The following is a 144,179-nucleotide window of genomic DNA, read 5'->3' as shown; positions in this document are numbered from 1 at the left end:
TCACGAAATCATTAACCAGCGGGATTTAAATTTTTTTTTTACGTTGAATTAATGGAAAAATTTGCTTCGCTGAAATAGCTAAATAGCTGGCATTTTTTTTAATTATTTTCCGGCACTTCAACTATTATTTGCTAATTTTTGTTGTAGTCTCTGGGGCACGTACAAGCTAAACAAATGTTGCACAAGCAGTCAACAACTGTTATTAATAGTGCTGTGTTTCTTATTTTATTTTCTGCCATTACTTTAGCATTTTCAATTCTCAACCTCCTTTGCTGCTTTCGCTTATTTCTCGCTTAGCACTTTTCGTCTTGTGATTTTAATTAAGTTTTTATTGTAGTGTTGACTTATTGAGTTTTGTTTGTTGGCGTAACTAAGTAAAAGTGCATCTATGTAATGTGAAAGTATAATTGGTGCACGAATTCTTTGTGGGATGTTGGGCCGGGCTGCTCCTCCAATTTGCTGAGGTACGACTTTGTGGTATGCGTCTTGATGCTGGGCCACAAACGGAGGAGCCTACAGTTTTATGGTGACTCTGAACGCCAGGTTTATTTTTATGAGGGTCTTTTTCACGGCAGACACAAACTCGCAGGTTTGTCATCGCCTGCCGAGGGGCGACTGCTATTAGAAACAACTTTTTCTATCAGTCAACTACGGCGGCCACCAAGCCGGAGTATCTTAATTTTAAGCCGCAAAAAAGAGAGATCTGAGATCTGCAGCTTGGTGCCGTTTTCGAGCAGCAGCTGATTTTTATAGCAAGCTTTTTCAAGGCAAAAAATGTACTCGAAACTTTGTAATTTCCCACCAGAGTGTGACAGCTAAAACATTTTACCTATCACGGCTTGATACATATCCATGGTGAGCAATAAACTCCTAACCTATAGCGTAGTAGTCACGCACAAACTCACTCTGCGCTGCGGCATAGACATCAACTACATTTTAATAAATATTCCAGAACTACCAAACTACAGAGTTGTCCCATGACTGCGCAAGTATTTTTTCCTCATATTCGTATCCACTTATTTAACTTCTGTTTGCGCTCTTTGTTATTTGCATGGCAACAATTTTTCTTTATTTTCGAGCAATTCTTTTCGCGTTTGCGTGCACAAGCAAAGCAACAACAGACGAGTGAATGGGCAAATAGTGGCGCACAAGAAATTGAGACTCCTTGCACAAGGAAATCGCATAAGTATTGCTGTCAAGCCACTAAGGCAATGGCGGCGGAAATAGCAACAAAAAACGCTGCAATCACATAGCAGCACTGCCAAGTTGTGATATGCGAGATTTCATAAAAATTCTGAGTCTAGCAATACAGCATCTGCACGCACGCACGCACGCATGCATGTGTATGTGTGTAGTAACTCGAAACAGCTGTTCCTGCAACAGCCAATATACACTGTGCTATAACTGCTATTGTTTTGCGTTTATTCTGAAGTTATATGTTGTTGGCACTTATGCGCTCGTGTGCATTGATTTTGTTTTTGATGACTTTCTGCCGCTTGCGCACCCCACTCGCTGTTGCTCCACCAGTTGTCTATGTATTAAGCTGCTGTACATGTGTCTTCCAGCCATAGATCCTCCTTCCTGCGAGGTCTGTGTTTGTTTGTTTATGCGCTTGTGGAATTTTTAATGCAATTTTTTTTAAATTATTTTTCTTTTTTAGTGTTGTCATGCCACGATAAATCAGTTAAGCTGGCGTCAGCGTGTCACCAGTTAACTCCAGTTTTTTTGTGTTCGTACTTACACTCGTACACTGATAAACATGTGCACGCACACACATAAATATTGTATGAGTGTAGATATGAACACAGTGAAGGGGCGTGCAGTTTGTGTTCAGCGTCAATCCGTTGGTTGCAGTGCGTTTATGAAGACAAATGTCACTCATCCACCACCGCACGCGCGCAGCTATACATAAATTTTGATTGGGGTTTTTCAAAACAGCTCTGATTGACTGTTTTTGTTAATTTTTTGTTTCTCCCTTCTCAATCAAGTGCAGTTTTTTTTTAATTCCAAGAATTATTTTTCAAAATATTTATGTTACTTTCCAGCTCACGTTATATCTCTATTATTGGGAATTTCACAAAAATGCCAGAAATTGTTAAAGATCCAGGAGAATTAGCTCCTTTATATTTTCAGCACTTCCAGTTCAGCACATCACTTTGTGGTCAATTAAGCTTGTTAGGCATCTCACTCGTGTTTCAGCATGACGTTAAGGGACGCATAAAAAAGATAATAGACATTTCTGCAAATGCCTGTTAATAGATAACTATTAAGTGGCATTATCTGCTTCAGTGCCTATGCTGAATTGTGAGTGACATGTGAATACATTTATACGTGCACGTGTCGCGTAAGAGACACAACATGTTGCCTTATATTACATATTACTGTGTTGTCATTTTTAGTAATTTTCACATACATAAACACACGCTATCTGCCGACTTTTGCTTGACCAGCCGAGAGTCGTACCGTTACATATATGTTGAATACGTGACCTTCACATTCGTTACTGCACACTACAAAGCATACTTGAAGTCTATTAGTATCACCACATAGATACATTTACGCAAACGCATATGAAGATGTCAATTTTTGTTTATGAGTAACTTCTGAGGGCTAAAATTCTGCAGGCCGTTTCCTTTTTACAACACATCGTCCATTTTTTTGTACAGTAGCACATGTATGTATATTACTTACGTATGTGTGCACATAAAAAAATGAAATAAAACAATAACACAAATCGTATACTCAATGTAACAGACAGTCGTTAACGATGTGTAAAGTGTGTCTCCCATCATCTATGCCCCAGAAAAGTTGTATGTCATTTCAGCAGTAACTACAAGCGAAAACCATTTTTGTGCTCGTAAAAGTCTTGCTGCCGAAATTACAGAGCAGTTTTAGCCACTTAGGCACAAACACTTGCAACAACAGCAATAACATTGTCAAAAGGTTATTTTGTCGGCCGACTGGTTGTACTACACGTGTGTGCCCTTTGGCTATTAGTATGTTTTGAAGTGGCAACTACTCCAACCAACCTCGCTCACACTCTAACACGCACTCAGTCCAGCATATGCACTCTTGTCCATCACGCATTTATCTTAATTTGTGACAAAAGCAAACAACTGACGTGCTTATAAATTGAGTTGTTGAGCTGTGTGCACATGTACGAGTATACACACACGAGTATACAAATATGTATATCGCATGAATCGCACACTTAGATATCAGATGTGTTAGCACTTTTCTCTCCTCACTGCACTGCCACCTGCAAAATTTTGCTGTTATGCTCTTCTGCTGTTGAAGAATTCCTAACGGCACTTTTACTTTCGCAAGCATGTGTTTATTTTTGTAAAATCTCTTGTTGTTGTTGTCAATGTTGTTAGGCGCTCTCTATTGTATGGTAATGGCATCACTTGTGACGGCGCCTTAACCATAGGATGTATGCATTGTATATCTACGTGTGTGCATAGTAGCTCACTTGTCTGCAGAAGGTGTCGTCCACTGCTGCATTTCTCCAGTTTGGCGAAGTTCGTTTGGCTGGCAAATGTTTGTTTGTTAAGCCATTTTTGCAGTTCACAGTGTCCATTGCATAATGAGGCGCACTTTAGGAATGCCGTTGTTCATCTTCTCACTCTCTTTACTGAGGAGCAGCATATGTTCTTGTATGTAAGTTCTGCGCTGATATATGCACATATGAGTACTTGCTTATGCTCACCCACGACTCTGCAAGTCATACGGCCTTTTATGCTGATTATCTTTATTATTGTATGATTATTCACTCACTGTCACTTACTCGTAACAGTACTTGGTTATGTTGCTTGTTGCTGATTTATCTCCTCTTTGCCATACTTGTTCTTAGTTGATATACTCTTTATTACTTCTTGTTTTCACATTCACATCCCTCAGGGCTTCTTGCTGCACTGTATTATAATGCGATAATGACAATATGACATCAGGTGTAGTTGTTGTGGTTGCTTCAATACCTATTATCTTTGTCGCCTTGTCTTTCATTTTTGAGCTTCTGTCATTCTGCCGAAACGTGCTTATCAACTGCTTACTTTTAAGGTCTCACATTGCTTTTGCTTTTATGAAAATGTCCAATGACTATATATTTGGAGCGACAATTATAAAAAAAAAATTAATCAATCAATGGAGAACTCCGTATTGTAGTTGGCATTAAATGAAACTAGAGCTCGGTCTTTTTATTTTAGGTTTCAAAAGTTCAATAAACAAAAATTTTCTTTTATTCAGATACGTATAAAAAAATTTGTTACATTTAATGGTTCAAATAATATATAATAGTGAATTAAAATATATTATAAGTAGACCCAAACTTGTACTTATATATAAAAATAATACCTTCTTTTCGAAGTTAGTTTTATTAATCATTTCCAAGGTGACATAATTCTTATAACTAAGTTAACAAATATGAGCTTGAAAACTAATAGTAAGACTCAAAATGTAAATTCTTGTTGTTGTTATGTAACAAAGAGAAAACGATTGTGAGTAATGCTATAACTAAATAGTCACCAACGTAAACGCAGTCCCCTGTCAGCTGTTACGATCAAACTAATGAGAGCCCCATGTAAATGAGAAAGTACTTCCCTTCCGTATCGTAGTATCGTAGGTTTTATCGCAGGATTTTTTAAAATTTCCTTAGAGAGCAAACGTGAAGAAGAGATGTGAGAATGTAAGTGGAGAGGTATGGAGAGAATAAATAAGGAAGGTAAGTGTTGTTGGTAGTGGGAGCTTGGGTATGTAGATATACTTTTAAGTAACTCAGAATATAAGAAGTTGAGTTTAAAGAATGTTGCAAGAAAAAGCGAAAGCAGAAAGATAAGTTACTTCCACCCAAACTAGCCGTAGCTGTTACTAAGTGAAAATTTCTGAGGATACATAGGATGGCTATCTAAGGTTAGGAATTTGAATTAACAACTTTTTGGAGTTTAATTACTAAAATAACCTCTGTAATAAGTCATAAAATTTATTTATGGTTGGTTTTTACCAAATGGGTTGCTTTTTGCTCTAACAAATTTTGGATGCATGAAAATCTATTATCAAATATTTGTCGATTGACCGTCAAAAATATGCGATTTCACTATGTACATACATAAAAAACACATTATTTGAAGACACAAATGTCAGAAGACATTGCATAAATTATTTCGAGTATTAGTTGCCATTTGAAACGGCGTCAACAAGAAGTGGGTTAGCATGAGGGTTAAATTTCTGAGCATTGAAGCCTGTAAGAGCTGTTGAATTGTGTCTGTTGACTGTCACTTCAGCAGCAAGAACTTGTATTTGATGACAATGGCTCTAGAGGGGATTTGGGATCTCATCTCTGATATAGTCGGTTCTTAAAAGCCAGAGTGAATCTTGCTGACAGTAACCTTCACTGAATGGTTAACTAAACAGACTGGCCGTTTGCCTTCGTGTTGGTTCGATGCTTGGCTTGCAAGTATTTGTATAAAATTTGTCCAAACATCATCTAAATTTTTAACGAGGATTTCTAAGATTTTCTAGGTATGCAGTTTTATACCTCATTCAATTCCACTCAAACAAAGTGCAAGTTTTAAGTGACTAAAATGTACCACTGAGTTTTTACAGTGGTGTTACGCCTTTTCTTCCTATAAGCGCGAACGTTCTTATATGGGAGAAACAGTCTAGTCATCGTCAACATCAAAAAAAAGTTGAAAGTTTTGATGAAATTTTGAAAAATTTTGCACACAGATTGAAATTTTGCGTTACATATTTTTTGTTGCAGTATAAGTTATATTTTGATTAGCGAGTGGTGGTGCTTATAATTTGGAACAGGCTGTATATGAGTAGTAATTATAGTTACAAATTAATAGTAGTCAGGGCGAGTATAACGACCCCATATTTTGTATCTCTGCCTCCTGAAGACGAACTCTATTCAAAAATTTAAAATTATTCTTTAGCTGCCCTCCCCAAAATATCGCACCGCATTTCATTCTTCTCAAAACATCAATTTCTTTGGTTAATATTCGTCACAATACACTCTTCCCGCGCAGATAGCTTGCGCTCAGACAGTCGGCATCGTGCATCATTTATATCCAGTTGACACTGAATTTAATTTCCCCAAGCATTTGACATAAAATTTGAATTGTTAATTTGCGCGCGTGTGAATGCCTGTTGTATACACTCGCATATACTCCTACAAGCACACTTCCAAACACGTATGCAGTATATCACGGTGCGTTTACGCTGATTGTACGAACAAATATCAGGTAGGTGAACGAATGCCAGCTTCTGAGTGAAATTTGGTGAAAGCGACAAGCGAAATATTTTCGGTTTTTTTCTTGTTTCTGCACGGCTGTTTGCTTGCTGTGTCTGTTGGTTCTTCTTGTTGTGCACGCACAATTTGTTAACAAATGCGTTTGACGGTTCACCTTCCGTTTTCCGTTTGCCGTTGCCGTCAATAGAATGTTAGGTAATAGATGGCATACGCTTATTCATCGCTCTACGCATCGTTACTTTTTCAGCGTTACTTTTGCTTTGTTCTCCCCATTTGACCTTCTCTGCCCACTTCTTCTTGCTGCGCCTCGCTTCTCAATCGCTTGTGTTGTTCTCGTATGGAATTCGCTAAATTGGCAACTTGTAGCTGACAGGTATATTTGATGCTGATTTGAAGGCAAATGTGAGCCATTTCCACAATTGTGCTATGCTGATTTTAGTTGTTGCTCCTGTTGTTGTTCTTCCGAATTGAGTGAAGGAAACCCATCAAAACTAATCGAGCCTTGCTGTCACCGGCAAAGGTTATAAATGTATTTTACATACAGTTACGTGTGCATACAAAAGGTCTTAATCTTGCGCTGTCACAGTGTGGGTAGTAGCTGTCAATGTGAGGTTATTCATGAATTTATATAAATGCGTATGGGTGTGTGCAATTGTTGGTATGGGGGCATTCAAAGGTTAATGTCATACAGTTGTTGATATAGTAGCTGTACGTGGCTGTGGTTTTCAGGCCTATGCCAAGATGCTTTGAATATTTGCGGTTTGTTGATTAATTGCATGTGATTAAGCTTGCTTTTGATTGATCTCTGAATTATTTTCGAGTTTACCTAAGAATACACGGGCTTCTCAACCAAATGAAATACAATATATTGACAAATAGTTTTGTAAGTAAATAACGGAAATGAAATATTAATTCTTGGGCTATTTTTCGCATCATCTATGCTAATATCCCCCTGGAGTCACACGAAAGGTCTTAATGATACGAACTGTCGCTTTAAAAGTACTGCTTCATTGAATTTTCTAACTACTTTTTTGGTAGCAACAAAAAAAAAAAGCAATCAAAAATCAACACAATTTTTAAGTCACTTCAAACGTGCGCTTTGTTGTACCGAAATTGAATGAACTATAAAACTGCATACCTGATTTTTTTCTCAAAAATATGTTTAAAAATATGAAATCTTTATAAAAATTTAATTTTTTTTTTAATTAGCACAGAGTTGGAAACTTTTATTCATATGGCGTTTGTGGCAGAATGAACTTTATTTTCTTAAAAAATTATTCAATCAATCAAAGAGTATCAGTCAAATGTTTTCAAAACTTGCCAAAAAGTTGCAGTGCTTTAGTTATGAGCAGTGAATGCACTGCTTATTTTTTTACGCCCTCAACTGAGTTCCCAAATTTCGTAACTCACTCACGCTTACATGTGTGTGTTTCTGCCTCCGCAGACTTACTTTTAAAAGTTAATTATGCCTGAGGGAAAAATTCGTATTTAATGAAGTTTTTACACCCAAAAGTTTTAAGATTTTCTGACTTTCGCTGCCGTTTGCCTGAAAAGTAGCGCCGGCTGCCCTTAAGTGCTTTCTATGTTCTTCCTATATTTCTGCAAGAGCAATGCGTCACCGGGATACCTTGGACAAAAACGAATGTGCTAGAGATGTTGGTCCCAGATTGTTCCGGGATCCAGTGGATTTTTAAGTACCGAAAATGGTGAGATCAACTTTTGTAAATACAGGAATAATTTTTGAAGTTTTTTCAAGCTTAAGTGTAGAAAAGGTATGACATAAAGAGGTCTCACTAGCTCAAATTGCCCAATTTTCGAAGAAAAAAAAAACAAGATGAGTATACAAAACCAGCGATTCAATAATATATGCAACACCTACTTGCAAAGTGTTGCTTTCGTTAGCAGATTATGTGCAAGAAGCTTAGGACTTTTGTCAGAAGAGACAAATTCTTGTCTTAGGCATTCTAAGCACTTGTCTGAGCCATCCTATCCTCTGAGATTTCCAAAATCTTATCACAGTTTCATTTTTTGCTAATAGTTCCAATTCATGATTAATCTAATTCGATAGGTACCGTCTGGCAGTCTTACAGATTCATATATTTTTTGAAATATTTTTCCTTCAAATTCTATTAGCTGATTAATGTCAGTTGTTTTTAGCGTCCATAGTTCGCAACCGTAGTTAAGCGCGGGGCGTATCAAGGTTTTGCATATCCTTAAGTTTTGGTTGCGACATAATAATTTGGACTTAAGCGACTTGAAATTTGAAAAGTAAGACTTATTTGCTACTTGAACTCTATCATTCATTGTCAATGATGTATCCATCCTTAATGGCTGATATTTTGATACCCAGATAAGCAAATTCTTGTACACTCTCGAATGCATAGTTTCCGATTAGCAGGACATCATGCCTTAAACCGCAGCTGCATTGGACCATAAACTTAGTTTTTTCGCTGTTAATTCTTAGCCAAGAATTTCGTACTATTTTTCTAGTTTTATAAACGCACTTTTTAATTCACTTTTGCCTTTCGCCATTCTATGTAAATATATCATCTGCATATGTACTGTACAAAGCTGGAACGGCTTTGGCTACATAGTTTCATTTGGATTTTTTTCGGTTATTGTTGCGTGTAGCATTAGGTTGAATATCAACGTTGATAAAGTGACTTCGTGGTTAACTTCCGATATGACTCTGAGCACTCTTCTTGCACAATGACTTTCGCCGTGGTATTTTTTAGCGTAAGAAACCCAATTAGCTTTAGCTAGACGCCTATTGACTGCAGTAAAAATTTAGTTTGCCTTGTAAATATGCTGTGGAATGCTTGTTGAAAGTCCACGAGTGAACAGTAGGCGTCAATATCCTGTTCGTATAGCTTCTCGAAAGTTTTGGTCGCTATGAAACCCCTTGATCTACTCTAGACTAGTTGGGTCTGAAACCTGCTGGGTAATCATCCAGACTCTATTGAGAATATTCGCGTATTTTTTCATAAAGAATGGGATGAACACTTACACTAATTGCAAAATTTGTGGTGCACTTACAATTTAAAGTTGTACAAATTCAATAGAAAGCTGTGCTATTTTAAATTTTAGCAGTCTGAGAAATTTAAAATTAAATGATTGCACCAGACATGCGACTCATAAAATACTTATTATTTATATATTTATTAGTAGCATAACTATAAATCGCAATATTTCAAGTAAAAGGCAGTGTTTGGTCTACCCATAAACTTTGCGCTGCTGGTTTTATGGAGAAAACAGAAATTTTATTTTTGCAGACTTTTCTTTATGTTTTTATTTTTTTGTAAATTGTATCTGTATCCTATTTAACTTCAATAATCTCTTTAAAAATTACATTGCATTTTAAATTGTTTGAAAATTATTATTTCTTATTAAAATTTGTATTAAAAATTAATATTATTCGCAACCTATTCAATTTTGATTTTCCAAAAAATGTATTTAGTATCATAAAAAGCTATGCTGGTATGATTCTACATATTATTAAAAAAATATTAGGCTTATTAAATTCTTTCTGAATTCTGAATTTAAGAAATTAAATATATAAAAAATATTTCGAAATCCCGGAACCAGCTACCGCACCTAGTATTTTAATATCACTTATGCGCACATTTTTTTCTTGCTTTTCAATTTTCTCCACCAACTGCCTCAGTCGTCACAATACCATTCTGTCAGCAAAGAAAAATCGTTTCCATTTCAATAAGCCCTGCAGCCGAAGTCTTTTGTAAGTGAATACCCAAGAAAAGAAAAATTTGAAATGAGGTATCGATCTACCCAGCTGGCAGCCTTACGTCAGAAGTTCTTGCTGAGTGAGAGCGAAGGCAAACACATACTCGTATAGTTACTCCTAGTTACATAGCTACATTCTTCCTACTAAATATTTGTCTCTTTATTATGTTGGGAAATTTCTTAAAATTTTTTTCAATGCTCTGCAAACTGGCTCATTTACTTTTGCTTCTGTGCAAATATCTACTATTACTGTTATACTTTTTGACTCTTGCGAAATAAGAATTTAAATTACAAAATATATGTAAGTAAATATAAAATATTCTCGTCAATATTCACTTTTACCTAGATTGTTCAACCAGTAATTTAGAAAATACTTTTTATTTATTTAATTTGTGTTTTTTGTTTTTTTTTTTTTTTAATTTAAGCAATTACCGGTTGCGCTTGACATTAAATTCGTCGCCCTTTGCTTACTACATATTTGTACGAGTGCACGGGTATTATGCTCGAGCTGCTCAAACCAACTCAATGGTAAGTAAAATTGATGTAGACTTCCTTAATTTTACAATGGGAATTGCAAATGGTAGCGCTTATCTGACATTGGCAGCGTTCCCTTACAATTTAATTTTTTTCGCCAATTTCTCAATTATTTTTAATCACTTCAACTTTACTTTATTATGTGCTGAATGATCGGGGTAGTGCTTTTGAACATCACTTACATTCACTCACTCACCCACTTTAGCGCTTCCGCAAGTAAGTGCCATCATTTGAGTACAAAATCGGTTGAGAAGAGCACTTACTCTTCACTCTTCACTGTTCGCTGTAAGAACAAAAGTGCATAAGCAGCTGCCAGTCTTCATTGCCAAATACAGTTCTATTCAATCGTATGTGTGTGGGTATGCATATTAACGCTGCCGACTCTGACACCGATATCATCTATCTTGACTGCAGACAAACAGAGAGGGAGAGCGAGAGCGCGAGTAAGTGGAGGTGTTATTGAAATGATGGGTGTTGCTCAGTGTTGGCTGTCGTAGTGTTGTAATTGCAATCATCACAAGTGTCGCCGACAAGTTCAATTAAAATACAAACATTACAATATCGTTTTTTCCGCTAAAAAATCTTCTGGAGTTTAGCACGTTTACTTCAAACTTTTTTTTCAATTTGCATTTTTATTGCCATCAGGCAGCAGCAGCAGCAGCTATTAAATGCGCCAGAAAATATAGATAAAATCAATGACGCGCAGGGTGGAAGAACCATGGCGAAGCGATAGCTGAGTGCTTGGTTTAGCTGGCAAGGCTTAGCAGATTTTTCAGCGCACACTACCAACTACTCGAATGTACTTAACTGCAGCCGTTGAAGGAGAAGTACTGAAGTGATTTGGGGAAAAAAATGAACTGCAAGTAACGTCAAAATGGCAAACGCCAAGCGCCGACGATCGAACATTTAAAAGCTGAAGTTGGCAGTTGCTGTTCTACGTTTTTGGCCACGCACACTGCTGCAGGACAATTGCTAGCTATTACGCCACGGCAGATATCAAGCCATTGTATAATGAATTCGGCGCTGCGGGTGATGCCAGCAGCTCAATGCAATGAGTACGGGAATGTTCGTTTTTGTGTTTTTTTAAATTCCCATTAAACACAGCTTCACTCTTTGCTGCTACCACTGTAGTCGCTTCGAGCTCACTAACACACCTGTAGTTACCCTCTATAATAACACTCAAAGGGCGAATTCATTTGGTAGTCAAACTGCGAATTACCAAAAATGAATAAAATTAAGGAATAAATGAGGTAACGATTAAATTAGTGCATCTACGTAATGATAATGGAGGAGATTGTGTTGTTGTATTATTGTAGCTATCGAGAGTAGTAGCAGCAAAAGACAGATGGAAGCTTAAAGTTCTAAGAATGATTATTGGAACAATGGAGAATATGCGTCAATACGGAAGTTGAAAAGCGTAAATTTATAATATAACATATTTTGAGTGTCCAGCCAGTAATACAGTAGGCACGCCGCAGAAGCCATTGAAGACTTAAGCAATAAAAACAGAAAGTCTCCCTGATGGGAAGAGATTGAAGCATTTATGCAGGGAAAAACTGAACTGGTGAAAATTATCAAGTTCAGGACAAGCACGATTTCGCCAATTATGAGCCTTCTCACCATTCCTGTGTGAGTAAAGATGTCTGTACTCAGAGCTTAACAATGTCAGAGCCGGATGCTGATTACGGCGCTATAGTCGTGGTATCATATACGTACACTTATACATACACACTAATTGCGTAATAATGATTTTCACGCCGAATACGTGACTCAAGGAAATGTAGGGGCATAGGGGGAAAGTGATGTTAGATCAAATTAGTGCCAAAGGAGCTTTGTTGGCGGAAAACGTATTGAGCTAAGGTGTTACGTAATTGCTATGTGTTTCATATGATTGTAACTACAAGTCATCAGTTTGTTGGAATGATGTAATTAATTGGTTGAGGAAATCGATTGAAAATAAGGAAAGAGGCATGTAAAAGTAAGGAGAAATCGTCTGCCTGGTAAATTAAGTAGGTGCTATAAGTTTCAGAGAAAAATTTATTTATGTAATTTCGCAGAGTTAAAGAAATATTAAATGAATTGGAAAGTTATGAGCATTTTCTGCAAAATTTCTTCAGTGAGACACATCTCAGGATGTATACATTGCATCGTGCCATACTATTTACTTTTATATTTCTTTGACAATTTTGTGTTTATTGAATTGAAGTTGTGTGTTACTTATATATAAGATCCTCTACCTCCTAGTTGGAGCATAAGGCGTCATCAATTTCTCTTCGCCATCAAACACGGTTTTGTGGATGGGTTCTAAGTTCTTTCCAAGTCTTATTCAAAAACCTCATTTCCGCCTTCGTTGAACGGCGCCAAGTGGTTCGTTGTGTGCTTACATTTCCTCCTGTCTCTTAGTAGCGTTCCATCGCAGCGCCTGTTTGGCGATGTTCGCGTTGTTCTTCCTCTGCGTGTGGCCGTTTCATTGCCATTTCTTTCTGCGGATTTCAGTCACCACATCGGTTTGATTAGCCTTCCTCACTAAATCGGTATTAGAAGTAGTTCGAGATGATGGCCAAGATATATGTGCTGTGTTTAAATTTTGTGCACATAAAAAATAAACATTTTTCCCCTAAAATTTCAAACATTTTTTATAGAAATTTCGAGTATGCAAAATTATAGTCCATTGAATTTTAGTTCAATAAAGTGTAAGTTTCAAGAGGCACAAAAATTGCGTTGACTTTTGCTATTTTGTTTTTGTTTTTTTTGCTGGCGGTCCTATGCATTTTCTTCATGCAATGAATACTGATAGTTTTTGTATATGAAAGAAAATGCCCAACACCGTCAGAAAAAAAACAAATAATTGTCAAAATTCAATTTAATTTTTTAGTCACTTTAAGCTTGCTTGTTGTTATGCTAAAATTCAATAAACTATAAAACTGCGTGCTCATAACTTTTCTACAATTGTGACTAAATCTTTTTAAATCTGCACAAATGTGTTTGAATGTTTTTAGAGAAAACAAAAACTATTATAAAATAAAAATAATTATTTGAAAAACCAAAAATTATTTTGTGGCACAATCCTATTCCGTTTTTATTGAGGAATTTGTACTTATCTAATTGTACTTATCTTCCGATAGGTGATCCATTTTGCGCCACCTTATATCAACTGTTATATTTTCTACAAGTATTCCTTAGAAAATTTTAAATACCGATTAAATCTATTTATTATATATGGCCAATTGTAATAATTTTTCAGTTCAGTTCGCAAACAACTAGACAATCATTCGCCAGAATTGACTGAATTATGAGCAATCAACACCACACACCACAGGCCACAATCAGGCAAACGTTGGCGCACAAAAAAATCATCAGCCGCAATAAAAAAAGAGAACAAAAACGAATTCGCATATCCTAAAAGCAACCGCACAAAAAATACCCACAACTAATGAATAGTGCCACAGCGCACAAACTGGCAACCTAGCCGGCGAGATGCCGTGGCGGATGCGCAACCTAACATATTTAGAAAAACAAAATAGACAGATTTCACTGTCGCTGACAAGCGGCAACTTTTTATGGTCGCGTTTTTAGCAAATTGCTGTGGCGCTGTGAGTGTTTTGGTGCAACATTTTGGCCAACACGCGTGCTCATGTGAAGGCATGTACTTTTAAATGCACGCTCGTAGGCTTCTTTGTCTGTTTGTGAGTGCCTGCACAGGCACAGGCCACACATTGAAATAACTATTGGATAAAAAAGCACACTTATACATATTTATTTATGTGAGCCACTAAATATGCATGTGGCATGTATTCACGTAGTTGTGTAAAATCCTACATTCTCACTGTGTATTTCGAATGCAGCTCTAGGCTTAGGCTCCTGTAAACACTTTCTCCACTTTCCGCCACAGCCGAGTTCAATAACTTTTTGCTGTGGCATTTTGAAATTTTATCTTTTCACGCAAAAATGGACTGCCAAATGTCATCACGCAGTCTATTCGCGAAAATTCGATGCAGTGCTGGTGCAGTGTGCCGTCGAGAGGGAAAGCTTAAAATGAAAAGCCTTTAATGAGGGAGGGGATGAACGGAGACACTTTTTAGCCAGCATAAACAACAGGGATTCTGAGTGTGAAATTGCAGTCCCGTGGTGTCTATCGCACTGTGGTTACTTTGTAATCACATTCTTGAGGGTATTTGTTGTAATTAATATATAGTGCACCTAGATTACTTTTTATAGTCGCAATTACTTGTAATTATATTTGTAGCAATATTTGTAATTATGAACAATCAACAGCCATTTGTTACTAGGAATGCAGTTACTTTTAATAGCTCTAGTACTTGTAATTGTTGGTTACTTTTTCGATTAAACGTATGAGATAAAGTTCGCATTACTAACTACTCGTAAAGTCTTCCCATTAGTAGACTACAGTCCATAAATTTCAACTGGAGCAATAACATCAATTTCAGGTTTGGTTAAGTGATTCCATGAGTATGATAATACATTTATGGGACCACATCGAGACGCAGGCCACAAAGAGGTGGACGAGCTTTGCCAATCACCCAAAAAGGGTGTAAGCGTCAATTATATATTTATATGTAATGATCATGATTACTTTGATTATATTTCCATTATTATTAATTTGCGAAAACTTTCACTTCTATGACTTGAAATACTTTATGATTGTGATTATGATTATGGTCAATTTTTACGATTACTTTGATTAGATTTGCAATGCGAATATTTTTGCAATTAAAAGCAAAATAATGCTATTTTGAAAATATTTATTACCTTTTAAATACTCCAATTTTTAGTGAATTGTTTTTTTATTTTATTTTAATTTATTAATTTCTTTTTTTAACTTTAGTTTGTCCTTACTTGCTTTCATTACCAGCTCACCATAAATTTGTTACTTTTGTTAACATTATTTCATCACGAATACATTAATAATTACCATAATTTTGCAATTACAATTACTTAAGGCTTCTAGCCTATATTATTTTGAAGCCATAATGGGATGCACATGAGGTCCTCATATTTTTATTATTACAGTCAAAATATGGACGCGATTACTTTTAGATTACAGCGGCATTACAATTACGAATTGTATTATTTTCATTTTTTTTTTGTGAATTCCGCTGTTACTACTACTTTATGATAATTTCAAAGTTGTAGTTGCTGTCACATATTAAATATGAGTAGGAGCTTATTTACTTATTGTATTTTTTTTTTAATTCTCAATACTTATTCTTGCAAGAATATGAGTATAATTACTTTGTTGTAATGATTACTTAAGATTAAAGGGATTACGATAAAGTACTGTTACTGTAGACTTTAAAAACCTTATTACCTTCATCTCCATTAAAACCTTTAAAGCATATTACGATCACTTTTTCTTGGTTGAATATATTTTGTAATCAAGTATTTTAAAATCCTAACTTTTTAGATGTTGTTTGCATTAATTTCGGCATAATATAGTTTGAATTACTTTACTATAATGAGCAGAAAGTTAGTTGTTTTGAGATTACGATTTAACTCTATGATTAATTAGGATTACTTTTGATATTGATTACGTAGCATAATGATTAGACCCGGTTTAAAAAAATATCTGGTTTTAATTCTAGTGAGCTTGGGATCGCGATCAAACGCAAACACTTTCTGCTTTTCATTACAATTTAATTACAATTACTTTTTAGTTAAAATTACTTTCCAATTTCATAGCTTTAAAGTGACATCTATTTTGCAGTTTATACTTAAAATAATTTTGATCTAATTGTAGTTAGGATTACATTTTGATGATGATTACTTTGTGTTACGATTAGACCAGGTTTGAAAAAGTATATGATCCCGATTCTAATAAGCTTATAATCGCGATTAAAAGCAATTACTTTAGAAAATGCATTGCAATTTGATGACGATTACTTTTTAATTGCAATTAATTTTTATTGCAGTTACTTTTTTACCATCTATTTCGTGGCTTATACTTAAAAAAATGTTGACCTAATTGTAGTTGGGATTACTTTTTGATAATGATTACGTTACATATCTATTAGACCAGGTTTGAAGAAGTATATGGTTCCCATTATAATAATTCGTGATTAAATGCAATTACTTTAGGAAATTCATTGCAATTTGATTACGATTACTTTTTAATTACAATAACTTTTTCATTACAATTACTTTCTGGTTTCGACGCTTTTGCAATCAAATAATATGAAGTGCCATCTATTTTGCGTTTATATTGAAAATAATTTCGACTCACTTATAATTAAGATTACTTTTTGATGCTGCTTACTTTGCGTTACAATTAGACCTGGTTAAAAAAATATATGGTACCGATTCTAATGAGCTCGAAATACAACTACTTTAGGATTTTCATTATAATTTAATTACAATTACATTTTCATTACAATTACTTTCTGCTTTAAGTAGATATTCCCTTGCAAAACATTACCTACACAGTTCAACTATTTTTCACTTCTGTAATATTCAATATATTCTTGCCACCTTAACCTTCAATGCCAGTCGACCTTTTTATCAGCCAAAGCGCCCACCAAATATTTCCGTAGCGAAGTGTGTACTATAATCCCTATTTGAAATAAATAATGCGCTCATTGGGAATGCCCGCAAGCTATGCGGAAAAATTTAGTGCCAAGTGCATAAGAGCAAATACCTGTATGTGGCAAGCGTACACTGGCGCAGTTGCAGGCACAAACTAACCGCACCAACACATGCGCACTTTCAGCAAAAACAAGTGAAAACCCGCCACAATTTGTGCCAATGCCACTGCATAAGCCGATAAAGAGCGACCGCTAAAGTGTCGAAATACGACAGACAACAGATTCAAACTATCGTTTAAGTATAATTTCTACAAGTAAAGATTCTATGAATTTTTTCCACTACTTTTTGCGTTGTTGTTGACGTGTGATGCTTTTTGCAGTCACGCGCCACTTTGAGTCACCACAGCAGCAGTGAAAGTCGCATTGATAACGAGTGTCAAGTGACATGAGTACCGCAAAAGAGACAAGTGTGGCAAGTAAGTAATGCAGCAGGCGAAAAATAACGTACATAAATATTATTATTAAGTGATGCGGCAATAATAAAGAAAAAAAAACAACTACAGCAAGAACAACAAGATGAGTTAAAACACTGTGTCAAGGTTCTGAGACAAGCAAACGAATCAAGGGAGCTGAACGGAGTAAGAGGCAAGACAAATGTGGCATCGATATGCTGTAAGAACGAGCAGTAAAAAGGGAAAAGCTGTGTAGTTGTGGCAAAAAAGTGCATTATCGAATGAAAAATGAAATCAAGAGAAAAGGTGTCAAATATACAGATACGAAAATGTTAGTGTGAGAGAGAGTGCATGGAAAAAATATACGGAAAAAATATAAGATGAATCGTGAGCAATACAAATTTTACAGCGACATTGTCAGCAAACGACGTGCCATGTCGGAGCTATGTATATTCTAGAGTATCAAAATACCTAAGAAAATAGGGAAAACTGTGGTTTTTGTTCGAGGAGTGAGAGGAAATATGAATCACTTGCCACTAAACTTTAGTTGTTGTAGTTGTTTTAGTTATTGCATTGTTTGGGGAAGAGGAAATCCATTATTTTCTCGATAGATGGCTGTGGGGATCGATATCTCGTAAAGTATCGATCAAACAATTTAAGGTTTATGTTCGTTGTCAAGGTGACATTTCACACTAAAAAAAGTCGTTTGCTGTTCCATTCAGTTGTGCGTTACAGGGTGTTAACAATGGAAGTCAACAAAGAGAAATTCGAAATTTGATAAAGGCAAAAGTGCAAGCCAGGCCGCTGAAATTTTGAGCGGTGTTTGTGGTACCGCTTTTTTGTTTTTTATTTTTTGTTTTGGCGGGACAACTAACAAGTACAGCACTTGGACAATATTAAGTCCATTGTACTGCACTCGGGTTCGCCGTACTCGGTTCTGAAGCCATCCGGGAAAATGCGAAAACAGTGTTGCCGCGCTCATTCTCAGAGTTTGATCACAATTGAGCCCCTGGCAGCATCGCACCGTATCTCTTTTCAAGTACGACTGCTGATGACATGGAGTCAAGGGGCATGGGGAGAATAGTTGTTGCCGATATTGTAACATCTAATTACGTGCTATTTTCGCTTCGTCGATTCCGTTTAGGAATTTTGGATGTTAAAGAAAATGTCGATAAACTCACAGAAATAATCGAAGTTTACTGAAGTTGGTAGTAGTGGTAGCATCGCCCAGGGGCTAAAAATGGACCATGGAACAGTTCTAAAATATTTGCGCAAAAATGTTTCGTCTAAATAACGCATCTAATTTTCCACAACTTAATATATTAAATTAAATTAAAATTAAAAGTTAATGTATCTATGAAAAATACGTGAAACACAGAAAAAATTTTGCAGAACTCAATTAATATTTTTTGTACTTCCAAAGCATAAATGGGAAGTAATGTCTTTGTGGGACCTCAAAAGCAGACTCTTAAGATTTTTCTTTGTTTTAAAGTATCGAATTATATAAATAATTCTAACATCCATATACGCCAAATTCAAAAGTCTTTTATGCCTAAAATTTATTACGAAACTATTCAATGAATTTATAACAGCTTGCGTAAATAAACATGGCATAGTAAACTCATAGCCACTTATCAACTTGAATTTTCAACTGTAATAAAATTAACTGCTGCCACAGCCTATTGCTTTTCTGGAGTGTTTGAGTTATTCCTAAACTATTTTATTACACTGTTTATAACCCAGCAACAAAAGCAATATCAGATAACATATTTTATTAACTGATTCGCATTTCTGACAAACGAATAGAATTTCGATTGAATTTTTATTGCTTACACGCAGACACATTCACACCTACGTGCGCGTGTGTGTGGGCGAAAAGAGTAAAGAAAATTCATGCGCTTCGAGAGTCAGTAATATTTAGTGTCAGAGAGAAATTTCCATGCTTCCAAATATCCAGTCTTCTTAATAAGGCTTTATTACAAATAATTCAAATTTAATGGCATTCGTTTGAATTAGCATTTAAAATTGAATAAATAAATTCTGCCGAATACTTCATTGAAATTTATATGAAATTAAATTAAAAGATAACAGCGCACATAAAAACGTAAATACGCACTCAAAACTCAACATTTGCACTAATATTTATTTAATACAATTGGAATTTGAGTTACATTATTACCACACTTCAATGAAATTTGCAATAGGAAATTAGAAACAAGAACTTCATTGTTAGCCAGCAATAACAAAAATATTATCACAATTAAATGTTATCATAAAACATAAATTGCGACTGTACATCATAAAATAATGCTAAATATATTTCAACTGCTTTAGCAACAACAAACTGAAATATTTTATCTGTAAAACAAAATTTGGCTAAAAGTTTTACTGCCTTGTTAGCAAGAAAATATTAGCAAATAAACAAAGCACAGAAGGCCGGCCATGTAGGGACACCAGCTGGTAATATGAGAATAGAGAATGCTGAAGACCCCAGTAGGAAATCTCAATTTAAAATTAGCAAAAATTGCAGTAGTTACAATAAATTTTTTTTCCTACCCCGACAAAACTCAGTCTTGCGTTGGTTTCGTTAATCTAGTTTGCTTTCTGACAGGATAGGTGATTAGCCTGCCGCTACCAGTCCTAAGTAGTGGGAATGCTCACCTGTCGTTGCTTAGGATAGTAGCTACATATAAAAGTTGAAAATTTTTACGAAATGCAATTCCATTCTAGGCCTCAGTTGATGATCTCTCAAATAGTGACAGATGAATTAATCTCGCAGTTTAGCACTATTTCGAGTGCTCTATGCTGATTACTATTCTGTTATTTAATGAATCAATAAAAAGCGTTAAAGGCAACAAGTTCACAGCAGTTCTTTGGTATGTTGTTTAGAATAAGAAGCTGCTCAAGATGCCTGCAAAATATCACACTTTTTCACGCTTTAGTTGTAATGTTGATGATCTTCCAAGTAAAAAAGCCGGAAGAGAGAACGTCGGTTCGAATCTCGGTGAAAACACCAAAATTAAGAAAAGCATTTTTCTAATAGCGGTCGCCCCTCGGCAGGCAATGGCAATCCTTCGAGTGTATTTCTGGCATGAAAAAACTCCTCATAAAAATATCTGCCGTTCGGAGTCGGCTTGAAATTGTAGGTCCCCCCATTCGCGGAGCAACATCAAGGCGCACACCACAAATAGGGCGAGGAGCTCGGCCAAACACCCAAAAAGGGTGTACGCGCCAATTATATATATATTAAATACATATGTGGGGGTGCCGACTCCGAACGGCAGATATTTTTATGAGGAGCTTTTTCATGGCAAAAATACACTCGGAGAATTGCCACTGCCTGTCGAGGGGCGACCGCTATTAGAAAACTGTTTTTCTTAGTTTTGGTGTTTTCACCGAGATTCGAACCGACGTTCTCTCTGTGAATTCCGAATGGTACTCGCGCACCAACCCATTTGGCTACGGCGGCCGCCGGCCGGAAGTTTTTGCAAACATTGAATTAAAGATTAGGGATAAATAAGGAAAAGGAGCGCACTTAACAAATAAATGCCCGAATATATAGTACACATGAAATCTGTCGGTTCTAAGATGAACTGTAATGTGGAAGCTGGTCTCTATTCGGAGCCGCTCAACATATCCGAATCAATCCGACTTCCTGACTGTGCCAGCGTGTTCCAGACAGAACTACTAGCGATCAGAGAAGCATGCAAATCAGTAAAACACTACAAAGAATTTGGTTCAAGAGAGGCGATGTTTTCAGACAGTCAAGCAGCTACCAAGGCCTTAGCTTCCAATTCCATATCATCCAAACTAGCTTTACAGTTTGGAGAGGAATTAGAATTGCTTGGTCATTGGCTTTAGCCAGCCAAAATTATCAATCACAAAAATATATGAACTGAAAGTAAATGACTGAACTTTTTGTAAATAAAAGCAATTAGTTTTTGTCGAATCTGGTATTTTTTGCACGTTTATAGTCAGATACGATAAAATAGAAAATTTAAAGCGTAAAGAAAACCAAAATTTATAAATTATGCTAATGGTATTTTTCTTGGGTAACACAAATTTTGGGTCGGTGAGAGCGAAGCTTCCGCTGATAATGGCTAATTTTGCTATCGAACACAACTAATCACTTGTTCGAGTTATAGACTCTGTGCAACTTATTTTTTTATGACAAAAATGAAAATATTAGCTTGGAAAAAATTAAATTACTCATAGAGAAGTTTCATCGGTTTCTTCTTTATACTTTGAAGAGATGGACAAAGAAAATTTTTTTCTTTGACAATTTATTTATTTCTTTAATTTATTTGAAAAAAAGTATTTTTATTTAATTTAATTTGTTTATTTATTTTAATTTATTTAAAAAGAATTTTATTTATTTTTCCATTTAGCTAAAGGGAAAATATTTTTATTTACATCTTCCATCCATGCTTCATTCATCTAAGTTTGTCTTCTGCCCTCACAAAATAGAGAATAATTTTAAAACCTAAAATCTGCTGAGGAACAGGCTAACAAATGCAGTACTCAGACACAATTAAATCCATTGTACTGAACTCGGATTCCCTTTTTAATTTTCTTTAAATCTACTCGATCTCCGAAGAAATCTGAGTAGATCTTGTGGTACCAAGGAGCCAAGGTGGTTACTTCTTAACACATCAGTGCCAAAGACCGCAAGCCTGATTCGAGCGAAGACGGGGAAGACGCACAGAAAGTGGTCCATCGTCTCATCCTTCTCTACACATGCTGAGCATAGTGCACTGTCTGAGATGCCCACCTTTTCCATGTGCTTTGCCCATAGAAAGTATTCCGTCATCAGTTCAACCAGCCTCTTAAATTCCCCTCTGCTTAATGACTGGAGGAACTGCGACTTGGAGGACAGTCCTTGGCCGGAGATAAATCCAAGACGCCCCGGTAACGTAGAGCCGACTGCTTTAGGAACGTATAATATAACATTTATATTCGGTGTAATTGCACTTTGTGTGATAAAAAATGGTGTCATTAAATATATTGAAAATTAAAAAAAGTGTCAGTGAGAGATTTGAAAGTTTTTGGCACTATTTTTTTTTCTAACCTTATCAATTTTCTACAATCATACGATTTAATATTTGTAGGTATACTCTTCATCCGAAATGAAGCCACCGATATTGACAGATGGTCAGACAAAATTTAAAATTTAAATTCATTCAGCATAAAATAAAACCGCTCTCTGGATGCCAATATTATTTACTAAAGAAAACAATTTCCAGCTGGACCTTTATCAGAAGACAATTGTACGAACAGATGCGAAATCATGTAAATTTATGGTTACATCAGCCACTTTATATTTGTATTCTCTAATGAATTACTGCAAATTAAATTTTACTTATTTACATAAACACACATGCCAACTTTCTTTCACATATTAAGTAAACACGTTTGTGCACCCTTTGAAGGCATTGACTCGAAGGCGGCAACAGTCAACCTAAGACCATGACAAATGCCTGCAGTGCTGACTCTCAAATAGGCATTTAAATTTAATATGCCTAATAACTTAATGCAATTGAAAGGGATTTCCCTGCTAGTCACACACATGCACACATTCCAGTATACACAGCAGGAGTCCATTATTATGTTAGCGTATTTTATACCGTAAGTAATTATTCTAATTTGTAAGGCTTATATGCAGCTGCCGGCATTTGGCAGCTTTTCGTTACACGCATGTGGCTATGAATGAACAAATGCTGCTGAATGACTGCAGGCAATTTGCAATTAATTTATTACAATTAGACAATATGTGAATGACTACAGAAAATAATGTACGATACAACTATAATATGTACAGCTATTGCATGTACGTAAGTATGTGAAATGATATGGGATGGTTAAGCGCTCAGGTACCAGTAAGCATTCTGATAGGGTCAGGTGTTGATTGGTTGGCTGGATGGGTGGTTAATTTTTATCGCCAGCATTAAGGAGGACTGAGATGAGTAAGGTTTCCAAGTACCTGTTTCACGTATTACTAACTAACTTAGTTGTTGTTGCTGTAGCAGCAAAAACATTTCCCATACATGAACCTGGGTCGTTCCGAAAATGTAGGGGGGAAAATGTATAGAGTTTGCTGCTGTTTTTGTAGAGTAAAAAAATGCAATATTTATTTAGGAGAATACTGCTGAAATTTGAAACGCTCCGGCTGTCGAGGCCTGCTCATTTTCTACGATTTGATAAAAGAGTTAAAATTTCCCAAAAATATCAAAGTTAACATAACGTATTCCTATTTATTTTTTTCAAAAAATGGTAACTCTTTTTAAAACGTACGTTACCAGAACGGCTCGGATTGCGGATACGGCCAAGGACTATTACTCCGCACATGTATGGAAAATTAGTATGCTGTCAAAAAATATGGCGGTCGCAGTCTATTAAAACCTATATGTCACTATTAGAAAATTCTACATATTTCTTCTTCTTAGCTTCACAGTTTGTAGTGGAGAAAAATTGTTGATGAAGCAATGGTCTACCCTCAAAAATTTTTCTCCATATATTTATGCTTACAAAGACAAATTTTGTAGATTCCAGTTGGAATTCTTTGAATAAATTAAAGATTATTTAAAAAAAAAAAATGTTAGCAGAAAAGTTGCGATTTATGAATCATTTTGCTTCTGTGTAATAATTTAAGCGCAAGTAGTTCAACTTTTCCCTTTAGAATATAATTTTTTTTTATTTTATTCGCTTATGTGTGTGCAGCCGTCGGTGTCAAGAAGTTGTTTGCCTTAGCTTTGGCTTACTTTTCAGATGCCACTTGCCATTGGGAAATCTGGAGCATACAGTGGGTGAATAACTCTCAACTGTTATGCCAACAAAGTGAAATATATACATCAATGTTTATCCTAACTGCACCAACGGCGGTTATTGCGTGTGGGCAATGTTGCTTTACCGTCGCCTCTTGAGAAAACAGCGGCTTTTTATATTGGCTCATTTCTGCTGTGTTGTTTTGATTATTCGCTTGCATCGAAATCTGTTGTATTATATTTCAATCTCAATCTACAGCTAGCAAAAACTCATCGGATTTGTTTGTTAAGTTTTATAGAATATTAGAAAAAAAACATTTAAAATAAAATAGTGAATAGCTAAAGGTAATTTTTTTCTTGCCACTTGCTAATAATACGAACATTGCGTTTTATTGCGATCTTTGCCTACAAAACTCTTCAAATTTGGTCGCGTCAATTTCACGCCTAACAAAGAAGTGTAATGACCTTAAAATTGTGTTATCTAAACATATTAATTATTCAGTTAATAATGCAAGAATGTTAACTGCTAATTCGACAGTTGTTGCTGCAAAGAAGATGGTTCAACTGCACCTACTAGTATGCACCCATTTCTAATATAGCAACCAATCATAACACGAATGCTCTCTCGAGTTTATCGTATGTACGCATAGTTCACAACATTGTTGGTGCCAGTACTAGCACTTCTTTGCGAAGTTCTACTGCTGCTGATCTATCACCTTCACGCTCTGTTTATGCAGCTGAGAATGCTGCACCGATGTACGAAGCTGTTGTTGCTAATGCTGCTGTTTTTGACACGGCTGGTTGTCAGCATACGAATATTCTCTCGGCTTTGTCACATTCTATATAGTTATTTTATTGGCGCTGTTGCTTCTACTGTTTTGCTGCTGTTGTTGATCTAAGCCTACGCACTCAGCGTTTGATCAAACAACACTTGTTTCACCGATGCTGGTGAACACTGAGTGTACGAGAGTTGAGAAAAGTAAACGTAGAAACAATTCAGTATTACTTGCTTTTTATTCGTTTCATTCTCTCAACTGCTTGACAAATGTAATTTTGTGAATTTCGGAACTTTATAAAAGGATGGTGTAAAAAAACGGTTGCTGACGAAAACAACCAGTCGCTGTGTACTTATGTGAATCTCTTTAATTAACACGTTCCCGCTGGCGAACGAATTTGTTGTTCTCGCAATCTGGCCGCTCTGTAACTCCAAGATTGTTTCATCGGACGGCGCTGTTGTAACCGTAGTTGCATATGGCTCAGTGAGAGCTGCCGACTATGCCTGCGTTAGATGTAAACTATTTCTCTCCTTTTTGCTCAGAAAATGCTGGTAATTCTCAGAAAACCGCCCGATGAGACAATTGCGTATGTACCATCAATGGTACAAGCCGTCCAATGGGAGGGAGAGGCTTCAATGTACCAATAGTGCTATATGCCGGCACATCAAATTTGTAAAGGGCACATCAACTAATCTTCAAATATATCAGACCTAGAGTTTAACAAGTTTTTAAGGCTAGTTGAGAAAACGATCCCCAGACGGTTTCAAATAACATTTGCTACAAACTTAAGAACAGAGTAGAATATTCTGAAATAAATTTGTATCATAGAATTTAATATTCACTAGTTGAACTCATTCACAAATATTTTCATATATCTAAATTTAACTATAAATAAAAAATGCAAGCATATGAGGCAAGTCCAAGCCAATTTAATTGCACATTCCCTTTCAACCCTTTTGAAACAAAAACAACTAACCACTTCCAACAATTAATTATTACAATGTGTAAACAAACGAGCAGTCGAAATGAAAAATGGCTTCAGAATTATACTCAGAAACGTGATGTTGAAAACGGAAGCGTAAAATTCAAATCAGCATAAATTCATGGCAAAGCCGCAAATTTCACACTTTTCACTTGCAAAGCGAAAAATTAAGAAATGAATGGCGGAAGGAGTAAAAACAAAACTAGAGAAGAATATCTTTAGAACAACGGTGGAAAAAGTGCATGAAAATGCATTAAAATTTGTATGTAACAGACGCCAAAATTGCGCGTTTCAAAGTAGTAAAAAAACGTAGGAAATTGCGGACATAAAAGCGTTGCAATCAAGGCGCATAAGTTGTTGCAAAAGCCGTACTAAGGCAGCAGCAGCGCCAGCAGTAACGTCAACGGCTTTAAGGCAACTGCTGTATGTAAATGTGGCAGTAGCTAAATGAAAATAGATGTCGCCGCCGAATGCCCAAACGTAAGTATATATAAGAATGCAAGGAGGCCCATCTATCCGGAGCCGGTCTCGCCAGCTGTTTGACTAACTGTTTATTTGTGCGTTTGCCGAGTTGTGTGCCTGTCCGCGTTCTTGCTTGTGTTTGCGCTTTGACGGTTATTGGTATTTGTGTTTGGTACGCAAATATCATACAAGTGCAGTCACACATACACATACATACAAACAGGGAAGAGTGTATACGTCAGCACAGATGTCTGCATGAGTGTATGTGAGTATAAGTGCGCATTTGTGTGCGTTTATGCCTCCTTATAAAATTACAGTAGAGTTTCTGGCTTTTTGCCCGCAAAATCATTTCATTTCATTTTGTTACAGCTGAGCTGCAACTGCAACTGTAGCTGCAGCTTTAACTTCATATTTATTTGCTGCTTCAGTTTCATTTTCGGCTACTTCGGCTGGTTGCGGTTTGTTAGCTACGAGCGGGGAGTTTACTTGGCAGTCTAGATTAAATTTTTACGCTTCACATTGCTGCGTGTTACGCTGAATTGCTTTTATTCTTTTAATTTTTAACATTTCTTCTTAAGTTTTTATTCCTTTAAGCCTCACAAACGCATTAGAGGCAAATTTTTTTGGTGACTTTTCGCATTTTCTACTTTGTCAGCAATGTAACGAAAGTTTCTACATCACCTACATATAAATTTTGCAGCGTAGTAAAATTTGAGGATAAAGCGTGGGCGGAAGAAATAGCAGTTGGATGATAATCTATAAAATATACTCAAATATCTAAGGCGGTGTGATTTTGCAATTATTGGACTTAAATTTTCTTAACTTAATTTGAAAAAGTGAGTAATAAGAACAAGGGATAGGAAGGTAGAAGATGGATATTATAAAGAATATATAAGAAGAACAAATACTGAGATAGAATGAAGAATATTAATGAGCGAGAAACGGAACAAAATTCAAGGCGAGTACAGAGTTTAGAAAAAAGGGAAGAAAGAGAACGATAATAACGATAAGAATAAAAAAGCAAAGTAAAAGAACAAACAACTGCGAAAACTGAGAAGCACGGCGTATTAATTTAAGGTTAAGTTAATATTATGACAAAAAGTAAAAAATGTGATGCCAATTTTTTTTCAGAAGGGTCTTACTCTTATAAAAACATAAATAAAATACAAAAAAAAATTGAAACTTTGCAATTGCTTGCGCTCCTATTATTTTGCACACAGTTGTATATATTTATAACCTAAATATTCGATTTTTCAGTGTCAAAATTAGTATGAGGATCGTTTCAAAAGTGCGTGCAAAGTCAAAGAGATGACACTACTGGCGCGTATCGAGGTTATGTTTAGTTAGTAGCGCCTCTTGGAAGAACACTCAGCAAGTTTCAGCTAGATCGCTCTATTTCTTTGTGTTTGGCATTCCTTTGAATCGAGGCGGTCGAGTGAATTTAAAAAAATTTACGAAAAAGAATTTTGTGTGGTGATTAAACGCGTCAGCCTCAGCAGTTGTGGTCGCAAAATTATTGGAAATAGGCTTCCAACTCACTTAACATGCCCTTATTCTGCCAACTTTGCTCCCTCGAACCCCTCGGATCGCTATTTGTTCCTCAATATGAAGAAATGGCTGACGGGAAAAAGATTTTGTTCAAACGAGGAAGTGATTGCAGAAATGAATGGCTGTTTTTCTGACTTGAACAAATTCTGTTATTCGTACGGGATCAATAGTATTACACGAATTGAAAAAACCCAAAAGGAGCCTATGTCGAAAAATAAAAAAGTTTACCCCAAACAATTAAGTAGTTTTTTCTTTTGCACGCACTTTTCAAACGATCTTCGTACAATACGCCACATAAACTAAAAAAAAGAAACTTTTTTGCCCTCAATTGTACAAAGTCTTTCACTGTTAGCAATGTTTGGTTCTCACAGCCGTCAAACGTAGGAGACGTCAATTGTTTGTTTTGTTTTGTTTTTTTTTTTTTTTTTATTGAGCAAAGCAGAAATCTCTATGAAATGAGTTCAATTTCAAATTTGAGAACTGAGAAAATTGTATTGCAAAGGCACTCAAATTGCGGAATATTCCTTTTTCGAATTCCTGTGAATCCAATATCACTTTATTACCGAAATAGCGCATTTAAAAAAATGAGAATCTAAAAATTTCGCAGTATTCAAAAAGCATTCACATAGACTGAAATCTTTAAAATTCAATACTGCGACAAAAGGTTATGTTTCAACGACACTCGAAAGCAGATATATGGGCTTTAATATACTAAATAAGGTTTTATTTTGGAAAAAAAGTCTATGTCGCATAACCTCGAATATGGGCAAACTTTGCATTTTGTGCAATTTTATGTGAAAATTAATTAATTTGCTTATTTAAGAATTGAGACTCTATCTGTACGACCTTTTAGTCTTTTAATGACAAAATTCCTATTGAATGTCATCGTTGGGGTGATGTAATCAGTCGTCCCCGAGGTGCACTGGGTTTGTTGCAATACTATAACGGCATGACCATATGTTTTTTCCCCTCCAGCGACCCGCTTTATTTAACCTAAATGCCCTCTGGTAGCCATCTTCTCGATGTGGACAGCCAGGAATAACGCGTGTCAGTGCATTAAGAGCCTCCCTAGGACATTATCTGATTGCAGCGACCGTAACTGCACAGGCTGCTCTTTATATTCTACCAAGTAATTTAATGTTGTACTCTCTCCCTAGAGCTCTCCACCAAACTACCGATCCGTATGACAAAATTTTTCGTATAACCGCCTTATAGAGCCATAAGGTATAGTTAGGTTGAAGACCCCATCTTCTTCCAAGCATATGTTTGAAGGCTTACATAGCAATTTCTGCTTTTCTTACCCGTTCTTCAAGGTTCAGTTTCCACCTAAGTTTGGAGTCCAAGATTGCTAGTAAGTATTTTGCGCTGGCTGGAATTGTGAGAGTTTGCCCATTAATTAGCGGTAGGGTAAAATTGGGTACCCTGTCTTTAGTGGTAAAAAGCAGGAGTTCTTTTATACGTTCATGGGTTGCTATAATCATTCAACAGTTCAGCAGCGCACGGTATAAAAAAGTTAAACGAAATATACCGCTGGAATATCAATTCTTTTACGGATTTTTTATGAAGTCTGGAGAGACGAACCTACAAAACTTTGAATACAGTATTAATAGCATCAATTAGCTTGCAACATCAACTTGGCTATTAACTCATTCATCACAAAAGCTTGAGCAACTTAACCACCTTCATTGGCTCAGTGCGGTAAGGGCGAAAAATGCAGGCTATAAATGCTCAGCTTTTAATGATAAATCTGCTGCTAAGAAAACGTTTCTTTTTGTGCTTCTAAAAAGCCATAGCCCGTTTTAATTTTCTCATTTCTATTTGCCCCAGCGCAACTCATTTTGGCTGTAATTCAGCTGGTGCCCAGCAGTTCTTATGGCGCTGTCACATTTTCTTAGCAAATGCACGACAACTACAATCATTCGCTTGGCTGTAGTTGGCAACATTGGCAGTTAGTGAAAGTCTAACAATGAAAGTTATTGTGCCTTTATGGTTGGTTTATGCCTGCGGTTATTTTTTGAATGCTATAATGTTTGTAATACAAGTACGAAAGTGATTGCAAGCAAAGTTAGTTTATGTAGTTGTAATACTCCGATGCTTATTTGCCGCTACGTTCCAATTATTTTTTGGTAGTCGCTTTTAATAGGTCAAACCGAAATATTGCCTGCTCCACTTGGCAATACCTAACTAGGCTGTTGCAGAGCAATCTCTGTGGCACATAAGCGAACACACACATATATGTGTATGTGTGTATAAGTATAAGCACTAAGAAAAAAACACTCTTCTTGATATGTACTCGTGCTGTTATGCAACTAACTGCGTATATTTGCATTTGGTTCATTGTACTGCTGCACAAATACTTGATGTGTGTATGTATGCACGACATCCATGCAAGCACGAATTTGCTGCTTCGCCTGCCTTAAACTTTCTCAACATTTCATTGGTTTTGTGGGTTTTCTGGCGGCTTTTGCGTTGCCTGGCTGTCTACAGTTTTGTTTATCTCCCTGCCATATCCATATGCCTGTCTGTTTGTCACTCAATTTCTCTTGATAACTTGCTGCTTCTTCGCTGTATGTTTGTCTACTTTGTCTACTCTATTTGGCCTGAAAATCAGCAAACATTTCAGTTCATTTTCGAAATTTCAATTTTTTTCTTTGCCTTTTTGAGGCTGTCTTGTATTTGCATTACGCATATGCTTGTATGTGCATGTATAAGTAGGTATGTGTGTATATGCGTGCGTGCAATTAAATCCACATTTGCGTAGTTGCATTTGAATATAGACTTACCGATTTATGTACTCAAATTGTAATAAAATCCGAAAGACGGAAGTTGCAATGTATGCAAATTTTCGAATGCAAGCAATTGTACTTTAGTAAATATACCTACATACTTGCATACAAACACACATACGAGGGTCGTTGGAAGAGTTTGGTCAAAGTTAAAGAGTTGGTACTACCGGCGTTTTTTGGAGGAACACACACCAAGTTTCAGCCAGATCGATTTATTTGGCATTCTTTGAATCGCGGAAGTCGAGTGATTGTTGTGGTCGCAAATTTAATGAAACTAGGCCTCCAACTCATTTAGAAACTAGGCTTCCACTCAAACTTGGCTCCTTCGAATCCCTCGGACTACTATTTGTTCCCCAGAAGAAATGGCTGGCGCGAAAAAGATTTTATTCAAACGAGGAAGTGATTGCGTAAACGCATGGCTATTTTTCAGACTTGAACAAATCCTATTATTCGGTAGGCATTAACAAACTAGAACAGCGTTGGTCAAATTGTATAAGCCTAAAAGCAGACTATGTCGAAAAATAATGCTTTACCCAAACAATTAAATGTTTTTTTTATTTTTGCAAGGATTTTTCAAACATGGGCATACGGACATACGAGTGCATACACACATTAAAAAAAATTGTAAAATTGTTCTTTTTCAAAGTATTACAACAAAAGAAATTGTATGTACCTTTAAATATTATATTTCATAACAAACACTTTACGCAATAAAAATAAACATTATTTTTTAGAAACAATTTTCAAAAAATTTAAAAATTAAAAAATATAAAATTTTTTTTACAATAAATAAAAAAAACTAATTTTATATAACTTTAAATATTAAAAAAAAACTTAAGATTGCGTTTGCAAAATATAGAAAAATTTAAAAAAAAAGTTACTAAATAAGAAGTTCCTAAGCGAAATTAAATTTTTTCATATATTTAAAAATAAACAAAAAATTTTTTTGCTATATAACAAAAACGAAATTTTCTGAATGAAAATTAATGTTTCTAAAGACAAAAAAACATCTTTTTTTAATTATTACAAAAATTAAAAAACTGTTTTCTCAAAATATTAAAAAAATATTTATTTTTATTATACCTTTAAGGGGGAACGCCACTGTGAAAATTCAAAGAAAATCGATTTTTTTTTTGCATAAATTGTTAGTATAACTACTCAAGAAAATGTGGTAAATATTTTAAAGCGAAATTCGATCTATTTCCTAGTGAGCGCCCGTCGGTTCGGCCCCGTAGCGCTTACGACACAATGTTTTATTTCAAACGCGTTTTTCTCGAAACGATTTTTATTTGATACGGTGGCAACGATTTCTCGAAGACTAATGAACCAATTTTAATTTTCTTTTTTTCAAAATTTTTCAACATTTTGAAAATAACTATTTTTTTGGGCCCGTAGAAAATCAAAAATATAGTGAAAAACATACATCGAAATTCAAATCACCACCATTTTGTCAAAAAAAAAAAAACAAAACAAATCGGTTACGTACAGGGATAGCCGCTATTGTGTAGATTAATAAAATGTTGGGTTTTTGGGTTTCAGATGATTATTCATTGCTGTATCGCTGCCACCAGACGATGTAATTTTTTTAACTCGTTACGTTTATTTACATAAATTTGTCAATTTTTAATATTTTTTAATAAAAATTTACATCAACATAGTTTAATACATATAAAATAAATTTCCTTTTGTCCGATCCTCGAATAATCATTCCTACTTAAAAAAAGAATTCCCAAAATCGACTATTTTTTGACCCCGCATAGTGGCGTTCCCCTTAAACATTCGAAAAAAGTTTAAATAATTTTTTTTTATGTACGTTCAAATATTTAAACACAAGCACTTTCTTAGATAAAAATACACATTTCTTTGTTTTCAAAATAATTTTAAATGATTTAAAAAACTTTTTGTTTCAAAATATTTAAAGAAAATTAATTTTATATACCTCTGAATATGTAAACAAAAAAAGGAAAATTGCTTTTTCAAAATATTAAAAAAAGAGTTATTTTATGCACCTTTAAATATTAAAGAAAATTTAGAAAAAATGTATGAAAAAAATTTCCCGAATAAGAAATTCCTAATTAGATTTTTTTTAATATTTAAAACTACATAAAATGTTTTTTTTTCCTAAATAACAAAAACAAAATTTTGGGAATAAAAAGAAACAAAACAGTTTTTTTTAATAATTACAGAAATTTAAAAATTGCTTTTTCAATATTTATATTTCCTAATTAAAATTAAACTTTTTTTTATTATTTGCACGTACTCTTTAAACGATTCTCGTACGTGCACAAATCTAATCATGCATCTGCCTGCATATGCAAGTTTGGCATGCTTATGTGTGTATGTGTACATATAGGGTAAATTTGTGTACGTGCACACATACATGCATATATATGCAAAAGCAAACTCATTATTCACGCTCTTGTGGCGCCTACCATCTGCAATTTGCAAAACAGCTACCTGCCAGCTGCCCCATTTGCAACAAGCCCCTCTGCTCTTCGATGCAAGCTGTGCATTGGTTAGATAGATGTGGTGATATTATTTAAAACTAATGACTTCTGTGTGCTGATATTCTCAAGAAAGTTTGTGAGAAATTTAACGCATTTTCAGTTCACTTTCGTGAAAGATGGGTTTAATTTTCTACAAGTCTTGAACATCAATTGCCGAGCAAAATGATAAAGATAATATTGTTAAAAGCAACAACAACTGGTCGTTCATTATCTGCCATAACAGCCACAACCAATTGCGTCTGCCACACACGCGCGCAGTCTATTTAATATTAAAACAGCACAAATTACCTGCCAATACTCGTGCAATGGCATTAACAACTCGCTAACGAATTGGAACTGTCATTGTGCGCCACTTTTAACTACCTCAGTGCAATCTATTTGCCGGCCAGCCGCAAAATACATTGCCTTACTTAACTACCTCGTACTTTTTTTTTAGTTTACATTTATTATAAAGTACATATACCTTTAGATATGATTGTGTGCGCTAACCCAAGCGCCATGACGTCTGCCATTATTGCCCAGTGCATTTGGATTGTTGACATTTTATTAAAGTCCATAAAGAAAAAGTTTTTTTACAAAAGTAAGAAGGCGAATCGCCAAAGCTGGAGTAAGGAGAAACTGTGAATGTAGTTGCTTTGTAAAGTAGAGTTCAGCACTCAAGTAAGTTTTGCCTAACTAACCACAATTTACCTTTTTTCATATCCAAATGTTTATTACTCAAATGACTAAGATTTTGTAGTAGTTATGTAAACATATGTTGCTAAACACCATGAGGCTCGATGGGGTTTTCTGTAACTACCATACAATACGCCCAAGTTGCAATGTTTCTGTGTGTGGGAAGCGATGAGTGACAAACTTGCGCAATTCTCTTTTAACCTAAAGAAAGTTGGCTAAGTTTCGAGTACTAAAGAAACTATATTAAATAAAAACAAACCTCTTTTAAATAATTAAAAACAAATTTAAAAAAGTTTTAAGTCGAAATATTATTACAAAAAAAAATTTATATACCATTGAATACTAAAAAAAACTCCTAAATAAGAAAATCCGAAGAAAAATACTTTTTTTTAAATATTCAAATATAAATGAAATAAAAATTCGTTTTCCTAAATAACAAAAACAAAATTTTCTAAATAAAACACCAAATACAATTTTTTAGATAAAAAGAAACAATTTCAAATTGTTTTCTAAACTATTTATAAACAAAAAATCATTTTATATACCTTTATATACTTAAAAAAATTTTAAAATTATTTTTCAAACTATTAAAAAAAATTAATTTTATGTACCTGTAAATATTTAAAAACAAATTTAAAAAGAACTTAAGAAAAAAAGTTCAAAATAATTAAAAGAAAAACTTTTAATTTTTTTTTCAAAATATATACCTTTAAATATATATTTTATTTTTATTTTTTTTATTTTACATTGCGACTAGTTACAAAGAAAAAATTTTATTAACTAACGAGCAATTTGTTTAGAATTTAGAAAATAAGGTACATACAACAGTTAACGCTAAGGTGTGGTTAGTACATTAAGTCTTTGGGCTTTCTGCGTTTCAGTCTTCTTCTCCAATTAGCTGGATTAGCGAGAATAGAGGCCTCCGTATTGACGTGGTTTTTTAACCTTTCATCATGGGCATTTGCTATCTTTTTTATCGTGTCTACCACCGAGTCAATATTTAGGTCGCGTTCAAGATCGGAGCTTCGGATATACCACGGAGCACCGACTGCACATTTAATAATTTTGTTTTGGAGCCTTTGTATAGATTGAATGTTACTTTGGCTGGATCAACCCCATAACTGTGCACCGTAGGACCATATAGGCTTCAGAATTTGTTTGTATACAATCATTTTATTATTGGTGGATAGTGCTGATTCCTTTCCCATAAGCCAATACATATTTCTGTATTTTAATTCCATTTCTTCTTTCTTTTTCTTTACATGGGCTTTCCATCTTAGCTTGGCGTCTAGAGTCATACCCAGATACTTTGCAGTATTTGAGTATGGAACCTGTCTACCATTTAAATATATTGGAACATTAAAAAAAAACAAATAGATTTTCGTCAATATATTTAAAAAGAAACTTTATTTATACGTCATTAAATATGCAAACAAATTTTAAATAATTTTTTTACAATATTTAACAAAACCTTTATATACATACTTTAAAATATTTAAAAAAATTGAAAAACGTGTTTTTTTCAACACATAAAAAGAAAAGTTAGTTTTGTACACCTTTAAATATGAAAAAAAAAATTTAAAACCTGTGAAAGAAATATTACTAAATAAGAAATTCCTAAGCAAAATAATTTCTTTTACATATTATATTATATTTAAAAATAAATATAACTTTTTTTCCTAAGTTACTAAACCAAAATTTTGTAAATAAAAAACCAAATACTAAACCAAAATTTTGAAAATAAAAGGAAAACCTAAATAAAAAAAAATATATATTAATTTTAATTAAAGACATTTAAAAATATCAAAAAAAAATTAAAAAAAAAACTTTCCTAAATCAAAGAAACATTTTTTTAAATATTATAATTAAAATGTATATTAAAAAAATTATATATTATATATAACTTTGAATAATTAAAAAAAAATTAAAAAAAAAATTGAAGAAAAAAAATTATCAAATTAATTGGTCTTTAATGTTTAAAAATAAATTTAAAGAATATTTGTTTCGGAAAAACTTTGACAAACAAAAAAACACATTACCGGCGGCAAAACTCCCGTGTAATTATTTTTAACTGAGATAAAGCCGGAAATAGCCATAGTCGAACCGGTTCGAAACCCCGACTAATGATAGATAAAGTTTTTCTGGCAGGCAATGGTAAACTTCCGAGTGTATTTCTGCTCTGAAAAAGCATCACATAAAAAATCATCTACCATTCGGAGTCAGTTTAAAATTATGTTTCCCTTCGTCCGCAAGGAACAACTTCACGACGCCCACCATAAATGAGATAAGGAGCTCCGCCAAGCACCCAATAAATGGTAAGGTTAGTGCCAGTTATATATATAATTGATATTTGTATCAGCTACTGAAGCTACGGTTTTCATATAACCGGAAATCCTTTTGAAAGGCCTTAAAGATTTAAAATCTTCCTATTCAAGATTTAAAATCAATAACTTTTAATAATAACTTAATTCCATATGTTTTCTAATTAAGTACTAAGGTTGTTGTTATTATTGCCAAAGCAGTAATACTAATCCAAAAGTGTTAGATTACGAAGCCATCGAAAGGGTTATCAAAGCAGAGCGCAGGACAGAGATTCGAGCCGTGTAAAAGTAAGTGCCTTGCTCCTGTTTAACAAAGTCTAACTTTTTTCCCCTCCTTCACTTGTCGTTTTCACTTCTTATTCGCTGTGCTTTTTTTACTTTTTATTCCACCACCATTTCTTGTTACACTTTTCTTACTATCACTCAGCTGTGTGTATGGCACACTTACTTATATAGTAATCTGCTGAGCTCCTCGCATTACCGCAATTACTTTCTTACCTCTGTTTGTGAAAATCAGAACTGAATTATGAGCTCTTTTCCGTATGTGACTCCGAGCGCCATAATTCATGTACATAAGTTATTCGAAACTTTCACACCAACATTTGATTTGATCTCGAGAGGCTTGAAAAGTTTGCTGATTGCTAGTTGTTTTCAGCAGTAGACCTAAGCAGAGCTCAGGAGACTAAATTGGCAACTCGTGTTGACGTTTTTTTTCTGCACACGTCGACAGCAATGAAGTAAAAATATTATATAATTGTATGCGGGCAACCCAAGTGAGTTCGCAACTGATTGTAATTCTAATGCCGATTGACTGCAAATGTATGGAACATTCCGAATTTGTAATTTATAGTTTCGCTGTGCAGCTCTTCGAATGGAACAGCTGTAGTGTATGCACACAACTACATGCGTATACATATTTTTATTGTAGTATTGACTACAAAATTGGCTACAAGCAAAAGTTTTGCTTGCAAATTGGAATTCTTTGAGAAACATTCTATAGAAATATCAAACAAAATTAATTATCTATTTCGTTTACATTGTGAAGAAAGGTAACAAATATTTTTAGATTAGATGAATTAGAGCACCTTCCAATGGAATTTCTTGCTTGAAATCGAGTGGTAGTTTTTTCAGCTTTAAAAAAAGTATTAATTTTTAAAAGCATATTTTTCGGATTTTTTTTTTTTAATTTTGCATTGAAAGTTGTAAATATCCCCTTTTTATAGATGCTTTCCATTTCAATTCAACCGGGCTATTCGGGTCATGTTCTTCGATTTCGATGTAACTGAAATATGTTGCTCTCTGGTAGAAAGAAAATTCGGAACAAACTAAAATTAAATTTAAAAAAATTTAAAATAATTAAAAAAAATTTATATTACTAAAAAATAAATTCCAGCTTAAAAGATTTTTCCGAAATACTTAGGAGTAAATAAAAAAATTGAAAATATAAAAATTTTTTTCGAATGACTTTGGAAAATATTTATATATACACATTTTATTTATTTATTTTAATATTGTTTTGTAATATTCCACCCTAGTAATTTTAGTATATTTCGAAAAAATAAACAACCTGAACGAAAAAATAAATAAATAATATTGAGCATATTAAAACAATTGAGCATTTTTTCTAAAACCTGAAAAACAAACAAAAAAAATATATATCTGGCGTTCATTTTATTTTTTATAATAATGAAAATGGGAAAACAACTTGCTTGGAGTTACTCTGTTATTATAGCTTCTCTCAGAGCATTTTCTGAAGCAATTTTTGAAACCGAAATGGATAAAAAAATTTGTCCAAAATTTAATGCGTTATTCATTTGGTAGATCAAGCTCTGTAATCTTCATGGACAATTGCTCTACTATAATTTAACAGACTGCTGCTCCTGTCGATACATAAGCTCTCCTGTGACCTGGTACTGAAATTTCCAACTTATCACTTTCACGCATTACACTGCTCAAATTGACCATAAGAAAGTCACAATACATGCCATTAACAATTATTTCCGCCACATATGCGAACAAACGCAAGTCTAAAAATGAACCAAAACTGCTGCTTGGCTTAAAGCAATTTCATCCAAATACCCACAAACTAGACTGGTTGCACGAGAAAAAGCGCTGGAAGGGGCCAAAATTAACAACTAAAAATAGAGCAAAAATTCTTCCCAAAATAGACTTTTGCGTATGTATATAAGTACAGATAAATTGTCCCCCAAGCTACAGGTGGGCACTTGAATCGCGCGTTGTAATTTGGCTGCTTTTAGGCGCATTTTAAAGCAAACTTTTGCAAAGGCTGTTTACAGCCGCATAAACGTCCAGATTAACTTTGTGAGTAAAACACATTTAGCGCCGCTGTAATATTACTTTGAATATGTTTTTGCTGCTCTGCATTTTCCTCTGCAGTGTCTTCGTTTGAGTATTTCATTTTAACATGGCTTGGTTTGCGTTGCCACAATGTTACTTAGCAGGCTATATTTATGCAGTCAAAGTAATAAGCGCGTTTTTTACGACCCTGGTTGGTAGTAATAATTTTTATAGCACACATTTGTTATTTCAGAGTGTGTATGTGTGTGCACAGAGTATGTAATTTAAGAGAAACCGTGGCATTCTAAAAGTACACCGCGCGCGTACACGCGTTGGCTGCTGAAATGCTAGTATGAGCGCCTTCATGTATGCTATGTAAACTACATTTATGTCAAGGAGTGCTCTATAACTCACCGCGGAGTCACTTTCGGCATTGCTTTATGCTTTTTGTTGAGAAGAAAAATATTTTTGCATATATTTATGTATGATTTGTGTGTATATGTTGCGGCAGCACTTAGTATTTCGTAGTAATTCTAGCTAGCAAGCTCTTGAACTTTTACGCGGCAAGTTGATTTAAAAAGGTAAAATATTAATAAGTGAGAAAATGGAAAGAGTAACTCCAAACCAGCTACTATGTATTTAAATTTCATATAACTGCAGTTGACAATATTAGTTTTGTGTATTTTTACAGCAAAAAGCAGTGGTTTGCTTATCTACCAGACAGCGCGACTTGTACATCAACTGGAAGCCACTAAAGCCCTTTTAAGTAGACTTCTAAAGACTAGACTGCTTGTCGCCAAAAATATTGCTATTCACCACAGCTAACCAGTGGATTTTGTTAAAATTTGAAATCATAGTATGAGGCTTAAGAGGTTTGAAGTTCTGTCATTTGTATGCAACTGCGGCAAAACTGGTTGCACATGAGCAGCAAATATTAAATAAATATTACTTTAAATATCGCGATAAATGTACGCCAGTCAATCGTTGGAAGATACTTATGACCTAAATGAAGGCACGAGTGCTCATAGAAGGAAGATTAGTTGACCAAAAAAGTTTTGAAATAATAAATAATAATGAAAACATAATAATAAAAGAAAAAAAAGAGAAAAATAAAAAAAAATTATAATAAAAAAATTGTAATAACAAAATAAATATCAAAATAATAATAAGAAAATAAAAAAATTATAATACAAAATTAATAATAAGAAAGTAAAATAAAAAATTACAATAAAAAAATAATAAGCAAATAAAATCAAAAAAATTATAATACACAAATTAATAGTAAGAGAATAAATAAAAAAATAATAACAAGAAAATAAAAATAAAAAAATAGTAATAAGAAAATAAATATAAAAATAATAATAAGACAATAAAAAAAATATATAATAGAAAATTAGTAACAAGAAAATAAAATAAAAAATAACAATAAAAAAATAATAATAAGAAAATAAAAAATTATAATAAAAAATTAATAATAAGAGAATAAATAAAAAAATAATAATAAAAAAATAAAAATATAAAAATAGTAACAAGAAAATAAATATAAAAAAACAACAATAAAAAAATAATAAGAAGAAAATAAAAAAAAATATAATAAAAAAAATGTAATAAGGAAATAAATAAAAAAAATTACAATAAAAAAATAATAAGAAAATAAATGTAAAAGCAATAACAACAAAAAAATTGGAAATGAACAATTCCGAAAACTCTTAACTTCGTATGTAAAAAAAAATTGTCAAAAATATACGAGATTTTTGTCCGTCCTCAAACTTACATTTGATTATACTTAAAACTGCATAACCAGAAGTTTTTGAAAGATTAATCAGTCTTGAAAAATTTTTCTTTTGAAAATTTTGATAACTGAGATCAGCACAGCCGCAAGCAAAGCATTTTCCCATTTCTTTGCACATTTTCCAGGCACTTTTTCATTTAGCTTGAGCAACTCCAGAAACCAGTTAAGCCAAATTAGGAATGAAATGATTGTCTGTCCTTCAGCATAAGTCGCATATACATAACTAACTTGATAGGGATATTTTCAGTATCTGATGGCAGTTTGCTGTCCTTATTATTCGTATTGAGTATACATTTCTGATTCTCGAAAAGAGCATAAAAGTCTCTCTTCCAGCTCATTCCTACCCATTATTACTTAAAAACTCAAAATTAAAAAAAAAATCAAACACTATAAACTGCTATTCAATGATAGTCAATCAGAAAATACTCATCACCGCACGTCATTTGTCAGTTGATTAAATTTAGTGATCTTGAAATTAATAGCAGCATATACATATAATAGAATAAATTTCATTGGGAGCGTGTCATTATTCTGTATTACAAAATTCTGGGTGACAAAATTCTGTAAATTGCAAAAAAATTCTGCTTTTTAAAATTCTGCTTTTATAAAGTTCTGCTTTCCAAAATTCTGCTTTTTCAAAATTCTGCATGTTTAATGCGAACAATTCTGCTTTATTCAAGTTTTGTGATTTTCGTCATACAAGAGGTAACAAAATAAACATTTATTCCATAAATATACATATGTACATATATGTTTAAACGATAACAATATTTTATAATAGTTTAGCCAATTACAATATTTTTTGGAATTCTTTTTAAATATGTAGTGTGACTTAATTCATTTCTTTTCTTAATAATTCTTCGCAGCTGTTCGTTTTTTTTAGAAGAGTTCTACGCAAAAATATTGTGGATTGCGTAGCCGAGGCCGAAGACCGCCCACGCGAAAAGGAGTTCTACGCAAAAATACTGTGGATTCTATCGAAACTGAAGAAAAAATTATTATTATTATTATTTTTTATTTAATATCTCGAATAATAATAAAAAATAATAATAATAATAAATTAAATAATTACATTACCTCTTTAACATTGTTATATTTTATTTTAATACAGAATTTTGTAATACAGAATTTTGAAAGCAGAATTTTAGAAAGCTGAATTTTGAAAAAGCAGAATTTTAGAAAAACAGAATTTTAAAAAGCAGAATTTTGTTTTTAGAATTTTGTACATACAGAATTTCGACACCAACCCATTTCATTTTATATCGTAACTGTTTTCATTTTCAAAAAATAAAAATCAATCATAATTGTAATCAGTCATAAATTATTTGTTGCCTAAACGTGCAAAATTTCATTCAAACTAACAGCGTGCAGTTTCCATATTTTAATTCCTCCACAGTCTTTTTGTAATGACTCAACCGCAGCTGTGCACCATCAAAATAACGAGCCAGCTTTAGACCAAATCACATTTGCATCACATAATCAGCTAAACGTGATGCCTTCACTCGCTTTAAGCTGCTGCAGAGCCCACACAGGTGGTGCACAACACAGGAGCACTCATACACACACACATATATACTAATACATAAACACACATTTATTAGCTGCACAACAATATTTATTGCATACAAAATAGAGCGAAAAACAAATCCACTGCAATGCATAAATTTTTGGCGCAGTAGTTAGTGGCGGGCAAACGGGCCGGACAGCTTAGCCTCGGCGCTTCTAAAAGTTCACATAATCGAATTCACGTTGCAGTCGCAAAATCAGACAGAGTTTGCGCAGTTCGGCATCGTATTTGGCCTTGCAACGATCCACATTCACCTTGTGCGGCAGTGGCAATTTGAGGCGATAAATTGGCGTCGCCAAATCCACTTCATCTTCGGTAATTGACAAATCCATTTTATCCGCTGGTGTCGTCTCGTTCGGCAGCAGTATTTCTAGCAGCAAATCCTCACAACTGGCCGTGGCATTAGTGCGATTGCCCATCTGTGACCAACAAAGCGGGCGAATGAGTGGCAAAGACAAAAAATGCATAAAGTGAAGGATGTGAAAATGTGGTGGCGCAAAATAGAAGCATGCAACAACAAATCTACACACACACACAGCACAGTTCATATGTGTTGCACATTATTACTTGGTCGTACCTGCAAGTAAAGGTCCTCGGTGCCCACCGCTTGTCTATAGGTCATACTGTACTCTGGTCGCTGGCGTGTCTCTAAAACCTCGGCGTCTTCCCGCGCCTGCTGTTGCTGCCATTCTTCAATGCTGGCTGGCACTGGTCGCTCAGGTGCATTTTCGGTCTGCGCTGGTTTTTGTTTGCCGCCCGCTTCATTGCTGTCTTTGCCAATATTTGCGGGTGCTACAAAATTGCCATGCCATTCAGAAATGTTTGTGGATTTTATGGTCTTTATGCTTATTTTTTTTTTGTATGTTTTTGTGAGATTTTTCAGCTTTTCGAACACTTACTGAGATTGTTGCGTATGCCGGTGCTGGCAATTGGTTCGTCGTCATCGGTGTCAGAGTTGTCTCGCTCCTCAGGTGGTGTGAATAAGTCGCGCAACATGCGTATGTGATCGGGATTTTCGAAAAGTGACATTGTTTTGCTGGAGTTTTTCAATCCGTTTTTTCTTTATTTGATAGGAAATTTGTTTTCTGCTGCCTTTTTGCCTTTTTTCAAGAATTTTCAAATTAAGTCAATTTTGTTTACTTTTTCTACCCGCATACCAATTTGTAGTTGAACTGCAGTTAGACTCCAGTTGGCTGGAATGAACTTATTGATCAAACAATAGGTGGCAAGGTTGTTATGGTGACCATTTGGGTGGTTGTTTGCAAGCGTTGCCAGTGGCACTTAACTGCTTACATCCGACCAAAGCGACTCCTTTCCACCTTGCAACCAACTTTCACAGAAACCAAGATGCTGCATAAACCGCTTAACTCAAATATTTATTTCATTTCAAGTCGACACAATAATAGCTTAATATTTTCTCTCTTGAAAGCGTTTAGCTATAAAATTTTGCTACAATCTTATTGCACTTTAATTGCTGCCGTCCATCGGCTTCCATGCTTTGTCAGAAGCTAATAGTAAATTTCAATTCTGCACAAAGCTGCTCGCTCCATTTACTTATTGTTGTTTACAAGCAATTAGCTGAGTGGAGAATAAAGTGTGCACATTTACTGTTTGCCACCAAGCGCCCATAGAGCTGCGCTGCGATCCCTTCCGGAGCCAGCTGCTGTCAAATGTAAAATTTATAACTTTATCTGGCTAAAACGTTGCAAGCCGCAAAGGATTATCTAAGCGGTCAAGCGACAATTATAGGTAGTGAATATGAATTTGCTTGTGTCGCGTAGAAAATTGCAAGGAAAGTTGTCTAGCAACTAGTTTTGTTAAATAATACAGCCTTCTCGAGGCTTTTATGTGCGCAATAACAGAAATTACAAAAAAACAGAAATACAAACAAAAAAAGCACCAACACACAAAAGCAATGCCCAAAAAGTTGGTGTTCAATGCAGGCTACTTTGTAGCTGTTGTAGCACAGATGTCCTAGAAAGTCGTTTGCAGCGCTGTAACTGAGATCTGCTTCTAGGCACACAAACTGCCCATTGGACTAGTGAGAAATGTATCCGCCTTAGCAAACATTTTTTGGTTTTGTTGTTTTCTTTTAATTTATTTTTTGTGCCATAATATTCTTTTGCTCAGAGTTTCTCATTTTTTGTCGCCATCACACTTTTGTGAGACACTGTGTGTGACATTGCGCTTTTTTGTCTGTGTAGGCAATATTTGTAATTAATATATTTCTGCCAACATTTACAGCCACTGTTGTTGTAAACTTTTTTGTTGTTATTATTCATAATAAAAGTATTGCTTTTCGATGGTTCATGGCTTGAAAAAGACTTGCTTGCTGTAACTCTGTGTGTGTGAATTTAAGTGAATATGGTAATTGTATGAGGGCTTTAATAAATTTATATTTGTTTGAAATAAAAAAAGTGTTAAATATATGAACACAAAGCAGTATAGAAATTTTTGTTTAAGACCCATTTAGTCTAGATTTCTGTTCCATCACTTAGCTTAAGTTAATTTTTTGTTAACCATAACAGGTGGAAAACCCATTTTTTTCGAGTTTTCAATTGTTTGAGTTATTTTCTTCCGCCAGCAAACATTACCTTTTCTGTTGATAGTCAAGCACTGGCCTCAACTCGCACCAATTCAAGATGTGCTAAAGAATGCAGGAGGTCATTCTCGCTTATCCGACCACAGAACACCCAATACTTGGGTTTCCGGCCACTCTGGAGTGAAGCGAAATGAAAGAGCGGATGAACATGCAACGAAAGGCTCTGAGTTTGACCTTCGGCGAGTCTTAGAGGACGCAAGCATTTCTCTAAACGAACTGTACACTGCGACTGACGTGAGCGTAATTGCGCAAACCACTAGCAGATGGTCTCTGACTACTAAGTGCAGGATCTCTAAAGTGCTCTGGCCAAAACTGAATCTTAAAAGGACAAAATGTCTGCTTAGATTCAGCAGATGAACTACCAACGTCCTCACATGTGTTATAACGTGTCAGGGCACAATTGGCATCCTAGCCAGTAGAATGGGTGTACCTGACAATGACTTCTGCAGGAGTTGCGGAGATGAAGAAGAAATTGAGTCGGTACAACACCTCCTCTGTGAATGTTCTGCACTTCAAAGAAGCCGTGCCAAATATCTTGGCGATTATTTCTTTGAATACCTGAGAAATTTTCAAATTGTCTCACTGAAGGGACTCGTTACCTTCTTAAAAAGATCTAAGTGGTTTAGGTATCTTAGTTAGGGGATGGAAGTCAAATGCAGGTATCACAATTGGCTTCAGGGTCATAGAGTGACTTGTCTTAGACAAGGAACCTGGCTAGCCTAACGTAACCTTCTTCCGCCGGATGAGAGATATGCACTTTTCAAAGGAACGGTAAACTCTAATATATTTACAGACACTTTATATAAAATAGAGCATTTAAATGATTCAGTTAACTGAATTTGCTTCAAAAATCGGGACCACATACCGGCTATAGAGACTGTATACTGAAGGTGTGATCCGTGAATATTTATTTATTTATTATTAATTATTTATTTATTGTTTTAAATTTGTTATTTTTTATTTTATATTTGTTATTTAACCTATGTATATCACTTGAAATCACACTTCACATCACCAATCAGTGAAAGCGGAACTCCATGGCAGAATAGCACTGATTCGTTTGTAGTTACGGCTCAATGAAAAAAATTTAAGTCCGACTCCACGTCAAGTGACCTAAGTATTTTATTGTAAATTTGTTTAAAAATTGGTTGATTTGTAAGCTGAGGTATAGGAAGAAGTAAACTGAAAAAATTGAAAAAAAATTATGATTTTGAGATTTTTTTAATGTTGAAGTGGAACGTCGCCGATTCTTTTCAACATTTAAAATTTTTCGTTAAATTTTAAGATAGAATATGTTTATTAAAAAATTTTTTTTGGGAAAAATTTTACATTTTTGTCAAGAAGTTATAAAACAAATTTTTTTATCTGTCGAAAAATATTTTTTATTTAAAGAAATTGAGGAGCAAAAAATGTATTTTCGACCTTTGATACCTTGCGCAAAATATATTACATGTATGTGGGAATATCAACATCAGCATGTGGAAAATTTTAGCGCTTCTTAAATATAAATAACTAAATATATTTACAGTTTTATTTCCTTGTCATGGAACTGATGATTTTGATAAAAAAATTCTAATTAAAAATCAGAAATCAATAAAAATGTTTGCAAAGGTTATAAATAATGCATAAAATACTTAACCATCAGCATACGGCGAGCTGTAAATGGTTGCCCTTGCTTTTGTACATAAATTTTCTTTTACTGCACTAAAGTTAACTAATCTAATAGTTATGATAACAAGATTCGAATTTATTGGTTTAGTGACAGGTTTATCACCCAATGTGGACGAGTACTACTTCTACGTCAGTTATTTTTTAAATGGTAATTCGATTGCGTGCAGAAACACAGGCAAGAAGCCTATAATAAAAGACAAAGAAGCAGAAGTTAATTGGTATATATACGGCTCGTTTGCAGGAACAACTTCATAATTCAAAAAATCAATAAATTAAGGAAAACGGCTTCAAGGTTTTCAGAGAACGTCCAAGGTTAACCTGGCTGGACCAAGTCATAGCCGACCTCAAAAAGCTACGAAATAGGAGTTGGAAGTCTATTGCTATGAATCGTGCAGTGCAGAATGGACGAGGACTATGGACGAAACTAAAACTCACTCGAGCTGCAATTGGACTTGATGATGATGGTGATGATGATGATAATGCAATTAAGCGTAATAAAAGCAAATGAGACTTTTAGTTTCGCTTTGGTCAGTAATGGGTTAATTACACTTTGCAAAGTCGTTAATATTTATTGAAACCGCGTGTCATGAAATGTACTAATTTTGATAAGATTATTCTGAACAGTAAAACGATATCTTTTAGCACTTCTATTATTACATCTGTACGTACTTCACGCCATGAACGCCATAAACTGTCTCAAGCAGCTGATAAATTATCAGTGATGGCCGGCAATTCGATGTGATGCGATAAAAGCATACATTTCCATTAATTTAGTCCACATGTGGTTAAGAAAAGTGCTTGATTTGAATAGAACATAAGCGAGTTGCTGTAGGTGTTATTTTCTTCTTATTTAATTTGTTTAAGAACTTGCGATAATGGTCTGGTGGACGAGAATATTTTTTTGCTCTCATTTTTTTGTTTGCACTAATTAAGTTTGTGAGCGATTAAGCAAATTGTTTCTTTGGGATAATTACTTTTGCAAATAGGTGCAAAAAATATCGAGATAAATGGTAATCTTGAATAGTAAACCACTTTTTTGGTGCTGATATGTCGAATGTAGTAGGAAGCATAGAGAAATAAGAGTGAAATCACTTGGCTCCTGGTTGGTCATGTAGTCTGAATATGTTGATCTTCATATACACGAATTTTCCAATAAGTTCAAACTGAGGTGTGTAATTTATGCTTCAAAAATTCGGTTAATTATAAATATATTACAATATAAAAATTAGGCCAGAAGCCATAGTCGCTAGCGTATTTTATTTCTTATATTACTATTTATAGTTATATTGCGAGTCGTTGATTGCAAGTCAAGTTGTATAATTTTTTCAGGAAAATATTTTTTGTCCCTTTTGCAGTCTGGGTTTAGACCTAAGCATAGGCCGCATCTTAGCGGCTATGATACAAATACTTTCCGTCATAAGAATACAGATTGACAGTAGTGACATATCTCTTGAATTCCTGCTGGATTTCTCTAAGGCATTTCATTCGTCAAATCATGATCTTTGTTGCAAAAAGCTGAAGCCCTTTTTGGAATTTTCTGATAGATCTGTCAAGCTTATGATGAACTATTGTTGGTGAGATCTGTGAAAACCCCTCATTGCTAAGTTCGTGAAAACCATCACCAGCATCAAAATGCAACTCGGCTAAGTAAAATCATATGTTTGTAACTATTGAGTAAAAATTTTTATATACCTAATTTGGAATCTTCTCATTGCTTTCGTTTTCGATCATTGCGTTTGTAACATTTTGCTTTTCGGGAAGCTTCGAAAGATTCGTGGCTTAAGAAGCAAAAGTAAAACATCGAGTTTTTAACCACAACTGTTAAGTTCAGTTACGAATAAAGTTACAAATTGAAAGTTTTTTTTTTAATTTAGAACTACCTTTCAGGAAGAACTCAAAAGGTAATGTGCAAGGCTGGCTCCTCCACGTCTTGTTTTGTTGGCTCCGGTTTGCCGCAAGCTTTTGTCCTTGGCCCCCTTTTGTTTACTCTTTTTGTGAATGATACCTATATCTCTGAGTGTCAGTATTTTGCTGTTGTTATTGTAGCAGCATAAATATTCCAAGAAAGCAAATTCATAGTTTGTAATGCCATTGCAACGGAATTCAAGTGCACATCAGCGGGCGTAGCAAAGAAATGAAAGCACAGATGCTTAAATCCTAGCTCCGCGAGATTAGGGCAGCTAAGGAGAAGGTGCTAAGATGATTCTACCTTATTATTCTCCATACAGCTGATTCAAAAAGGACTCGAGGTAATTCCAAGTCTCACAGCATGCACTGCTCTTGGATAGTATTCTGTGAGAAAATCCACGAGGTTCGAGAGCTTAGATTTTGTCAACCTTAGAAGCTCGCCCGAGCGCCCTCGATCCACATGTGACCAGAAGGATTTCGCGAAGTTTGTGTACTTGCTCAGCGATCGCTGAATTGACACGAATCCCAACCTTCCAGGAGCAGACTACAGGTGGTTAAGGGGATCCCAATCTGCTTCGCAGGGAAATTCTACCTCATAGGTCCCCTATCTGGCCAGCTTAGCCAACGGGCAGTTTCCCGCAATGTCGCTATGACCAGGTACCCAGATGAGCCTTATGTCAAATATCTCGGACGCAACCGTGCGAATTAAAATCAGGCATTCCCTGACCATCGTCGTCATCGAGCTGAGTGCTCTTATTGTCGCTTCGGTGTAAATATTTACTTTCTGTAATTTATAATTTTTATTTTTTTAATCTTAATGAAAATATGGGGGAAATGCAGAACAAAGATCTAGGGACCCCTACTTAGCTTTAAAGTGTTTTAAGAACACATACACAAACTGGGGGTAGGCATCCGCTTGCCTAGGATAAGTACGTCGAGCATATACCCCTCCCTCTCAGTTTTGAAGACGGAACTAGAGAAGGAACTAACTCTGGAAGCACAGTCTATATGCTACAAATAATGCTACGAACTTGCAACATGAAAACAACCCACTTTATTTTATCACTTCCAAGAAAGGAATGTAAAATATTGGTTGGAGTACTGACGGGACATTGCCTCACTCCATATCACGGAGCTAAAATGGGATTGGTCCAGAACGACGCGTTTAAATTATGCAAAGAAGAAAGGAGTACATTAGAACACCTTCTTTGCCACTATCCTGCTCTAAGCAGAACTCGTAACAACTGCCTGAGATCGGTATACTTTTTATCTCTGAAGGATATTTCTGATAAAACCTTAAACTCGCCAAGACATGTACCACAAACTATGTTTCATACGACTCCAGCAACACTACGGACCCTTATAGTCTATGTGAGATATATTCAGATCAGCCAGATACACCTAACCCAACCTACACATACTGGGACATGCAACACGCGCATACTCGTTTTAAACCTTTAACATGCCTATTCGAAAGAACGTGCAGCAACTTGAAATCAATTTAGTGAAAAGTCATGGATTTAAAATAATTGAAAAGCGCACTAAAGGCGAAAAATTTACGCAATAAAAACATTTAAAGAGCAGGTGTTGTTGTGCCGATTTCTAGTAAAAAGCGCGAAAGGAAGTGCTTGAGAAGAAAACGGTGGAAGAGCATAAAAATAGCATAAACAAAGTAATTATGGTAAAACGAGAAGAGGAAAGAAATACTCTTTAATAACAAAATCCAAATTAGTGTTGCGTGGTGCTAAACACCTCTACCGCTCGCCATCAGCTGCCTGGGTGAGAGTATAATAAAGCTAAGGCAGCAAAAGCGTTTTTGCTATCGCTATCGCAGCACCTTTATTGCTACTGCGCCGTATACATTGTAATTGTGCGCGTAATGAAATAAATTACACAAGAACTTTACTTTACCGCACCGCCAGTTAAATACATGAGCTGAAGTGTAATGGAATGCCAGCGCATACACACACACAAGCACGAGCACCTTGAGCAGCTTGAAGTGGCACACATACGAGGTGACTACACACGAGCACAGGTATGGGAGCGCGCATAAATATGTATTTATGTAGTATGTACATACATTAGCAACTACATTAGTAATCCTTAAACAGGTGTAGATGTGCAAACAAGGGTTTCAATGTGGTCTTACAAGTACATTCACGTGAATGTTAGGACGTGACTTATGCGACTGGCTGTATGTGTGTACGCATCTACTTATATTTGTAGTTATACCATATGATTGTGTGTATATGAAGTTACGGCTGCTTTGTTAAATACCACATACACACATGCACATACAAAGTGAGCGCAAATCCTTACATTCGCATACGGGTAGGCAAATAGCATTCGTGTAATTATTGTGCTATCTTAGCACGATACATGGCCATGCCCTTCACTCTGCCGTTTCTGATATGGGTTTATGTTGAAAACTTGCAAGCGGAATCGAAGTAGCCCACTTAGCATCATTCTCAAGGCTTTCTTGAGCCCTCATATGCTGAATTGGACCATATAGGTACTGTGTGTATTTTTCGTGGTGAAAAAAAATCAGAAGGTTTGACCAATGTCCGACCCTTAACTGAATCTCAGTGAATTTGAAATAATCAGCGACGATGGCTGACACAACCGGGATCATGACAGCGGTTTGTTTACGAAAAAACTGAGATTGTGTTGGTCATATACGAAAAAAATCAACACAGCCTCTCCTCATGTCGCCTCTTTGCCGTCTGAACAACAAGTGATTGGGCGAGTGTGTGAATACGTGTGAAATGCACGGGCAAATCTCTTCTGCCGAGTCCCCGGTCATGTGGCAATCGAAATTACTCGCCCGATTTCGTTTTTCAAGGCCAAACCTGAAACGCTGAAGGTCAAGCCTGGAAGTCTATCATTCTTGACTACCAGTCCAGAGCTGTATAGAAGTTCAATTGGTATTGGCTTGGCTTGGCTACGTAGCCATAGACTTAACTGAGGAGCCCTCAAAGTTCGCTCCGACCTGTTCGTGACGATGGTTCCTCGGAAGTAAAGTGGGGATTGTGGTTTAACATCCAAATGTGGGTAGAGCCTTTTTGGTTCGATGTGGAGTTTCTTTGCAGCCGGGTGCCGAACTAGTGGGGCCATTGCACACCACCAATTCGTACCGAACATTTTTTAGCGTTGTAGGGTATTGATTTGACCAACGTCGGCAGTTACCCACGTAAAATTCCGATAGGCAAATTGTTTTCATTCGAACTTTTTTCATGGCAGTGATGTACTCAAATACCTAGTTTTTCTATAATTTGATGTTTCATGTAATAGACTAAATAAGCCTGTACCCAAAAATGAACAAACACATATTTCCTCCACTAGTGCGCACTGCGACGAGAGGGATGGCAAAAACGAGCTCAAGCATGAAATAATCAAAATCTATAAGCTCTCACGCCCCTTTGATTTAAACTCCAAACTCTTTATTGAAACTTTAAAATAATTGGGCGCCCTTAGGCGGTCTCAACGTATGCGGATAATTTTTGTAATTCAACACTAATTTAATTGAATTTCTAGTTATCTCTCTCATACTTTCGCCAACAGCTGCATCTTTATAAGATTTACAGTTACATATGTGTAAATGTATTGGTGTGAGACTAAAATCAAGCAACACAACCTGCTTCCCATTTCATTGTATTTGTGTCTGCTTGTGTCGCGTAATTTCTTGCACCTATTAAATTTCGCTTCTTGATACAGCATTTGCCGTTGTTGTTGTTTGCACTCACTGTGTATTGTGTTGTGTTATGGCAGTACTTAAATGACAACAAGAAATGGCGAAGCAATAAAATTGCGGATGAATGAAATTCGCAATTTCATGTAAATTGTGACACAAATAGTCATCCAAACAACAACAATTCCAACAATATGCCACTTCAACGTACTTCCGCTCTACGCCTCAGACCTATACGAGTGCTTTCGCCAACAAAACCAACAATGGGACAATAAGCGTAGCAATAAAAATAAATACAAATAACAAAAAAAAGGCACGAAACGACAGAAAATAAAATTAAAAACCAAGTCGCTGGTGAAGTATGGCGCTCGGAAGATTTCAGTTTGTTTGGTAAAAATTTTCAAGAAATACAATTTTTTCTTATTTTTTTGCTTTCTGGTGTATAAATTCAGAAGAAACAAAAAAAACATTTATAGCACTTGTTTCTAAATCTCTACATCTTCTAAAATAAAGTCCCAAAATATTGCATTTATATGTACGCCAATAAAAATGCACAGAGTGCTTCGAGTTACACGAGACTTTGGTATATTGAAGCTAATCTCTCCTGGAAGGTTTATTTCATCGCACATTGCCATAATTTACAACGAGACAGTGTCTGTTAGACAAAACGTGTTAAAAAATCATAAAATAATTTTCAAACTACAGCAAATCAAAAATTACTCAATCGATTGAAGTACTGTATTTTATCATAAAACTTTGGACTGTTTACTATCACCTTGTAGTAATTAAATTTATTAATTATTTTCCTCACGGAAGGGAAATTTTCCCCATACGAAAAAAATCCTGCCTTCATTATATGGAGAGAATTATAAGAAAAAAAATAATATAAGAAATCAATCCATTTGACGTTCGTAGTCGGCTTAAAGGGGTATTCTGGTGTAGAAATATGAAAAATCGATTTTTTTGTTTTGCTTATTTTCAAAGTTTAGACCTTCAAAAATATGCCCTTCAACGGATTTTTCAAAATTCGAATTATTTTCGGAGATACAGCGGATTTTGTGACGTGGCGTCTAAGCAGGCCGAGTGGAGCGAATCGCACAATGAACGGCAGATGTTACCGGACGACTTGAGGACTCGTTCTTTCCAGAAAATTTTTTGTATCCCACACAACCTTTATTCTATACATATAATATATATATCCTTTATACTTCTGTAACATATACCAGGAAATATATCGCCGATTAATCCAGAGTGAGTAGTAAATATTATGATCTAAGTTATTCTTTTTTTGAGATGGTCGTCATGATATTTCAAGTTCTACTTGATCGATCACTTTGAAGTTTGGTAAGAATTTTTAATTATACATCTGTCTATCGCGCCTGCCTCGGATTTTGAAAAGTTTAAGTTTGAAGTATTTTTAAAAAATTTGAAAAGGTAAAAGAAAGAGGGTAAAATCATTTTTTTTTTTTCAAGTTGACGCCATTTTGTGAATTTTTTTTCTTTGATTTAGCGTAATCCGATAGCGACATCCTAACTAATGAAGACTTTTTTTAATTTATATGTTTTAGATCACTACAAGGGTTGGAATCATGTCAATCATGGAGCACCGTTTTTTATGTAGCCCCACTTCGCCAGCCTGTAGTTCCACGATTTTTTTTTTATTAATTTTTTTTTATAGTTTTTTAATATTAATAAAAACCATAAAAAAATAGATAATAAAATGGTTTTACATTTTTTTTATCTTAGTTTCAAAAATACCTAAAATTAAGGCGTCTAGACCAAAGTACCCCCTTAAAAGTGTAGGTTCCGCCACTTGTGGAGCAACATCAAAACGCACACCACAAATAGAAAGGGGAGCCCGGCCTAACAGAAGTGTACGCGCCAATTATGTTTTTTCAAGAAATCAACGAATTTTTCGATAACTTCAAATTTGCACTTTATTATCCCTTTCGCCACAAGTTTTTAATGGGTAACCTTAAAAATCCAATTCTTTCATTGCTTACTCTTATGAGCTCTAAGAATATCAGTTACTATTCGATGTAAAAAAAAATGTTCTTGATCCATTAGGAATGCACAAGAAAACATGGCATTTGAAGCACTTCTATCTGTTTTGTCTCTTATATCCTTTGAATGATGGTATTACTGTACCCATTGTCCTATATATTTCCTAGCGTGGATAACCAATGGCGCCAATCATATATATTTAGAGATAGAAATTTCAGAAATTTTTGGATAGTCAAATTAAGAGATTTTTCATTTTTAATCATTTACGCCTGGTTTGTCGAAAATACAAGTAAAGTACTTCAAAAAATACTCTACATTTCTTATTTAATAGATTTCTTTGGGTAGGTTTCGGTAAATTTAGCCTCTGGAGTGCGTCAAAAAGCTTTCCTCCAATAAAATTGATAAGCCTTTGGAATGGAACCTAATGGAACCTGTGGAGTTTGGAAAACAGCACTTTCATGAACTGTCCTGTCAACTGAATGGCTTTCTACTATATGGGTTTTCCAGTACACTTAACATTACACAGATCTACATATATCATATATGTTTACCTCATACCTTACCTTCTCGAGAAAGTTCTTTTAATATAATAATAAATAATAAAAAAATTTCACTATTCTCAAGCGCATCTAGTAAATCGTAGGCCAGGCCATTTTCGACCGATTCATCTGCTAAGTTTAATTTCATGGTTCCTTAACTTTCAAAGCAATTTTTTAATTATCTTGCAGTCAGTAGAGCTAATAACAAACGTCTGTACGATAGCAGCATACATTTTTTTATTATTTTTGTTTTATTTATTTGTCTTTTGCACACCAAAACTTACTTTTGTTTCCATATTGATAAAAGGAATTTTAAAAATCACTGGCTTTTACAGATGCTAAAAAAATAATAATATTAAAATTGACATTTTTCTATTTATCGTCAAATTTTAGTTATTTAATTAATATTAATTTGTATATAACAAAACCTATTTTCCCCCCAAATTTCAAAAAAAAATTCTCTATTTTTCTAAGTTAAAAGAAAAACTAAAATATTTTTATTGTAGGTGTTTCCTAAGATCTTAAATAATCATAATCAGTTGAAAACTAAGTTGTTTTTCTGGCGTGGAGATTGTGAGTCGCCCACAAAGTTTCGTGTATCTATATGGATGCTCATAGCGAAAGGTTTAAAGTGAAGTTGAATAAGCTATAATACGGCAGGCTAATCACCCACCCTGTCAGATATCAAAATAGATTAACGAAACCAACACAAGAATGAGTCTTGTCGAGCCCTAGAGCTTTTAATTAGAAACCCGAGAGTTGGATTGAAAAGTTTGTGGAATTTTTCTAAGTTTTGTAGAAATTTTGAAAATTCGACAAATTTTTTTGTTAAACATTGAGCTATGGTAAGTGGGTAAGGTGGAAGTGGCAGTCGGCCTCTAAACCAACTCGCTTAGACCGTTGCCGATCCAATCTGATGAACACAGTGGCAGTTTATCTGCTACTACTTGTTAAACTATTTCGTTTTAAGCGCAAACCCTTTGATCAGGCTGACTATTGTATCTCTAAGGTCATCAGTATCATTAAAGAACGATGAGCCAAGCAGGGAAGATGTCTAACGGCCTCTTCCTACTCCCCATTCTTGCAGTTTCTGCAATAGTCGAAATGAGGTACGTTCGATCTTTGAACTTGTCGACCTATGAGACAGTGGCCGGTGATCAAAGCAACTAAGAATGACATGTTTTTCCTTGACTAATTAAATAAGTATCGTTTTTCAGCACATAGCGTCCAATTTTGGCCAAATTCTTTTTGTGGCACTACATGTCAGACTATCAACCCATCTCCTGTTGGCTGAAATGGCAATGCTCTTGTACCACCCGTTTGTAGGTTGAGAGAGGGATCTCATATCAAGAGCGAGGCAAATGGTAGTGCCCTCTCTCGCTAATTTGCCTGTCTTACAATTCCCTGATATACCACCATGCTCTGGCACCCATATGAAATGGATGTGGAAATATTCCGCCTTCTCATTAAGAGGCGCCCAGCATTTGCGAGCAATGATGGAATTAGTGACAACACCACGAAGAGATTTAATCGCCATTTAATCATCGGAGTAAATATAGATTTCTCTAAAGCTAGTCACAAGAATGAGCAATACTTTTACAACAAAATAATGAACATTTCAAAACCAAAAAAAAAAATTGTTAAAATTGGTCAAACTGTTGATGTGCTATAATTTTGCCACAAGGTCTATGTAACTTATAGATTTTAAAGAATCTAAAACAAAACTAAAATTTGTTGAGCTATTGAGTTATTACGCCATTTTTGGCGAAAATTTGCTCAAGTATTCATTTTTAAACCCATAAATATTTTGAGATGTTCCACAACAGCTTTTTTGTTTCTTATAATACCCTTTTTTCAACACATTTTTATTGATATGATAGTTGAGATATACAAGTGAGGCATGCACTTTAACCTTTAGGTCTCTTAAAACCTACTATTTAGTAAGTAAATCACGAAAGTATCCATCCCATTTCCCATAACTTTACCAGTCAGCGAGAGAACTTATAATTTATGCCCCTAATTATTGCCATCATAATTACCTAATTTACCAAACACAAACGCACATTCGCCTACTAAGTATATAACACATAAGAACACGGGGAAAAAAGGTCAACATGCAAGAAGACATGCAAGGACACAATGCGAAAGTTGTTAGTAAGTGAAAACGAACCAGTGCTGCAAGCAGGGTAGGCGGAAAGGCCGGCAGCATGAACCGGAAGGCATCTGGGCGTACAAGATAGCAGCCTGGCAGAGAGACAAAAACAAAAAAAAAATATGTGTTGCCCTTAGGCATACTTGACTTATATGTATGTCAGTGTATTTGTGCGCCATTCAAAACTTTTTCGCCGCCAAAGTGTGAAAGTTTTATGCGGCGCGATAAAGAGGCAACACAAATCATATGCTACAAATGGACTTGATGAAAGAAAGATGAAAATACGAAGTTATGCAAGTTGAAAGGTCATTGTGATGGCGACTTGAACGGACTGAGTAGGCCAAGTTACTTACATATGTTTATATGTAGTTGTTGTTATTGCTCGCAGGCTGCCTACTTGGACATGCAGGCATGAGAATCTCATTTCGCATGAACACATCCCTCTGGCTTTCTGTGCTTCATATCGACGTTATGAAGAACAAAAGTTGAAGAAAAAAGAAAGACAGAAAAAAGTAAGAGAGAAAAAGAGTGCGCAGAAAAATAGTGAGCGAAAGGAAAAATCAAATATTTAAAAATGCCTTTCGTCCGCATTATGGCCGTGAACAATGTTGCTGCAGTCATGGGCGCCACTTTGGCCGAAGACATGGCTGATTGGTCAACTCAATGAATGGAACTGGTGCTCGGTCTCGTTTTCCACTGTGCCATTGTTTGTTGGCGTGGAACTTCCTTTGTGTGCACAAGTAGTGCTTACGTGATGGCATTAAACAATTTACGCCGATGCAGCCGATGCATTCGCCTTGTGGCTATCGAAACATACAAGTTGCATGGGTGCATGAGTGTTGCTCCACATTGGCTTGATAAGCAAAAGGCTGAGTTGCTGAGTTGCTGACAGGAATTTCGGCGGAATTTTGAATGATGCTATGGCGTAATCTGCTATTCGATCTAAGAGTATTTATTATTATTATTTCCTATGGTTCCAGGGAAGAACAAAGGGCGCAAGTTGAATTATTTAGCAAATATTAGAAGAGACACATTTTTGGTTTTGTGAAAAACAAGATTCACAGAGAGCGTCACATTAAAAAAAACATATATAGATAAGAGCGACTTTAGAGTTCTACCAGTTCAAGTTACTACTTCATATCTAAGTTTCTTCTAAAACAGATACCGAAGCAGAGAAGATTTGACAGTTCTGTTGTTTGACAACCGATCTTCTTGATGTTTACATATTTGGAAAGGCTGACACTTCTGCAATTACGTGTCGAAATTGCATGCCAATCAGAGCAAAGCTGATCCAGTGATAGGAATTTTACTGGAAGGGAATATGTCAAAGTTTCAGGCCAATCAGAACAAAATTGTGTGAGTTACAGCAATTCTTCCGAGGAGATTTGACAGTTCATTTGTTTGAAAACCGATTTTCATGATTTTTCTATTTAGAAAGGCTGAAGCTTCTGCAATTTCGTGTCGAAATTGTCGGTACCACGTAACTCACGATTTCTATCCGGCCAGGGAGTGCCAAATATACGGAAAATGGATAATGTTTATGTTCCTAAAACAACAACAACGATTGTTGTTAGTCAAATCGGCTAACAAAGCACGTTCAGAGTTAAAAAAAATTCGAGTTGAATACCAATAAAATATACTTGTAGGCTCTCATACATTTCAAGCATGCTGGCAGAAAAAATAAATAGATTTAAAAAATTAGATTTAAATATAAAAAAGCCATTTCTTTAAAAAAATGAATACAAAAAAAGTTAGCGTCAAATCGGCATTGTTCAACTTACATATGTCGAACACATAACTTGCCAAGAGAATTTTGTAATTTTAAAATATTTTATTTTCATGCTATTTTTAAAATGTAGTTTTCCATTGTGAGCTTCAACAGTTTTAAAATTAATTTTTAGTGCAAAAATAATAGACTTTGTCGCTGAACTCCTTGTCTCTCAATGCAGCAGTAAACAATATGTGGCGCCTAAATTTATGGAGTGAATAAAAAAGCGTTTTTCACCGAAACAAAACACGCAGAATTAAGAAACATTTTGATTTACTATCTGCAGTAGTGTTTTGGGTAAAATTTTGAATTTTTGAAATAATTTAGTTTTTGTTTATTGTGAATTTTATGCTATTACAAGTGCACATTTTCTTAATACACGTTTCAGAGCAATTTTTTTCAATTGTTGTTTTCTGCAATAACCTTTTTGTGTAAATTTTTGATTTTTGTATAAAAAAAAATAATTTAATTTTTATTTTTTTATTTTGAATTTTCAAAGCAATTTTTTTCAATTTTTTTTTTTCTGCAATAACCTTTTTGTGTAAATTTTTAAATTTTTGTATCAAAAAATAATTTAATTTTTATTTTTTTATTTTGAATTCGATGCCTATTATATGTGTACATTTTCTAAATAAACGTTTCAGAGCAAATATTTTTCTTTTCTTTTAATTTTTATTTTTTAGTTTTCGAACAATTCTTTTTTGTTTTTAATTTTTAATCGCTTATATCGCGGTGCAAAGCAACATCTTTTTGCCTGACAATCATAATTAGGAGCATACATTTATGCATCTATATTTTAAACACATCTGGTGTAAGAGCAAATTAATTGCATACTTAAAGGTGCTTACTGTTAGTACAAGTAACTAAGCTAAACTTCCGTGGATTTTCCTTTTTGTACAGCTTACTTCAGTGCTTGTTTTGCAAGTTTCAATTCATTTAAGTCTTTAATAGCATACTTTAAGGTGCTTACAACTCTCCAAATTTTTACGGTCAATATCACTTGAATTACTAATTAAGCACTCTTGGCATATTGTTTTTTTTTTTTTTGGTTTTTGTGGGGATTTTTTACTAAAATTGTCTTACAAAAACCAATTATTTCTTACTTCATTTGCATCGCACATTCAATGTCAACAACCCGTTTTGCATACCTTTAGGCGTCCATTTTTTTTCTTTACAATCCTTTTATATTATATTTCCACGCCATTTACGTTGTTTTTAATTAAACAAATAGCTGAGTGTGTCAAATGTCAACTAGCAACTTTTGTCCGACACACCCCTTTGTGGTTAGTAAAAAAGGAATTTCCTTTTTTCTCGCGCTCATCGTGCGCCTCATCAATTCTTAGCTTGCGCGCAGTTATTTTGCATTATTTTTCTACATTTTTTTTTCAGTACTTTTCTGCTTTTGTGTTGTTTTTTTATGCCTCTCATTCACCTTTAGTTATATTCAGGCCTTTATTTTTACTTCTCGTTTGCTTCTTCAATTTTTATGCTACGCACTCTTTGCCACTTGGGAGCTGCTCCGAAATTACGCGCCTTTTCCCAACGGCGATTGAAAATTCATGACAGTCAGCGGCTGTGCTTGCCTTGCTTTCACAACTTTTTCTTTATTTTGCCTCTATTTATGGTTTATTTTCTTGTGGTGCGCCGTGTAGATCGTACAAGAGGAATGTCGTTAAAAGTTTATTATATGGAAAAAAGTTTATTATATAGAAAACAAGAAAACTAATAACTCAGGAAATACTATGTATGTATGTATGTATACGTAGATATCAAGTTTAAGAGTTGTTGACCAGCAAACACAGTTGCTTTTAGCTGTTTGGAGTGTTATAACCGCCTAAAAGTAGGCTTGTGTGGAGGTATTTTTAATAGGGGACATTTATATTTTTGACAAAAGATTTTCCACCTTTATCTTATCATCGGCAGTACTCATGGCGTTGTCAGTGACTTTTTTACGGCATAAATGAGTTAACCGCCTAAGTAGACTAATTTGGGAACCAGTAACTTTTCCCCGCATAAATGAATTCACCGCCTAAAAGTAGACTAGTATGAAACCCCTGTTATATTTGGAAAACCGCACACCACTTTCATTACGTAAGCCAGTTTAAAGCTCAACAGCAGCTACCTTAAATAAAAAATGGAAAAATCGATCAATAAAAATATTGATAATAAAAATGCACTGCAAATTTGTCATACTTCGGTAAGTCCCACTTTTGAATTTTCATGTGTATATGTATAATTTTTAATGTATAGCATATTGTTAAGGGTATCTTGTGTGTCAGAACAGCCGTTCCCTTACCGTTCTACGTTACCGGAATGGGCTTTACCCGACCAACTAGCCCTGTCTAGTTGCATCGTACCTCACCTTGCTAGGAAGTGATAAAATATTACAGCAATATATGGCACCCAAAAGTATGCTTTCTATTTACAGCTATCATCACATTGAAATTGAAATTCCACGCAGTTTTCGTGCCAATGGGAAAGTGACAGTTATTTTATTTATTCACCTATTCCGTTGGCATAATAGATATGTCCGGGGCACCATATTTTATTCATGTGTGTGTACATGCATATGTGTATATGCTTTTTCATGGCTACTTTCGTTCACCTTAGCAATTGGTGTAAAATATCTCTATATTTATTTTATTTACTTCCCAACTAGACCGTTCCTGCATTGCAAGTCGTGTAAAGTGAGTTAGAAAAAAAGCTCGCTGTCTAAGTAGATTAAGAGAACGTGAAGGTGCGTAAGGAGATTGAAATAAAAATGTTCACAAAGATTTGCTGGTGACCCCCCTCCACTAGTAACTGATAAGTATAATAACAATACCTGAAGGAGCTCACTCGTTATGCGCGCTACATATTAAAAAGCCTACTGTAGGCCCAATTTATTGAGAATGAATTACTTTTTCAAATTCACGTACACGAGGAAATAAAATTTACAATGACTCAATTAACTCGCTTCCGTTTCGTATTTTCTTCGTCATAAATTTTGCTTCAATAAAGCAAGCAAATAACTAAGGAAATATTTTTTTGTTTTGATTTTATTACTTTAAAATTTTGAAATGCGACACTACTCAAATGAAAAGCGCAACTCACTAAGTTACTCAATAAGATGCATAACAAAATATTACTCATTTACATAAATACAAATGCAAATATAATACAAATAGTGGTTAACAAACTTTACAGAAAATGTAGTTAACTGTGTAGGAAAAACTAGAATAGCGGCGGAAAGGGCTGTAAGAAAATTTGGCGCCCAAAAGTTAAGCGTACAGTGGGTACCAAAATTGTTCATAGCCATTAAAAAATATAAGTGATTCACTCGATTACCCTTTGGCCCCGGTATAATAGACGGAGGACTCAGAAAGTCCCGGAACTCCACAACATTCAATTTCCAAACCCATAGCTGTGTTTACCGGTCATTGAGCGATCGGCTCACATGCGAAAAAGCTAGGTTTACAATTGAACCTCTATTGAAGTAGCTGTGTGTACCGTTCAGAGAAGGAGACTGTTGAGCGTTTTCTCTGTAAATGCCGGGTTTTAGCAGTTAGACGATTAAGGTCACCGGGTGCTTCTTTCTGCGATAGCTTGGTGCAGTGTGCCAACATAAATCCCATCAACCTTCTCCATTACATCAGCTTCGGTTGGCTGTAGATATCTGCCCGTTGGAGGTCTCATAATCGTATCAAAATGGCGCTTTAGTGCTACTAGGGGGTGTCAAAGTGGTGATTCAACCATTTCACCCACCTATTTACTACACTGAATAATGTTATATTAATATATTAAATTCTAAATCAAAGTTTGGTAAATTAGGCTGAGATCGCAAATGCGTTGCAATATATTCGAACTCGAAAAGTTATGGGAATCCCTCTTTGAACGTTTCACGGATTACTGAGGAGAGTCTCAACTATTTACGAAAAAATTTAAAAGCAAATTTGAGAGAGGGTAGTTTCATGATAACAAATTTCAGAAGGTGTGGCAAACATCAGACGACCGTTAACCGGCTCTCAGCGAATTTGAAAGAATCAGCTGATTGACTGACGTGTCATTCGGAGCGAGGTCATGACAGCGGTTTGTTTACGAAAAAAATGCGATTTTTTTGGTGATATACAAAAAATATTCGCAGTCTAGCTTGTCGTTGTTGTTGTATCAGCTTACTAAACTCTGTCAGGGCGATGTAGTAGCCGGGCTTCTTCGTCTAACTCACCCAACGGTAGACCCAGAAAACGTGCTGTTTCGACAGGTTGGAGCAATAGGGAGAGAGAGAGTGTTGTTAGGTGAGTAGGACGCAGTTTATGCTCGTGTTGCTTTGCTGCCGTCTGCACAACAATTGATTGGGCGAGAAATCAGCGGGTAGAATTCGACTGGCGAGTACCCGTTGATGTGGCAGCCAAAGTTTATTCGCTCCATTTTGTTTTTCACCATAGTTGCAGGGCAAACCTGGTAATCTATCATCTTTGGGGTGGTTTGTTTTTCAAAAATTACAATACAAAACATAATTTTGTTCCCAAAATTTTTGAATAAAAACTCTACAAATGCATCTTTTTCCAAAATATTAAAAAAACAAATTAAATATTATAACGAACCGAAGATATTTCACCTGAAAAAATTACATTTTTTTTTTTTGAAATTTATACAGTTTACTGTGCAAAAAAACCCAATTTTTAGAAAAATTTACAACAATGCATGAATGCTTGGATTACTTGACAGGGAATAGCTCGAGTGAAAGAACCTCGAAAACAGATTCATAGCATCAATCATAAAAGCGCCTCACTTGCAGCGAATAGTGACTACGTCGTTTGATACACGAAAGATGGAAAGCCCTTGGAACGCATGACAGTAGCAAAGTATTCGATATTCGATTAGCACTATTCGCGAGATTCGAGTGCACATTTATCTGACTTTTTTTGTTTTTCAAAAATTTCTTATTTGACTGAATTTGAAGTCACGTACATCAAATATTTTGTAGCACTATGAGCTAAATTGAAAGGGAAACAAAATTATTTACGACTGTTGGAGAAACAAAAGTGCACAAACTGTTATGGAATGTGAAACGACATTTCGTTATCAAAATAGTTCGCGTAAGTGAGTAAATTGCAAGAAATATAGCCAAGCACGGCAGGCCGCTTTGCAGTTTTCGTGCAGTTACTTGAAGAACACGACAATTTTTTACTCTTTGTAAGAAGAGTTTGTTTGAGTTTGACATCATTAGAGTTTAGCAAAAATTACTTTATAAATAATAATTACGAATGTTAGAGAAGTGATAAAAATACATTTGTACTTTTTTATCACCGGAGAATAGTTGTAAGCTAATTTGTTTGGTGGAAATTTATAAATGTGCCGACGGCGTCGCTTATATATAAAATTAAATAGATTAAATATAAAAAAATTTACCAACATTAAATAAAACATTTACCAACATAAACGGACAGGCAAAAAATTTATTTTTTTAATTGACATTTTCCGCCACTCCTCCGAGTGACGATTGGACTATGCGATCAGTCCCATTTTTGACTACCTTTTTCAATAAATCTGGCCGTATGGCATCAATGGTGACTTGAATATTACAATAAATTGATTGCTAAGCGCGCTGTAAGCGGCAAGTTGCGCCGCCTTGTTGGAAACAAATGTCGTCTATGTTAAGCTGATTAATTTTTGGGAACAAGAATTCTGTCAGCATGGCTCCAAGGGGAATTGAGTACCATAGGTGGCGCCTTCCCAAAGCAGTTACTTTATTTTTCCCGATTTTGACAAATCTGACGTCAGGCCTCTTACCAATACAAAGCAAACGAGCAAAACAAACAAAAAATATATGTTTTTGAAAATTCAGTGAATGGCTTCGTAATATTGTAGTTTGTGAGACTTAAACTAAATAAACTAATGAAAACGAGGTGTCGCGTTCTAAATTGTTAAAGCACAAATTAATATAAAGCCTCCAAATATAGTTTTTTTGCGCTTTTATGCGGAAGACGCCGTGGTAAGAAACTATGTGTGTGTGCAAATAATTTCTTGTGCTTGGTTCTTTCCACTGCTTTCGTCTACTCTTTCCTTTCACAAACAAATAATTCCCTCCTCATTTTGCTTATTTATTCATAGACTCTGACGAAACAGCGAATTCGGAAGCCGTCATCTGGTTTTCTGTCATCCTTGGCATGGCTCGATGACCCTCGCCATTCATCGGAATGGCATGTAGGAATAAAAAGGTGGTTCGTTATCTTTAAACACGTTTACTCTTTGTCTTTCAATATGGAACTGAATCCAATCTTTTATTTCAAAAATTACTTAGGCTAAATACATGCTGCTTATACATAGAGTTCTGCCGCTGAGAGCAGCGACAGAACGGGAGAGCGTAGTATGCATGTATGTATGTATGTTATTGTATATACATGCAGAAGGCATATATATAATGCGCTGGGACCGAACGGTCGAAGCGTCAAAGTGCTTGCACTGCAGATCCCACGCTGCAGGCCAGTCCGCATAAGTGACGGATCATATTGCTGCACTTATATATTTGATTGTATAAACATAGCAACAAAGTGTCGCTATGTTGTGAGTATGGCATATGACCACTTGATGTATTGTATACTCTACAATACCGTGGGCATATGCTTATTAGGCATACAACATATTACAGGCAGCTCTTTCCTCATTTCGAAAGAACTTTGCGAATAGATTTATTTTTTTTCGAAGTAAATTTCCACAATTTAAATACGTTGATCTGGTGTTAAACGATTCATGATGACTTCCCAAATCTTACCGAACAGAAATGTGAATAAAGTTTGCCCTTCTCAGCTGTCAAACCATAGTTATCACTATCGATGGTTCTCATGCAACTAAAAAAGCACCCGATACTTCTATGTATATTTATGTATACTTATAAATCTTTATGCTGTTCGATCCAAGAACTTCTGAAGATTACTTATAATTGTTGTGATGGTATCGATGAATAAATAAAAGCAATCATTTAATTTGTTATTTTATTATTAAATTCTCCTTAATCTCATAATATTAAAATACGATAACTAAATATTTGCGAGCCAGTAAAACAGTTTAAATAAATTGTGTTAAATTTATTTCTTTAAAATTAGATGAAAACACCACACGATATTAGATTAATTGACGTATGAGTGCAGTGTACTCTCTCCTGAGGGTCATCTCAATGGAGGATAAATTTTTCAATCCCTTAGGTATCCGCTTAAGAGAGAGTACACTGTACGAGTATATGTTTTTTTACAAAGAATACATTTTTTATAATTTTGTTATTAATTTCTTAATTTCCTAAAAAAAAACTAAGTGGCAACGCCAGCTAAAATATTTTTAAGCACTTTCATTTAATATCCATTTTTTAGTATTCAAATGAAATGCATATTTCATAACTTGATATTTTTGCAATTCAAATCACGTGGCAACACCGGATAACAATATTCTTCTATTTAAGCTTGTTTAACCACCTTTCATTGAACAACTTTATCGTAATGCTTATGTGGAATTTGTGATTAATTCCTATTTTTGCAATTAAAATCATGTGGCAACACCAGATAAAAATATGTTTCAGTTTAAGCTTGTTTAAATACTTTAAATAAGTAAGACCACTTTACCTTAAAACTTAAGGGACATTTTTGATAAGTTGCTATTTTTGCAATAAAATTCAGGTGGCACCGTTTGCAAACACATTTTTTTTGGAAATTGACTTCTCTTAAAAATAATAAGCGAATTTTTTAATACAAATAGGTATACAAGCAAGAAAATTAATTGCTATTTATGCAATAAAATTCAGGTGGCAACGTTGGCAAAAAAAAAATGGTTTTTAAATTGACTTTCTTGCCTTGATATCCCCGCTGTACTACTTATATAATTTTACAATAAGTGACTTTTTTATTACAAACACGTGGCAACACCATGTTAAAACAAGAAAGCCCACGCGAAAGTGATGTTCTTTCTAATATTTTTTCTAGGTTTTTATATATGAATGTAGAGGTATACAAAAGCAATAAAGTAGCATTCTAGAAATGCCTATTTATGTCTATGAAATCTTTACCGATGTCGCGAAAAACTGCTTTAGGCCCATGAAATCTTCACCGATGTCGTGAAGAAGCATTTCTCTAAGGATGGTATTTAATACACTACCAGGCGTGCAGCAATTTACTGGATGGCGCAAAGTCTGGTAAGCTGATCACATCAGAGCTTTCTGATTGTATATCTTTCAATACTTTTTCCAAATCCAAAGTCGAGTGATCAAAGCATGACTATCATACTGGGGGTCTACATTAAACATTTAATCATGGCAATATATTTTTTTTTTAATATTATATTTTTTAGGTACTTAAATAACTTTGTCACTGTTTTGATGAGAAGATGGCATTGTTCCTTTTCTTTAACTTTGTTTATAAACATAATCTCTTCATAACTTTCACTTATTTTAGTATCACCACCATCAGTTGGGTTGTTGCACAGCTGTCTGGCGGTTATAAATACAAACAAGTTGGGCGCCCAGCATCTGCGCCATAAAGTACCACCAAGCACCATCAAGTCAACCAGCCACAATGGCAATCAAACAATTTTCATTAAATGGCTTATCGCTTTAGCATCGACAAAAACTTACTGCTGAGCGTGTAAATTTGGTTAATTTTCATTGTTATGCGTTTTCGAAACTTAACCGTTATTAATATGTGGTAGTATTTTTATATTACATTTTGGGGATACTTGAGTTTTACAAATTTGGCGTTGTACGAAAAGTTTGTGCTTAATATAATAAAAATATGATGTATGTATGTATATGCTTATTTATATATGTATGTATGTATGCATACATGAGTAATCTCTCACTTGCGGCTCTATCAAGATAAAAACATGGATACATGGATAGATACATACATAAACCTGCAAGTAAAATATGGAGAGCAATTTTTATGTGTTTGCTTTTATTATTATTATTGTTTTTAATGGGCATGAATATTAAATTTTTGTTAACTGAGTGAATCCCACAAACACTGGTCGTTCAACTTTAATTTGGTTTTTTTTTTCTTTTTTGTTTTGCACATAATTAATTTTTATTTTTGCTTTGGGCGCACATTGAATGAAGTGGACACTTAAAAATGTTGTTTGCTGCTTGTTTGCTGAAAAGTTTTTTACAAAAAAACATTGAAAAAAGAGAAAATTTAATTTTCGTAGCAAAACAATAATAAGCAATTCTTCGCTTTTTCTTCGTCCTCTGCTTAAGTAAACACTTCAAATTTCTAACGTCATTAATGCGAAATTCGAGCAAGCGGTTGAACGTCTGCATGCAATTTAAATTTGATACATTGTTGTTGCATTGTAGGCAGGAATGAGGAAAGGTTGTTACAGAGCGCCTCAAACTGTGACGCAGTTTTAATTAATCGCTTATTGCCGTTTGTCTAATGACTTGAATTGAAATTTATCATTTTTTTGGCTTGAGGTGAAGTGAGTGAGTTTTCTGCTCACTCTGAATATTTTTCATATTTTTTATATTATTGTGTAGGCGACCATAAAACGCACAAAAAAACACAATTCAAAAACTCAACAAAGGAAAGATTTAAGATATCTGCATTAGTTTTAAAAATTATAAACTCCTTTTATCACCCAACACAATTTTATCATTTTTGAAATAAATCCGCATAAGCCATAACTTCAATGTTTAAATCAATTTCTGCAAAAAAATTGATTTCTGGAAATTCCTAAAATGAAATGATTTGAAATTTCTATTCAGGTGCACACTCAAGAGCTTTAATTGTCCGGATGTGGGTGTATTTATAAAAAATTATGCGCGAACACTTCTTTCTTAGCATAGCTCACAAAACACAAGTCACGCATCATAGCAAATCCAAAAATAATTCTTTGTATCGCGCATAAAATATAGAAATTGGGTAAAATATTTAAAGCTGACAATTTGGTATGTAGTGGAATTTCATATGTCAATGCAAAGTGTCGTAGACCAAATTAGTGGAAACTGGTTTTGTGCGATTCGGCAACCGAAATAGGAGAAACAAATTGAATGAACAGCTTTTTTTATTGACAGTTTTTTCTTGTTTATTTTTCACGCGCTCATTTATGTATATATTTATTTTTGTGGTAGCGGAACTGTAATTAGCAATTGCCAGCGATTTTACCTGTACTTGTGTAGATCCAGTGATAAAGAATTAGAAATGCTCGTTCGCTTGGCGTAAGGTATTACAAGGGCTTTAGAAGACTAATGTATGTGTGTATGTATGTAGAGTAAAGTATGTGAGTAAAATCACGTATGTATGTATGTAGGAACAATAGCAATGCATAGAAAATTGAAATTATGTGGCTTGAGTTTGACTTAAGCCATAAATCAGATAGCAGTAAAAATAAAGTCAAAAAATGCTATTAGAAATCAAAGCAAAGCTCACAATCAAAACAAATCATAAATCAAAATGCCGCATGCAAGCGGTTGGTGGTAAATCGTATGTGCATATGTGCACACATTCATATAAGTAATTTACATAGCTATAACTAAACATAGTAGATATGAAGTAGAGAGGAAGAAAAGTAAGTACTTAAATTCTTTTGGTGAAAGGGGCACCGATTCGATAGAGTACTACCAAATTTAAATTTGGATAATCAATTTTCCTTTAATGGTTTGTAACACAATTTTCGAATTAGAATTTTCCGTTACAAATCATTAGCTATGTATATTACAAAGCACCTTAAGCAGGTAGCAGCAGTATGGTCGTAATTTTTTTTATTTTTTATATATTTTTTAAACTTTAATTTTATTTTCTTTATTTTTCTTTTTTTTTATTATTATTTTTTATTTTTATTATGATATTAATATATTTTTTTTTTTTTGTTTTTAAATTTTTTTATTTTTTTCCAAATTTGCAAATTTTGTTTAAGCAGCTCTAAGCTATCAATATTTTTTTATAGATTTTGATATTCTAGGGTCTAGAAGCAAAAATTAAAATACATTGCTGTTTTTTTTGCTCTACTCGCGCTACCTATTTTCTTCAATTTTTATGTATTTTTTTTTCTTCTTAGCAGAGTGACGAATATTTCAATTCGTGCTAAGTTAAAGTCTAGCAGCTATCGAGTAAATTTAAAGTTAATAACTTTTTCAAAAGAAGTTTAATCATGAAGGCAAAGGCAGAAGAAAATGAAAGTGTCAAATTGAAAAAATTTAAATTTCCATTCCTTAACAATCAATTGGATTTCTCAATAAAATTTTCAATTCCCGTAAAATTAAATGATTTTCCGGTATGAAAAAAAATATAAACAAATTTTATTCCCATGAAATCGAATGGTTTTCTGAATGCGGCCGCAGGGAGTTTTTTTTTGTAACTATTTATTTTCTGTTAAATTATTTAATTTTCTAAAGGAGTCTGGAACGAAAAACATTTTGAAATTTTCAATTGAAGCAAAATGGAAAGATTTGCTGGGATTGAAACTGATTTTTCTAACTGGAGTGTGGAACAAAAAATACTTTGAAATTTTCAATTGAAGGAAATTGGAATCTGGCTACATGAAGTAAAAAAATCAGTTCACGTAAAATTTAACGATTTTTAGAATGTAATTAGAGTAAAATAACTTTTAGCCCCAGAACTAAAAAAATTCTATAACTTTACTTTTTTTAAATTGAACGCAGAAAAAAATTTTACTTTTAACTCCGCTGAAATAATTCATTTTAACTTGAATCTGCCATGAGCGTAAAATTAAAAAAAATGAATTCGTGTGAAATCAAATAATTTTCTGATGTAATTCGGATTAAAAAAAATTTAATTTTACTTTCTCGTTAAATTAAACGACTTTCTTTTATTCAGAGTTTCTCAAAACAAAAACAAAATTTTCAATATCGCTTTTGAATTTGATGATTTTTTGGAACGCAAAAAAAAATTTAGAATTTTAATTGTCGTAAAATTAATTGATTTTTTTATAAAGATTTTGTGAAACTTTCAATTAAAATTAAAATGAAATTCTGCACGGATCCTGGCTTGGAAAAAAACTAAAAACTATTTATAGAAAAAATTGTAAACCCTGTAAGACATTTTTTAGTTTGCTTCACTGCTTTTGAGCTTATCGCCATTTAAGTTGTATTTCTTTTGGTACATTTTATTTCATATTAGCTTTGATTCTTTTGATTTAATTTTTTCAGTGGTCTTTCTTTGCTCAAAGTGGTATAAATCACCTGAAAAATTCGATGCTTTTTTTTTGAGCGCGCAAAATTTAAAATGGGATTAGTCGTAGGTTTGAGCCTAAAGCCAGTAGCTGCATGCATTTATTATCAGTTTTCGTCTTTTATAAGCAAATCATAAATTACATAAATTAAAGGAAATACATAAGATTATTAGCAGTCTATAATCGCATGAATATCACAGTTTAACAAAAGTTCTTGACAACTCTTCAAATGTCCACTTCAAACGTCCACCACTTGTCAAAAAAAAAAAAAAAAAAGCAACACACATAAATTACCGTCCATTTGAGTGGCGAAAAGAAAGCACTACACATTTTGCTAAGCAAACACTATTGAACTCACCATTCGTTGGTGGCGAAGGCGTGCGGTTGCAGGTCATCACTTTTGTATGGTGCGGCAGTGAGGTGAGCAAAAGTCCTTTTGCAATTTCAACGCTCTTTCTATTTTGTATTAGCGGTGCTATTTGAAGGCGTTCGTTGTGCTGTAATTTGGCAAAGCGGAGGAGGCGACTTTACCAAAGTACCGATATTGTGCCAGGAGGAAGCAACAAAATATTTTTGAAGACCGAAAATAAACCGAACGAAATCGAATAGTACCGTACTAAATATTGGCAGTCTGTCGAACGTTGACTCTGTTTGTCGGCAGTAGTTGGCAGCAGGCAGTTGAAGTGGTGTTGTTATTTGCTGATAAAATTGGAGTTGGAGTCGGAGTCAGCTGCGCTGCTGCTGATGCCGTTGATGCGCTTGACCTGCAATGTTCCGCTAATTGTTGGTTGTAAAATATGCTTCGTCGTCTTTGTGGCTATTCTGTCCGAGTTCACGATGTTTGCACACCAAAAAAAGGTTAACTTACTCGGTACACATTGGCGGCTATGTCTGAGCAGGTATCTGATTGCTTGTTGATGTCGCTGAAAAACTGGACTTTTTTACTGATATGCCGCAAGAATTTTTGGCAACAACACAGCATGAAACCAAGAATACACAGTTAAAGCGGTACAATACAAAAACAGCGCGAATATTGGAAAAGTGCAGTTTACTTGAATTCTAAGCGCTTTTTAATAAATGGTAAAATTGTTTTGTACTTTAAACCACGAATTTTACATATGAAGGAGTGTAGTGTTACCTTTTTTGACTCGATTTTTTTTATTTTTATTTTTTTTTAAATTGCCAGCATTATTTCCTTTTCTCGACTTTTAATATTTAACTTTTATTTTGTGAACATTTCATTTGGGTTCGCGACTTTTATTTATTTTTTATCACAATCACACACGAAAAAAGTCAACATACACAAAAACTTTAACTTTCACGATTTTTTAGTTATCACCACAAAGTTGAAAAAAGATTTTCTAGCATTCACCAAAATAGTTAAAAGACATCCACAAACACAAAAACAACCCGCTCACGATATTGACGTCCCAGTTGAAGAAAAAGTGCAGTAACCACAAATTATGAAATGTTAGTCACGTTGGTAATTTTAAAAATTTAACACAAAATTTTAAAACCGAAAATCATGAATCGAAAGAAAGTTTTATTGGTGGGACAACACGCGCGCACCCAGCTTTTTCTGTTTCGTACCGACCAAACAAAGGGATAGAGCGAGCAGAAAGCGACCGTCGCAGGAGAAGATTTTGCTTTAACTGAATCGCACAGTACAAATCGAACTGTACACCACCACCAATGTGGACGACCGGATTTGGCTGACGACTGACTGGAGTCTGTCGTGCAAGTGCCAAAATCATTGCCCCACAAACACACGCGCGCACGCACTCACACAATCAAACACAGTAAAAACAAAACAAATGCTAGCACAAAAGTAGACAAATGAGAAGGCGCGTACGAAGAGGCGTGCAAAACAGCAGTAAATAGCAACAAAGACGCCAAGCAACGGTTAATAGCGAAAGTTGCGCACAAAGTGTAATGCACGAAAAACGCCGACATAGCCAACGTTAAACACGCCAATAACACACCCGCCTGCATGGCCTCCGAAGAGCTCCACTGTCACGCTCGGCCTGCAGCGATAACGTTTCAATCTCGTTTTTGTCGTCTGTGCTGCGGGACCGTTAACTCTTCTCCCCTTTTTCAATTCGTACACGACTCGGCTGTGTGCTGCGTTTCGGTATGTTTTCATCGTATCAATGACGTTTACGTACCGGTTGAGCAAAACATAAAAGCAGTGCTAAAAATGCAGCACAAAACCAATTGGTGGAGAAGCGTGCGCGAACCGTGACGTAATTTATGGAGAGATGGGGATTCAATGAAGTGAGTGTGAAGAGCGTTGTGAGTAATTGCGTATGAAACAGGTGGTTTCTCACAGCAAACAGTTGAATACAGCAAATACATTGCCAATCACAGAGAGACAGAGCACGTGCGGAGAGAAAATCTATTTTTAACAGAGGCATATAGAGAACACTGCGATGTTGATGCACTATGCCTTCACCAACCTTTACAGTGCTTTTGCTTTTTGGTTTTGTTTGGAGTAAAGCTTTTTGATTGTTTACGGACATTCCAAAGCTTAGAAACAGCTGACTTTCTATGTTGGAATACAGTGAAGCTAAAACGATTTCACTGATAAAGAATTTTATAGAAAGTGTGCTATTTTGATGAACACAAATTTAAAATAAGGTGGACTTTTAAAGAACTCGAAAAGCTAAGCAAACTCATTGTAGAAAAACATTTTTTTTCTCATTCTAAGACAAACGCATTAACATCCACATATTCCTATAGAAAAATTAGTAGTAGAAAAAGGTTATGCCTTCATAGAAACTTAAAATTGTAGATCAATACAAATGCATAACGCACTAAGTGGGCTAAGCAGAGTAATATTGCATCAACAAACAGATTGCGCTGAAAACACGGTGTAAAAATTTATATAATATTCCAAAAAAACAATCAATGCTTAATAAATTTTTCAAAAAAATGAAAATCTTTTTATATTATTAACTCAAAAGATTTAAGATCTCAATTAAAAGTTAATATTCACAATTAATTGCACACAAAAATTGAACATTGACAGTCAATGTATCTCGAATTATTTATTTTCTTATTGTTATTATTATTATTATCTAATTATTAAAATACTTAATATTTTTATTATTTTTATTTAATAGAACTAAGGTGTATGAATTTATAAAATCGTGGTTTTTACTAGATTTAGTTGGAAAATTCATCATTTTATTAAGTACTCGCCAAACCTAAGAGTGCCCGGGTCTGACCAGACTGACTTTTGCGACTTTGGACGTGAATTTAACATATTTCTAGTATAGCTAACGAGTTCAGCTTCCAAGCACCTTCCTAAAATTTAATTTTCTATCGATTTATGGATATAATTTTTTAAAAATAATTCTCGAACAAGGCGAAAAGAGGTCAGACCCGAGCACCCAAGCGAAGATTTCAAAAAAGATGGCCAACGGTGGGTAAAAGAAAAAATCCAATTTAACGAATTGGGCTGACAAATATTATGCTCGTTAAATCGAGTAACAACTGTACTTAGATTTTCGAAAAGTCTCTTTTAGGGTTAATAGAATGAAATGATGCTGTATGACCATATAAAATAATTTAAGGCATTTTCAGAACTAACTGTTAAAGACATGACGGACCAATTTTTCATGCCGATCAGCACATTTTTATTCTTTAAACAGGGATTTTTAATTAATTCCCTCACCAGGAATTTAACAGATTTTTTGTTTATACTTTTCAGGTATATTTAATTAATATTTACTAAGTATATAAGGGAATTTTTATAACAAAAAAATTTGCAATTTTAAAAAATATACTGAAGGTTTTCCTCTCAAAAAACAAAATTCGGTGAGATTTTGGCTTTTTCTATTGTCTTGAAAGAACAAATTAATTAATCTATATGAATATACTTAACATCGAAACCAAAAACAAAAAAAAAACAAATTTTGGCAATAAAAGCCGGTAATAATTATAATATAAAATTAACTCGCAAATGCGCAAAAACTCACGGAAAATATGATTTTCGAGCACCGCATAAGTCACTTAAACTTAAGAATTAACTCAGCTTAAACACCTTCGAAGCATGTTATTATTTCTTTACAATAGGGTATCAAAAATTTTTTGCTACAAATACACATCAGCATTTATCCTTCTCACACCTTTTTCCACCAATCTTTTTTTGGTATTTCATTCAAAAACCTAAACCTTTCTAGAACTTCATTAAAAAATATGAAAATGTATGTCCTAATATTTATTAAAATTCAATGAACAGCTGTAAAATCGCGTGACGCAAGAAATCTCCACTTCGCGCGTGTTTCATGCAAATTCAATTAAGTAAGGCAATTACAGTAAAGGCATCTGCGATAAAACACCAGCAATTACAAGATCAATTGAAATTCCAAACGATGATGCATTGAGCGAGTGATCGCATGCCTATCAATGCAATTGAGCTTAGAGGGGAGCGTGTGTTAATTCAATTTATTGGAATTGTTTGCCACTCACACAGATCCGCAAAAAATCACTTTCGAAATTTCGTACATACACACATACTTCATTATAGAAATATGTGTAAATAAGTATCTGTTTTATTTGCATTTTGCGCCTTTATATCGAAATACATTCCACATATTGGTGAAAAAATTAAATAGGCAGCAAATGTGTTTTGCATACGAATATTCAATTTAAGCGCCATACGAAAAATGTTACAATTAAATATGTAAAAATATACAAAATACGTTTGAAGTGTGTCTCTGACTTACCGCTCGGCCCTCCTCGAAGGCATCACGCATCGAATAACCTGGTCTTCGCCCCATTTTTCTGCGCGCTTTCCTTCTGGGCGGCGGTGTATCGCTACTGCGTGTGGGAAAAATGTCCTCCTCGCTGCTACTGCCGTGTTCACTGCCACTGAGATAGTTGTTGCTATTTTTGCTGCTACCGCTCACACCTGCTTCGAGATCACCCTGTTGCAATGCGGTGTAGTTGACCGACTGAAAACGATTAAAACGCGGACCGAAGGTGTCAAGTATTCCGCCAGCAATGCTGCGACCACTTTTTGTTCTTGGTGTTCGTTTGTTGCGTGCAACACCGCCACCTGCCCGTCGCGTGTGCTGCCGCGTGCTGCCCTTTGCTGCTGTCGAATTTGTAGTGATTGGTGTAGCAGTGCCTGCCTCTGTGCTGGATTGTGAATGCTGTATCTCCAACCAGGTATTCATTACTGACTAATTGCAATTATTTTAGTTTGAGCAGGCGTGTTTCACTTGGTGATTTCGCGAAGTGATTATTTCTTTTTTGCTATGTCGCAATATACTAAGTAGGTATGTATCCGTTAATGGGGCAAGGACTGCTTCACTGGAAGTAGTGAGTATTGAGGAATATCTAAAATTTAAGAGAAAAGTAACGGTGATAATTTTTGTTTTGTTTTTTTTTTTTTTGTTTGTTGATAGAAGTTGGTTGGGCATTTTGCGGCACCACTAAAATTAGGGGGGGTTCATTATCACTAAATCTTCAAATCACTAAATCCGCTTATTGCACTAATTATTTAGTGCACTATGCCCATCCCTGAATAGAATAGCAACGAATATTTGAAACGGTTTTTAACGCATCCTATTGGTCACAAATATTTAGGTAAAAAAAAAATTTAAGTTATCACATTTCGTGCAATATGAAAATATTGGCAAGAGACTCTCAAAAAATGTAGGTTACGTATGATTAGATTAGATAGCTGCCCCCATGGAGAAAAGCTCATTTGGTCGTGGCAGCATTTCAAGGAGGGCAAGGAGCGTTAAGGGTTTTAATTGATAGCTTCCGAGTTTCAGATATGAGAAAAGTTGTATGCTAAGGCTAATTTCGCAGCCGGCTAATATTCAAGTCCGATAGCTCTTCAGACTTCGTTAAAAGCTAATAGCGACATCGCCAAAAGTTTAACTCCGCAAATTTAATGCAGCTGATAAGTAAATTCTGAAACAATTCTTTCTTCTCCTTCCTCTTCATCTTTATTGTAGAACTATGTCCTGTTTTTTCAACGAGAAATATTACAATATGTTATTGTTTTTTTTAAATGAAAATATAATTATTACATGGATCGGATCGCGATCCAGACGTCCAACACTTGTGCCAACGCTTTGGTGGCTTTCCTGGAGGTCGAGGGGTTTTAAGTTGACCTTTCATCACAATCTTTGCCAACCGACCGTCTCCATTCCCTTTACATGCTGATTCCAATCTTTTATTCTCTTACGGCTCCATTTTACTACGTCAGTGATTTGACTCATCTCTCTTACTTCTTCGTTTCGTTTGAGATTGCGTCCTATGTAGTAAGCTATTGCTCGCAACGTTTGCAATTTCACATATCTTTATTCACTCGACAGACGCCGCAGAATGAACTCGAGGTTATAGTAAGTCTTCTTCTTGTTTGGCGCGATAACCGCTTATGCAGTTTTGGCCGAGTTTAACAAAGCGCGCCAGTCGTGCTAACTAACTTCAATCAGAAATGGCAATGCAGCGACCTCTCCCTTCATTTGCTATCGCACAATCGGGCATCATATCGAATATTTTCAGAGCCGGAGCGTTTGTGTCCATTCGCCTGTATGACCCAGGCAGTTGGGCCTCATTTAAAATAAGCTATATGACTTTGGATGTTGGAATATGAATTTGGATGTTTTCCTGAAAACTTTGTGAGTAAAGTTAATAAACTGATTCTTCTACCTGTATTGAGTGCTCATTTGGTAGAAAAGTCACTATTGATTAAATATCTTATCCCTGGGTAACAAATAGAAAGCTCTAGTGGCTCGGCCTATGTACTATCGGCTGAATATTTAGCTCGTGTCAAAAGTACTCCATTCGGATCTTTGTAATTTCGAATTATTTCCAGTCATATTGAATCACTTTGTACACGGAACGACTTCCCGTAGATATTTTCATGAAAAGATTTACCGAACTTATAGTAAACAAATAGGAGCTCGTATTAGAGGAGTACTGCTCCGTCCCGGATCAGCACATACCCACAAATTAGACGATTAGGGAGTTATATTCTTCTTCTTGATTGGCGCAATAATCGCTTAAACGATTTTGACCCTGATCAATGTAACGTATGTATGTACGAGGGAAGCAATCCTAACACATCTGGTAGTATACACAAAGCTGCCAGAGGAAGTCTCTTGTGGGGGCTATGGGGGATGCTCTGCAAAAAGTTGCTGAAGGGTTAATCAAATTTCTGCTTCTGCATGTTAAAGCTCGGCTCGAAGATGGTTTAGTGAGTGGTAGTAATTACCAGTGTTCCTTAAAGGAAGTATGTGTTCAATTCAGTGCCATTCTTTTTTGTCGATCTCTCAGAAGTAGTGAAAATCGAATACCGAAATAGTAGGAGTTTTGGGAAGATAAAACGAAAAAGTACCGATATCAATCTTTATATTATTTCTAATCCTCACTTCCGCACTTCCTCACTTAATCGCTTACTTGAGACAAAATGATAGGCAATTTTCAACTCCCGTCATCTGTTTCTTGGGCTATCCCAGGATTGAAATTTAGTGGTTTAAGGAATTTCCTAAGCAGAATGCGGCGATTTTCTAATTTTAAACCAAAACTAACAGTCGATCATTGCCGTTTCTTATAAGATGTGTAATCCCAATGGACTTTTTTCGTACATGCAAACTATAATCGTATTTTGAGATTTTTTAATGTGGTAAAAAAAGCTGGCTTGCTGGGTATCACAATGGCATTTACGTCGAATGAAAGTAGTGACAACTGCATTTAGCTGCACTACGCTCAAAATAACAAAGATTCAGTTCAAGAGTTTATGCTCTTGAAATGCCAAATTGTATGAGGGAAATTATTTGTACTTGCACGCACACACATATACATACATACGTGCACATATGAACATTCCTTTGAATATATCAAGAATCTTGAATCGAATTTTTGTGCCAGGCAACAAACCCATAGGAGGAATTTGCATGCACCTTTTATTGTGGCAATGCACTTATACTCGTACATACATAACTGCATACATATATACATGCATATGCAGGCTCATAAGTAGGGCAATACCAAGCTCAAAAACCAGTTGGTGGAATATTACTCATTTTTTGCACATTTCGCAGCTGGAAGAATGCAACAATTGTTGATGTTATTGAAAAATAAGTAAATTATTTGGGTGTGCAGGTACGGAGTGGCATTAAGTGTCCGAATGAAACTGCCTTTATAAATACACAATCAAAATTATGTGCGTGCCTGTATGAAAGGAAAGTTTTGTAAGCTTGTTTAATTTTTTTTTATTAGCTGTATACTTGAATATATACTTGAATTGCTTCCTCAATTAAATTTGATATTTTAAATTTTTATCGATAGAAACTACCACGTGTGTGGCCTTGCGTCGTCCTGATGGAATACAACACTTCCTCTGTTGGCCAATTCTTGCCGTTTCTGATAAATCGCAAGCTTCAAATGATCCAATTGTTGACTGTAGAGATCTAAATTTAATGTTTGGCCATACGGGTGCAACTTATAATAAATTATTCTTTTCAAGTCCCATCAGTACAGTAGAATCTCTCTAGCCGTTCGTCCTGGTTTGGCTACCATTTGAGCTGCTTCATCACGCTTTGACCACGATCGTTTTCGAACGATATTGTAGTATGTGACCCATTTCTCATGCCCAGTCATCATCCGTTTAAGAAATGGGTCGATTTCAATCCGTTTGGCCAAGGCTTCGTAGATGAAAATTCGTCCGCTCTTATTTTGTGGTGTTAATTACAAGTCAGACCGCTGAAATTGTGAATGCTGTTTTTGGTGCCGATACTGTAAGAGCGCAATTTTGGTTTCATCGGTTCCATTCAGGTATTTTTTATGTTAAAGAAAATGTCGAAAATGTCAATAAAATCATAGAAATAATCGAGATTAACCGGAATTTTAGTAGTCGTAACATTGCCCAGGAGCCAAAGATCGACCATAAAACTATTTTAAAACATTTGAGCAAAAGTAATGGATATCTTTCTTCCCAAACTAGTATTTGGTAGCTAGCCTTGCAGTTATTTTCTATGCAGAAATTACTTGGAAAACAAAATTAATTGTGTCAGTCATTTTGCTAAGAGATCGAGCATTTCACAGCACCTTTTGAAGAGAAAGGCGGCTGTTTCCAAAGAATAGATAGCCGTCTGGCTATTTGACAGGGTACCAGCGTGCGACCTTTCAAAAAGTTGTCAGCTAGGCCTTAAAAGTGGCGAAAACAGTAGTAAATCGAAAACAAAATGAGAGCAAGCTCCCAACCCCTAAATTGATCCAATTAGTATAGAAATATATGGATCGGCTCTTTGGTATTCGTAGAGAAGATTGGACAACCGGTTTGTGTAGGGAACCTAATGAGTTTTATCCTTTCCATATCGGTTTCCATAGGGAGGCTGATAAGATTGATCCTGACCGCGCTGCACATTTTCTATTACGTTTCTGCGTCCATGTGATGACAAAACAGTGGCAACTTTCTATAATTAAGAGCTGAAGTTTAAAGTTACACAGTTAGACACCGCACATTTTCCTCAGTGTATTCGATTCTTATTTTGTCAGCTTGACTAACGTCAGCCGAGCGTAAAACGTATTAGCATAAACTGGCCATTTGCACCGCGTGTGCCGTGCCAGCCACTCAATCTGGACACTAATACGACAATGTTACAAATACAAAAGCGCTCGTAGATGTGGGCGTGCACACATTTGCAGGGCCTGTAAAACACAAGAAGAATAAGAGCAAATAAAAACAAAAAGGAGTTAGTCGCCACCATGAAAGGCCGCAATCAGCAGCAATAACAAACCAAACAAGCCGCTAACCAAGTAAACTTGACTGAGAGATGCGGCTGACCGACTAACTAAACATCCGGACTGCATGATTAACAAAGTAACTAAATAAACGCTTTGGCAATGGAAAGAACACGCAACAAAAAAAGAGCGCACAACTCAAAGACTTTCTTCAAGCGCTTGAAATTGTGCGCATGTGTAAAATGTTCTGGCTGCTGCTGAAGGAAATACATATGAATACCTAAGCAGACGCAGCAACAAGCTGGCTTCCCGAAGAACCACGAAGTCGTTGAAGCTAATGACATTCGTAATCAAGCTCATGATGGAGATGCTAATGATGATGTTGATAAAGACGAAGATGAAGGCGAGGCCAAAATTAAAAGCCACGGCCAAGGCAACTAATCATTCGTGTAACAAGTGCAGAGTTTCTTTGAGAGGTGTGCGGTGCAGGGAGCAGTGCGTTGTGGGCTGACAGGGTAGTTGATTAGCTAGCTAGTTGGAGACAGACACACACACACTTCCAAACGTTGTTTGTTTATTTTGTGTTGTCAACGTAGTGCGCTTGCCGTTTTCTGCAGCGTTTGAAGATCAATTACAAAACAATGCGTGCGGGAATCGACGCCAACAGCGCCATCATCATCGCCAACGCCATTGCCAACATCAGCGACAGCGACAGAAGCATTGGAACCGACTTTGGCAATGGCCACGGCCACGGCGTATCGAACACCAAACCCCACATTCAGTATCTTTTAAGACTTTCGCGTGAAATGTTGTGCCGGTGATAGCAGTTGAAACTAAAAAAAAAGAAAATTTAAAGCAGAAACTAAAGTTAACAAAAAAACAACAGCAACAGAGTGAATTCAGCTTAAGCAAACGCGCAGTGGCTTAAAGTGGCTTCGAATGTGATTTAAAAAGACGTGATTAAAATAAAAAGGTGATTTGTTACGACAAATAATTAAAAATTTAAAATACGCGCAGCGGGAGCCGTTTATCGAAGTGTGCGTGATTGCCAAAGTATGAATACACACAACTGTGTTTGATTTTGGAGTATTTTTCAATGCATAAATAATAAATGACGATATTAGAACATGTTTTAAAACGGCCAAAAAGTGTATGAAAGCATAACAGAAAGTTTTCCAACTTCTAAAACAAAAACAACACAAAAAACTAGCTGACTATTCAGCTACAACAACAATATTATTATTATTTATTAAATTTTATCTCTTTGGTGTATCTGCCCTAAATTGAAGACACATTAGACGCTACTTTTTTCTCTAAATTTGAAATTAGGTTAATATAAATGCTAGTTTTTAGGTGCTTAAAACATTTTTAGTGCGGAAAATACGTTAAGCATCATTTACATGAATTAGGGCTGTGTCCTCAGTCTGCTGTTTGATTTGTTTGTGAGTGCAACGCGTGATTTATGACACTCGTCGAGTAACTCAGTATTTAAATGGTACTGTCTAGTATGTAGTATTAGTTGACTAGTGGTAATAGTTGATGTGCTAACGAGCCGTAGCTAATAGCGAAAAGTAAACGTGAAGTTGTAGAGAGCAGTAAAGTAAGAGAATTCGTTTAAAATTTGTCATAAATCACATGAAGATAAGCTAGAAAGAATATTTACCAATTTTTCATTAGAGATTTCAGGTTCAGCAAGATATTTGATATTTATAAGCGCAAGAGCTTTCTCTGTGGTTTGTATTGTACGTCTCGTTTTCTTTTTCTCCATACAAATAAAGTGACTTTACCTTCTTATGCAACCATCGAATTTGGGTGGTTTTCTGAGACATTTTTTAAAGCCTGAAATGCATGCGAAGGTTGGCCTTTCAAACCATTTTTTTATATCCCAAGCGCGGGAGCTAAATTTTTGATGTTTTAGAATTAATTGTTCGAAATTAATAATGCGACTGAGTTTTTCGATTTCAATGTGCTAGTTTTTTTTCATTTTCCGACTCCAGAAATGCATTCAAACAATTCTTTAATAAAGTTGAAAGTTTTCTTCCATATAAAGCACCTGTTCAGGAGTGCTATAAAATGTATACTGAGAATTATTCTAAATTTTTTTTAATAAAGTTGAAAACTTTTATGTATTTCTTGTAATTTATTCAATTTTCATGTGGAGCTTCAAGTTACATGGTTTTCGTTGTAGAAGTTGGAACTTATATTGTATAAAATAGTATGAAATTCCTAATTACTAGGGGTACATGGGGCACGCTCTCAATAACACTATAACATTTCTCCTCCTCGGCTGATTTCTACCCTGGGCCAGCTGTAAGCATTTCATCAAGGTGGAGCAGCGTTTATGTCTATTGTCACAACCAGGTACCTGCGTCTAGGTCCTCTCTTGTGGACGTTTGCGCAGTATTTGCGATAGTTTGCGCAGTATTTACGAACTATCGTCTTGTCTTCTCTCTGATCATATTGTGAATGATTGACTCAAGAGTCTGTCAGTTCATCTCCATGTCGCATTTGCAACTGTGGCTGCTACTGATGTAACTGACCTTGCGCTTCCATTCAATGAATTAAAGTCATAGCATTTTCCAGTAAACGCTCGAGCCGCCTCCCACTTAGCACTGGATGAGCACATGACCCACTTGATACATTAGAATACGATAAGTTGAGATAAGACAAAATAAAAAAGATAAGATAAAACAGGATTGCAATAGATTCATTTAGGTAGAACATTCTTTACGCTTACTAACTGTTTAGCCAATATTTTCTCCATATCGTCTCTGAATAGCAAATGGTTTTTATGAGAGCCTTTTTCATAACAGAAATTTAGCTTCGATGGCTGTCTTTGTTTTTTTCTACCATTTAACGCTTCATAGACGAAATTCGCTGGTACTAATTGAAAGGTAGTTACGCACTCGGTCACTGAAACGTCAGCAGATTTAAAACTCAATAGAACTTTCCTTAAATTAAGTTTAAGCTCAATAAAGAAGCCCACCCTATTATTAGTTAAAAATATTTAGGGTAAACAAATATTGCTTCCAATAGCACAAAAAATAATAATAAAATATAAATGAAACATATACAACTTAAAAATTAGTACTATTATTAAAAAATTAGAAAAATTAGCACTGCAAAACGATGTTAGAAAGTTTATTAACGAACCGAATGAACTAGAAAAGAAACACCCTGCGGAAAAAAATAACATCAAAATGGTTCTGTGATTTAAAAAAGAAAAATTTGACCCTGGTATGTGCATATTGGCTTAGTTTCTTATAGACTCGTTTGTATGCAAAGTTTTTTTCTCCTTATTTGCAAATAAAGGGTTTTCCAATAAGAGGTGTTATTCCCGTAAAAGATCAATAGGTTCGTTGCTTGTGTGGCACGTAGCGCCGTCTAGTTGAAAATAAACGTTGTTCAGATCAATACCATCCAATTCCGGCCATAAAAAATCGTTAAACATCTCTCGATAGCGCAATCCATTCACCGTAACTGTTGCTCCAGCTTCATTTTCGAGAAAGTAAGGTCCAATGACTCCGCCGGACCATAAACCGTACCAAACAGTACCACGTTGAGGTAGAGAGGCTTTTCAACAATAACTCTTGGATTTTCTGAGCCCCTGATCCGACAATTTTGCTTGTTGACGAAGCCACCGAAGTGGAAATGGGCCTGATCACTCAAGATTATTTTTCAATGGAATTCCGAATCATTTTCATGCATTTCAACGACCCAATCCGCAAAGACAAGACGTTGATGGTAATCGGCCGGCTTGAGTTTTTGTGTTAACTGGACTTTATAAGCCTTAAGACTTTTATGGAAAATACGTTGTAATGACGTATGTGGAATGCCTAATTCCAAAGAACGACGAGGAATGGTCAAACCTGGATTTTCTTGAACACTTTCGGCTAGAGCAATAATATTTTCGGCTGTTCCTGAGCGACGTGCACGGGTCTTATTCTTCACATCACTAACTTGTCCCAACAGCTCGAATTTGTTCACCAATTTCTGTATTGCGGTCCGTCAAGGTGCTTCACGATGACCCATAGCGAATTTTAATAATCTCAGTGCGTTGTTTAAGCGGGTATCGTTCCATTTTTATTAATGGCGTAGTTTCTATTTGTCAAATATCAAAAAATGACAGCTTCAAAAGTGACATCTACCGAAATAGCGGGCTATTCAAAATAACACTTGTTATTGGAAAACCCTTTACTTGAATTCGACCATTAAAAGTTCCTATTTAAAATTTTTTGACATTCTTATGGTCATCTTATTCGTTTTGTTTGTAAAAATGAGACATGCAAGCATGTTGAGATATTTAAAAAAAAATTATAAATTTAAATTAATTTATAAAATTTAAGTCATTATATATTTTTATTTTAAAAAATTGTATAAAGCGTAAATTTTATTAGTTCTCGAAAATTATGAAGGCTTATGGCAGACCAAATTAAGAGTCTAATTATATTTTAGGCCCATAAAAAAAACGTATTTAGCCATGGATCTGAAAGCGTTAATACAGTAAATGCAAAATTGCATAAAGGTTTTATTTTTCAGGCAATAGCCCGTGATTAAAAATTTGGACTTTTCTTAAGTAAAAAATTTGAATACGGTTAAACTTCATATTGCATAAAACAAACTCAAACTAAAAAAAACAATAACTGTATGCACATGTGTGTTTGTATGTAAGCAAATTCTTGCAGCCAGCTGGAAAATATCCACTTAATACAGTGCCGTGAAGCGCATCCAAATCAACGGTTAATCGCATGTCTTGTCACAATTAGTGGCACTCATCAAAAGGCGAACAGCAGCACATGTCAAGAGCACCGTTGTGATTACAAAAAAAAAAAAAAAAAACTAGAATAACAATAAAAACAACCTGAACCTGAAACTTCTAATTAAGTCACAATAGCAACGGCAACGGCAAAAAAAAGAAAAACAAAAACCAAACAAGTAAAATTCCAACAATACTATAAAAAAAACAGAGTACCAAGCACAGCTACTACAAAAACAAAAACAATACACAACAACAACCCACCACTCACATTTAGTGCATTTAAACGTAACTAAACACTTCTAATTGCATAATCATTAATAAATATCTTTCCGTACCGCTGCATACGTGTGTCTGTGTGTTGGTGCAGCAGTTTCGCATGGGCACGTTGCACATAGCAAAATGCTAAAAATGTTCCACTTACGTCAGTTGCAATTTATTCTAATAATAATTTCCTGCATACTGTTGAACGTCACAACAGCAACAGCAACCATATCAAAGCCAGCAACAGCAGCGGCGACAATAGCAGCAAAAAAGGCAAAACCAACTACATTCAATGATGTTGCAACAGCGAGTGCGCCCACTGTCATCTCATCGATCGTAATTCCCGGAAAATATCATGCCTACACCCAGCACTTGCAGCAGCCAGCAAAAAAAGTGCATGTGTCAGCATCGGCAGCTCATCAGAAGCAACAGCACGAACAACACGAACAAAAGCAGCAGCGACAACAACGTGTGGACGTTGTCAAACCTGTCATACTTCCCAGCAGCAAACTCAATCCCATCAGAAATTGGTTTGGCATCTTTAATCGCAACAACGCACAGGCGTCAGCGGCGATAGCGCACGACACAACGACGACAACGTGCAATTGCAGGTACATACAAACATGCACGCATATGTGCAACCACTCATACTCATATAGAACCACTTATACACACATGTTTACATACACTATTGCATAATATTTATAAGCATATATGTAAGTAGCCGTAAATCAACAGGCAGCCCCACAACATGCCAACACTTATTTATCTGCGTCCCATTAAAGTGGCAAGTCGTGCTCTTCTTCGGAGCTGCGTGTTGGCTTGCAGGAAGTCTGCAGCGGTGTGCGATTGCAGTTTTCCCCTGGTGTTTCATATTTTAGCATCGTCGTCACCATCAGGTTATCATTATCATCAGCACCGACATCAGCCACTTCGTCTTTGTCATCTCTGTGGGCACAAAACTGTTGCTCACGCAATATAACTGTTACGAGTGCCAACGCCAATATATTACCTCAAATACTAATGCAAACATATAATTATTTATTTATCAACTAAACACATTCCACTTGTTTCTCCAAAGGAAGCCGTATTTCGGCTCAATCTCTTAATGTTGCCTGTTAATTAAATTTTTTTAATTATTTGGAAATTGATTAAGATAAGCAAGAATAAATTCTCATCACATTTATAAAACGATACGCTAACGAATTTCAACTGATTTCCACCTATCAGGCGTACGAGCATGCAATGCCTAGGTGCCTCTTTACAAAGTCTACAAGAATAATTTTCTGCCATACAAATTTTTTTCATGTGGCAATTGAGTTTCCAATGTCCTGTTAGTAGTTCATTGTAGTGCTTTGTGTCTTTTCTGCTGAGATTAAGGATTGCCTCCACCTGTATACGTTCTGCATCAATTAGTCTTTTCGATTGCCGCATGCCCGTGTGGGCTCTCCAGTACTTCATTAGGCCTCATTGTTCCCGCTCTCGTAAAACAAATGTCTGAATCTTTGTGTTGGTTACCCCGCCAATGAAGGGAGTGTTTGCACCCTTTTCTCTAAAGTGTCCGCAATTTCATTTCCTTCGTCCCCAACCCAACCTTGATTAAAATGAAAAGCTATCTAGCGATTTTAGGGCTGCTTGATATTAACACCACGCATGCCTTTACGAAGACATTCCCTGGCACCTAGCTCTCAGGCGTGGACCTCCGCCTGAAAAATGGAATTCCTTTTTCCCATTGCAATTGCCTTCTTGAAATGTGGCCCGACAATTCCAGCCCCACCTGTGCTCTCCGCTTTAAATATATTTCATTATTTCTCCAAGCTGAGCTATCTTTGATGAGCAGCTTGAAATTCTTGGAGAATTCTCGTTTTCTTTCCTTCTTGTCACACACCGTTAGACACGGAGAGTACAGGATTGAACCCAAAATTCGTGCATGCTCTTTAAGATTACCTTCTTTAAGATTGGGAAGCGTTTGGACTGCCGACCGTTTGACTACAAGGTGGAGGAATGAGTCGGTCGCCTTAGGTAGAGCGAAAACCTGACGCAAATGAGGTCCATCAGAACTACCTAAAGTAGCTTAGGTTAGTTTAGTTAATAGAAAGCCTGCCAAAAGCAAGCTTTACCAAGCCTTTCTAAGTTGCCATGAAAATGTGTTTCTAAAATCTAAAATCTTAGTTAAATTCAAAACCTGATAACCTGAGCCAGGACTATCTGAAAAAGTTCTGGCTTAGTTGTATTAAGTTGGCTTAGTTAAATCACAAACCTAACAAAAAACGGTCCACTGTGGCTTATGAAGTGTCCATGAACCTGGCTTCATTGACTTTGGCCAGGTGGAGAATAAGTTCATTTTCTCTTCGTTGACAACACTAGAGGATGTTTGATAACATAACAGGTCTGAAATGGTTAGAAATAACCTGGCCTAGACTGATTGAAAACAACCCTCATCAATCTCAACCGACCTTCAATCTGGACAGGTATTTGGTGTCATAACCGGACACTGACAAATTAAACAGAAATGACTTAAATAATAATAATAATTATATAGGGGTAACTCTCCATATATCATTGAAATCGAGAGCCAAATAACATTTACCGTCTGAAAAGGCACTACACACTACGACTTCATCACCATCGTCATCATAGCAATTACAGCTCGGGGTTAGCCAGTGCTTCCTTCACATTCGTCCATCCTGAGTGGATGTCCACACCATCTCAGACGCTGAGATTTAGCGGAACCCACAATGTTTTAACGTGATATCAGCTATTCAATCTCATCATAGTATCTTATTCTATAAGATCTATCAACTTCTCTTACCGGTCCGAATATCCTTCTTTGGAATTTACGCTCAAACCGAAGAAGGTAGTTCTTTAGGTTAGATGTCAGTTCCAATTCTTCACAGCCATATGTTGCTACTGATCTTATAAGCGTCCTCAGCTACGATTTAATTAAGAATAATTTCTTAGGGTAAGGAATGCCGAAGTTAACGTTGCAAGAGCTTTGATAACGATTATAGTAGGATAACATATTTTTGATAATATTAATAACAAGGATATCCATTTGTTATACTGGCGGAGTTTTATAACATTTGTATCTAAAATGGTTTTATGAGAATTCAAAATTTTCGCAAAAGAGACCTGTAGCTGCGTCAGTCTCACTATTTTTTAGCGACAAATCGTATATGTGTGAATTACGAAGTAAACAGAAGCACTTCTCGATGAAGCTGCATCAATAATAATGGTTGTGTCGTCCATTGGATTCGAGAGATGACGGGTTTCTTCTGTGCTTTGGTCATTCTTTAGTATTGAGGACCCGACAGCCGAATTTTTTATCTATTATACTTCTATATCTACAGATTATTAGCGCCTTGATTCTTTTTTTGCTGTTTAACTGAGCTCCTCGCCCAATTTAAAGTGTACTTCTTGATGTTTTCCTACAAATGAAAGGATCTACAGTTTTATGTCGCCTCCAAACGACAAATGCTTTTTTATAGAATATAAATACAAGATTAGACCATTAACCAGCTCTCAGCGGATTTTAAAGAATCAGCTGATTGGCTGTCATCACAGGGAACATAACATCGTTTTGTTTACGAAAAAACTTATATTGTGGTGATATAGGAAAAAACTGACACAGTCTTCGCTCATAGTGCTTCGTTGCCGTCTAAACAACGATTGATTGGACGAGTGTGACGTCGCACTTGTGCAATTTATTCGTGTGTTGTTTGTATGCTTTTTTCTTCTTCCTGCATTCTTGTTCGCATCTTGGTCGCATTTCCATGCGACGTCGTGCACTCTCTGATGTGCGCCATCTGTTTCTATCATTCTTGCGCCAAACCCGGTAATTTATCATCCTTTGCGGAAATACGCTCAGAGGTTTGCCATTGCCTACTAAGGTGCGATCAATAGAAGAAAAAAATATTTTTGCTTTCATTTGATGTTTCATGCCTACTAGGGATTTCAAATTTGAGGCCACCGCATTGTAGTCACGCTCAAACCTATTCGGCAACGGCGGCCGGTACCCTATAGGAAGATTTATAATTTTTGCAAATGGTGTCATAAGTCAATCATATTTGGCATTTGTGAACTAGACAGTTACTGTACTGAGGCAGGCCCTTAAGGATGAAAATAAAGATTTCATCACTTAAAATCTAATTTTTTATTTAGCAAAAAAGTTATTCAAAAACTCAATTGTTAATTTTATTAAATTATTATTTATTATAAATGGAGGGACTTACAGTTTTTGAGCCGACCCCGGACGTCAAATGGTTATTTATCTGGAGCATTTTCATGGCAGAAATAAATACCCTTGGAGGCTTGCCATTGCCTGCCAAGGGGGGACCGCTCACTTTGTCAATTCAAGCACGGATATTCGAACCTACGCACTCTGGAATGGTATTCACGTACCAACCCATACGGCTACGGCGGCCACCTCGCATTACATCTGCTAAAAGTGACCAGTAAGACTTTAAACAGATACCTTTGAGTTCATATACAGGCATTTTTGAATTTTTTTTCTTTGTTGATTGGAGTGCCATTTTCTCGGTCATGCCCATATATGTACATATGGTTGACTTAAATTTTATAACATGTGTACACACATAAAGAATGCACAGCACTTAGCCATATTAGCTCGCAAATTTTTTCTACAAATTTACTTCCTGAAATTCTTTATGGTTTTTTTACAGTTTTGCCTCACCGCAGGTGCATCTCATGTTTACCTTGTTTTGTTTGTCAGTTAAAAGAGCAATTTATGTATTGTACACAACAAGTGCTAAGATAAAAACTAATTTTTCCAACTCACGTTTGCCATCCTGAGCTACATTTCCACTTCCTACTTGTCCACGTTGCTGAGGAAAAATCGCACACTATTGCCTCAGAATGACAATCGAGAAAGCAAATAAGTTTGGTGGTGTTGTAGGATTGCTGCGGGATGCATTACGAGTACGTTGTGCAATGTTGCGTAAGTGGCACTCAGAGATGTGGACATGCTTCATGTTGCAAGTCGCTAGTTGGGTGTCTTCAGGCTGTACTATATTTTCTTTTATTGACAACACGACATAAATGTTACTTGCAACGTATGCATGTCGTAAGCTTATTTATGCCACAACAATAAAAATAAACAACAATACCCTTTTGTATGTGTACGTACGTGCAAACTACATTCTTTGTTGTTCTTTGCTTCGGCTGACGCTGCGTCTTCTGGCTTCAATTGCTTTAGCCACAATCGACTGCAGTGCGCGTATTTGCTTCGATCTATGAATCTGTCAATCCAGTGGAGTATTGCGTAAGCAATTGACTTTGATGGTTTTGTATTTTTATATTTGTGCATTGTGATTTATATTGCATTTTTGCGTATTATATTACTGACTATGACTTTTTATTTAACTCTATTTATCCTTTGAATGCCGTAGTGGATGAGAGAATTAATTTATTGTTAGGGAGGTGGCTGTTAAACAGTGCAACATTAGGGTAGGTAGTAAAAATGTTACTCATTTTTGTAGATCATTCACTTGCTGAAGTTTTGAGTATAGGAAAAAACTCATTGCTTTCATAAAACTAGTGCCAGTGATTTCTTGCATCAGCATACTTGGAAAAAAGAGGTTCGTTTCTTGGACATCTTTTGTTTTGACTGCGTAAATGGTCTCACGAAAGAGCTAGCGACTTTTTACTTCCACATGCTTAATCGCCTCACTAGAATAGCTTAAGGTGTTCTTTTTTTTTTGTGTCACCAGTGGCTTAAAGCAGTGAAAGCCGAATTGTGTGACTCGCCTTTCGACTCACCTCACTAAAAGCCAACCCCTGCTCCGTTTCCCTTTGCCCGTGGAACCACTACTGGTATTACTTCGCGGAAGGGGAGCGGCCTATTGCCTTTCTATGAAAATTTCCACATAACTCAACTTTGTGAGGGTTTCTTTGCTACATGGCAAACAGTGGACCAGTTTTGTTTTGACTCAAGCTTAATATTAACCAGGATTTAACCTACCATATTTCTCAAGTCAATCCTTTCGGCTTCAAACTGCGGACAGGCAAAAAGAGCAAATAGTAGGTGCGGTATGGGTCGTGTTCCATTTATGTAAATAAAGTTTGAAGCAACCGTGTCCTGTTAATATTAATAATTAAGGTGCAAATTCATACCCATGTCGTCTGTCTAACCAGCTTCGTACAGAAGGAATCAAGCGAAAGGTCCATCGTCCGTTCGGCGAACTATTCTACCAATTCAGCCATTCCAATTCAACAACTCTCCTTCACTTTATGTATTTTTTGAGGATTCGGCCATCTCCCTTGCTAAAATGTCTATTGGGCAAAGCCGAGATATTACAAGCGCTGCTTCTTCTAGTGATGTAGTTCGGAATGGCAGGTATGTGCACCGTACAGAAGAACACTTCTTACCACGCTTGCGAACAGTAGCCTACGTTGTTGTCTGTGCCCTTCCGAGTTCACCATAAATCGAAAAGATAGCGCAAGATGCACAAATGGAGGGGCTACAGTTTTATGCCGCCTACGAATCGCAGATGGTTTTTATGAAGAGCGACCGAAAGAACTTTTCCTATCGTTTGGTTTTTCATGCCGGAGTTTCGAACCTTTGCACTTTCGAATAGTAGTAGCGCACCAACCCAGCTGCGACACGCACACAGTCAATAATATCAATCTCAAAATCGAACGGAGATCTTCTTTTACCAGCAAGTACTATTTTGTGCTAAGTAGGTAAGTGAGCAGGAAAGTCGTCTCACGATGAGAAGAAAACACCACTTGAAAGCCACTCATGGCATCCATGCGTTCGTATAGTGCAGAAACTTGAGCGTTAGGGTATTCAAGCGAAATATTCTATGAAAAAATTAGGGATCTTTTCAATGTTATGGCGAGTATCAAGGAAATGGAGCAATGAGCTGTATAAGCCAAGTGAAGAAGAAGAAAGAAAAGGCATTGTGGTTTCTAATTGGCGCCAATTAGCACGAAAAAGATACAGTGCCTTAGCGCCTGCGTGAAACTCATTTGAGCGATTAATAAGACAATAAAGAATTATTGAAAATCATTTGAAACAATTTTATTTAGATTTCGCTTCTTTTTTTTTTTCTTCCTTGTTTCACTCCCTTTTAGAGCATAGGGCGTCTACAAGGCTTTTGCATCTGACTCAGTTCCGGCCAGTTATTTTTGTAGTGTCCCACGTGTCCCAATGTCGACCGCAACTTCTGTTTCTTTTTCGGTTCCATTCGAGCGCCACTCCCGTTGTGCTGTCAGGTAGCTTGCTTAATGTGAGGCCCATCCATCTCCATTTTCTGATCTTATTTTCTTGCTAATTATGGACTCCTAGCTTGTTAAGCTTCAAAATTTTGTACTTCTTATTATGTTTGGGCAGAAATTCTGCTTAACGAAAGACAAATAACTGCTGCGCAACTATCAAAGTGGAAGAACGATTTAACGTCTTTGAAAGAGAATTTCAACCATCATAGTTAGACTCAAATAGCCTGATGACTTTCTCATGTAATTATGCTTTCACTTCGCAACTCTGTAAAAGTACACTCTATTCACATGTTGACCAACACTGCATTGGCCATAACTGTACATATCCATCCTGTTTCAAAAGTGTGTTAACCCTCCAATAAATATCTCCCTTCACCTTTCTAAATTATGCTGGGTTTCACATCAACATCGTTTCAGTTAGATTGCAATAAACTTAATTTTCTCAAATTTACGTCCCATAAAAAATCGATAAAAAACACGTCTCAAAAATTATTGCCCAAAATTCAGTTCATTAACATTTGAGATCTAACCAGCATTCATGTGGCCAAGTGACTTTAGTGCATCTGGGTTTAAGTGGTGTCGGAAATATGTTGCTTGAGTGCACATACATAAATTGGTAATACGATACGAAATTTTGCATAATGATGCCTCCACAAAAGGGTTTTAAAGTTGAAAAGACATTTGATTTAAATTTCAAGCAACTACTCAAGCAATTTATTAATATTCATTCGGCGTATTTCCATTTTTCGACTTCTAACAAATTAGAATGCCACTCACCTAATGTAGGCAAAACACCGCACGTTATGTGTGAGCAGACGTATTACATAAACAATTTCGCGAACGCCAGATTCGGAGAAGAATACTTACATACATAAGATACACCTCTTCTCCTTATTAATATATTTTTACATGCAAACAAATTTTATTTATTTCCGAGATATTTTCTATTGAAGTTATAGTTAAATTCGTATAAAGTAATGCTAAGTCCTGATACACGAATTGGCAAAGACAACTTTTTTTAGAAATATAATATGGCGACACCAAATGCATGTTCGGCTAATTGTTGAGAAAAAATATTTTTGTTTATATAAAAAATAGATACCCATAAATATATATATTTTTTTTGAGATACGGGGCTCGTTTGGAAAATCCGTGCAAAGTCAGAGATGCGGCACTTCTGATCGATGCATGGCTATGTTTAGTTAGAAGCATCTCTTGGAATAATACAGACCAAGTTTCTACCAGATCGGTTTATTTCTTTGTACTTGGCAATCCTTGGAATCGAGGAAGTCGAGTGATTTTCCTTTTCCATCACAACAACTCAGCAGCTCACGCCTGAGCAGTTGGGGTCACAAAATCAATGGAAAAAAGGTTCCAACTCACATCCCCCCTATTCTGCAAACTTGATCCCTCGAATCCCTTAGATTACTATTTGTTCGCCAATTTAAAGAAACGGCTGGCGGTAAAAAGATTTTATTCAAACGAGGAGGTGATTGCAGAAACGAATCGCTATTTTCAGACTTGAACAAAACGTACTATTTGGAAGGAATCAACAAACTATAAGTAGAACAGAGTTGGAGCGAAGTGTATAAGTTTAAAATGAGACTACGAAATAAAAACAAAGTTTACGCGAAAAAATTGAGTAGTTTTTTCAAAAAATTGAGTTTTTGTTTTTATTTGCATTTTCTTAAAGTATTTATAATATCTTGTAAATATTATATGAAAAATTGAAGTAAACCCGACAAATACTTTTCGACTTATTAACAAAGGACACTCGGGCGCTCCTGAATCGATAACAAAACTTTAAATGATTTTTTCTCAAAACTATGTTTTTTAATCTGGTGATCACTGTAATTTAAAAACCGCTTAGTAGATTTCAATAAAATGTTTACTGCTTGTGAAAAACATAAAAAACTCACGCCTGATCGAAATTTTTTTTTTCAAAATTTCAATTTTTTTTAACAATTAACTGTCGGTTTTTTCTCGAAAAGCTGAAAAATATTTCCTGAGGCCGCCATATTGTCAATTTTGAAAAAAAAGCTTCGATCAGGCACAAGATTATCTATTTTTTGGGAGAGTATAAATAAGTTTTAAAATTATGCCCAAGACATTCCTAATAATAATGATAACCTATTGTATAATCAAAAGAAAAATAAGTGAAGTGAACTCCTAGATAAATACAAATGTATGTTAGGATAATGCTAAATAATCTAATTTTATCATAACTTTGTAAACTCCTATGTTAAACTGATTTTGGGCAATAAATGAAATGAAAAGATTATCTATTAATAAAACTAGTTTCTCTTGTCCGATTGATTTTAAATGAATCTCCAAGGGCTCCACACAAACAGCGATAACTTTTGCAGTTATTAATTTTGTTTTTTTGAAAGTTTGCTAGAGTCAAGTCGAAATATTCTGTACTAATGCTATGTTTTTATTTTTGTAAAATAAAAAAAATTGACTAGCTAAAAAAAACGATTGAAAATCATAATTTTTTCAGGCCTCTGACTACCCCTAACGCCTTAACGAGTTTAATAGTATTCGAGCCCCATATACTCGTAGAGGTCTCACAAATATCATGTGATATTTTGATATAATTTGATATTTTTCTACAAATAAGATAGAGTTTGCTTCAGAATACCTCCACAGGCACCATTGCCGATTGTTGTCAATGAATTATTCAAGAGTTTGGATGACTCACGAGCGACATTGTTCATGTTACTGTAAGCCTAACTAGCAGTAAATTAAAAATTTCTCTAAACTATAAATCTGAAGCAATGAAATTTCTTTTCCCTTAAATTTTCTATGAAAGAGCGCAGAGATAATGAAATAATTACCAACAGATACTTGTTATACAATTAAGTGGCAAGTTATGTTCTGTGCATATCAAAACGACAAGTGTCACATTTATGTAGTCAAGTGTGTAGTCGACGCTAAAGTTTGCCAGGGGCTAAAAGCCGCCATCGACGCGTGCTGTTGTATCTTCATAGGCTATTAACATAATTTTAAAGCAATTACCTACAAGTGTATATATGTACAAGTGTATGTGAGTGTAATATATACATACATACATACATACATATGCTTGCTAATTGCAAAAAGATGCTGGAGAGATTTTTCAGCATAGGCAGAAAGTGAATTTCAAGTAGCTGGGATGTTTGTAAAATTAATTATTCTCACATAGAAGTAGTGGCACTGTATGAGCGGGGAAGTCTTTACTGGCATCGTGAGTGTTTGTAGCTTGCGCGCGTTTTTATTGTTGTTAACTGCTTAGGATTACAATGGAACTACGCGTGTTCTGCGATTAACACCAATTAGCGTAGCCAATTTTCAGCTATACAACTACTTTTCTTTATTCGGAACTTTATTTGCCTTCACTTCGCAGGCTGGTTGCTCTGCAATTCTTATACTTCTTCGCTGCATAAATTAATAACAAGTTAACGAGTTTGAAATTTTTTTCGAAACAGGTTTGACGCGATCTCATATCGGCGTTTGTGCAGCTACAGCTGCTTGGCTTTCAAAAGAAAAAAAAGAAAACCAGTAGCTTATAAATGAAATTCGAAAAGAGGCAAAAACGCAGTTTAGTTTATTTTAGTTTTATTTTCATTCTTAAGCTTTAAGTTGTGTGATTTACTTTTGACCCTTTTAATAATTTTTTTTTACCTTTAATTTCTCAATAATAAAAATACGAAATGAATAACCAGTTGGCATCTTTCTGAGCAGCCACTATTCAAAAAATAAATACAACAACTCTGAACTCTTGTCTTTGTTAATCTGAGATGGCCAAATGCGCGCCGCACTCAGCTGGTCATAATTTGTGGCATACATCTGCAGTGCGTTAAATAAAAACACACAGGGAATTATTTTCAAGTTTTGACAATTTATTAGTTTTTCAGTTTTTATGAAAATAAAAATAATTCTGCTACAAAAACCAAATAACCATAAAACTTTGTGCAAATTAAAAAAAAATTCAACAGATTTTTACCAAAATTTCGCAGATTTTAAGCAGAATTTTTAGAAAAAGTGGGTGTAATAAAGAGCAAACTCTGCACAAAACCATCATTACATTATTCTTTTTCTTCGGCTGAAACATTTACGCTACTTGAAACAGATAAAGCAAAATTGCTAATTTTGAACGAAAAATATTCAAAAAATGGTTTGAGGGTCGCCCGCTATTACAAACAACTTTTTCTTAATTGTAGCTTTCATACTTCTCGAATTTGATGCTATAAGCACTGATTATTAAGTTCCTTCAGGGAAATTTTTCATATGATAGCCTCTCTGATCCAAAGCCGTCATTCGCTTGCGAATTGTTGATAGTTTTGATACTAATTACTAATACTACTTAAGCAATAACATAGATTGTGTGTTTTCTCTATTGACGGCGCACACTGGGGATTTTTGTACAGAGATGCGGAAAAAAGTATACATCCCAAAAAATATTTACATTTTTACTACTAACGAAGTTGTATATATTTGTGTATGAAAAGAACATGTTTAAAAACTATTTTTTAAAAAAATTGTTTTTTAAAATTCATAATTTTTTTTTTTTTTTTATTAATATAAGCAAATACTTACGCACAGGATACATGTAAGTTCATAATTCTGAATTACCCTCAAAATGTCAAAACAAAATTAAAAGTGTTTCGTTGTCATTATGCACACACTGGAAAGCGTTTAGTTATTATCATTGCCAAAAAATAATCAGTGGCGCCTGGTGGCACCTGCAATTGATTAAAACTGAAAGAGACGCTATTAAGCAACACATTGATACTAGTTTCTGACCGTAGGTAAATGTAGCTCAACTTGCAGATCCAAGAATATGAAGGAATATAATTTTTTTTCTTTTTTTTCGTAAAATTAATTATAAAAAGATAATCAAATGCTTCACAGCCTTTGTTCTTCCGGCTAAAATATATAAAAATATCGTACCCTAAATGAAAAATAAAAAATTGGAAGTCGGCTCAAGCAAAAGGAAAAAAAAACACCTTGGGCTTTGAACTTTTTTCTTAGTCAGTTCAATACTATAAAAAAATTATACTTTTGACATATCTATAAAAAAAACTGTAAGTCGGAGTTCAGTAATTCTTTTTGATTTTATTGTTGGTTCTATTCTGGAATTTAGAAATATCATTAAACATTGCGTAGGTGGTATGTTGCAAATTTGACTTTCTTCCGCTAAATCCCCAGTGTGCGGCGTGTCATCTGAATCCTTCACTCCATGTCAAGGCAGTATTCTAGGTCCGCTCCTTTTCGTATTGTTCGTTAATGACATATGTTCTCACTTTTCATATGCCCAGTTTCTATTATACGCTGATGGCTTGACAATTTATTTGTTAACAAATTCCAGATGATAAGTTGAATCTTATAGCTGGGATTGACAATCTTAATTCGTTTTCTTCTACAGGGTCCGGCACTCGAAGTGTAACCAGTTAAAAAGGCCATAAATTTAGTTTGGAAAATTACTTTTATTCAATTCAAAGTAAAAAATGTGTGAAGATAATACAAAATTAAAAATCAATTTACTTTTGACCGATATGACCACCTTTCGCGATTGGAGAGCGACTATCTGCGGTTACAGTGGCCCAAACCATTACGTGTGGGGGGTGCTGCCGCCTGGTGGCCAATTGATGACTCACATTCTCGTATGAACGGTTGGCGAAATAAACCCTATCGTTTTGGGCGTTTACGAATTGCTCAATTTGAAAAATTTTCTCGTCCGAAAACACAATGTTCGCTCTCTCAAGTCTGACTTGTTGCTACTTTGGTGTGAGATCATCCGCCTTTTGGATCTTGTAGGGCTTGACTTTGACACCATTTTTCGGTATGCAGCGGTCAGATATTTTCAGTTCTTTCGCCATTTGATAGGCACTTCGTCGGGGACTTCGCTCAAGTCACTTCTTCACTTTTTGAACCATTTCTCGTGACGTTGCAATATTTTGAAGACCCCATCCATGGCGTTTTTGATGCTACCAGTATCATTCTAACGAGTAATGGTGCGATAAACAAAAACTGTATTTACTTTAAGGTGCTCGAGCTCACGAACAATCGCTGGTTGGGATTTTCCAGTATTACTTTTGAAATCCATTACTGATTTTTTTCTTCGCGTTTACTCTCGGCAAAATACTTTCGCGCGCTTGTAAACAATACTCTGGACTGTTAGTTGCACTTCGATTGCCGAACCCTGTAGCACTCGATGCGCTATTTCTTCTGAAGAGAGTGTAAGTATTCTCGGCATCCATCTTGCATCCACCTAATCTTCGTCGATTCGACGTTCGGTGTCTAGGGCTAAAAAGCCTCGTATATAAGTTTATTTAACGAGTCCTTATTGAGTTTATTTATAATAGGTCTATATTAAAAAACACTAGCTCTGAACGATCGGTTTTAAGTGAGAACGCGCCCATCCCTTCTACGTTGTCGGTACGACCTCACGAAATTCCTCGTCTATATATAGAGAAGGTTTATGCTGCTACAACCACAACAAAATGGTATGATCTTCAACAATAATGCGAACGATTCTATCTATCCGACTTCAGATATCAATTATCTGGAATGGCAGATCCCTTCCCATGTTGATTGGCGTTGCTTACACTCAATATCCATTTCTCAAATGCTTTCAGTTTATGTTGCGTCATAATTCAAAGCTATATATTTTGTACAATTTGTACTCAGTTTTGTAATCGCTCTCTCTTTTCAGGTGCGGTGAGCGCAATGATGAGTCGCGCATTGTTGGCGGTCAGACGGCTGGCGTTAGCGAATACCCTTGGATGGCGCGTCTCAGCTACTTCAATCGTTTCTACTGTGGTGGCACACTGATCAACGATCGTTATGTACTCACCGCTGCGCATTGCGTCAAAGGTTTCATGTGGTTTATGATAAAAGTGACATTTGGCGAGCACGACCGTTGCAACGACAAAGAGCGTCCCGAAACCCGTTTCGTGCTACGCGCATTCAGTCAAAAATTCAGTTTCTCCAATTTCGATAACGACATCGCTTTGCTGCGCCTCAACGACCGCGTGCCCATTACAAGCTTCATCCGGCCAATTTGTTTACCACGTGCTTTTGAGCGCCACGATCTATTCATCGGTACCAAAGGTATAGCGACCGGTTGGGGCACGCTGAAGGAGGATGGCAAACCATCGTGTCTGCTGCAAGAGGTGGAAGTGCCCGTGTTGGATAATGAACATTGTGTAGCACAAACCAACTACACACAAAAGATGATCACCAAGAATATGATGTGCGCAGGCTATCCGGGCGTGGGTGTACGCGACTCTTGCCAAGGCGATTCAGGTGGGCCGTTAGTACGCATGCGGCCAGATGATAAACGTTTCGAACAGATCGGCATTGTGTCGTGGGGCAATGGTTGCGCCAGACCCAACTATCCGGGTGTGTATACGCGCGTAACAAAATATTTGGATTGGATAATGGAGAATTCGAAAGACGGGTGCTTCTGCGATGAGAACGATTGAGGTGTATGGCGTGAACCAATTGCATTTTAACGGATTTATTTCTTTGTTAAAGTAGGGGGTTTCGAAGTACGTAAATATAATTTTGTAAGTTTTGCTGGTTTGTTCAAACCAAATGAGGGAGCGTTTATATTTTATCGGATTATTTGGTAATTAAATAATTAAAAAATTTTGTATTTTTTATATGAAATCTGCAGGATTAAATTAAATAAATGAATAGTGAAAGTAAATTGCAATGGAGAAATGGGTAATAAAATATAAGTATGTCAGAGGTGTGTGAAAACATGAAGATGCATGCGGGAGTGCGCTTGCTGATACGCTTGAATATTTTCAATGGTTAATTGTAGCGAATATTTCCTACTGGGTAATCACTTTCCCAAATCATCACTGCTGATTACGGTGAAAGATAGACGCGGCAATAATTAGCTGTGGCATGCAAAGAAACAGCAACTATTATACATTTCGGATGTTTTTTCAGCTATTTTTCTGTTTTTGCTATTAGTTTTTTGGTGTTAAAGGTATTTTCTATTTGGGCTTGATTTTTGTTTTTGAACTTTTTTATTTTGCTTTGTTTGCATTTAGTATTTTAAATGTGGTCATACATACATACGTATATAATACATATCTTCTCATGCCGCTGGTGACGTAAAAACCAAAAAAATCAAAGCCAGCTGAAAAGTGGGCGCAATAAGTACATACAGGGTGGTTCGTCTAGCATTTATAATTTGAACTATAGATTTTTTTTTACCTCGACAGCTAAAGTACCAGCCGTGATATGTCAGAAATTTAATTGAAATTTAGCTGTTCGCTTTTATAAATGGACCACAGATCGCTGGGTTGAAGATAAGCATTTTTATAGAAAAATGATATTTTCAGTTGAAGCTCATTTTTCTCTCATAAATGGACCATTTTTATAGAAGAATGATATTTTCAGTTGAAGCTCATTTTTCTCTCGGTGACTATGTTAACAATAGGAATTGTGGTCTTTAGAAGTTGGGTCCTTCGCACATCGTCATGCTTCTACAACGAGTTGCTTTTGGTCCGGGTTTTGGTCCTGCAGCCTTCATTTTTTTTGTTATTTGGAAATTGAGCTGCCTTCACATTCTATGCTGCACGATTTTGCGCTATGCTTACCGATATTTAATTCATTCAAATTAAAGATGCCCACAATGCAGCTTGCATTCGATCTTTCGCGCACTGTTTTCGAAAATCGAGTCGTCTACTTAAAAAGTGATGCTAAATGGCTGCCTAAAAACTGCGATTTAACTCCAGTATATAAGTGATGAGTGCCGAAATTCCCGAGAATATACCGAAAAATTGGGCTGACAGAATGTAAAAACTGTAACGACAGCCGTGAAAATCATTCGAATGAAGTTGTGTTTACAGTTTACAGTTTCTAATAAAAACACGCATTAAATTATTTATAGTAGAATGCTAAATTTTAATCACTAGGTGAACCACCCTTTATATTAGCATGTATTAGAATTGTATGACGAATGAGTTCCATATAAATACAAAAAAGTATCTAAACATGGATAATAACTAGTAAGATGGATGACCGACTGAGCAGTTTGCAGGGGATTTGCAAAAATTGAGGGCGATGACAATTTGGAAAAATCGCCGATTTTTTTTAATTATTGTTATCATTTATTAGAGCATTTCTAGGCAAATATGCATGCATGGAAATAATAGCAAAAGGAAAAACTAAAAAAAGCAATAAAAACAACAATTTGCAGTGCATTAACTAAATTAGTTGTGTGAAATTGCAGATGCTGGTATGTAAACTCATTCTACTGTCGCACGAGAGCACAGTGACACAAAAGAAGACATATTATTATTAGAAAAAATGCCTACAATTTGTTCCGAAAAGCATGCAAATAATCGATTAACATTAAGGATAGCAGATAAACTTTATTCTGAGCCTTAAATAATTTAAACTAAATTAATTTAAATTAAACATGTCACAGTATTTTCTTCAATTGAAAAAATCAACTATCGTGCGATGATTGACTTTTTAATTTTAAACGGTTTAAAAGCAAAGCAAAATTATTAACAAATGTTGAATGTGTATAAGGAATGTGTATCACCATCAATTAGTACAGTAGAGAAATGAGCTGCAGAATTTGAACAACCCTTGAAGACGATCAAGACGTCAAGGACATCCAAAAACAGGAAGAAGCCAGAAATTGTAGAAATAATACAGGAAATCATATTGAAAAATCGTCAAATGACTGAAAGAGATATAGTAGAAGCCCTAGATATCTCATTGGACAAAGCAAGCAATATTTTGACTGAAGTATTTGGTTTCAGAAAGCTGTGTGCGCAATGGGTGTCGCATTCGCTAACAATGGAACAAAACACATTTGACTGCGGATTTCTCAGCAACATTTTCGAAAAGACAAAGTGGATTTTGTGCGTCGATTCATCACTATGGATGAGACTTGGGTCTAAACAATAAGCTAAAGAGTGGTGCGAATCTTTGGCTCCGAAACGAGTTTGTACGAGTATCCAGAAATCGGCCAAGAAGGTGTTAGCGTCAAGTTTTTGAGATGCGAAAGGAATTTTTTTGCAGATTACTTGCAAACTAGTAAAACAATCAATTTTGAATATTATTAAAACTTTTTAGATTAGCTGCAGGAAATATTTCAAGCAAAAATACCCAGCTTGCAAAAGAAAATATTTATTTTTTAACAGAATAAAGCAACGAGTCACAGAGCATTTTTACAATGGTTAAAATCCATGAATTGTTGGGATCCACCGTTTTCACCCGTAGAGATTTCCATCTTTTTCTAAACATAAAAAAAGCATGCGTGAAAAGCGTTTTTTTATCAAATTTTGAGGCCATAACAGCTGTGGAACGTATTTTGCGGCCCTTCCAGATTCTAGCATTACGTAATTGAAGTTAATCCTAGGCTAATGGGGTATTAAAAATAAAATTTTCCACAGAATATAAATTGATAGAAAAATAAATATAATTGAATAGGAAATAATATTTTATTAGGGTTGTCACCAAGTTTGTTGGGATAAATTTAAATTTAATTTAATTTAAGTTAAGAGTTAAGCAAAATTTTCCAAAAATAGAAAACAATGCGTCTTGTAATTTTCATAACAATAAAAAATATTAAGTATCAATATTACAGTATGGATTTCGTTTTAAATCATTAAAATATAATATTAAAGAAGCGTTTGTAGTTGAGAACGCTGGTATTAATTTTGAATTAAAGACAATTATTTATATATGTTGGCATTCTCGCCTTTACACTAGTTGACTGTCAAGTATATTTACTGCCGCTCTATTAAAATTTCTATCCTGATTTAGAAGACATTTTTTTAAATTCTAATTTTTTTTAGATTGTAATTCAGTACCCTTTGGGTTTTTGAGCTGAAATTTTTTCCGATTTTTTTTTTCATTTTTGTGATATTTTTCATATTTTTCTTGCGCATATCTGCATGCATGAGTTTAGTAGAGAACAGTTGGCGAAGTTTTGATGCTAAATCTTCCTTTTAAAAATTCAAACACAAGTTTGATGCATTTCTTGTTATCTTAATTTCGTGACCACAATGACTCAATTTCAATTTAGCTCGGAAAATATAGCTGTTTCACGCTAATTTTCTGTAATATGGTTTTTTTTTTTTGTTGGGAAATATAAGTATTCACCGTAAAATTACGCTACTGTGCCATTAAGGTAATGGCTGCAGTGGTGTCATAACTAATTAGTGCAATTTTAACATTTAATTTCATTATGGGGTTTTGCACAAAATTTTTAATTCGTTTATTTTTGCTGTTTAATAAAATTTTGTTCAAAATCAAACTGCTAGTATGAGCAAAGTAATTAATTTGTGTGACAGAACAATTAATATAATTAAATAAAAATGTGATTCTTGCGAATTTAAATTTAAATTTCAAAACACTCACAAAAAATCCCTTTTTTTGTGCTGATAACACGAAAAATTCGCTCGAAAAGCTATGCAAACTATGTACGGCATCCGATTGGGCTCAGAGAACAGGAACAAAAAAATAACAACACAAATAGCAAATTAAATCAATGAATGTTTGTGTGATTGCTTAAACATACCAACAGTGCGAAGACTTTGACGCAGCAGACTGCATTTGTTTCGAAATAAACTGAGATTTTAATACTAATCCGCATTTGCCTATTAACGACCACAAACAAGTTTTTGTAACTATATTGCCATTTTATTTGGAATATTTCCTTAGTCTCACTCCGAGCTGACGCTGCCGCGTGCGTTTCTTAGCTTCCACTGATTTTACTTTCATTTGCGTTTAATTACTTTCCTGTTTTCCTCCAACTAATATTTTTTACCTGTTGCGCTGCTTACTTCACTTGTTTAAATTACACTGTACAACATGAAAAAACAACAAAATAAAAAAATAACACGGTGCTGACGATGCCTTATAGGAATAATATCTGTAATTAGGCCCGACAATGTAATTGGAAAGGGCCCGCATTTGTAATTTTCCCCCGGGGCCCGGATATGCTCTTTACGGCCCTGTCTGTAATACACCGTTTTTAAAGCTGATCGAGTCGCGAAGGAAGTTCGGCTATAGCGTACGCGCCAACCAGGCGTTTTGAACATTCATAAATTTAAGAAGGAGCTGTCGTAATAACGGACAGACAAGTAATTTTAGACAAGTAGCGTTTAATTTTAGAATAAATTAAAAATAAAGTGGGATACCCTGGCAATTTTTGGATTTTTATCTTGCCATTCAAATAATAGCACAAAAAAAGTTGTCTGCTAATGGTTTATGGCTTAACCCTTTTAGTTTGGCAGGACATCTAAATTCACGATATTCTTATAATAAATTATTATCTATAAAAATAATTATGTTCAGCAAAGCTGCATGAAAACTTCCTTTAGAACATATTTACTCTTAACTTCCTTCAACTACACACGGCGATAACTAAATTTTGTGCATATTTAAAAAAAATTCTATAAATTTTCATTTAAGGTTTTGACAATTTTTTTCTGGCGATTTTGTGCGTTTCCATCATATAACGAATGCTCGATATTTGTTGATATAGATGAAAACAGCCAATACCGTCAGCAAAAAAACAAAATATTAAAAATCAACTCGATATTTGAGCCACTTCAAACTTGCACTTTATTATGCCCAAAGCCGATGGGCCATAAAACTACTCTAAAGATTCTGATTGAGAAGGGTGGAATTTTGATGAACATTTTTTTGTTTTTAATTTGCACAAAGTTTTCAACTTGGATTTAAGTTCACTTATCAAAAATTATTAGAATTAAATTAGAAACAATTAAACTCTCAAATCTTTATTTATTTATTTATTTAAGTAAAAAATTAGGTAACAAAAACAAATAATATGAACGAGACTTTATCAATAAAACGGTCCGCGGATGACATATGGCAAAAATAAATTTTTTGTTGGATGGTAGGACTGTTATAAGCTTACATGGCAAATTTCAGCGTGATATGTCACATAGTTTGTTTTCTGTGCTACTGTAAACAAGTCAAGCTCGAGTGTGTTTTTCGAATTTAACGATGGAAATTCAAGTTGAACAAAGAATTTGTTTGAAATTTTGTTATTCCAATAAAATTTCGGCTTCAGACCCCTTAAAAATGTTGCAGACAACCTATGGGGACTCTGCTCTATCGCGTGCACGTGTTTTCCAGTGGTACAAATCGTTCAAAGAGGGCCGTACATCAACCCAAAAAACCACGCCAAAGTCGCTCAAAAATTAAGGTTATGCTGACTGTTTTTTTTCGATTACGAAGGTGTGGTGCACTCGGAGTTCCTTCCACAAGGCCGATCGGTTAACGCTGAATATTATTTAGACGTTTTAAAGCGTTTGCGCGAGAACATTCGTCTTAAAAGGAAGGAATTGTGGGACAACAAGTCATGGTTCTTGCATCACGATAATGCACCAGCTCATACATCACGTCTTGTTCGCGATTATTTGAACAAAAATAATGTTAATATCGTTCCGCAAGCACCGTATTCGCCTGATATGGCTCCATGTGACTTTTTCCTGTTTCCCAAGCTCAAGTTGCCGCTCCGTGGAAAACATTTTGAGACAATTGAAGTCATAAAAGAGAATTCGAAGAAGGAACTGAAATCCATACCGAAATCGGCCTTCCAGAAATGCTATGATGATTGGTAAAAACGTTGGCATATGTGTATCGCCTCCAATGGTTATTACTTTGAAGGAGATAAAATAAAAATTGAACAATAATTAACCGTTTGTGTTTTATTACATCAGTCTCGTTCATATTTGAGCAGAAAGTAGACTAATACAGAAGTTTTTACAAATAACATACTAATAATCTTAATTCGTTAAAAAAATATTATGAAATTTACTAAATTAAATTATTTTACAGCTATAATTATATATCACATTTTTTGACCTTTTAAGTGAAAATAGTAAAAAAAACGCATAAAATCAGTATATAACGGCTTTAAAATAGTAAAATAAAATTGTTTTAAATCATCCGCTGAAATCTCTATATTCGTTATATTCCGTTAGCGGAACTTATTATTTTGAAAATTTTAACTTTGTTGTACAGTGTCATTTGTCACTTTTTCTTCCTAAAACATATTATCTTGGCTAAGAGGGAATTCACATCAATACCATTATTTATTTTTTATCTATTTTATTAATGCATTATAACTTTGTTTTTGTAAATTAGTAATGAGAAATGGATATTGGTAATATATTTTTTGCAAAAATTAATTAATGTTTTTTTTTCTAATATCACCTAAATGAGTTTATTAAATACAACTTTTCACTTTTGAAATTTACTATTTTTGTTTTTGTAAAATTTAATTTTCTCTCCTATGTCTTCTTTCACTATTTATCACTACTTTCCAACGCGTTTGTATTACCGGCACTCTCGCAACGTCAGTGGGCCAATCTACTTGTATGGGTCCCGCGGCTAACACGCCAACTGTTGTGACTGCAATGACTTGGCGCGCCAATTGTTGCTGGTCATATGTGTGCGCTTGACAACTTTCAGCTCTACATATGACAGAGCGTCGTGCACTGCTATTGCTGTCGGTTGGTGCTGCAGCCTCCACAATACACAATATGTCACACCACCACCCACATACACAAAGGCAAATATCGTTCCACAAATTACGTGCATTCTGCAGTCCGTGGCCATTGAATTGTGACCGATTACTGCTTTTTGTGTTTTTTACGTGCATTAATTTTTAAAGATCTTAGGTAGTAAACCCCTTTTGGGTTTTTGAATTAGAATCTTTTTTGAGATTTTTTTTTTCTTTGTAATATTCCCCTTTTTCTCTTTTTAAATAAGCGCATCATTTTCCGTCTGTGCTGATTTATTAAAAGGCAGTTCCCAAAGCTTTGACGTTAAAAATCTCTCTTCAAAAATTTAAACATAATGGTGCTCGTACTCACCAAAGTATCGTAGTCCCTTTCCGCTGCCCGTTGGATACACAAAATTGAGCAAAACGTATCCCGTAGAAAAGAATTGCGTCCTTTTAGTTACATATTTACACAATACATCGGTTTGTGTTTGATTGTATCGACACAATGTTGCATTGATATTTTTGCATACACACTTTTTCACATATCCGCGTTATCAGTTACAATTTTTAATTGTATAAGAAACCAAAGCCAAAAACCAATAAATGCAAATAGTTCATTTATCTATGATTAGCATTATTCAACATTGATTTTAAGTTATTTTAATAAATATTATAATTTTTCTACATTTATTTTGTACATGTTTTCAAATGTACTGTTTGGCAACGCTGTGCGGTGAGCGACCAACCAGCTGACGCAATTCTAATCCTACGATAAAATCTACGATACTACAGAACAGTGTGAGAATTCATTTACATGGGACTCTCATTGGTTTTATCGTGTCAGCTGGCACGTTTACGTTGGTGACTGTGAGCACCATAAGTTGCTGCTTTTACTTAACCTTCATTTCGTGACCACAATAATTCAATTTCAATTTAGCTCGCAAAATATAACTGTTTCACGCTAATTTCCCTTAATATTTTTTTTTGTTTTTGTGAAATATTAGTAGAATTGGCAGTCGGTAATTTAAACCAACTTTTAAAGATCTTAGGAGGGTAAACACCTGTTGATTTGTATTCGCTCAGTAAGTATAGCAGACACATTTTTTTTTTTAAATAATGTAAAAATAAAAGCTGAAGACTATTGTATTGTAAGTATCTTTAAGTTACTTGCTTGTTACGTTTCATACAACAATGCATTTCTGTCGCTCTTAAAAATGTCGAATTTCGTGCCTTCAAACTACGATTTGCGGACATCGTGAAACCGTTTGTGAAATGCAGCTCCCCCGGTTCAAAAGGAAGTCTTTTTTGCACCGAATCGTTACGGGTGATGAAAAATGGGTGTAATTCTCCAATCCCAAGCGTAAACGATCGTAAAGTCCGCCCGGTCACAAGCCAAAAACAACGGCCAAACCAAATCGCTTCGGCCGCAAGGCAATGCTGTGTGTTTTCTGGGATCAGCGTGGTATGATTTGGTACGAGCTATTAAAACCAGGTGAAACAGTTGACGGTGCACGCTACCAACGACAATTGGCCGATTTGAACAGCACTTATACACCGAAAACGCCCGGAATATGCCGATCGGCGTCACAAAGTATTTTTTCTTGATGACAATGCAGTGCCACATGCACCGGCACATCGAACAAGAACGACCCGGGAATTGGTGGAGGCGTACGATTGGGAACCACTGGTGCATGCGGCTTACTCACCAGACTTGGCGCCTTCCGATTATCATTTGTTTGCATCGATGGGCCACGCACTTTCCGAGCAGCGCTTCAATTCTCATGAAGAAGCCAAAAAATGGCTCGATGATTGGTTTGCGGCCAAAGACGGCCAATTTTTTTCGCGCTATCCACAAATTGCCTGAGAGATGGGAAAAATGTGTCGCTAGCGATGGCTATTATATTGAAGATTAAATTTGTAACCATTTTTTGTTAATAAAAGTTTGAAATTGAAAAAAAGCTCTCGTTTCATAGGTATACACCGTAAGTAATAAAAAATGTACATACTATGTGTATATAAAAAACAAGTAGAAGCGATAACGCAAGTTAAAAAATTTGTGAAGAGGAACAGGTAAAGATATTCAGCCACTTGCATTAGCTGTCGTCTAGAAATTTAAGGTACAGAAAACCTTTACAATCACTGCTCCCTGTCCAGCACATTAGAGTTCTGAGTCAATTTATAGATAGTCTCGCCCATTCCAAGGAGAGATATACTCATCAGTAAGTACTTTCCCGCAGGACGGCGCACCATGTCGTACAGCTAAGATAATCATTAATACTTTGAATTTGCTAAATATTATTAAGTGCCTTAGCTCGGCTCTTCTCTAGTTCTTCCGTTGAAAATTGTGGTAAGCCTACAATATAATGTCGTCGCTCAACCGAAATAATATTAATAAATAGCATCCAAACATGCTCACAAGAATGAAGGCACTCATAGAAATTAAGACGCGCCGAAAAAATATTAGATTTATGAGATGTTTTAAATTACATATCAATACTATACATCACTGCAAATGCACAAAATAATGCGTTTTTCTATTTTATAATAATATAATAATAATACGTATTATTTTTATCAACAGTTAAAATTCAGAACTATTCAGACTTTTCATTCATAATTGAGTAGCCAGTGCCTGTAGGTATAAGTATGAATGTAAACATGTTACCATGTGTGGGGCACTCCAAGTAAAGTGGAGAGGAAAAAATAAATATTTTTGAGAATAAAAATAGCAGTAGTGCCCACATGAACCTAAATACAAAGTTTCTGATGGAATTTAAGAGACCAAATGAGACACTGCAGTGTCACCTTAGCAGCATTGAATGCTCTAGAAAATGCTCGCATTTTTTTTTTTTTTTTCAGAAATGTAATTTGGTATTTAATTCTATAGCAATATGAAACTTGAACTTAAGTGGGTGCCAGATAACTCAGTAGTTATATTATGTTTTTCAAACGATTCAAAGGCAGATCTATAAGTGGGTCTTGTGGAAGTGTTGGATTTGCTGGAAAGAGTGGATTTGTTGGAAGAAGTGGATTTACAATTCTGAGGGGGAACGTGGAGCTTCACAAAAATGTTTGCTCTTTGAGGGGTTGGAGCTCGTATTGAATGTTTTTTAAGAGCTTAAGAACTTAAAATGATAATAAAAAACAGAAATATTATTGAAATACATTTTTTATTATAACCCAGCAGATATTTCATGGCATTTATTTTTTGAATATGGTATCCGGCAGGATGGTCCACTTGATCAGTCCAATTTCGGAATACTTGAATTCTTGAGCGCGCTGAAGTTGAAGAGTATTATTGGAATCAAATGTCGTTTTAGGTGATTAAATTTTGGAAACAAAAATTCAGTCAGCATAGCGCCATTCACCATAACGGCAGTTCGCTCCTCATTTTGAAAGAAAAGATACCGCGAGTACTCTATGATCTTCGCGAACAGATTTTTTTTTGCTTTTGTAAAGTGAATTTCCACATTTTGGAAGCGTTGAACGACTCATGATGACTTCCCAAATGTTACTGTACAGAAATGCTAATATAGTTTGCCATTCCCAACTGTCAAAACATAATTATCGATGCCGATAGTTCTCATGCAGCTAAAGAAAACACCGGATATTTAATATCGCGATGTCGGAAAGGGAATGGAAAAAACCATAGGCTCTCTTGTCTACACTCTAGCCCAATGGAGATGTACAACACAAACCATTTTCCTTTTACGTATCTGCTTTTGCTTCATTAAGATGATGTATTTTTTAACAGAAATGCTGTGAATACAATATTTAAGTTTTTGGCGTGATAACGTCTTATAATTCGATTTAGCTGGCTGCACGAACGAAAAAATGTGCTTAATCGTCGTTATCTTGCTCATGCGTCGTTATCTTGCTTGAACTGCAAGCGAAAGCGCGGAACGAACGACAAAGAGCACAATCGGCCCCCACATTCGGCAACGTTCGACATCTGGCTCTCTCCTACTTGAGTGAGCATATATATGTATGTATATAAATTCACATATTTGTATTTGCATATGCCTTCTTCCTGTGTGTAATGTCTCTTGAAAAAGGCAAATCGATGATGTGTTGTTGGCTTATTAACGTCTGATGCACAATCGAAATTGAACATATCTTTCATGAATTTGATAAATGTTTCGTCATTTTTCACGTTTACCTCCTTCTCTATATCCATACAAAATATCTATCAAACAAATAAAATTAAAATTTTGTTTTGAAAATTGCAACCATTACATCAGTATTTTCTTATGACGTTGTCACGTTAAACTATCGTCAGTAAACCGATTTTACAGACAACCTCTTTTTTTATATTTCTTAGAATTCTCAGATTTGTTATGGCGGCTTGAAATTTTCTGAAAAATAAGGCAGTAAATCTCTAATTCTACTTCCTTTGAAACCTTCTGATTTATTGCTTCGAATGTCATTGCTTAAGAGTGAGTTTTGCACTAATTGCTTATTTTTTCATTCGCCTAGCATTTGTTCTGCAAAAGTGAACGCCACCTGGAGAGTCAAGCCACTAAGATCTCATTTTTTGTAATACAAAGAAATATTTTACTGGAGGTGTGCTTAAAAACCGTTGGGATTCAACCTGCATGATTTAAAGTCATTGAATAGGTGGTATTATGGATGATTACCAACGTCTTCAATTGGCCTCGCAGGTCGTAGACTAACTGCCTCCCAGCAGTAAGAGTCCATCACAAATATTGAGCTGAGGTGGCATAGGTTAGGTTAGGTATAACTGGCTGATCTGAATACATCTTACATAGGTCACAAGGGTCTGCGTGATATGGAGTGAGAAAATATCCCGTCAGTACTCCACCCAATATTTTACATTTTTTATTTCCTTCCTTAGAAGTGATAAAATAAAGTCAGTTGTTTTTGTGTTGCAAATTCGTAGCATTATTTTGGTAATCCTATGTGAGGTCAAGACTTCCCTTATATACTGTGCGCCCAGAGTTAGTTCCTCCTCTTGTTCCGATGTTCTAGATATTTGTGCGAGTGTAAGCTGAGATAAGTACAGTTTCGGATTCTATTCAGCTCCTCCCTTCAAACCCGCTCCGGTTTCCTACTTAGCACTGATAAATTCGCATAAGCTGGTTGGTCAAAGCTCTACAGATATGTTAGGGAGTCCCCAAACCTTTCGTAGTCATGAAGTATAAAAAATTATAGGAAACGAGATTTCGCAGACTGAAGTGAAAAAGTGAGTATAGCTTCAATGTAACGTAATTTAAGTGAAATGTGTGAGATAATTATGAAGAGAATATCAAAATAGCGAAGAATTTTTAGCAAAAATGAAAAATTGGTTTAGATTAATATAAACAAAGAAGATAAAAGGAAAAAGAATAGAAAGAAAAAATTTGTTTGTAAACAAAAAAATGTAAACAAAGATCTACAATTACGTCAACTTAGCTCAGCCGATTATATAAAAGTCACTGAGAGGCGAGGAGCAGTAGCTCGGTATGTGCCACCTTCTGTGGTCTCTCACTCGTGGTTAAAAGGTAATAGATCACAACATGCATCTTCATTTCACTCTTCAGCCTTTCACTTCTGCTCCTCCTAACAACCGTCTATTCACCCACTCCTCCTAAAGTAAACACTGATAAAATCGAATGAGCTCAAAGCTCTGCAGATATGCCAGTTCAGCTGCGCACACCCTTCGCAGTTATGAAACTTCAGTTGTTTGTTGTGGCTTTTTGCACTCTAATTTCATATTGCCCGGTTTTTCCTGGAACGCACCATTACACATTCATGTGTGGTTATATGCATACTTTTTTTTTGTATTGGGTAGTATACTAATGAACACATACAACTGTACCTAAATACGATTTATACTACGATACAGTCACTTCAACTTTTTTCACCACTCACCAGCAAGATTTTTCAACGCCGCTTCTTTGTGCCCCGACAACTGCAAACTGCAACGTAGTCTGTAGATGCGGTTTTTTTTTTATTATACAATAAAACACCTTAACTCTACTCCTCTCTCCGTTTGCGTTTTCTTTCTTGCGTCACTTTTTTCTTGTGTAAATATTTATGCACTTCCAATGGCTCTTTAATATCATTGGCTTTGGCTTTCACAGCGTGTAATATTTTTCACTTATTCGACAATATTAATGCCAACAACAATCAGCACAATGTGTGAACTTAAATACACTTTGGCATAGAAGCATTAAGACCGAGACCGCAAAGTGTTGCGCGCCGCCCGCTTACCATCACTTTGACCGACACTTCAATGCCTTTGGAGACGTTGCAAAAAACAAATATAATAAAAAAGCACAAACACACAATGCAGCAACGAAAAGATAATAATGAGTATTATCTACAAGTAATGCGCGCACTTTCATGCAAATTATGAAAAATCAGCAAATTTTGCACCGTAAAAAGTGTGAAAACAGTCGTTTCTTCGATAGATCGGTTCGATTTTCGGCATGCCGCGTGTTTCTTCACATTCACCCGCGTGTTTTCCACATACTACCTAATATATATCGTGATACAATGCAAAAACGTCGATAGCTCGGTGAGTTGCCTAATAATTGTTGCCTTTTCCGTTTCTGTTGCCGTTGCCGTTGAGTTTACTTTGGTGTACTCGTCGTTCGCTGATCACTGCTGACTGAATCAGTGTATCTTCTCGCCGCGCCGCTGTAGCGCACAACCAGCTTTGATCTTCGTCGCTCAACGACGCCTGCTGATCTTGTTGGCTACGGAGTCAGTTGTTTTTCAACAAAAAAATAAATAAATAAAAATAAAAAATTAAATAAATAAATACGTATAAATGCACGTATATTGATGAAAAATAAGCAAAGTCAATAACAACAACCACATGCTAGGTAACGGTGCTTTTTCGCAGCACAATCAAATATAGTATACTTGCACACACATACATACACATTTGTATTTCCCGAAAATCAGCCTCTCCATAGAAACTGCAGTCGCTGCTCTACAAAACCTCATTCACCTTACTAATGCCACCGCCCGCCTTCCGCGCTCAACTCGTACAATTTCTATTCATCTTTGAGCGACTTTGTGTGTGTGTGTGTGGGGGCCAACAGTTGCGACGCGTCTTTGCGATCTTGGAGATACGCAAGATTTTCTTAATGTTGGTGCTCGAAAAGTGGCTGATTTTAGCGACATCATCTTCTACGTCGACGTTTTCGACGCTGCTGTAGGTGTCCATGATTTCAGCGCACGAATATTGGCTGTTCGCTGCGGTTAGGTGCTACTCCCGCTGCTTTTCTCTTAGGTGCTTCTCAACTCAGCCTCTTTGTTTGTGCTTCTACTACGCTGACTCGGTTGTTGATTTTATTTTTATAGCTTTTCTCCGCAATGCTTACTTTTAATTTCTGCTCATCGCTGAGAGATGTTGGCGCATTCCATGTTGTTAATATTCATAGTTTTATAGCGTTTTTTGTTTTTGTTGTTTTCTCTTTTGGCTACAGTATTTTGCGGCTCACGTTGACTTCCAGCTTTCTCAGCTGTTTGGCGCCGCTACTTTTGGTGTTGGTGTTTTCATTTGAATAATCACCTAAAATGCCGCTTCGCGATAAAACTAACTTTTTCTTTAGCTGCTATGACCTGCCGCTTTAGACCAGGTATGCTGATTATATAATAGTCGTGGGCTCCAACTTCAGGCATGCAACATGCAAATCTGGGAGAGATTTTTTCTGGTGGCTGGAAGAGTAAAAGCTAAAGTTGATTGAGAAGCTACACTTAAGGCTACTCAGTAGTTAGATTTTTCTGAGGTTTTGTCGGTATAGCCAGATAGGTGTTGAAGTCATGAGGTTTCTACAAATTTAATTTCCAACTCGATTTGCTGCAGTTTGTTTATATTTTACTTATTTATGCTGTTTAAAAAAAATTCATGAGAGGTGTTATTTTGATATTCAAAGAAAAATGCTATTTTTTATAATAATATAAATGATCGGATGTTTATTTCATTATAAAGAGGAAGGTTTGCCGTTAATAGTGAAAAATAACATCAGGCAAATGACCACCACGACCACATTTGTAGGACAATATCCTTTTCAAATTTTCATATTTTCCATAACCGAATTGCAAAGTGGCTGCCCTATGTCCTCGATAGCCTCAAAGTTTCCATCTTTGAGGTCTTGAATCGACCCTGGGCCGTTGGGCCCCAAATAAAAAAGTCACGGTGGCCAATTGTGATCACCTCTTCGAGAGATAACACCGTTCGGAAACTTTTCCCATAAAAGATCAATGGTTGCGTTGTTGGTGTGGCACGTAGCGCCGTCTTGTTGAAAATAAACGTTGTCCAGATCAATACCATCCAATTCCGGCCATAAAAATTCGTTAATCATCTCTCGAAAGCGATAGATAACACCTTTTATTGGAAACCCTTTATTAAAGTGGTATTCTAGTGTAGAATTTTGAAAAAATTGAATTTTTTTTGTATATTTTTAAAGTTTAGACATTAAGAGGATTTTTTAAAATTCCTATTATTTCATGAGTTATAGTCTTTTTGGTGACAAGGCATCGGTTCCGACCCGCCCGCTTCAACTCAACAAAAGACGGTAGGCGTTTCCCTTGGAACGCATTTTTCTCAAAACTACTTTTTTCGAGCTGGCGGTAAGAATATCTCGAGTTCCAATTGACCGATTTACTTCAAATTTTGGTAGAATGTTCATTACACATTCCTTCCTCGGATGACCCGAGCTCGAGACTATAACTTTGCATTTACTATTTAAAGAAAATCGGAATTGTTGAAAAAATATGCAAAAAACCATTTTTTTCAAACAGCCGCCATATTGTGAAATTTTGTTTGTTTTTACTTATCAAATAGCGGCATCTATAATAATGCAGAATTCGTTTGGTTTTTGTTTTTCAGATCCCCAATCGAGCTGGAATCATGCACGCCAGGACACCCTTTTTTTTGGACCCCTTACTTTGACTGCGCATAATTTTGTCAATTTTAAATTTTTGGTTTTTGGGATAGTTTTTATTGCAATAAATAATAATCAATAAATAAATGATAAATAAAATGGATGGTAAAAATTTTGTTTGTTTCCCTTGCACAGCGCTTCAAAAACCGTGCGAAATTCATGCCTTGACACTAGAATACCTCCTTAAGAGTAAATCATTAGATGAAATTGTGTCTTTACTTTTACTTAAAATGTAAATGTGCATTGTAAATTAAAACTGTTAAACCATTTTGTTTTTTCAAATTCTTTTTTTTTTTGTTTTTTTTTTTTTTTTTTTGAGTCATAAACTTCTTCCAACAAACGAGCGATTTATCTTCGAGCTGTATTAACGGGCTTTATTACGATATTCGAGTTGAAGGCCATGAGGGAACCGAACTTTTCAGACTACCTACTATAAATCCACTCATTTTAGATTGCCCATATATTTTAAATAAATACTTGAATGATTTTTTTTGCATAGAAAAAAATACTTATACATACATACGAACTCCTATACAACATAAACGGTTACGCTGCAACTTCGCTTACCGCAGCAAAGGCCGAGTTGAACCAAATTTAGTTAGAGACAAACCTGTATTGTCGGCACTCAAAGCTTTTCAAGCTGCTGCAGTCGGTGCAATTTCAAAGCAACTCAATGAAAATGCCAATTACACAATCAAGCGTTGGATTTGCAATAGTCTCAACTATGTTAGTAGGCGAAAAGAGTGCGAACAAAAAAGTATGCTTAGATTTTATTAACCCTGAAGTGTGTCCTAGTGGGTGGCAGCTGATTACTATAGAGTTAAAAAAAAAATCGTTTAATTCAAAGTTATTTAAAGGGTTAGGTTTAGTCAGAATTTTCAAAAAAATGGATTTGTTTTTGAAGTGAGAACTTCTTCAGAATCGTTGGGAGTGATTTGAGACTCGATGAAACGAAAAAGCGACACTGCGAAGCGTTACATGTTGATATACGTATATGTGTATGGCTGCGTACTGCTGAGCGACGCTAGTATAGTGAGTATTGTAGTATGTATACTACACTGCCTATTGCTTGCTTTGGTGATTAGTTCAAGCGTCATACGTATGTATGTGTGCGCGCCTGCGTATTACGGAGCCACGGTGAGCGAGAAGGCATTATGTATACCTATACTACACTACCTAATACTTGCTTAGACCAAGCGTCCTACGAATGTTTGTGTGTATGTTAGTACGTCTGTGTAATATACGCGTTACGAGGCTCATAATAGCAACCGCGTGTGCTGTATTGCGTCCGTATTTTTATATTCGTAAATATTTTCATTTTTAAATATTTACCTCAACGATCAAAAACAACAATTGACGCGGTTTTTCAAAGATATGTTGACAACATCGAAACCAAAGCATTTGTATCATATTTTAGCTATCATAAGCCACTCGAAACATTTGTTGAAATTGAAAACATTGAGGATGAATAATAATAAAATGAAGAAAATAAAATATGAACTTTATAGCAATATTATAATGAACCTATAATTATCCCGCTCCTAATGCTGCTTTCGTCTCATTCTCTCTCATTTTTTTTCCGGAAGGTTTCACTTCTATCGCGTCTAACCGTTAGACTGGTATTTTTTTTTTTTTGCATTTTCTTAAAGTATAATATCTTGAAAATTTTGAGTGAAAATTTGAAGTAAATCCGACAAATACTTTTCGACTTATTCACAAAGGACGCTCGGACGCTCCGGAATCGATAACAAAATTTTAAATGCATTTTTCTCAAAACTATGTTTTTTGAACGGGTGATCAATGTAACTTAAAAACCGCTTGGTAGATTTCAATAAAATTTATACTGGTTTTGAAAAACATAAAAAACTCATGCCTGATCGAAGATTTTTTTTTTCAAAAATTTCGATTTTTTTAACAATTAACTGTTGGTTTTTTCTCAAAAATCTGAAAAATATTTCCAGAGGCCGCCATATTGTTAATTTAAAAAAAAAAAAGCTTTAAAGAAGATTATCTATTAATAAAACTATAATAAAACTGCCACACAAACAGCGATAACTTTTACAACTATTTTTTTTTAATATTGCTAAAATCAAGTCGAAACATGCTTTTAATTTATTAATGCTATATTTTTGACTACAAAAAATGATTGAAAATCATAATTTTTTCGGGCCTCTGACCCCTTAAGCTACTATAGAAAAATATCCATTAATCTTGCCTGCTAAATTTCAATCAAATAATGTTGGGCCCAGATTTCCTGGGAAAAGTATTTTCAGTGTAATGATTGAAGAAAAAAATGTGGATGTTTAGATGCTGATGCAATCAAGAAGTTTGATGGGATTTAGGTTGGCGCACTACAACAGGCTGTCGCAGAAAGGAGCACTCAGTGACCTTAATCGTCTAGCTGCTAAACCTGGAAATTTGCAGAGAAAGTGATCATCAATGTCCTTTTCTAAAAGGTCCCCACAACTTCTGCAATGTGGGTCAAATGGTGAACCTAGCTTTTCCGCATGTGAGCCGATCGTCGAGGGACCGGTAAGCAAAGCAAGGAGCTTGGAAATTGAATGATGTGGAGCCCCAAGATTTTTTGAGTCCTTCGTCTATTCTACTGGGGCCACAGGGTTTTCGAAATAGCACATAAAGAAATGGGGCTCTATCTTTTTTGTGCTTTCCTGAATTCAATTCCGCTTTAACAACAGTCAGGGGTATGTCGATGACCGCGTAGGAGGTCTCTGAGATCAGGGAAATGTTATCTGCCTTGATCGCGTCATGACTTAGATTAGATTAGATTCGTGGGGGATTGGACAAGTCCAAGCACTCAGTCAGGAGATCATTGTACTACACCCGGATAAAATTCATTTGAAAGAATAGAGATAGGAAAGATGAAATGTGGGCGTTACGACGGAAAAATGAGTTTGAGATCACTCTTCCATAAATCTACTGGTTTCATTGATGAATCATAAAAAATCCGGAAGAGGAAGAGTAAAGGTCCATACTCAGTATATCGCAACCCAATATCCCAAGTCTGATTCTGGAAAACACCGGACAGCTACAGGAAAATACTCTCCAGTGTCGTCATCCTCATCTATCCTAGGCATATCAGGCTGTTGACGACCCGCATAGCAGTCATATACTGAGTACAGGCGTTGTGCTCTGTGATTACACCCACCAGTACTCTCGCGGCTTGACTATCGGAAAAAAATTTAATATCTCCCTTGCTCTCACGTTCCCCAAGCACTTAGCAGTATTGCAAAGACTTTTTCCTGAAAAATACTGGCACTATTCGGCCATTTGAAGTAAATAGATAAATTTGCTGACTTAGAGCAAACCCCTGCTCCGACTCTCGTCAGTGAAGATAGCTGTACCAGCCTCCTGCCCACTTGGAAAGATTGCCCTGGTACGACTCTCAAACTCCAGTTTGCGGATAGATAAATACGCATTCTATTGCATTCAACAACGGGACTGATATTTCTTAATACATCTGCGTGTTTAGCACCTGATGAATTTCATCACTGATATGAAGCGGTTAATGTAACCGTTAGCAGTTGTCGTTCGGTCTTCTTCGTAACCCTCAAAACCTAACTTTAACCAAGTGCCGCACTTTAAGTTTGGCCAAAATCGCTTAATCAGTTATCGGGCCAATCAAGAAGAAGAAGAACTCATGACAATACGATTTCGAAAAACAATAATTAGTTATTTTTTATTACTAGTCTTTTATTATTCAAATATATGACAAAGAAGTGCATAGCAGACAAATTAACATTACTTTCTTTGTTTTACAAATTCAATTCAATATATTTTACGTATTTATATGTATTTATATAATATTATAATTAGAATGTGTGGTATAAAATAGCTAAGATTTGCACTTTATTAAAGCGCATCAGTATTGCAAACTACGTTTCGTTCCTATATCGTCAAGTATTTGTCGCAACTCCTCATCTTCGAAACGTCCCTCTAACGATGGTATTAACGCCTTAGCTTCCTCTGGCGCTTCAGGGCATAGGTTACCCAGGGCAGCCAACTCGAATTTGTGCAACTTTTTCTGCATTAAAAGACTGAAAAGAAAAAAAATTATATTAGTTGGTAATGTTTTTATAGTATGTAAATTGTTATTAGTTTTTCAGCAATGTTTAGCGCAAATTATTACTTTTGTTTATATGTGAATTCAATATTTAATGAGTTTATGTAATAGGCTGAATTACAGAGTTAGTTGGTTGAGATGAGTATGACTTAATTTTTTTATTTATTCATGTCTTATTTTAATTATATATTATTTATTTATTTTTATTTAGTTTTTTGTTTTTATTTCCTTGTTTTTTTGTTTTTATTTCTTTATTCCTTTTTTATTAATTTTTTATTCGTTTATTCAGTTATTTATTCATTTATTTACTTTTTTATTTTTTATTCCTTTATTTATTTTTTCATTTATTTCTTTTATTATTTATTCATTTTTTTATTATTATTTTTACCATTTTATTCATTTATTCCGTTATTTATTCATTTATTTGGTTGGTTGGTTGGTTTAAGGGTGACCCCTCATCGGAGTGCCACATAGACCGCAAGTTGGGTCCGTTGTGTTGCCCTAGAGCTCATTATGTTATATGATTTCCCCACCTAACCGAGATTTTTATTGTAGATTTTGGTCAACGATATTAATTCGTTTCGAGAATTTGATGAGAGATTCGATTTTCAGGTTCGAGAGTACTGAAAGATTGTCAATTGTTGGAGAGCCTAGAAGAGCGAGTCGACTTCTGGCTAGACCGGGACAACTGCACAGCAAATGTCTGCTCGATACTTCCTCATCTTCGCCCAAAAGGCAGTGGCCGGTGATAAGAGATATTATATGCCTAAGTTCGTGTTTCGAAAGGCTTATAAGGGTTTTTGTCTGTTTCAGATTGTAGGATGGCCAGATTTGTCTGGTCGTAACGCAAGTAGTTTCCACTCGCCACCTCCGATCAGCAATGCTGTGAGTTCATTTATTTACTTTTTTATTTTTTATTCCTTTATTTATTTATTGTTTTATTATTATTTTTTATTATTTTTTTTATTCGTTTTTTTATTCATTTTTTTTGTTATACTTTTTTTTCTTTTTCTTTTATTTTTTTTATTATTAGTTTTTTACTATTTTTTTTATTTTTTTATTATTATTTATATTTATTCATTTTTTTTTATTTATTGTAATTTTTTATTTGTTTTTTTTTTTCTTTTCTTTTTAATTATTTATTTATTTTTTATTTATATTATAAATTTTATTTATTTTTTATGTATTTTTTATACATTTTTTTTATTTTTCTTTTATTTTTTTATTATTAGTTTTTTACTATTTTTTTTTTTATTTTTTTTATTATTATTTATATTTATTCATTTTTTTATTTATTGTAATTTTTTATTTGTTTTTTTTTCTTTTCTTTTGAATTATTTATTTATTTTTAAATTTTATTTATTTTTTATGCATTTTTTATAAATTTCGTTTATTTATTTATGTTTTTTATACACTTTTTTGTAGTTTTTGTATTTTTTTTTTTAGTTTTTATTTCTTTTTATTTTTTATTTTTTTTTTTATTTTTTTTTTAATTTTTTTTTCTTTAATTTTAATTTTCTTTCTTTAATTTTAGTTTTTTTTTATTCATTTATTTTTTTATTAATTAATTAATTTTTTTTTATATGTTTTTTTTTATTTATTTATAATTTACTTCACACATCGCAAGCTATTTTACTCACCTGCGCACCGCTGCAATTGTTTCCTTATTTTTGAATTTACGAAAACTGTCTGTGTATGCATATGTCTTCATAAAAACCTCAGAGAACTCCTGCTCTTCATCCGCAGATTCGTTCTGTCGTTTACGATGGTCCAGTAACATATGAACTTCAGAGATGAGCAAAGTCTCGGCATTTTCAAATTCTGTAAAGCACAAAAATAAAATTAAATTATTAGTTTTCATATTTAAATAACATCTGGTAGCAAAAATATGCATGTGAAGCACAAGTGAAACGATAGCTGAGACTAACATCTATAAATAATTGTCAATTGATTTTGGTTCAGGTTGTTATTGTAACAGCATAAAACTATTCCCATACATTTTTGCGGATTGCTGCTGAAGTGACAGCCTTTGACCGGATTCAAATCCGTAACGTTGAACTGACTGTCGAAAACATTCTGTGAGACGCAGAAATTCGTAAATCACGTCGGCCCATTTATGTGTCCATTCTTAATCAGGAAATCGTATATTTGACGCGTTTTGTTGACATCAATCTTTATTAAACGTCGGGCGTCGGCCAAACGCAAATTACCCATTTTCATATTTTCCGCTACTAAAATGTTTTTATAATCCATGTATGCTTGCGGTGCTATGCGCTCAACACTGCAGAGCTTTCGTTCGTCTTCGGTGAGACGCGTGTAGCCAGGCATACCTGTACAGAGAAATAAATCTGTTTATTAGAGTGCATTAAAAAATTATCATAAGTCTGCGACAAACCAATAATATCCATGGGCCCGGCTTTCTTTCTGGGATTTGTAACTCCATTGGACATTGCGAAAGGATTCGGTACCAATTTGTGCGTGCTTGGTATTAACTTACGCCAATCGTGCAGTTGGCGATATGTCTCATTTTTCGCACGATCGCGTTGCTGTTGTAAACGACGTTTCTTTAATTTGAAGTATAAGGCACCAGCTGCAAGTGTACGAACGCCATTCTGACGCAGCTCATATAACCTATTAGTGTAGTGAAAACGTTAGTAAGTATAAAAAACGAAATATTTAATAAATTTCAACCTATAGATGGTTTTTTGCACATCCGAGAAATATTTTAGCGATTCAACGAGCATATCAAATTTAATTGGGTTGCAGATTTGCATAAAAGAAAGAAAACGATTGCAGTTAGCTTCAGAGCCAAGCGCGTCCGCGTACTTTGACATCCAGCCCAGCGTGCGATTTGGCATAATCAGTCCGTGATCGCGCATTATTCGATACCTGCGTTGACGTTCCCTGAAATTGTGATAACAAATCTAAGTATTTATAGCTATTGGATTTGATGTAAATTGCGCATTTGCAATACCTCAACCGATTATTATATGCGCGCACCACCGCCAATTGTAACTCTTCATTCACAGCGCGACTGCTTTCGTCGAATTGTTGCTCATCGTCGTCAGTGGCAGTTATTGCGGCAAAACTTTCCTGCATGATTGTCGTTAACAGACCTTCAGCCGAGTTATCGTAAGGAGTATCGAAGTCACCACGTGCGCACCGATACCCCGCCATCATTTTAAATTGCATTGTAGCCGTCTCATCACTGCGTGGCGGATCAACGGAACGCATCTTAACCAAATACGGCATTCGTTCGGGAAAATAAGCATTCCTCGCGTGCGTCAGCCCAAGCAGTCGTTCAAAAATTCCACCAAAATAGAAATTATGGTAGTGTTGGCGACATTCCTCAACGTTGTGACGGAAATGTAATGCATGTGCAACTGCCTCCCAATTGCCATAGCCCTTTTTCTCTAGTGTGTGCAACAAAATACGCTCATCCTTCGCGTTCCAACCATTGGCGCCAGGGAATACCTGTATGTCGTCACGCACAATCACGTATGAATGTGTGTTAAGATGCGTCGCAGTCTCACGCCCGTGCGCGAAGCATTGCATACATAGCAGCGTATGCTCGCAGTCGGGACATTTTATGTATGGTTCGTACAAATCGCAATTGCAAGTGCTGCAGCGCTCAGTGTTATTCACACCCGCTTCAATGTAATCGGCATAGTATTTCTGGGCAGCTTTGCTGCGCGCTTCCAATGCTTTGTTGAACGTTTCGGAGTGGTAGTAAGCCGTGACATACTTTGTGTCAGATTTGGAACGAACTTTGGTAACGCTTTGATGCTGGTTGGGCTCACTTCTCGGAGCGGTTGTTCTAGATAAATTGTTTGGAACCTCTAACTCAACTACAAGATGAAAATAATCAAAAATATTTTTGCGCCCAATGGTATCGCATACATTTTCTAAATACATATTTGTCACTGCTCGTTTCACTTGTGGAACTCATTTGCCGAAAATGTACTTCTCACTTACCCTTTGGAAATTGAAGATCTGCCGCATCTTCTTCGACCATATCCACTGGATTCATGAACGACATTTTTGATGATATTTGTAATTTTAACTCTTTAAAAACGCGTTTAATGTTTTAAGTGAACTATTCGAGAATGGTTAAAGGAAAAAATTAAACTGCCGAAGTGGCTTTGCCATTTCTGACAACTAATATTTCGGGTGCTGCCACATTTGTAGAAAAGGGATATTTTAGGTGCACGTCTTCACTAACTAACTCTCTTTATAAAGAAGTGTTCAGAAAGAGAAAATGGATAATATTGAAAGGTGTAAAAAGCAACGCAATCCTGTTGAAACTATTTTGAACGAGAATTAGCCAGTAAATTTCTTACAACTTTACAGTTTCCGTTTTCAAGAGACAAGGATAACTATCCAATTGAGAGTGTACTGACAAAAATAAGTCAAAAAATTGCCGTAGTGGAACGAATCGAGCTGTGAAAATGTCAATATTTATAATTCCAAGTCTGTCAGTATGCCTAGAACACATAAATAAGGCCACATAAATCTATTTAAACATATTTGTGTAAATTTTTTTTATCGGACCAAAATGTATGGATCTAACCTCCAATTTACTGGTGAATATATAAAATCCTGCATATTTAAGTAATTTACCCTCATATTGTCGTTCTCATGATCACGCCGTTAAATTTGTCTACATGAAATATAATATATGATTTAATTGTCTCAACAACCAGTTAAATATTTATTTAACACTCTATAATTTTAAGATGTGGCAGCACTAAAGAAGGATATAAAGGAATTTGTGAAAATTCGGTATTCAGGTAAGCAGGTAGCAAGAATGATTGTATACAATAATTGAATATCCCGAAAACAAAATTGGGAGAAATTACTTCTTTGTGAAGACGAAAACTAGGCACACGGTACTTCGTTTTCATTAGTTTGTTTTGTTTAAAGGTCACAATATTACCACACCATTCACTGAATTTTTACAAATATGAAATTTCTCTTCCTTTTTTTGTTTATTTGTTTTGTATTAAATGGTTTTCGGAAGGTGCCAGCTTCTGTATTCTATTCGCCTTGAACAGTTAGAAGATATGAGGTGTCTTCGATTCGCTACTTCTCTGCTCGCTATGTTTGAGCTCTGCTCACTGGACGAATAGTTTGCGTGTTAGAGGAACAACAAAAGGCGCCTTCGATTCGCCGGTTTTTAACGCTTGCTGAATCGAAGAGATCTATTGTTGTTGAAGAACGTTTAAAAGGCAATAGCAAGGGAGCAGCTGATTCGCTTTTTTATAATTTAATCTGTGCTTTTAATTATCAAACTTAGTTTACCTATTACAGGCCACCAACCTGTTAACCAGCGGCCCTTCGTAGACAAACAAAACATCTGGTAGTGCCGAAGCGATAAATTTTAACCAGTGGATTGATTGCTTGCTCAATTTGTCGACGATATAACAGACAGTTCAGAAAAGAAAATATGTTTAAAAAGGAGAGAAAAATTCTTAAAATACAATGACAGAAAACCTTAATCAGCTTCCTTTTTTTTAAATTCCGTTTTTTATGTGTTTTCCATATCCTCCTTACTTTTGGTTGAGCGAAAAGCACAACTTCTTCATATTGTTTTAATGTATCTTTATTTTCTCGATTGCAACTGCTAAATTCCAAATCTTTTAGTAATCCACGCGTTATTCTATTATTCCTTATGAGTAATTTTCTAGCGTCATTTTTCCATCATTCACCAATGTTTCTAAATACACCCAACCACCTTTTCCTACTTTCTGTCACTTCTTAAATTTACCCAAGGATACCATTCTCTGAATGATAGCTCACAAGATTTGTTCGGCCGAAGTAGACATTCTCTGTTACTTTTAGCATCACATGTTGGTTGTATGCGCATAAGCTGTACGATCTACAACTTACCTGTTACACAAGCATTATTTTGTAAATTTGAATATTCATCCGAAACACCCTGCACTAGTATTTTCCAAATGTCACCTACAGATGTGTAATTATCTTGAAATATGACGGATAGGTGTCGCGCTTGTTTTATTTTTCTTATTTTTATTCATTCAATTCGTAAATAAAATAATGACTGCTTCAGACGAAATTACACAAAAAATAAATTTAACGCTGTTGAATGGCACCGGCTATGTGTTTAACGTGGATGGTGAGCAAAACTAATTAATAAAGCACAATATAAATGACCTTTTTTACTCCATTTAACAGACTACATGACATTGCGGCAGAAGCACCGCATTGTGGGTGCGCTGGTGGGCACGTGTAATACGCGCGGCTGGTCCGCCAACGATTGCAGTTAGTTTATGGCAGTACATAAAAATCATGTTACTACTTTAGTATAATCCCTGAACTATTTTAGCTTTACCAGTAGAATTGACACCCCATGAAACTCGCTTTCTCGTGGAGCGCGGCATTGTTCAATTAGTTTCCAAGCAACAAACATTATTGTGTGTGCCTGAAGCCAGCGAGCTTGTGCAGTACCATGAACGTTTAGAGGCTGGTTTTGCTGCACAATCAGAATCTTTAAAGGCTGAAAAATTGCGTGAGGCCGAACGTAATATGGACAAAATACTGACTGGCAAGCGAAAGAAGCTATTGAAGGAGGGCATGGCTGGAGCTGGTATTTACAAATTGTCGTAACTATCGCAAACAATTCCTTAATCTCCTTTTTTATAGATATTAACTTAGATGCTGCGCAAGTTCTGCAGGAAATTGCCGATAATTTCGTTTTTGATCGAAAAAATGCACAACTCGAAATTGACTGTGCTCATACACAACCACACGGTAAGTGTTTCGAATGGTTTTGTAATTCTATACTAAATATAACGGGTTTTCAGCTTACACAATTGTCGAGCCGCCGCCCATTGAGAATTCTCTCAAATATAACGTTTTTTGTGATTTTTGGAAGCGTGGCTACTACGTTACTGCAGGCGACGCGTTCGGCGCTCATTTCCTGCTTTATCCTGGTGATCCCCTCCAATATCACGCTTCACACATTGTCATATTACTCGATACGCCCATAGTAGAGCCTTTGCACTTGATTGCCAAAGTGCGTTTGTCTGTGATAGTCAATAAGATTTGCGTTTTTGCTTACTTTGGTAGTGAAAAAGCGAGTGGCAATGATACGGATGGCACTAGCGCTAGCACGGAAAGTAAAGTTCATTACCAAACTGTGCAATGGGAGGGCAATAGAGACAAGCAAGATCAAGCAGGAACAAGTAAAAAAAGTTGATACGCAAGAGGCAAGCAGGAAATTTTAAAGATTGTTTAAAGCGGCTATGGGATTGTTTGTAATAGAGTCCGACCGAATAGTAATATTTGGCTGATGCTGATTCCTTAAAACAATTACCTGAATACAAATTCAAAGGAAAACATAAACAAATAACTAAATAACATTGTAAAACAAATAAGCATTCGATAATCTATTCATTTATTTATGTATACTCTTAAATATTTGTTAAAGACTTCGTTGCATAGTATTTTTCATATTCAATGTAAAATAATTAGTTCATTTGAGATTACATTTAGGGATAGTCATAGTCGTATACTCAAGTCGCCTCTTGAGAAACCCGGTAAGCCTGTTATTTGTTACACATTAGTTAGAATTTTCAAAAAATCGATTTTTTTATTTTATTTTCTTAATGTTTATACATTTAAGAATACACACTTACTCGAAAACGGCTGAACCGATTAGTCTAAAATATTAACACAAGCTGCTTAAATATATTTTTTAGTAATTAATCGAAGATTTTTTCTCACCGATAAATATTTTTTTATAAGCAATTTCCAATCCAAATAAATATTTTTACTAATACTAAGTCTTAAAATACAGTTAAAAGATAACATAATTTGTCTACAAATTTTTGGATCAGTAAATTTACAATTTTTCTCAGAAAAATTACGAAAAATAAGCTTTTTTCGGCATTCTAGCAGATGTGCTGCCTTCATTCTGCAGCAGTTAGGCCCGAGCCGTCTTGCTAATTATCTGCACCTCACCATTCCAAGCAATTCAAATTGATTTCCTTTTTTGGAGAATTCGAGAGAGGAGGATAAATAACAAAGGGGAGAGAGGTGCATGCTAGAGAGAGAGAGAGAGAGAGAAAGCATCAAGTGCAGTCGCGACGGGTTGATTCAAAAAGGCCTTTTCTTTTGATACTCCTACGGCCCGGAACCCATGTAACGGAGGTGATCATCGACTGAGATACTTAGCGGAATTTTATATGTATGTTCTAATATCAATGCCCTGGGCCGCGTTTGATCACACCGAACTTCCCGACAAGGGCTGAATTCAATATGAAATAGTGGCCCTTATTATGAGAAACATTCGATCTTCGACTGCAGTCGAAAGTGCTGATCGAACGAATTTTCATTTGGTATTATGGTGCTAATTCGCTGAAGAATGGGACTATTGTGAATTTCGATCGCTCGACGCATTTGCAATAGATAATTTTTTCTCAGCTGATACAGCAAATCAAAATAAAAGAAAAAGCGGTTGTATTGAAATTCTTTGTTAACAACATTTTTAAAAGTTAAAAAGTATTTTTTGTGAAAATGAGTACAACAGAGTTGTGGTTCGACGATTCATCTCAATGTGAATAATGTAAATTTTAGGTTTGTGATCATACAATGAAAATAACTTATATAAATGAGAAAAATGCGAAAGCGTATTTAGAGGAGCAACATCTCAATGGCCGTCGCAATACTTGGCTCCTCGGTATGTAATAAACACCAATTGAAATTCCGTTTTTAATAATTTTTGTCTGTCTCAGGTGATGCTGGATACGCTCTAAAACCATATTTAATGACGGCGTTCAGAAACTTTGAGGAAGGGTCTCCACAAAGGACTAGAACCAACAACATGCTAAAGCGAGAAGTATCATTGAGAGAACAATTGGAGTCTTGAAAAGCCGATTTAGATGTTTGTTGCAGGTAAGAGCTCTCCACTATTCTCCAAAAAAAGCAACACAAATTATTAAGGTGTGTGCAACTTTGCACAACATTTGTCAGCTTTACAATATTCAATTTCCGGATGAAGGGTTATCCGATGAGACCCTTAACGATGATGCTGGAAATATTGAAGTGGAGTCAAATAACGGAGAAGAAGAAAACATAAGAAATGAAATTCTTAGAATATTATGGAAAAAACTAAAATGTATTAAATAAAAACCTTTACACCATGGTTTCTTTTTTATTTTTGTTATAAATTTTCTTTATTCAAATATTCGTCATTCAGCAGCCCATACCTGCCAAGGGAAAACAAAAATGTATTTCTACAAACATCACAAAAAAACCATTATTAACCTCAATCCACTTTGCTGCCGTTCTAACTGGTGGTACCAATCAATTCAGCTCCGTTGTAAACTCCTCCCATTTTTTTGCTGGTTGAACTTTTGTGTAAATCCCTTTTGCGAATTGTGGATTCTCTTTCATTAATGCAACCAGCCTTTCTAATTGCTGTTTGGTACTCACGACTTTCGACCTGCATAAAATTAACAAAATTAGTATATGTTTATTATTTGGTTACTATAAAACAATAAATAATCGCAAACAACTTACATTTTAACTAATTTTCCCACAATACGCTACACAATCGAAAGCAAAATTGCATTCGACTCTAAATTCGGTAAACAACGAAAATTTCGATAGAGTTGCACCGCTCATAATACCAAATTGACATTCAATCTTCGACAACCAGCGAATATCGAAGATCGAATCTAACTCATAATAGGGGTCAGTGTTCCAGACTAGGTCGACTCAGACCCTTACGTACGCTTGAGCTAACGACTCACGGCCATATCATACGCACACAAGACGGTAATGTACATGACATTATCGCACCCTTTCGGAGTTGAATCTGCTTCATAACGAAAGAAATGGAGACTATCAGCGACCTCCATACGGCATAGGTAGTATGGATGTAGTGCAAATGCGGTTCCGGGGAGGAAGTCGGACGGAGAGGGGAGATCTGTTTTAGTGAGAGCATGGCCCACATATCATTGGTGCGACGGCATCAATCGAAACTTTCGGACAATTTTATCCTCTTCAAAAAAAAAAAAATAATAATAAGAAAATAACTCAGTATATCTTGGACCTGCAGTAACGAGAGAGATAGCTTGCTTAACGGCAACTTGACCTCTCCTGAATTTTATTCTAAATTGGTAAAGTGCCTGAGAGTTCATGTCGAAAACTAAGTTAACTGGAGCATCGCGAAACGTCATGGCGGTGGTCATCAAAAGATTGCAACGTTACGTGAAATGGTTCCAAAAGTGAAGAAAAAGCGACTTGAGCGAAATCCCCTACGAAGTGCCAATCAAATGGCGAAAGAACTGGAAAATGGCGAAAGGACTGAAAAATTATCTCAGAGTCAAGCCTTTCAAGATCCAAAAGCGCATGATATTATACCTAAGCAGCAACAAGTCAGACTTGAGAGAGTGCACGAGTTGCTTCGCTTGGCCGAAAGCGATCAATTTCTGAACATTGTGTTCTCTGACAAGAAAATTTTTCAAATTGGGCAATTTGTGAACTCCCAAAACGATAGGGTTTACTTGACCGTGGCAGTACCCACCATAGGAAATGGTTTGGGCCGCTGTAACCGCTGATGGGCGCTCTCCAATCGGTTTCATCGAGCATGGCATCAAGGTAAATGCGAAATATTTTCGGGAAAGTATTCTAGAGGTTGCTTTGAAGCCGTGGTCAGACAAACATTTTGGTCGTAGACCATGGACGTTCCAACAGGACTCGGTACCGTCTCATAAAGCTCGTACGAACCAAGAATGGTAAAAAAACAACGTTCCGAACTTCATAACGTCCACAAAATGGCTCTCAAATTCACCAGACGCGAATCCGATGGATTATGCTCTTTGGGCCGTTTTGAAGAGCAAGGTCCGAACTAAAAGATTTACCAGTCTCTTGCGCTGGAAAAAGCCTGGGTCCGCAAATCAACTTGTGATTCGTTTCTGGATCATCTCAAGGCCAAAGTCAAGGCAAAAGATGGTTATATCGAGAAAAAGTAAAATGATTCTTATTTTGTAGGTATTTTTAGATTTGAGGGATTTGGGATATGTATAAAAAAGAATTACAAACAATAATTTCATAGAAAATAAATAATTTTTTATTAATAACCATAATATTACAATACCCATCCATTGCTATGCCTCGTTGAATAAAATCAAAACAACCAATCAGAAAAATATCAAGCAAAATTATTTTTATTAATTTTCTATCTCAATGAAGTCTAGAGTGTGCTATAAATTGTGGGAAATAGGAAAAACTAAGATTTTTTAGATTAAATAGCAAATATTCGATTATTCGTACCGAATGAGAGTGGTGGCGCGGCCTGGGGGCTGTGGGAAGGGAGTTCCATCATAAAAATATGCCTATAACCTTCATTGGGTGAAAATATGAATGTATAAAAATGTTTACGTCATTTGGTGTTGTCGTTTCGTAGTGATGCGCGGACAACGTACAGACATTCACCTTTATAGTATAGATTGAATTTGAATTTGAATTTGAAGAGGTCGAGCCAAGGAGCACCAGGAGATTTGGTGGCTCCTAAAACACTCAGGCTAAAAAGCCCATTGTATTTAAAGCTCTGGAAAGGGGGTAGATAGTCAAGGAGGGAGGGAGAAAAGTATCAGAGAAAGAGATAGGAAAGAATAGAGACAGAGATAGAGATAGTTAGTCCTGTTAGAATTTTCCAGATTCTTTAGCAAATCTGTAAATATCCTCCAGTTTTAGAGAACGAATATTACTCATTCCCATGACATCGGAACCCAATACTCGTAGTCGCGCTCTAGCAAAGGCAGGACACTCACAGAGAAAGTGCTCAGTGCTATCCGCCTCCTCCAAGCATGACAGGCATACCGGGTTCTCTATGATTCCAATGGTGGTCATATGCTGACCCCATGGGTTGTGTCCTGTAATGATGCCGACCATCAACCGAATATCTTTCCTTCTAAGTTTTAGTAGAAAGTTTGACAGTTTTCTGTTCGGACTTGCCCAAAAACACTTTGCAGTTCTGCAGCGTTCTAGACCGGACCATTGCTCTTTATGTAAATTGTATACATGATAGCTGATCCAATTCATGACTCCTGCGGAACTGATACCGATTATTGGCTCTGGCCCCTGTGGGGGCACCGCTTATCCACGGTTGGCCAATTCGTCGGCAATTTCATTTCCCTGAACACCGGAGTGTCCCGGAACCCATATAAGTACAAGCCTATTTTGTCTTGCGACAGAATTAAGCTTCTTCTTACATTCTTGAACAATCTTTGAGGTTTGCTTCGCGTTCTCCAGGGCCTTCAATGCAGCCTGACTATCACTGAAGACTCCAATCTGTTTCCCGCTCCATCTCCTCTCGATTATCCATTCGGCTACTGTTAGGATGGCAAAAACTTCCGTTTGGAAAACAGTTGCCATTCCCCCCATAGCATAGTGATACTTATTACTATCGTTTAAGTACCATCCGGCTCCAGACCCTATTTCATTCTTGGACCCATCGGTAAAGAAAATATCCGTCAAACCTCCCTGCATGCATTCTGGATTGATCTGACATCAAATTTCCTTCCAAATGAAACTGTGGGTATCAGGTCATCTTTAGGTGCCAAAAACAGTGGATACTGCTCCGACAGCAACTTAAAGATTTCTCTGTGTCCCGTAGTTCCGCCTTCGTGCCAGAAACCATATTTATGGAGTCTACACATTGCTTTTATTGCTTCCTGTTGTATCTTAAGATCCAGGGGGAGCAAATCAAGCATAGCATTTAGGGCATCACCAGAGGTTGTACTCATGGCACCCGTGATGCATAAACATACACTTCTTTGCAGCCTGTATAGTTCCCGGATTGTGGACTTAACCATGCTCCGTCGCAACCAGACCACAGAAGCGTAAGTGATGATTGGTCTGATAAGTGCCGTGTATATCTATACGACCACAGCAGGTTTCAGACCCCAAGTTTTGCCAAAGGCTCTACGGCATTGCTGAAAAATCTTCAATGCACGATTCACCTTCAGTGAAACGTGTGTCTCCCAGGTCAGCTTCTTATCCAAGATTACTCCTAGATATTTAACTTCGTTGGAAAGACCAAGTGTCACACCTTTCAGTGTTGGAAGGCTGAGTCCATCCAATTTCCGTTTTCTCGTAAACAAGACTATGGTTGTTTTGTTCGGATTAACGGAAAGACCTTGTCTCATGCACCAATCATCGATTTTGTCAAGAATCCTCTGCACTTTCGTGCAAAGCCTCCTTAAGGATTTATCCGATGTTAGCGCACAGACGTCGTCCGCATATGCTTGGACGTGAAAGCCGAGTTCCTGCATCTCCGCTAATAGGGAGTCTACGACGAAGCACCACAGCAGCGGAGAAAGAACACCCCCTTGGGGACATCCTTGCTTGGCCCTGACTGTGATTTGCTCGTCATCGCTCCCACCAGCGGTTAACAGCCTCTCAGAGAGCATGGAGTATATCCATTTTATAATGGCTTGATTAACTCCGTGTCGTTCGGCAGAAGAACATATCGAGCCGAAAGTGGCATTATCAAAAGCCCCCTCAATGTCCACGAACACGCCCATTGTGTATTCGTCAGCTTCCAGCCCATCTTCAATCTTATTAACAAGATCGTGTAAGGCTGATTCACATGATTTTCCACTCTGGTAAGCGTGTTGATTTCTACTAAGTGGACTTTTCGGCAATACCCCCACTCGAATATGTTTAGTATAGATTACTTTCACACATTTTTTACTTTGAAATGAATAAAAGTAATTTTCCAAACTAAATTTATGGCCTTTTTAATTGGTTACGCTTCGAGTGCCGGACCCTGTAGTTCTTTTCTCTTGCACCGCTTGCAAATGTTTGCTACTTTGTGAATGGCCCATGTTCAAAGCGTCTCCATAATCTGGACTTTAAGAGAATTACAGCTGAGGATCCTGCCGCTTCTTTAACGTGTAGATCAGTGGAAGTCAAGTGTGGAATAACGCCTTGGGTCGCTATCGGACAAAACCCTATTGCATCTGTTATCCACTAATCCGCTGCTTAGCTTGTTGGGACTATATTATCTGCTTAACGGAAGCCACACAACTAGGCGCAATAGGTGGAGCGCATACACATCATCACCCCTCAGATCCGAAAGATCTTCTAAAAACTATGCAGCCAATGCAAACTCCTATGTAAATTGTAGATTTTATTCGGTCCCAGTTGTACCGGTCCCGCTAAGTACCTTTGGGTAATTCATTGTGGGAGTTCTCTTGATATTGACTTTGATACCCAAATCTAGCTTGATAAAAACTGCAACTATTGGTTGAAATTTTGAGATTCATAGCTGTGACGGAAGAGCGAAGCCTGACGCTCAGAAATTCATTCGCATAGTGCCTGCCAGCTTTCGAAATCCGCTTGAACACGAATCGACACGAAGATCTTTGTTAAGCATAAGAAAACCGATATTTTGAGTGCCTTTGCTAAAGGTTATGGGGGGTGATGGACTCTTGAACTGTAAATATGGCGAAAGAGACGTAGTCGTTCTTTGTTTGTTTTTATTTCCTTGCCAATAGGTTAGGCTAGCCTCGTCTAAGACAAGACACTCAGAGGCCCTAAGGCCCATTGTGATACCTGAATTTGATTTGCATCCCCTAACTAAGTTACTAAAATCATTTAAATTATGAATTATGAAGGTAACAAGTCTCTCCAGTGAGACATTTTGCAAATTTCCCAGATTTTCAAAGAAATAATCGCCAAGATAATTGGCACGGCTTCTTTGAAGTGCAGCACCGACTCAATTTATTCTGCCTTGCCAATAAATTGAATACAGAAAATATAACATTACAATTTAATAAGGTTCCTAGTTGGAATATAGGGCGAAGGGCTTCCGTTTCTTGGATAATTCTTATCAACGACCGGACTACCCACCCTGCGCAACTCCACGTACGCCAGCAAGGAACGCGCTGGTGAGGTACAAAATGCGGCATCCAGTTCGAACTGTTGTAATACATTTGTATAGCGAGCCCCTTGCTCCAAGTGCAGACGCCCGCTTACGACCGCATCATTCATGATGAATCAGACTTCAAGGGAAAACTGTTTTTTAACGAAGTTTACGTCTCATTTATCTTCCACCATCCATACCTGGGAGGTATTTTCCCATCCTCCACCTCGGGACGTGCCCTCTAGGTATAACAGGTTTCCCCGAGGGTCGTTCTTTAGTGTTGTTTTATTTTTCTTAGACATAGTTGTTGCGTGCTGATGTCGTGACGTCGCATTTGTTGTTAAACATTTGCATTCGTTTCCTTTTGTGCAGCTCTAACAGTTTTTGTTTTATTATTTCTTTGTTGGCCAATTCTTTAGAGGACTTGCAGGCCTTCAATCAGTCGATGCGTTGTAGTTACCACAGCTCAACATTGGTCAGCGGCAACCCCAAGCGGAGACAGCAGGGTGGACGTGTTGCACGCATGTATACCTTGCCAATACTTCGAGATATTCGGTGGAAAAACAAAAAAAAAAAAAACTTGTGGCTGGTGCACAGCCTCTCAACGATTCGTCGCAGCAACCCAGCAAACTGGCAAATGATATGAAAATTCCAGTGAAAATTGACAAATGTTGTACGCTTTAACGCGTTGCACGCTCGCGACACGCTGACGCTTAATTGCGACATTGCCGCAAAACAGGCAGTATATGCAAGTGGAGATAAGAAACAAAAACAAAAACAAAAACAACAACAGAAACAACGAATCCGATATGTAAACGATCGACTGACAAGACGCTTGGCGGCGAGTGGTATGTAGAACAAGCGTGTCTTGCAAAAATGCTGTCATGTTGGAATTTGTTGTCGACAACAAGCGTGTGTTGCTGCAACAGTGCAACAGAGCAACATCAACAAGACCGAGACCACGACCAGCCGGTAATGCCGCAGCCGCACGCATGTAGCACAACGTCACTGCAAGGTAAATGTAACAATAGAAATCCATACACACACACACACACACACACATACACGCATATAAACGATAAACGCGTTTGCACATTAAATCGAAACAAAGTGTATTTAGAAGAAAAGAATTTGGTCATAAAATAGTTGGCTATAAAATAGACAATAGGAGAAGACTTTAGCGCTGATAAGCCATGACTTTTTTGGTACATTTCAGTAGCCGCAATGTGTCAGTAGCCAATAAAATTGTGAACGCAAAAACAGTAGGCAAATTACCGCTATTAAAAGCACTGTTCGAGTGCGCAGCGATTGGCTACTGTTGGTCGTCACATACAAGTAAGAGTGCGCATGAGGCCACGTATCATAATAGCGATAATAGCGACCATAAAACAGTGGAATCCGTTTGAAATCGGACAAAATTAGGAAAATTTGTGTTTTGGAGAATTTTAGCTAAAGGGACTGCAAAAGTCCAATCTCTTGGCCTACAAATTCCGATGCAACTAAATTTGCTCGGAAAAATTTACTCCTTTTGAATCTGAAGGATTAATCAAAGAATTTTGAGAAGGAGGAGCTGTACTCCTTAATATATAGTTACGTTTCTCTTTATATATTAATAGTGGTCGAGGTCTGGAGCTTAAACTCCCGCGGCAGTAAAGTTAGCATTACTGGAAGTACCCGAATTTATATACGGCTAAGGTCCGGCGGCCGCCGTAACCAACGTATAGGTTAATGCGTGACTACCATTTGGGAGTGAGTATTTTTGAATCTCCGTGCATGAAACAGCAAACTGATAGTAAACGTTTTGAAAATTTAAAAAAATCGATTTTTTGTTTTTTGTCTTATTAAATAGTATAATATGTTTAAAATATTCTCCTAAAATTTCAAATTGATCCGAGTAAAATTCTACGAGATAGACCCTTCAGAAGTTCCGCCCATCAGGCCATGTCAGTGCAGCGTTTCGTTTTTAAACGCGTTTATCTCAAAACTCGATTTTTTAAGTCGGTGGACACGATTTCTCGAAAAGTTATGAAGCGATTTTGTTCAAATTTTGCACACATCTTTGGAATAACATTATCAAGTTATTGAACGAAGGATTTTTTTTTTTTTATTACAACTAATTTTTTCGAGCCAACACATGACGAAAATTTGACCAAAAAATGTGTTTTTTTGTTCAAAGTCTGTCAAAAACTCAAATTAAATTTTTTTTTCCCTTCGTCCAGTAACGAGATTTATCCATGTACTAACGAAATATTTTTGGTTTTTTGATTTTAGATGAACCAATAATGAGTTATGCTGTCCACGGCAAGAGCATTTTTTTGTGAGACGTTAAGGGAGATGAGGTACCAAAGGCTGAGTTTTCGGAATTTTTAAATAAAAATTTCACAAAATACTGTTTAAATATGTATCTTTGATATGCTGAATTGTTTAAATAAAATATATGATTGTATATATTAAAAAAAAATAGTAAAAATACCCTTTTTTTGAACCTCTGTAACCCACCTAACCCCTTAAGGACCATCACTTCAACAGTGTACGGGTATGGAGAATATTTTATGCTGTTACAACAAAAACAATAAAATGAAACCATTTAACATGACACGAAATCTAAAGTTTGGAACTGGTACTAGTCAACAATGTCCATGAACGCACGCGAAAGCATACCTGGCCAGTCAAAATTGCTCAGAACCACTGCACGATAATCCGGAACATCACTACAATATCGTTTCGCTCTGTACAAAGTAGATCGTTAAATATAGGTTTTTTCTGCTATGCCACATTTAAATGAAATTCATCAAGGCACACCACGAGCTTGTACATAATATCGGTTGTTGTTGTTGTTGTTGTTGCAGTAATAACTTTGCCCTGTTAGTGGAGTGCAAATCACCGGTCGTCTTCGTCTAGCTCATCTAACGGTAGGCCTAGAAAACTTGCTGTTCGGACAGGTTGGGTCCAGAGGAAGAGGGGTGTTAGATGAGTGGTTGAACGATACCACTCGAAGCTTCGCTCGGCATCTCACAGTTTACAGCAATATCTCTAACCTCTTACTTTTTCATAATTTCCACGTATGTGATGAAAAATGGCCTGAAAGATTTGATAAGTATCTGGCTTAGCTGTTTTCAGAAAATGTACTCCCCCCGAGACAACAAAATTCGAATCAACTTTGATTACGTAGGTAAGAGGCAGAGCAACAATGTCAATGAGTAGACAGCACCATAGAGAACAGCGATACGCTGTGAAGGACACAACCTGCCACTTTAAATCAGTTCTTCGCAAAATGTTACTGAAAAGGTAACTCGAATAATAATCTTCATATACAGGCAATCTCTTATTATGTATCGTCTCCATCCAGCGATCGAAGCTTACAGTGCCTCTGTCCACTTTATTAACCAACTTGGTATTATCTTTAACAAAACGACAAAATTATGATCGCTTGGAGATGAGTGAATAGATGAGTTTTTTTAAGGAAATTCGTGGAAACTGACATCTTCAGGGAGCGCTGTCTTCTCCGAAGATGTGACGGCACCGAGGTAGAAGTTCGAACAGCCGCTAGGATATTATATTGACGTCTTGCACGGCGGGCTCTTCTACAGCGCAGAAATGTGTTCGGGAAATTTTCAAAAAGGGAGCTTAACGTAAGCAAATTTTGCAGATATTACTTGACAATTTACCGATGGCATCTAAGTAGAGTAGCTTGATTGTGAGATTCTATGCAACATGGACATAGAGCTAAATCTCCTTAGCAATGTAGCTGCCATGAAGAATGCTTTGGAACGTCTCAAGTAGAGCAACTCACAGTAGTGAGTCTCTACCTGTTGAGGAGGAAATCTTCATACCGCCGAGGGCAGAGACAGGCACGTAAGTAAAACTACAAACTAGTCAGCTTATACGTGTACCCTCCCACGACTCAAAATATGGCATCACGCTAATAGAAATTTTAGTATTGTTCAAGATTTTGCCGAATTCCGGCACACAGTCCGTTGACAAACCGCAACCACTGTGCCACATTTGTCTTTCACACTTTTATTTTGCCCATAAGCCGCTATTAATTCTTTAAGGCGAATGTGATCACAAATGTTTGATTGTATCTGCTCAATGCTCTTATTGCACAAACATAAATATCCATACAATAAAACGTTGCAGAGTTAAAAGGCATCCGGGAATGCCGAAATACCGCGCTTTATGACCCGTCGCTGTCGGCAGAAGCGCAGCAATAGAAAATTAACGACCAACAGCGATTGTCAATTGGCAAACAAGTGTTTGCGTGCCACATGCGGCAAGTAGCAAGAATGGCAGCCACAGCAACATTTACACGCACCAATTGCATGCAACATGGTAACATGTTGTGGCCACAACCAACGGACACTTGTCAGCGGCAAAGACCGATCGATGCTTATATTTTATTAATCGTCAGCTACTGTGAGTGTTGTTGCTATTAGAGTTTGCGTATTTGCCACTTGCGTTAAGCTGCTTAAACTCTAATTTTAACTGCCATTAGTACGCGTACAACTCACATTTGCCACTAGCGGTAGCATTCCGGCCTGTATTTTAAGTTCCAGTTGCTGCTGCCTTTATAGCGTTTCCGCTGCAACTACGTACGAATGCAGCTCTGAGCCTACGGCTTTTAGTTACGTTGCTGCTGTCGAGCGACGCTTGTTTAATTATCCTGTTTTATGGTTGCTTAATTTACTGCTTGCCGACAGTTGTGGAAATTTATGAGCTTGTTTACAGTCCGCAACATTTGTGCACCAGACTTATACGCAACCAAAAGCATTCAACTTTATCCTCGTCATGCTCCTTGTTGGCTCTTTGTAATCTTTACTCTTGTCGCTTTCAAATTGAATGCATTTCAAATCAATTGACACGCCCACACATTTGTCATACCAGTACGTGTCTGACTCGTATTTGTGTGTGGGTTTTCTTGCGAGATTTGTTAATTGCTGCAACATTTTTCAATTGCTCTCCACTGCCTGTCATTTAGGTGACAGCTAATTGGTGGAAAGTGATTACGCTGTCCTGTCCCGTAGGGAAAATTGAAATAGTTACAATACAACAACAAGTTGTTGTGCTCATACCGCGACTGATTAAAACGTGCGGAACGGATGGACACGTACATGTGTTTGTGTGTATGGGCATGTGAAGGAAGGTACGCTTCTGACTGGATTATCGAACTTTTTATTTTAAGTACTATTTAGTTTACACGTTTGATTTAAGACTGTGGATGAATTATTTGTGAAAGTTGCTATTGCAAATAAAATGTCTGCAATGAATTATTGTATAATTTTTCCTTTAAGTCTATAAAGTGGTTAGAAATTGAATTTATTGTAAACATTTTTTTTATTTTTTATTATTATTATTATTTTAATTATTTGTACAATAAGTAAATGTCCTACCAATATATAATTACTTCCAGCACAGTATCCATATATCCGAAAAAGTGTAAAGTCTGCTTGATATATTCACGTTATGTTATTAGAGAATTTAAAAGGGTCATGCTTGAAAAAAAAAAATGAAATTTTTAATTGGTCGAGCCAAGGAGCACCAAGAGATTTGGTGGCTCCTAAAACACTCAGGCTAAAAAGCCCATTGCATTTGAAACTCTGGAAAGAAGGTAGATTGTCAAGGAGGAAAGGAGAAAAGTATCAGACTAAGAGATAGGAAAGAATAGAGACAGAGACAGAGGTAGTTAGTCCTGTGAGAATTTTCCTGATTCTTTGGCAAATCTGTAAATATCCTCCACTTTTAAGGTCTTGCTGTAGCAAAGGCAGGACACTCACAGACAAAATGCTCAGTGTTATCCGCCACCTCCAAGCAAGACTGGCACATTGGGCCCTCAATGATTCCAATGGTGGTAATATGCTGACCTCATGGGTTGTGTCTTGTAATAATACCGACCATCAGCTGAACGTCTTTCCTTCCAAATTTTAGTAGAAAGTTTGACAGTTTTCTGTTCGGACTTGTCACAAAACACTTTGCAGTTCTGCAGCGTTCTAGACCGGACCATTGCTCTTTATGTAAATTGTATACATGATAGCTGATCCAATTCATGACTCCTGCGGAACTGCGAAACTTGTGGGGAACCATTGATCCACGGTTCATCGGCAATTTCGTTTCCTTGCACACCGGCGTGTCCTGGAACCCATATAAGTACAAGCCTGTTCTGTCCTGCGACAAAATTAAGCTTCTTCTTACATTCTTCAACAATCTTTGAGGTTTGCTTCGCGTTCTCCAGGGTCTTCATTGCAGCCTGACTTCCATTGAAGACTTCAATTTGTTTCCCGCTGCATCTCCAGGGTCATACTTACTTTTCTTAACGATGACCTTGTCCACTTCATGTATAAATCGAAGTATTAAGATATTCCATTCGGGCTATAAATTCGTTCCGGCTATAAATCCGAGGCAGTCCGGTAGCCTCTGCATCTGAGATAAACAGATTAGCAATCTACTGATCCGCTGAATAAAGGTAGCTCTAACTGCTACAGGCGTTTAGATTTCTTTCGTTATTTGCTAGGCATTTTTCGCATTTTATCAACTCCTATTCATGGCACAGGCAAGTAAAAGTGTAACGGAAATATCTCAACTAATAGTTTTCGATATGCCCCTGAAAGCGACCGATGATAGCTGGTGGTTTTTGTAGTTTTATGAAATCGAACGAATTTAGGAGTCCAGTAGTAGAATTTACTAACTTAGTTTAAAAAAAAATATATATATATATATTAGGGTGGTCCAAAAAAAATTTGTATGCTGCCGCCCCCCATAATGGTAAAGAATGAAAAATAAAAAGACCCGTATTTTTTTTTTTTTTAATCAGACCATATTTAATGGTGCCGCCGGGGCTTTGAAATATCCCATGTATTTTGCATGGGGAAAAAATACTTTTTCGTAGATTTCATGTAAAAACCTGGAAAATGAATATATTTTAACCGGATAACTCAGTTTCTCTTCATAATTGGTCAGGGAATAACAACCAATTATGAAATAATTAATTTTTTTTGTATTAACTATTTTCATAAAAGTAATATAAAATATTGTTTTTCGATTTTTTCTTAGATTTTCGTTTTATGGGGGCTTTTTGGGGTTCTATAAAAAATAGTTAATACAAAAAAATTAATTATTTCATAATTGGTTGTTATTCCCTGACCAATTATGAAGAGAAACTGAGTTATCCGGTTAAAATATATTCATTTTCCAGGTTTTTACATGAAATCTACGAAAAAGTATTTTTTCCCCATGCAAAATACATGGGATATTTCAAAGCCCCGGCGGCACCATTAAATATGGTCTGATTAAAAAAAAAAAAAATACGGGTCTTTTTATTTTTCATTCTTTACCATTATGGGGGGCGGCAGCATAAAAATTTTAATATAAATTTTTTCCCATGCATTTTTGGACCACCCTAATATATATATATAATTATAATTTTTCCTTAACTACAATATTTACAACTTTGCTATTGGGTAACCCGTTTCATAACAAAAATCGATAAGACAAAATCAGCTGCTTTGATTAACAAATCGATTATCGTAAAATAGATGACAGAATTTTGGGTGGTTAACTGAAACGAGAAAATAATATTAAGTGATTTTAATTAAAACGGAGAAATTACATTGTCAAAAAGGAGATGAGATAATGAGCCCTCAGTTGATCAACGTTCCCTCCTAGATGGCGGCAATCCCTTACATTTGACTCCGGTTAACTCCAGCTTGGTTGAGTTACCTAATTTCTCAGTTTGACGGTCAACAGGTTAGGGTTAGGTTAAATGGCAGCCCTAGCTTAGGGCACACTTGGACAAATATTCAAAAAATTCGTCCGTTGTGATGTCATACAGGGGAGAGGAGAAAGGAGAAGGGAAGGAAGAAGGAGTCTTGCGATTAGAGACGATGATGACCATGCATTTACGACGACGCCGACGGTGGCTGATTTACGTTCGTAGTTAGCCGCTTGAAGCTACTGATGAACTTCACCAGATTTATGATATTTAGACCCGCTATATCCGCAGGCGGAGCGAAAAAATGAGAGCCCAGATGTCTAAATCTTTGTCAGACAAGAGCAGGGCAGCTGAGAAGAAGGTGTTGAGTTGATTCTACCTCCTCCTCAAGACAGCTTCTGCAGAAGGGACTTGAGGCAATCCCAAGTCTCCCCGCACGAATACCTAACTGACAATGTCTGGTAAGGATTCCCACCAAATTCGAGAGCTGGGGCTTTGTTAGCCTTGGAAGTTCCCACGAGCGTCCACGATCTACCAGTGGCCAGAAAGATCTCTGACAGTCAACTGAGATGCTTCAGAATAACAGCTCGGCTCGAAAAACATGTAAACCTTGTAATCGTCAAGCTTATTTCAATTGCATTGCAATTTTTCGCGAGTGAATATTATCAACATCACCTACGTTAGCACAGGAGAATCTCCTTGAGTCAGTGGCTCGTTAGCCGTAGCATAAACTATCTAGCAGATGCAATCAACCGTTTCATGTTTTGCGCGATGTCATCCTCAAGCAATATAAAGTATTAAGAAAACATTCATTTTAAATAAACAGTTATTTTATTTTACTTACTTTGCGCAAATGTAATAGAGGAAAAAACTAAAAGTTTAATTTAATAGCTTGGCTAGTATGCATACGTTAGTGGTTTTTGCTATTTTTCTTTAAGTTATTAGTAGTAGTATTGTATTAGCTCATTTTGATATTTGATTTGACAGCTAGAATAAATAAAAGAAGACAGGTTTTTAGTGTTGGTTGACACAAGCTGGCTTATCGGTTGACTCCTGCCATTCAATTTTTTCCGGATATTTTGGACATGAGAAGTGTGTCAGGAAATGTTGAAAGAAGTCTGGATCCCATTCTGATTTGCTCAAAAGGGTTATAAATGGTGATGAGTCATGGACAAATGGTTATGATGTCCGAAGTATAGCCCAATCGGCCTAGGGAATGGATATTTGCAATGATGGATGAGATAAGGACTGCAGCGCTGGAAGAGAAGAAGGCAGTATCAAAAAATGCTTATCAGTGTTCGAAGTGCTTCGAAAATCGGAAAAAGTATTCTTAAAAAATAAATAAATAATTGGCACGTACACTTCTGTTAGGTGTTTGGCCGAGCTCCTACACCTATTTGTGGCGTGCGCCTTGATGTTATTCCACAAATGGAGGGACTTACAGTTTTAGGGCCGAATTCGAGAGGCGACCGCTATTAGAAAAAACTTTTTCGTTCCCACGACAGTCGGTCCGGAACGACCCGGATTTATATCTGGCCAAGGAATGTCACTTCAGCAGAATTCCTCGTATGTACACTGGGAATGTTTATGCTGCTACAACAACAACAACAACAACAAGAAAAAACTTTTTCTATCAATTTGCTGTTTCTTA

General features: G+C 35.8%; 5 protein-coding genes across 7 annotated transcripts; 2 read left to right on the top strand and 3 right to left on the bottom strand.

Moving 5' to 3' along the window:
* Nucleotides 1-42,032: 42,032 nt before the first annotated feature.
* On the bottom strand, nt 42,033-43,152 carry LOC129242768 (dynein axonemal assembly factor 6). Its single transcript, XM_054879600.1, has 3 exons — nt 42,891-43,152; nt 42,569-42,783; nt 42,033-42,410 (listed from the first exon to the last, which is right to left on the bottom strand). The coding sequence occupies exons 1-3, from the start codon at nt 43,018-43,020 to the stop codon at nt 42,147-42,149; spliced, it is 609 nt and encodes a 202-aa protein (XP_054735575.1). The 5' UTR covers nt 43,021-43,152; the 3' UTR covers nt 42,033-42,146.
* Nucleotides 43,153-70,642: 27,490 nt separating this feature from the next.
* LOC129242243 (uncharacterized) lies at nt 70,643-113,915 on the bottom strand. Its single transcript, XM_054878799.1, has 5 exons — nt 113,832-113,915; nt 112,815-113,644; nt 75,204-75,819; nt 70,832-70,970; nt 70,643-70,650 (listed from the first exon to the last, which is right to left on the bottom strand). Exons 3-5 carry the CDS (start codon nt 75,654-75,656, stop codon nt 70,643-70,645), a joined length of 600 nt encoding a protein of 199 aa, XP_054734774.1. The 5' UTR covers nt 75,657-75,819; nt 112,815-113,644; nt 113,832-113,915.
* Nucleotides 85,011-100,048, top strand: LOC129242767 (venom protease). Its single transcript, XM_054879599.1, has 2 exons — nt 85,011-85,812; nt 99,138-100,048. The coding sequence occupies exons 1-2, from the start codon at nt 85,340-85,342 to the stop codon at nt 99,907-99,909; spliced, it is 1,245 nt and encodes a 414-aa protein (XP_054735574.1). The 5' UTR covers nt 85,011-85,339; the 3' UTR covers nt 99,910-100,048.
* Nucleotides 113,916-119,559: 5,644 nt separating the features above from the next.
* Nucleotides 119,560-124,088, bottom strand: LOC129242509 (DNA-directed RNA polymerase II subunit Rpb4). 3 transcript variants are annotated; one of them, XM_054879187.1, is made up of 5 exons: nt 123,900-124,088; nt 122,899-123,772; nt 122,616-122,828; nt 122,320-122,555; nt 121,760-122,254 (listed from the first exon to the last, which is right to left on the bottom strand). In XM_054879187.1, exons 1-5 carry the CDS (start codon nt 123,961-123,963, stop codon nt 122,025-122,027), a joined length of 1,617 nt encoding a protein of 538 aa, XP_054735162.1. In that variant the 5' UTR covers nt 123,964-124,088; the 3' UTR covers nt 121,760-122,024. The 3 variants fall into 3 exon arrangements, with proteins under 3 accessions (XP_054735161.1, XP_054735162.1, XP_054735160.1); XM_054879185.1 differs by lacking the exon at nt 123,900-124,088 and having other exon boundaries at nt 122,899-123,885; XM_054879186.1 differs by lacking the exons at nt 121,760-122,254; nt 122,320-122,555; nt 122,616-122,828; nt 122,899-123,772 and adding exons at nt 119,560-119,898; nt 121,565-121,745.
* Nucleotides 124,089-125,932: 1,844 nt separating this feature from the next.
* LOC129241073 (tRNA-splicing endonuclease subunit Sen34) lies at nt 125,933-127,633 on the top strand. The gene is made up of 5 exons (XM_054877224.1): nt 125,933-126,060; nt 126,120-126,206; nt 126,271-126,531; nt 126,588-126,695; nt 126,749-127,633. The coding sequence occupies exons 1-5, from the start codon at nt 125,982-125,984 to the stop codon at nt 127,141-127,143; spliced, it is 930 nt and encodes a 309-aa protein (XP_054733199.1). The 5' UTR covers nt 125,933-125,981; the 3' UTR covers nt 127,144-127,633.
* The last annotated feature ends 16,546 nt before the right edge of the window (nt 127,634-144,179 follow it).

The sequence above is a fragment of the Anastrepha obliqua genome, chromosome 3 (genome assembly GCF_027943255.1).
Source record: "Anastrepha obliqua isolate idAnaObli1 chromosome 3, idAnaObli1_1.0, whole genome shotgun sequence".
NCBI lineage: Eukaryota > Metazoa > Arthropoda > Insecta > Diptera > Tephritidae > Anastrepha > Anastrepha obliqua.
The sequence above is the reverse complement of the archived record's forward strand: the minus strand, read 5'-3'. Positions and strand labels throughout refer to the sequence as shown.

Bases quoted from the DNA above. Each gene is read 5' to 3' on its own strand.
- LOC129242243 (XM_054878799.1), bottom strand. From the start codon at position 75,656: ATGAATACCTGGTTGGAGATACAGCATTCACAATCCAGCACAGAGGCA. The intron at 70,971-75,203 runs GTAAGTCAGAGA...GCCAAATTACAG, and splicing joins CCTTCGAGGAGGGCCGAGCG to CACAACGAACGCCTTCAAAT.
- LOC129242768 (XM_054879600.1), bottom strand. From the start codon at position 43,020: ATGTCACTTTTCGAAAATCCCGATCACATACGCATGTTGCGCGACTTA. The intron at 42,784-42,890 runs GTAAGTGTTCGA...GCAATTTTGTAG, and splicing joins CGGCATACGCAACAATCTCA to CACCCGCAAATATTGGCAAA. The intron at 42,411-42,568 runs GTACGACCAAGT...TGTTGGTCACAG, and splicing joins CCGAGGACCTTTACTTGCAG to ATGGGCAATCGCACTAATGC.
- LOC129242767 (XM_054879599.1), top strand. From the start codon at position 85,340: ATGCTAAAAATGTTCCACTTACGTCAGTTGCAATTTATTCTAATAATA. The intron at 85,813-99,137 runs GTACATACAAAC...CTCTCTTTTCAG, and splicing joins ACGACAACGTGCAATTGCAG to GTGCGGTGAGCGCAATGATG.
- LOC129241073 (XM_054877224.1), top strand. From the start codon at position 125,982: ATGACTGCTTCAGACGAAATTACACAAAAAATAAATTTAACGCTGTTG. The intron at 126,061-126,119 runs GTGAGCAAAACT...TCCATTTAACAG, and splicing joins CTATGTGTTTAACGTGGATG to ACTACATGACATTGCGGCAG. The intron at 126,532-126,587 runs GTATTTACAAAT...CCTTTTTTATAG, and splicing joins GGAGGGCATGGCTGGAGCTG to ATATTAACTTAGATGCTGCG.
- LOC129242509 (XM_054879185.1), bottom strand. From the start codon at position 123,839: ATGTATTTAGAAAATGTATGCGATACCATTGGGCGCAAAAATATTTTT. The intron at 122,556-122,615 runs GTTGAAATTTAT...CTACACTAATAG, and splicing joins GTGCAAAAAACCATCTATAG to GTTATATGAGCTGCGTCAGA. The intron at 122,255-122,319 runs GTTTGTCGCAGA...TTCTCTGTACAG, and splicing joins CGGGCCCATGGATATTATTG to GTATGCCTGGCTACACGCGT.